The sequence below is a fragment of the Aulonocara stuartgranti genome (genome assembly GCF_965226115.1).
Source record: "Aulonocara stuartgranti genome assembly, chromosome: 1".
Lineage (NCBI taxonomy): Eukaryota > Metazoa > Chordata > Actinopteri > Cichliformes > Cichlidae > Aulonocara > Aulonocara stuartgranti.
The window spans coordinates 20,490,470-20,634,648 of NC_138939.1; the positions used below are offsets into that span (position 1 = coordinate 20,490,470).

The 144,179-nt window shown below is 39.3% G+C and overlaps 2 protein-coding genes and 1 long non-coding RNA gene across 6 annotated transcripts; 2 read left to right on the top strand and 1 right to left on the bottom strand.

Annotated features, from left to right (window-relative positions):
* The first annotated feature begins 4,993 nt into the window (after window positions 1-4,993).
* Window positions 4,994-111,822, top strand: galnt18b (UDP-N-acetyl-alpha-D-galactosamine:polypeptide N-acetylgalactosaminyltransferase 18b). Of its 2 annotated transcripts, XM_082530202.1 has the most exons (12): window positions 4,994-5,585; window positions 50,186-50,381; window positions 54,415-54,581; window positions 61,879-61,911; window positions 63,069-63,252; window positions 64,760-64,957; window positions 65,194-65,308; window positions 85,039-85,224; window positions 88,575-88,712; window positions 100,210-100,305; window positions 103,076-103,240; window positions 109,108-111,822. In XM_082530202.1, exons 1-12 carry the CDS (start codon window positions 5,348-5,350, stop codon window positions 109,252-109,254), a joined length of 1,863 nt encoding a protein of 620 aa, XP_082386328.1. In that variant the 5' UTR covers window positions 4,994-5,347; the 3' UTR covers window positions 109,255-111,822. The 2 variants fall into 2 exon arrangements, with proteins under 2 accessions (XP_082386328.1, XP_082386329.1); XM_082530203.1 differs by lacking the exon at window positions 61,879-61,911 and having other exon boundaries at window positions 4,999-5,585.
* On the top strand, window positions 10,540-14,648 carry LOC309704791. Of its 3 annotated transcripts, XR_014276376.1 has the most exons (5): window positions 10,540-10,899; window positions 11,599-11,664; window positions 12,015-12,170; window positions 12,623-12,715; window positions 13,005-14,648. It is a non-coding gene; the product is annotated as an uncharacterized lncRNA (long non-coding RNA). The 3 variants fall into 3 exon arrangements; XR_014276377.1 differs by lacking the exon at window positions 10,540-10,899 and having other exon boundaries at window positions 10,906-11,664; XR_014276378.1 differs by lacking the exon at window positions 10,540-10,899 and having other exon boundaries at window positions 10,906-11,664; window positions 13,011-14,648.
* A 2,913-nt stretch (window positions 111,823-114,735) lies between the features above and the next one.
* LOC309712393 (uncharacterized protein) lies at window positions 114,736-118,622 on the bottom strand. The gene is made up of 4 exons (XM_082543125.1): window positions 118,542-118,622; window positions 118,287-118,451; window positions 117,790-117,996; window positions 114,736-117,557 (listed from the first exon to the last, which is right to left on the bottom strand). The coding sequence occupies exons 3-4, from the start codon at window positions 117,886-117,888 to the stop codon at window positions 117,255-117,257; spliced, it is 402 nt and encodes a 133-aa protein (XP_082399251.1). The 5' UTR covers window positions 117,889-117,996; window positions 118,287-118,451; window positions 118,542-118,622; the 3' UTR covers window positions 114,736-117,254.
* Between the last annotated feature and the right edge of the window lie 25,557 nt (window positions 118,623-144,179).

Here is a 144,179-nt window from a genome sequence, read left to right on the forward strand (position 1 = left end):
GACTGTTTAATCTCAGTGAAAGGTAATGTCTCAAATTCTTATTCAAATGCGACTTCTGTGAATATTTCTGTTCCTAAGTGACCTCAAGTTTAAACTATGAGGAAAAAAACCTAAAACATTACATCAAACACTACCTTAACAAATTTTGAATGAGTTAAACAAAAAGCCATGCCTGCTTTAGGTCTGCTGCAATTACACGGTACAGACATTAGTGCTGGGCCACCAGCACATGTCACCTACAGAAGCTGCTCAGTCATGGAAACTAATGCAATGAAGCTCCCAGTGTACAGTTTTTGTGCTGATGTTAGTGTCAGAGCAGGTTTGTAGCCCTGTGATTAGTGAATCAGCAGCACTCTGTCAACTTTTGTTCAACAAAATACACCTCAGCATTTGGTGACTCGTGTGACTCATATTCATGTGGTCAGCCACAGGGTGGCTGTGTTTCCTCAACATTCAAACTTTGCAAAAACACCACTTACAGTTGATTGTGGAATACTTCGGAGGTAAAAAATGTCAAAAATTGACTCTGACTTGGATCTTACAGCACCCATTTTTAAATTCAGTGAGCTCTTAAGAATGACCCGTTCAATTCAACTCTGTTCAGTTTAATTCAATTGAATGCAATTTTATTTATATAGCATCAAATCACAACAACAGTTGCCTCTAGGTGCTTTATATTGTAAGGTAAAGACCCTGCAATAATACAAACAAAACAGAGAAAAACCCCACCAATCATAGGACCCCATATGAGCAAGCACTTTGGGAACGAAATACTCCCTTTAAACAGGAAGAAACCTCCAGCAGAACCAGGGGAGGGGCGGCTATCTGGTGAAGAGAGGACAAAGACACTCTGTGGAAGAGAGCCAGAGATTAATAATAACTAATAATTAAATGCAGAGAGGTGTATAAACACATAGTGACTGAAAAAGATGACTGAAGGAGAAACACTCAGTGCATCATGGGAATCCCCCTGCAGGCTAGACCTGTTGCAGCATAACTAAGAGAGGATTCAGGGTCACTAGATTTGCTTCACCTATATGCTTTAACAAAAATAAAGGTTTTAAGCCTAATCTTAAAAGTAGAGACGGTGTCTGTCTTCCAAATCCAAACTGGATGCTGGTTCCACAGAAGAGGGACCTGAAAGCTGAAGGCGCTGCCTCCCATTCTGCCTTTAAAAACTCTAGCAACAACATGTAAGCCTGCAGTGGGAGAGCAAATTGCTCTGATGGTGTGATGGTACTATAAGGTCATTAGGATAAGATAAGGTCTGATTATTGAAAGCCTTGTATGTAAAGAGCATGATTTTATGAGTCCTAGTTTGAAGTCTGGGTGATGTTCTGTATTTATCATTTTCTTGCCAAAACATATAAAATCATGGAGTTCAGCTGAGAGAGAACTAAAGGAAACAATATGCACAATTGAACTGTCAGTTTTAATGTTCAGCTGAAAAATATACTGATAAAAACGTGAATGTGATTATCAAACGTAAATGAATGTTTTCATTAACTGAGCAATAAAGATTTATAGCCGGTGTCATAATTGTAAATGACATCTTATACACAACATTTTAAACTTTTACCATGGACCTAAATTTACAGTCTAACTTAAAAGGTGCAAAGACTGCAAACAGTGTATTGACTTTCTGGAGAATCTAATGGTTTGGGATAAGTAGAAACAATGGGAAAAGCAAGAAAAATCTTTTTCATCAGATCCTTGTAACTAGAGAATAGGAACACCCTTCACATATTGCAAACTAAAACAAATCTACCTTTTGGCAGTCTGGCAGGTCTGTTAGCTGAGATGAATGGGCAGCATGCTCCTGCATTGATCATCTCACAGCCATAAATGGCTGCTGCTGCTGAGAAGACAGGACAGAGGTGGTGGTGGTCTTTTATAGAGGTGTCAGAAGCTCTGAAACAACGGACAGCGATATTAAATATGTAATAGTAAGAACAATAAACGAAGCAAAGATAACTATGAGCTAACCTATGTTCTGAAAGACGAATCAAGTTAAAGAGCAACTGATTTGCAGCACGGCTGAGCAACTGAATCTAATTGCAACAACTCTTCACTAAGTGACTCTGACAGGGAATAGATATTGCCTAACCAAACCAATAAGATAGGAAAGAACAAGAATAATGAAAATCAACTGCAAAACACACTGTTCAGAAAGTTCATTACTATTATCTTTTTAAATAACAAAATAGGTAGCATTTGTGCATTATCTCCTAAGCTCTTTCTTAAGCAGACTGTCTGGGTACAGTCTAGGGCCCAGATGTAGAAAATTAACACTATTCAGCTGTCTAATCTTTTGTTCCAAAGGCAGGCAATCTGCCGATCGAACAGGAAATCAGTAAAAGAAAAGCATCATTCACAGTTAGTTCTCTATGTTTTTTGAAAAACTACACAATTTTTGTCATTTTGCCTCTGTCCAACAAAACAGTTGATTTTAAATCAGACAATCAAGATGGGAATGAAGTGCAGACTTTCAAGGGTTAATTCAAGGGTTTTAACAAAAGCACTGAATTAACTGTTTAGGAAGTACAGCCATATTTATTCATCGTCCCCCATTTTCAGACGCTCAAAAGTAATTGGACAACTGGCTGTCATATAGTTTCATGGCCAGGTGAGGCCCGGTCCCTCATTATTCCATGACAAATTGAGCAGATGACAGATCTCGATTTGACTGATTCTGATTCCAGTGGAACCGGGTCATTAGTGTTTATTGATGATGTGGCTGCTGATAGAAGAAGCATGATTAATTCTGAAGTGTACATTCTACACCGTCTGCCCAGAAATAACCACATGCTGCAAAACTGATGGACTTGCTCTTCACAGTTCAAATGGATAGTGACCCAAAGCATATGGCAAAAGCAACCCAAGAGTTTCTCATGGGAAAGAAATTTGATATTTTTCAGTGGTAAAGTCATTCATCTGATCTCAACCCAATGCTTTTTAGTTATTAAATAGAAAACGGAAGGCTGAGAGACCCACAAACTAGCACTAATTGAAGGAGGCAGCAACGTATTGCAGCCGGCAGAGCATCTAAAAGCTCTAGAACTCATGGACATCGCCAAATGTCCTTGGGTTCTAGATTCAGGCCGTCTTTGACTGCAAATAATTTTCATCCAATAAAGTCCTTGGATTTCAAATTGTGTTACTTCATCCAGTTACATTTGAGCCTCTGAAAATGCAATATTCCTAAACAGTTAATGTCTGCACTCAATTTTGCACTTCAATCACATCTTGACTGTTCAATTTAAAACCAACTGTGGTGGTGTACGGTGGCAAAATTACAAAAAGCGTCACTGTCCAAAAACTTATGGACCTGACTGTATCTTAGAGAGCAGAACTTCTGTGTTTACAGTTCCAATAAAGAACCACATATGATTCATTTAAGTACTCAAAACTAATAAGCTGAAAATGCAAACTGAAGCACTAGCAGTGTTTAATTCTTTGAAAGCTGTCCTTTAACATTTTATACCAAAGTGTGGGTCAAATTACTGTGAAGCCGAGTGGGAATGACATTACTCAGTGATAATGGCTGCTAGTGTGACCATCACTGATGAAGCACAAATCGGGTAACAGTGGTGATCTTTGACTGTCAAAATAAATTAAAAGCGATTGAATTTAGAATAATACAGCTTTTAGATTTGTTTTTCAAATGGCCGCATATAGTTGTCAGTTTAATTTACCAAATTCCTGGTTTCCCCTCCCAGTCTCTGTAATCATAGCAGCCAAGCACAAAGAAGACATTTCACGTTTTGCTCTGTAAAGTTAGAGAATGGGATAAAACTGCAAACAAAGGAATCTGTCAGCATTTGCTCTGCTTTTCTATCCTGTCTTACTTCACTAACATGCTTCAGTCACTCAGGAAAAAATGTGGAGGAACGAAGTATCACATTTAACGCTGTTTATCCCATTTGAAAAAATATGCCTATATCATATTGATGTAACTTTTATTTTTCATTACTGAATATAATAGCTTCACCCTGACAAGCTGCTGTGCTGTTGCTGTCTGGAAGATTGGATGACAAAGGCTTTTTACTAGCAAATAATCATCTGGTGGAGATGATACTGGAAAATGCTGTCAAAACATAATCAAGAACTGAAGTGGGGGGAGAAAAATGCAGTCAACGACGTCTGACATTCATTCAGACAGTAAAAATATACTGCAGACAAATACTGTGTGCTCTCAATATAAAATAAAAACATTCTGATCTGCTTAAAAAGGAAATGCCATATGCTTTGGATACACCGAAAAGGAAAATCACTAAGTGACAAATCTGCGTAAACCTGAGGCTCTGCTGCAGACATTAGTATTGGTGCACTATACTTGGGAAAAATCTTCTACACAACGGCAACATTTAAAGCTGTTTGTTATCGCTATATGTGTCATTTACTGACTCCTTTAATAAAATGTCAATAAAGAGAGGGTGCAATTAGGCCCAGACACAAAAGTCCATAATTTAAAATTCAGTCATCACCCAATCACTCAAAACGGGAAGGGGGTCTTCAAAGAAGCAACATCAGTTCAGCTTGCCTCGAAGTAGATGTTGATAATTTTAAAAAATGAAGTTCACGATTTAGCCCAGAAAATACATTTTAAACGATTCTCCATCTTCGCTGTATTATCCACCCCCCCTCCCCGCTCCCTCTTCTCTGCATTGATAAGGCGATTCACAGACCTATGACATGACCCCACGCCTCGATTTCACCGTGAAACCCCGTTGTCTCTATCTCGTGGTTTGATCCAGTATTGCAGCAGGTAGGCTGTGGATTTCATAGCTCTTGCATCAAAAGTGTGTTCTACATGCACGGGACAATTAAGAAAAAAGAAAGAAAGAAACCAACGTGTCCGAGGAGAGAAATCAGACACGCATGCTGAAAATATCTCGCTGTCCAAATAAAATAACGCCTGGCTACTTTGTGTCCTTTAATGTGCGAACAGTCTTGACAGATCCACTTTCACAGTGAATCAGTGCGCAGTGTGAGGACGCGTGCAGCGGGCAGACTGTCAGTCCTCTCCACCCTCCCATTGGCTGCAGGATTCTCGGTGTCTCTCCAGTTTCCTTAATTCTCCAAAGCTACTGGAGCTGACGGAGGTTTACGATGGATCGCGAGATGGAGCTTCACCTGTAGATATTTCATATTAACCTGTGATTCAAAATTGAGAGAGGAGGATTAAAAAAAACTAGCACCTCTTTGGAAGTAAATGGTTTTCTATTGGATTTTGCGTTGCTGAACAGTTGCTGGAAATAACTTCACTATCACAGTTTTGCGGGCGGGCTGTCGCCTCCTGCTCCGGTTTAACGGGATACCGTAAGCTGTATGGAGGGATGTCGGCATGGCTTGCACCAGGAGAACCAAAACTTTGGTGTCCACATGCGTGATACTGAGCGGCATGACCAACATTGTTTGCCTGCTCTATGTCGGATGGGTTACTAACTACATCGCCAACATTTACATCAAGGTCCCGATGCCTTTACCCGAGAGAAAGTTAGAAGGGGACAAGCGAGGTGACACTCTCCGGATCATGGAGAGGCTCGATCGGCTGGAGAATGTGGTCAACCAGCACATTCATGGTAAAACCTGTTATTTTAACACGGTTCTGGATGAACTAATCCTTCTGTTTTACATATAGTGTCCGAGCTATTTGCACTAAACCATGTGAAAGTTTCATTTTTGTCACATAAAGGTGTGTGGCATTTGAAAGTGCGTTGTGCCTGGGGGAATGGATAGAGCAGGAACTTCTTTTGTCTGTTCACGATCAGATTATTTAGAGGGTGTAATAAAGGACAAAGAAAAGCTGCAGGTTTGCAAAGGAGTGCAGCGAGGCTCTAACCTATATGACAGTAATACAGCACACATAAACACCATTTAAAAAGCTGCATATATGAATTTCATTGTAATAAACAGATAGAATACAATAAAGTCTGAACAGCATTTTCTCCTTTTGTTTTACGCAAAGAGAGTGAATCTTGTCAAACACGGGATTGTATCTTTCCTTCATTTCTTTAGGTGTTGTTTTTGCTGTACAACGCGGATTGTTAATAAAACGTTTCCTCTTAGAGAGACAAAATTCAATAAAACGTTGAGCGCTGCCAGCGTTAAAATACAACTGCACGACAGGACATTTCACATCTGCATTAAGTCTGATTATGTGTATAAGAAACTTGCAAAGAGAATTTCTGGATCTGCTCTTTCATTCCTCGTCTGAATGAATCGGAGTTATACATTAAACAGCTGAAACAAAAAGTAAGTCTTTTCTCCCCAATCACGTTTGACTTGAACTTGACCTGTTCCTACACTTATAGGAATGCCGGGAATCCTTTTGGTCAGATTCCTTGCTGGCATGCAGTTTCTTTACGCTTGATCACACATGGTTAATTTTCGTCCTCTCCCTCTCTTTAAAAGAGCTATTCTTGTCGTCACAAGGGGGGCTCGTTTTGGGCAGGTCCCAATTTGAAATGGCACAGAGCTGCTGCAGAACTGAAATGCAGGCAGAAATCTACTCATGCTTCTTTGAGCAATAAGGCTCTGTGCTAAGCTTGGGTAAACATTCCTCCTGGAGGCAGGTCTCCATTTCAGCTTGGCACCCATAGGCATCTGCAGGAGCTTTGTTGAGTTGCCCCCAGTGACTTGCCTCCAAAGTACACGTTTCAGCTATTTCTGTTACTCTGACTGGAAAAGATAATATGTGACATTGCCACTGCTGCTGCGATTCTGCTTCTTATTAACCTTATCACCCAACCTATATAAATTATGCTGCTTACACGGAAAAAGACTCGGTCTCTAGAATCACCTGTACTTTATTTTAAGCTGCTTTTTGACAGACCGCACATGCAACATCTCAGTTCTTGGACTTTTTCCAGCTTTAACGCGCAGTTTGGCATATGGGGAAATGTGCTTATTCACTGTATTGCATTCGGTCAGATGAAAAGATCACAAACCCTCCCATCTCGTTTCTGTTTGGTAAATAAGCTAAGCTGCAAGAGTGCCAACAGGGAAAAAGCTCACCTTGCTTTGTCCAAAGATTAAAAAAAAAATATATCTGCCTGCAGCCCCTCTGAGGCTCACTGATTAACTTGTTATATATTGCTGAAATTACTGCACCCAGACCAATTCCCATGCACAACCCTCCATAAACCATAGCTTGTTTTCCTTCACTTTGGCCAAAAGTATCATGGTATTTGGAGGTTGTTCAGTTCTTTTTAACATTTGGACGAAGGCTTGCTGTTCGGATTTCTCTAAGTCAACGTGGCTTCTGGCTGTAACAGAAACAGGGGTATAGCTCCCTAAATGGAAACTCTCTTTAAAAACAGGCTGTGGTTCACGTTTTTCTTACTGTCTTTTTGTGCTACTTTTAAAACTAGGACAATCATCCTGTAATTAGTTTGAAAGAAAACATCATGCATATCAAACATTTTCACTTCTCCATTGTTTCACCAGCTCCTGCACAGTCAGCCAGCATTATTATTGTCTGCTTTGGGATTTTTTTTTTTAAGTTTCTGAACATGTTTCCAGGCCCTTGCCATAAACTGCAGAGACAAGACAGAGATAACTTTAATAGCAACAGTAAGTCTCAGTGATGGTCATTTTTTAAGAGTTCGGGACCACAGTGTTGTTGTTGGAAGCAAAAATCTGTTCGGGCTAATGCAGGGGGAGACTGTTGGAGCTGACTCAGTCAGAGCACATTTGCAACAGTAAAAACTGTAACAGCAAAATGACCCATAATTCTAAGTGCAAGCCATATTGTCTGGATTTCCCCGATAATTGCTTTCAATGGATCTGCAGCAAATGTAGACCCATAATCTGAGTGCATATGTGGCCAACAGCGTCCTCAGAAAAAGAGCCAGAGAGTCATTAGTGCACTTTTGACATCTCTAAAAATACATTTCCTTTCTGTACAATGATTTGAGACAAATGCAGAAATGGTATATTTTCACTCTTACATTCTTCAGTTTTGTGATGTGACTTGAGTCATTGTATACTAGTCACACAGCCACCAACTGTATATGCACTTAGTTTCAGTGCAGCGGAGGCCAACATGAGCCCTCACACCAGAGAGCATTACCGCATCCGAGAATGAAACATTTATTGCAGCTGACAGTCAAGAGAGATGTCTCTGGTGTCAGCTTCGCTCTCAGGGATGAGACAGAAATATTCCACTATGTGATGAAGTTAAGTGGCCTGTTACCAAGATAAAGCATCATGGAAACAGCATGTTAAGCGGCTGAACTCTTTTTTTATTAAGTAGAGTCACCCGAGGAGAGTTTTTTCGAGTGGCTGGACCGAGCACGTTCACACATGTCCACCATGTGTGAACGTGCACTCTTTCCCTTACGCTACCAAACCCAAAACTCAAGGGCAAATGCTGCAGCTACATGTGTGACAGTTTACAGAGCATATTGTCAAGTCGTGCTACAAAATGTCTGATAAACCTCTGGAATATACAGTTAATGGAGCACTCCACTAGGTGTAATAGTCAAGCTTTTTTTGCTCTGTGTACATTTACATATATTTGTAATTCTTTATTAAAATAGGAGGCATCAGAATTCCACATATTTTTATTTCAAATAGTGCTCATCAACTAATTTTGTCTTATTTTTTGCTGCTTTTTGTTGTTGATCTGGGTGACAAACTGTTGCATTGTTGACACAGCAGGAAAAAATAGCACTGAATAGCACTGCAGCTAAGAATTATATTCTTGAAATCATTTTGGTTCTTTGTTAAACCATTAATGAATTGTTAAAAAAAAAAAAAAAAACGAAGAAGAAGAAAAACAATTTCTAAGAATCAATGGGTGACATCTTCCAGTTTCCTGTAATTTAGATTTTGTTGTTTAGTTTAGTTGGTATAAACAAAACAATGAGGCCAATTATCACACCTAAACAAACATAAATGCATGAGTGTATACCATAAAAGCTGTGCTGTTTTAACAAACTGCTGTTTTATTGTGATGGTGATTATGAAAAGATAGCCGGTTTCATTGCTTCGATTTGACCTCTGAGGACGTACATTCGTCTGATTGAACAGTCACGGAGCCTCTGTGAGCGAGGCATTAACACAGTGGTGATTTAGCTGCAAATGATTGTGACAGCTCCCATGATGGCTCCAAGAAAATACTGTACACCCATCAACTCAATTGAGAAGCTCAGTAAAAGAGCATTTCAGTTGATGCTCAGAGGACAGTTATAGCTGGCTGTTTATCTGATGTGATTTTCTCTGGGGAAAGTCGGTGCAGGCTGGAATAAACGAGTGAGGGTGAAAACTGAGAAAGGTGGGTGCATGTTTGTCTGCATGTGTTCAGGTGCTTGTGTGCTTGCTTGTGCAGGCTACGGCATGCAGCTCCGGCAAGAACAAGCTGCACTCACACATACTTGTGGATTCTCAGGACTTAAGGGCCAGTGAAAGAAAGCCGTGTTTCTTACAGAAGTTATGATAAAATATAATGACTGCGTTTGCATCATAAACAACAAGAAAACACAAACATTTCTGTATTACTATAAGAATACACGTGTGTGTGTGTGTGTGTGTGTGTGTGTGTGTGTGTGTGTGTGTGTGTGTGTGTGTGTGTGAGAAAACCTCTCTTTTTGGCTCACGTTGCAGAAACCTGTTGATGATTGGTCTGTTTCTCTTTACCATTTAACTTCTTCTGAATCTGACTCACATTCATTTGGCAGCTCTGAGAGCTTGTTACTTCAGCAGAGACTAGTGAGGCAAACTACACAAATAGTGCGGCTGTTATGTTGGTGTGCAAAGCAGCTTATTTTCCTTATGGATATAGCACAATTTGAAACATTTTTATAGGTTGTGATGATTTTTTTTTCCCAACATGTCATATACCAAACGACAGATTAATGCACAAGCACCACTAGTACTACTACTACTATTAGTAGTTCATGTACCTTGACATATTGCAATCTGGCAGATAACTAGAGTTAGTGGGCATAAACTGAGTGGCTAATTAAGGTAATTGAGGGCAGGTGCTGGCAGGTTTAGGACAGCGGGAACAGCTGAAGACTGCTGCTGGGTGGAGAGACTATTCGGCATCTGAAGTGGCAGGACAGGTTCAGACTGGCAGAGAATCATGATGAGCATTAGCATGCAGAACCATTAAGGATGAAGATGATGTAGAACTGTTGCAAACTAATGTGCTATCCATGATGAACAAAAATGTGATTTTATTATAATATTTTTGTAAGAAAATGTCAGTGTCGTTTTACCCATTGTTCTCAAGTGCTGTCTTTGCAATATACTGCAGAAACACTGCTTGTAATTACTGTAGCAGGCTATTAAAGAGATCATATTTTTCTTTCTAATATTGTCTTCTTTTCATTGGCTCCCTGTAAAATCTGGAATTTAATATGAAATCCTTCTCTTTACATGCAAAGTCTTGAATAATCAGACCTATCTTAAAGACCTCATAGTACCTTAATTATCCTGTTAGAGCACTTTTCTCATAACCTGCAGGCTTATGTGTGCTTCTTAGTTTCCAGAAGTAGAATGGGAGGCGTTCACTCTCAGGTTTCTCTCTTGTACACTCAAAAAAATGAATGAGGTGGATTGTTCAGTGTATATTAATTATTTATTTTCATTTTACTTAAAATATATGTTTTTGTTAAGTTAACATATGTTTTTCTAATCAAGTCTACGTAATTGTGTCTATTATTCAACGTACATAATACTAATGTGTTACTTGATCGCATAACATTTAAGTTAAGTCAATTAGGATCGATATACCTTGTATATCCACAAGGTGGCAGTAATGCAAAAACAGTTGTAATGAAACCGCGCAGAACAAGAAGGTTTCACGGCTTGTGCCTGCTCATGCGCAAGACTTCAAATTTAACTGAAAAAGGCTGTTTTGGCGCCAAGCTACTGTTTCTTTGAGAGGTAAGACCACTTTTTTCTTTGACTATGTTGTGTAGTATCTATATGTCCAGCATGGTTATATTTTGCGTTTGTCTTACAAGACATGTTATATCGTTTGCGTGCGCTTGTTTTACATTAGTTTTACTGGGTCCTGGACATGCTTATTTTGTGGACTGTGTAAGAAACATTTTTATTGTTTTTTGTTTTATTAAGGGATTAGCTACAGGGGTTCATGGGGTTATTCTTTCAAGGGGTTATTTTTCCATTTGCTTTCTTGGGATTCCTTTTCTGTAATCCGAGAGTCGGAAATATCGAATAGGATAGCAAGGATAGCATAAAGTGACATTTAAAATCCAAAAAGTCAAGGGCGAAAGCCACTGTGACACCATTGTTCTGCTCTATCAGTAATCTGTATTATGTAAAAATGGTCTGTAAATACAGCATGTTTCCTAGCGGAGTTATACATATCAATGTAGTTATAAATTACAGTTTGTGAAAGTACACACTTAATTTTTTTAATAAAATTATTCAAGACATATGAGTGGACAGACAATGGAGGTCGACAGACCTGGTGATAATTGCTTCTATAGAAAGTTAGCACATGGCAGTGTCAATCTCTTGCTTTTCTTCTGAGTAGTATTTTATTTAGTTGTAATTCAAACAATAATTTGCTTCTTGAAATTAAGTAATGAATTTCTTGTTTTACTTTATAAATCTCAGATCCTGCCTTTACCTGCTCCCTCCTATACTGATGTGGTGTATGTGGTATTGCTGAGCTTGTATGTGGTATGTGAACTGTTATACTTTTAAAAACAAAACTGTTTTATAAGTTAAGTTTTCTTTTGTGACCCATCCCATGCCCCTGTTATTTCTTCTCCACATCTGAACCATGGTAAAGGTTGCAGTTCAAGGGCCTGAGGCATGAAATTCTTTTCAGATCAGCTGTGATCAATATTTTTTGGAACTTGATAAATAACAATAAAAGCTGTAATGGCTCCATTAGCATTTTGTGTAAATGTTTGTGTTAAAATTATAGCTTTAATGAGGTCTTACTACATTAGTTTTAGTTTGTATATGTGTACATATAGTATGTATATTTACAGTACAGTATGTTGTGTTTGTTGACATATTTTCAGGTGGAAGCAGAATATGTGAGGATTACTACTGCTGCACATGTTCCAAGGCTTTTTACACAACTTGACCAATACACTGACCAGCTCATAAAAGTCTTCAAGAAAAAAGGAGGCGTTGCAGGGAAGAAAATTAGACAAACTTTGGCCCCAGCCACACAGGTGCGTTATTCTGTTGGTAGCAAAATATTATGGCTAATAAGATCATTTTCAAATTTAAACAGCTAGTGTATGGTAGCTGCACAGTGCACTTACATTTATATTAAGCAAGACAAAGTTTGGTACTCAAAACGTTGGAAAATTTAAATTACCTAAACATATGTAAAATCTGATCCCTTGATTTAGGTTAAACCAGAAGTGAATGTTTTTATGTTATGTTTTGAATGCAAAAAAGATGATGTATTAGTTTGTCTTTACCTCCATTATGGACATATATAATGTGGTGGAAACCCTGCCCAACAGGTTAACTATTCATGTCCATGTGATGATTAGTTGGTCTTGTGTACATGTCTATCTGTGCAGTGGATATGTCATTCATTTTGCGTATAATGTGAGTTTCTGTCATCCTAAAGTATATCTGTTTTCTCTTCCTGTATCTCTGCCACTCTCTACAGAAGGAAAGTATTGAAAAGGGGAGGGAGTGTGTCCTCAGGGCACTACCTTTTTACCTGAATGAAGACCCAAGCATCCTCTTCAAAGAATAATTGGTTGGTAATTTTAGTTTAGTTTTTTATCTGTATTAAACCAAATTTTGAATAACTAATGTTGTTGCATGTTGTTGTTGTTGTAATTTGCATGGAACCTGTTTAAATGTTTTGGGAAATCTTCTTGTATACCCAAACTATTTATATTTATCGTTGAATCTGTAGTCTGAAATAGTGGCACACTGGGGTGCATGTTCCTAATATTGTGTTTACGTCATTAAAGGGTAGCTTTGGCCCTTTTTCTTTCTTTTTTTAAAACTGGATGCCATTTTTCTATGTTTTTGTGTCTAAGCTACAGCTGTTCAGAGGGAGCTGGAACAAATTACCCTTGTTATCTTTACCATCGAAAGAGCTGATGCCAGCACTCCTCCAGCCGATGTGGGTATAACCATCTAGTGTGTCCTGCATGACCTGGAAGACCTGGCCTCTGCATGTGCACTCTTAATGGGTGGGATATATGCACTGAATCTCAGTTAACCTCAAGACTGAAAGCTTTCTTTGAAGTACTTCAGAAGCTCTTCCTTCATCTGTATGTCAGCAGACTCTTGACCAAGGTACAGATGCTCAAGAATACACTGAATGAATAAGCCAACCTTTAATTTGGATGATGAATGTTCTGTCAGATGGACAGAAGTTTTTCGGAGGCTGAATGGGAATAAAATGGTAATTTGTAAATGACAGATAACGGGAAAATTACATTTAAGAGAAATTTAGAACATTTTGAAAAGTTTGTAAACTACTACAATTTGAGAGATTTTACTGTTGTGGGGGGCTAGTAAGAGACAATCAAAAGTATTGAGATTTAAAGGATTTAATTGAGAGATGATACTGCACCAGAAATGTTGAAGGGTGGTGTGTATATTAGCGTTCAAGGCATATTGTTATGAGGTGGAAATATGTTCATATTCAGTTTGTGTTACATTGTGTGCATTGTAAAGGTAATTGCAATACATACTAAAAATAAGGGTAAGTTAGGAGGTTGATCTGATATCCTCGTGTTGGTGTTGTTCCCAGATCATCATACTAAATGTTGTTCCAGGATCAACATTGCAAGTGACCAATCAGAATGTTGTGACGTCATACTTTTGCAACTTCGGGAAAAACCGGCGTAAAACAAAAAACTGTACTTAAGCTGCGTGAAACCGGCTCTGTCCGCCGATCAACTGACCCTAACCCTAACCGTAACCCTTTAATAAACAGTAAGCAGAATTGATATTGTCCTTGCAACACTGGAATTTCATAAATGCACGAATGGCTTGGAATAGAATAACGTCACAACAATGTGACAACATTTTCATGATGGTCTGGGAACAACACCAACACGAGGATATCAGATCATCCAAGTTGGGAATGCAGGATGAATGTATATTTTGTGGACTTTTAAAGACGAACAATTGTTTCCATGTTAAAATGTTTACATCTGAAGTTTTTTGCCCAAACACTGGTAAAATAAATGTTGACAGTGGCAAGTGTTAAATGGTTACTGCTGTGCTGTTGCAAAAAAACTGAACGCTGACAAGCTTACATAAATTTTTTTTAAATTGTGGCTGTTGAGGTGGACACTTCACTTTGCATTGTTAAAGGAAAGCACTTCATTGGCATTGTGTTACTGGACTGACCCTAAGCAATCATTGCAAATAGCAACTTTGCTATCCATTTTAGACACTAAAAGAAAAAAAACACTCACAGACCTTACTAGCATCACATGTGCATAACTCAAGTGTCATCTTATCAATGTGTTATGTGATCTTCAATGCGTTTTTTTTTCTCTCTTCTATTTCTGGTAGATACAGACATTTAATTTAAAGTCTTGATGTTGCATCTGTCTACATACTGTTAATTACTAACCCTAATGAGCTGTTGTGTTTTATTTTGGACTGGGTTTACACAAATGCTCACTGAATGTGTTGGCAATAAAAGAAATTTTAAAAAATAAGTTGGATGTACTTAATTCATTTGTGTGGAACCTGTTGACAAAATAGATTTATGTAAAACTAATTAATAAAGCACAAGGTGGCTGAAAATATAATATTTGAATTAATCTAACTTAAATTTAACATTTTACTTCCACAAATAAGAAATGTGTTGAAGTAACTAATCTAAACTATCTAACCTGAAAATATATCATCTTTGTTCATACAACATAACTTGATTTAGTTAGTCTTAAATATGTCTTGTTAATCTTAAGTAGTTTTTTTAAATTAGATGAACTAAAGATTTTTGCTTTAAACTAACATAATTCAATTTCGTGGAACCTGTTGACAAAATAATTTTAATTAAAGTCAACGTTTCATTTTTTTGAGTGTAGAAAGAGCTTCCTCTTGTATTGAATTCAGGAGACCAATATCCTCCTTGGGCTTAAAATTGTACTTTTTGTTCAAGCTTGTAATTTGGGATAGATCAGGTGATTCTGAAACCTCCCCTGGTGTTGCTGCTATAAGATTAGGCTGTTGGGGAATTTCCATGATACATATCATTTCTTTGTGACACTGAAATTTTGGAAGCAAACAATGCAAAACAACTTAGACAAAGCAATGCTTTGAGTGAAACGCTAACACAATAAGAATGCTGGCAGGCTCATGTTTAACAGGTGCAGCACCTACTGTAATTGCCACGTTCGTTTCATATAAGACAAAGGAATATATTTTCTAATGGTCTCCTTGAGGAAATTGGTCTATTTCATTTAGCCCAGTGTAGGTATTCTGATAGAAAATCCGGTTCAAACCCAGGACCATTTTGTTGTGCACTGACTGTGGAAACTACAGAGCCACCATGCTGCCTTAGCATGCCAAAAATCACTAATTAGTACTATAGTACCCTGCAGCTAAGGCTGAATGTCATTAATTTTTCAGGTATTTGTATCATGAACCACAGTAAATTAACTCAAAGGGATGGGAGTGAATAAATGTGACTGTACGTCCATAATAACTGGTTAAGATTCAGACTCTTTGAATTTCTATATTTCCAATACATAGAATTCAGCTGGGAAATAAACATGCCAGTGCGTTCAGTTAAGTAATCTGCAGTATGTTCGATACTGCTTCAAAAATACTGCAAATGTATCTCAGGTGTGGAATGTGTGTGTGGCATTTACATGTTTTCCCTGCGCTTGTGTGCGTTCTCTCGGGTACTGCGGTTCCCTGCCACAGCAGCCCTGCACTGCATGTTAGGTTAATTGGTGGCCGTAGGTGAGAATGTGAGCGCGAATGGTTGTTTGTCTCTTTGTGTTGGACCGGAGACCTTGCTAAGGTGCACCCCTCCTCTTGCCCAATGACAGATGGGATAGGCTCCAGCCCCCACCCATGACCCTGAATTGGATAAGCAGTTAAGAAAATGGATGGATGGTGTCTCGGGTGTTTCTGTAGTTAGTTATACCTTTTGTGCAAAGTCAATAGATCTGTGACGAGCTAATATTGGTCTGGCGCTGCTGTAAAGATTTTGTGATTAAAAAGAATATTTGTTTAGGGAATAATGCAGTCTTGGTAGGCTGGCAACATTTCATGTATTTTTAAGTAAGCAGCCAGGTAAGACACTCTGCACATTTAGAGAGACATGAAAATGCAAGTGCTTATAAAAGCTCCAGCCCTTTCAATATGTTTTTTTTTCTTTTTATGAATAGATCATGAAGCAGAGATGGTGCTTCTCAGACTTCACCATCTGTTAAAATATAGCAAAGAGGATTTTACTGCATGACTTTATCTTAATGCACAGAGCTTAACAGTGCTTCATATTGTACTGTAATGTAACTGTGGCTCTAAACATTCTGCTGTAGATTTATTACAAGTCTGATTCATCTGTCAGCACTTGCTGTTCGCAGCCTGTAGGCAGGGCTGCAGACAGTGTGTGAGAGCGAGATGTGTGAGGAGTGGGAATATAAAACAGGAGAATATTCTGGGTGGTAATTTCAATAAATCAAGACGCTATTGAAACACAGGGATATTAATCCACTGGAGAGTCTTTGGTAATGAAAACAATTAATTATTTTGAATCCAGAGGGCTAATATGTTAAAGTAAGTAAAGCCCTCTTACAAAAAAGGTCATCCCTTGACAATTTATCCTGAATTGATCAGTTCACTTTTGCAAATGTTCTCAGTGTTGTTTTCCCCCTGCTGAATTTGAAGTTGCAGCTAAATATGAAAACAATCCTTGTAAGTCAGATGGAAATCTGATTTAGCTCTGACTGCATGGGATTTACGTTACAGCCCCAGCTGACAGTGAGCAGTTTATCTTTACATATTGATCTACAATGATTTATTGATAAGAACCTCCTTCCCTGGAGCTGGTTAGGTAAACATAATAAATATTCTCACAGGATAAACATAAAGATGCATTGTGTGATTTTTAGACCGATGTGCGACGAAAGTCTTTTCTCTGGGACACATTTCTGATAACCAGATGTTGTCATCCTACAGTCAGTGGAGTAGTTATTTGCTGTCAGCAGAATGAAGCCCCATATTAGTACACTAGATGTGATCCTCAAAGTTGTCAACACCACATTTATAAGAATTTAATTAGCAAAAATAAACACAGGGTGTTTTGTGAGAACATGCATGGACATAACAGATATGTATCTGTGTTAAAACATCTGCAGAATGCTCAGCGCAAAAGACGATGAGTGCATCAGCAAAGCATTTGAAGTCAATCCATGGACTGGAAAGCGTCAGCTGTTTCATGGTTATGTTAAGCCAACCCAGACCTCTTATATAAATCTGGGCCCTAATTTTGGTTTAGTGTTTTATATCAATTATAATTAATGTAAGGGGTTATAATACCAACAGAGTCTCATTGAGGTGAGACTCTTTATTTTGCAGAATAATCATAAACCAGTATTTGTTTGAAAAGAAAATGGCAAAAGAATGCACCATCTGGGTTTCTCCTCAAAGTATCTTCTAATCCACTGTAAATGCTTCAGACCTCCGTGCTTCACATTCAGCGTATATCAGCAAAGGCAGCAACAGCGGAGAACAAATTGAAGTGTTTTGTTGCACTATGCATTCAAGATTTGTCAGCAGTCGTTTCTTTTTCTCACTCCTCTGCACTTTTTCATAATTAATGGCACTAAGTGAGGAAGTATGCGTTTCCAACACAGCTATGCCATTATGTTTTCATCTGCTATATAAACAAGATCTGTCATTTTCTCATGTAGTGTCTCTTCGACTCCTTTTTATTAGATTTAATCTGAAAGCATATATCTTAAGATATCTGAAATTATCCAGATCTGTGCTTTTATGTTTGCCTAGCTTTGGTATGAGACTGCTGACATTCAGATTATACTTTTGGGTCTATATTAAAGTCAAAATAGAAACGCTTTCATCAGAGCTAAAACAGACAATCAAATACTTAAATCTCTGTCTGTTTTAGCTCTCGTCCCTTTAAACCAAATTTCTTTTGACAGACAAAGTTCTGTGAAAAAGTATTTGCCTCCTATCTGATTTTTTTTATTTATCTTTACTACACATAAATGTTCAAGATTCAATCAATTTCAATAGTAGTGAAACATAACACATAAGTAAATACAAAATGCGGTTTTTAAATGAAATCATTTATTAAGGGGGGGGGGGGGGGGGGATTTGTAAAATAAATAAATAAATAAATAATTGAACTTTATGTTTGTGTCCCGCTACATCTGGCATAAAACAGCATTTCATATAAAGTCATACCAAGAACACAGTGGTAAAATATTAAATATTAGTTAATAATTATAATAATAATTTCATCTCTGCACACAGTCGTACAAAAGAAGGGCAGATTGTGAGGAAAATTGGTCTGAGCTGCTGGTGCTGCTGGTGCATACAGCATCTGGCTCATGTTCACCCACCAACACCCATCTGTCAGCTGCCTGGATTTGCTTTTATGAACCATGTGGACCTGCATGCAGTGTGTGGCCTCCATGGCAAATCTATAATATGCTGGCCATGTGTGCACTCAGTACACAAAGCCAATCTGCTCACACCTCGACTGAAACTTCAATTAAAGTTTCTTTAGCCAAATTTAAATAATGTTACATATTTTTCACGTCTTATGAATATGCATTTTTCTCCACTCAGCACGTCTTTGCCCTACATGATAGTTGACTGTATCTGTCAGTATTTGATTTCTCTTTATTGGGTCAGCTGATGTTGCTGATGTGAGACAATGATGGGGACGGTGTAGATGGATTATAGGGTGAGACTCGAGAAGATAGAAGTGAATTACTGTGGCCTCAGAAAGAGATTCATCATCGGCTCACTATAATTGAGATCCTGTATCAGAATACATTTTCCCAGGCTTCACTCACCATTAATCCATCACTGATACAGACAAAATTTGAGCTGTAGTTGTCCACCCTACAGTGCCACATTGATGGAACAAATAGTTCTCTAAATATCAAATGGACATGATAATTTTTTTCTTAAAATGTTCCATTTTTTGTTCCAAAATACATCCTTTAAAACTCCAGCAAAGTACTAAACAAAAAAAGACTCTTTCCTGCTATTTCTAATAATCATTCAAAATAATCATTGCAAATCTTTTGTAATCTCAAACTGTCAAGGCTTGATGATTCTAAAATGGCATTCAGCTGTATTACCAATGACACTTGAGTCCATCTACAGTTTTTATGGCTCTAATAATTCATGCACCACTCTAAATTCCAAACAGAAAATGTGGAAATTGATGTAGAAAGCTTAATCTAAATGTGTTTGTTTCCACTATTAATTTGGAGAACATTGAGCATCCTTATCATTCCACCCAGATCTGATATTTTCTGTCTCAGTTCATTTGTTATACACATTCATACCCCTACACTAACTTCTGCTCACCTCTATTGATCACTTGATTCCCCTCACGTAAACTCTCATCACATCTCTCCATCTCTTCATTCACTCCCTGGTGTAAATATATTTTGTCCACTTCCAATTGCCCTCTGCCAAATTGCCTGTGATGCTTTTCAAGTTGTAGCTTTCATGCCTTTTTTGTCTTTGGCATCCTGACAGTCTTTTGGACTCTGCCTTTTACCCATTAATGCTTTTGGTCTCTTGATATTTTAGCCTGCCTGCTGACTTTGCCCCTTGCCCCTTGTCCCCATATCCTGCTTGTGCGTGCATTACTTTTCACAAAGGTGAAGCAGCTGAACTTTTGGAGTCCCTTGTTCTCTGAGCTGTCAGTTTTTTGGGGGGTTTTCCCTTTCTATCATAAATTTCATCTCCTCAATAGATTTAGAAGTCCCATCGCTTCATGTGGGCTTATAGCATGGGATTTCTGCTGAGTCACTTCCATCATATTGTATTCTATTTTTCAATCTCTGCCAAGAGGCAATGTTGAGTTTGTTCATTAAATTGACAGCATTTGTAAATGCAGTGATGGCTGTCATCTTCACAGTCTTTCTAAAAATGACATTGTGACAAAATCATAATTCACATAAAATAATAACAGAAAAGACAGAGAAGATACTTAGTAAAATCCAGTCATTAATCACATGAGATCCACCTTAGTGATTGGAGTTTGAGTTGACCTTAAGGTAGATATATTGTGTCAGTTTTAATTAGACGGATCCTAACACCAGTAGCATCACACTGGCCTTTCCCACTTCCACTTAAAACATACGATCCGGTTTAAAACATGACTTAAAGAAATACCAATATTTCAAAATATCATTAATAAAAGTTTTGATTTGAAAAATAGAAAGGGCTGTAGTTTTATATTTCCAGTTGTTGCTCTGAAAACTGGGCATGAATTGCAGAGAGATATAAATTAGTGTGCAGCTGTGTATAAGAAAATTGAGAGAAAATATCCCATTTGTGAAGATATTAAGTAATATTTTTCTGCTGTGATATCTCTGCTACCTGTGCCTTTGCTGTTGTCTTGCAGTATGTCTTGACATAGTTGTTACACTGTTAACATCTGAAGTGAGAACCACCTCCTGTTCTGAAGCTTTTATGTCTCTGTTGAGGCTTAAATCACTGACAGAAACTTCACATTATGCCCCACAGAGATGAAGAGGTTGTAAATGTGCTTTACGTCAACATTTTTCATGCCACTCACCTTTTTCACATATCAGTTCAGCCATTTTCTTAACTTCTTATTCAGTTCAGGGTTGTGGGGTTGCTGGAGTCAAAGTCCCAGCTGACACTGGGTGAGAGAAAGTTTACACTCTGTCCAGGTCATCGGTCTGTCATGAGGCTAACATAGAGACAGATAGTTATTCACTCTGTTATCTATTCTTACTTTAGTCCATGAGAGGAAGCCAAAGCACCCAGAGAAAACACAAGCATGCACAGGGAGAACATCCAAACACAGAAACGCCTCAGATGACCAGCATGTTCTTCTTATTTAAGTGAAAATTACTGCAAAAAATGGAAACACATTTGTCCCATGTAAGATTGAAACTATAATATCTTAACACTATAAATCCCAGAAAATTAAAATAATTGCCAAAAAAATGTTTTCTTATTAAGCTAGAGTGTACAGAATCTTTTGACAATTAAAATAATAACAATAAATTCAATATTATTTTGGATATGTAAGTTTTAATTTGTATCATCTTCATTGACGGTCATGAATCAAATCAAAGTATAAATTTGTTTAAAGTACTTTAGTTAATGTTGTGATACTCTTTTGGTGAAAATGAGACAAAATGCAGAAATTGTGAAAATGACTTAATCGTGTTGGTTATTTTTGATCAATCTTGCTTTATTCATAATGCATTAAATGACAACAAGAGTCGCAAAGTAAAGACTACTGTAAGGTAAAAAGGGCTGCAACAGGTTGTGGGATGAGATGACATCATATGGCACTTACATGAATTTCCTTGGATTTTGAGCTGTTTTTTCCAAAAGGGTTTTAAATGGATCATTCTTAGCGCTGCCTCTTATTTCTTGCATTTAAATTCAATTAATTTATTCAAATACATACTTAAGTGCTTAGTTTAATCTTAAGCATAATGTAAGTGAATAATAAATTAGTTTTTCCATTAGTCTTAAGAAAAGAAAATTACTTAAGCAATTGCATTCACTAACATTCAATATGTCTGCATGGTGTGTATAGACAGCATGTATAGGAACAGTTTTACCTACATATACACAAAAGACTCCAAAAGTAAACAAAAGATTGTTTACTCCCCTTCTGTATAAAGCTTTAAACAGGATAAACAGTGAAGACACACACACACTAACTAATTCCCCCTCTGAAATAAACAATACAGAAGCAGATTTGGTCACGTTATGAGGCAATTGAAGGCCTGAAGCTCTGCACCAGCTTCCCTTGCCTGTCTGAGTCTCTTCCTGGTGCAAGTGCAAGCTATCAAATGCACACAAATGCCTTGTGAATGCTAATGCTTTGCATAAAAGTAGAACTGATGCCTTTCAAGGTGGTAAATATCATTTTTATTTAACACCTTTAAATATGTATGGAAATGAAGTCATTAGAATGAGAATCAGAGTCATCTTTATTTGGCCAAGTTTGTGCACACAAACAAGAAATTTGACTCATCAGGTTCGCTTTGCATTTCTTTCTTTCTTTTTTGCATACAAAAAAAGGAATGTTTTTAAAAAGGCAATATACTGTATACACAAGGAGAACACAAATATGAGGAGAAGATAAAAAGTAAGAAAAGTCTTAAGAGAAACTACACAACTTTTTGGAACATTTTGTTATTTGTTTGTTTTTTTACAGGATGTCCCAGCTGCACTGTAGCCTGAGAAGATTTAAAGTTACTTGCATAACAAATCTGGGACTACTTCTCTATAGGACCTTCAGTTATGGGTGGCAGTGGTTAGCACTGTTGCCTTAAAAGAAGAAGGACCTGGGTTTGAACCTCACAAATGACTGCGGTCTTTCTGTGGAGTTTGCTTGCCCTCCCTGTGCCCACACAGGTTTTCTCTGGTGGCTCTGGTTTGTCCCACAGTCACGAGACATGCTCTTTAGACTAAACTGTGATTTTAAATTGACTGTGGATGCGAGACCTGTTGTCTGTCTGTATGATGTCCTTGTCCAAGGTGTATCCACCTTTCACCCTACAACAGCCCATCCACCTGAAAATGGGTGCATGGGCCATCAGTATCATCATCACTTTCTGTATGCTCATCTAATGTGGAAGGTATGGAGAACATATGGTCACAGAAAAAGAAAATGTCTTCATTTATTAGTCACGTTTTCTAGGAAGAGCACTGAAAGCCATGTTAAAAAAACTAAAAAAAAGCTATCTTGCCTTGCTGGGTGTAAATGCTGATAAAACTAACTCTGCTTTTTTTTGTCCCACTTCTTTTACAATCGTTCTTGGGAAGCTTTTAGATCTTCTGACACAACATGACAGGGCATTCAGCTGTCAGGCAGGGTGAGGCCAGCAGCTGCCATCAACAACAAACCAGCATCCCGTCTGTCTGGCCTGAGGTGCAAACCAGCACGTTGCAAAAAAAACCCCAAAAACTGTCATGTGCTTTTGTGTGGCATCTGCTCTGTGGTGATAAGGACTGAAGTCAGTTGTTTCACTTTTTGCTTCAAAGCACATAGTTTTAGAGCTAATTATATCTCTCATTGTATTGTTGCTGGAATTAATGTTTAACCTATATGTTCTGCAGAAGAGTTATGACTCTTGATAGTGTGAGTGCGAGGCAGAATGTAAGGCTTTATTCAAAGTGATGTGTGAAATGCAGGAGCACATCTGCTCCCCTGTGATTACAGAACTGAAATACAAAGCACCTGTGTTCTTTTCTTTCTTTTTTTTTTAACGAGAGCTGACTTTGGCAGTTCTGCTGTATCTGCAGCCTCAGGTTAAACATATGGACTTGCTGGACTTCTCAGTGATCGCTGTCATTTTGCAGGCTGAAACCCTGGCTTTGTGGCTCCTGGGAAGAACATTTAGGCCACTACAGTTAGTTGGCTGGTGGGCTTAACAGAAGCAGCTACATCTGTCCATTGCCTGAAGTTGCAAACAGCCAAAATATTTTGCTAACCCAAACCCAAGCATAGTGTATTTTTGGTGCATTGTGAAGCATTGTGTGCACATTTTCTTTTATGCATTTACATACTTGCTGAAAACTTCCACATGTTGTGTGGGGATATAACATGCATTACTAGTAATGCCAGCACTCAATGTCTGAAACTGTTTTATTTCCTTTCAATGTTTTAATTTATGCATTATATTAACTTACAGTATCTCAATTTATAGTATTACTTAGATTAGATTAGATGTATTTTTCCCTCTAATAACACCCAACATATAGTCCATGAGATATTGTTGCAGTTTTACTCATTTTTCACTAGCAGCCTTTTCCACTAAAGGTTTGATAAACCTCATTACTGGCCTTCACCTTGTTTCTTCACCCTTAACGAGAGATATGAAAGGTGCAACTCGTAAAGTCAGCTGGTTCGGCAAAAAGACAGCCTGAGGCCATTTTTCTCTATTTCTTACAGATAATAAGCATGCCAGTTCATACTTGCGTCTGGACAGTAACGCTTTATGTGAGGTTAATGATTCTTATGATTATGCATGCATTACACTGGGTGCCAAATCTGACTCCATTTTCCCTTTTGACCTATGTTTTGCTCCTTCTGGGCATTTTAAAGGTGGAATATATACTACAAGCAACTCAGGACAAGAAAATTTTTTGTATTTTAACATCAATAACATGAATGCAGCAAAGCTGAATCCCTGTAGCAATCATTTTGTCCTCTCTATTTTTCATTTTCCAGCCTCCGTGTCACCTATCTTCAATAACAAATTAGCAGTTGATTGCTGTACAGACATTGTCATATTCATCAATACGGGAGCATTGTTGTAAAGTTGTTATCAACCAAGTATGATAAAGGCCCGACAGCGCTGAGATGTTTTTTTTTTTTTTTTTTTGCCAATCACTGCACCATCTGATTTATTGACCTCAGTCACAAAACATAACAAGCAACTGTCTATTGTTCAGCTTTGACAAAAAACACTTCATTTCACACTTTGTGTTCTGCCCCTGCCACCATTAAAATATTTAAACACACTATGCTGTTGTCATTTTAAAAAAAAGATAAATTCTTAATTTCCAATGATTTTTGTGTTTCTGAACCATCAGTCCATGTTTTTGTCTTGAATTTTGTTGAAGGATTCCATTTTTATTATAAGCCGTAGCTCTAAAATTGAGGCGTGGGGAGAAATTAAGAAATATATATACAGAGATATGAGATAAGAAAGAAACCTCATGGGGATCTTTAAATATTCTCTTCAATAAAGGCAAGGGTAAACAACAAATAAGGGCACTGAGTGAAGTGAAAACCAAGGGTGGGAGAAGTCGACAAGGAGAAACATGTTTGATTCAGTCTCTATAAAACTGCAAAATAATATAAAATTAAAGTATATCAAAGCTGAAGTGCTTTTATGTTTCACTTCACATAAAAATGGTTAGAAATAAGTGACCATTTGAAAGTTCTTTAAGATAAACATCTGGGTCTTCATGTTGTTTGTGTCTGACTGGTGAAAAGTATCTAAGGCACAAAGCAAAGAAATTCATTTAAAAAGCCTAAATAGTGGTGGAATAAAAACTTGGCTGTATTTAGCTTTCAGTTAAAACAGTCCAGCGGGGAGTTTAATGATCAGTTTCTCCATCATCAAAGAATAGATTTTAGTAATCCATCAACAGTGTAATTTAGAAACACAGTCTTATACTACAGTTACAGTAGGGAAAACAGTGGTTGGAGAGCATGGTGCAACCAAAGTTTATGCAACCTTGTGAACTTACAATCTTGTTTATTTTGAAGTGGTTGCTTCAAAGACGGGGATCAGTTCTGGGACTACTTGCAGTCAGTGAAGTTGTTTCCGCATTTGCATGGAGAGTGACAGGTCTTTGTTTCCAGCTGCAGACACAAATCCACTTTTGGGCATCAAGCTGGCAACTGCATGCAATCTGTTTGTGATAATCTGATGATTAGCTGTGATAGATTGCAAAATTAAAAATCTGTTGCTGTCTATGTAGTTTCAAGGTCACTTAAAACAGAAATTCAAATAAACTTCTTAGATTTAGAATCCAGCAGAAACTCATAGATATGAAACTGAAATTCCTCCACAAATAGTGACATTGTTGCTGCAGGATAGCAATTGAACCACAACCAGTAACCTTGCTTTTATATAAGAATATAATCACAATTACAACCATCTGGTAACGAGCTGAGTCAAGTCTCATATTTGAAAGAGACATGTCACAAGTGAGTTTCACTTGTTTCACAAGCAATTGGTTGCTTGTTGGCACTCTGTTGGTGTTTGTCCAGCAAGTCCATTTGTTCAACATGAGGCGGCAGATACAGCAGAACTGCTAATGTATGGGTGTCTGAGGGGAATTATTTGAAAACCTCTGATAATCTGTCTGAGAGTGCAGTTAGTCCTAATCAGACAGTGATTGCTTGGCGATAGTTTGCCTCTCACCACGCAACCTGTGCAATCGCCTTATGATCAAAACTGGGCACTGCAACTACCTGCAATCTGTGACTGAATGCAAAAAACCTCAATGCAACAACTGATTTCTCCTAATCATAAGCAGGTTGGTTTTCAATCTTGTTTGACATCAGCCAATTATTTAACCAAATTATTCAATGAGGAAATCAGAAATGAGTAACAAAATTAATTTTGTAGCTTTCCGGTGACATTTTGGGGCTCCTGGGTTTGATAACATTATTTCAGTCTGTTTTTATCCCTCATCTGCAGGTAGCTCCTGCAGTTTGACCTCAGGTCTTTTTTCCTTTTCCAAAAAGAAATGGAGAAAGCCTTGATTGATCGTTTTCCAATCTTTCAGCTTGCTTGCAGAAGCTGATAATGGATAATTAGTTATCAAAGCTTTGGAGCTTTGGCAGTCTAACCCAGGAGCACATTTTCTTTTGATATTTGTCTCAATACAACATTGCTTCACATTCATATACAGGAATGTCCTTCTCCAGCTTTCACTTCCCAGAGATGCACTTTATCCACTCTGCATGTAAAGATGCACAACAGTGAAGATGCAAGGAGCAGAGATAGTGGAGCTGGATGAGTTTAAATCCCTGGGGTCAACCATCTAAAGCCTCGGACAGTGCACAAGAGAGGTGAAGAAGAGAGGGCAAGCAGGGTGGAGTGGGTGAAGGTGAGTGTCAAGGGTGATTTGTGACAGAAGGATAGCAGCAAGAGTGAAAGGAAAGATTTACAAGATGGCAGTGAGGCCTGCTATGATGTATGGTTTAGAGACAGTTGCATTAACAAAAAGACAGGAGGACGAGCTGGGAGTGAGTAGAATGTGCAAGAGTGGAAATGAGTATGTCAGAGGGATGGCTCAGGCTGAGCAGTTTTGAAAGAAAGTTAGAGAGGCAAGGCTGAGATGGTATTGGACGTGCAGAGGAGAGATAGTGGATATATTGGACAAAGAATGTTAACAATGGAGCTGCAGAGCTCAGAGGAGGTTCGTGGATGTTGTGAAGGACACGCAGAGGGTTGTTGTGACAAAGGAGGATGCAGAATGAGGGATATCATCAACACGTGGAAAATGGGGAGTGATGATTAATTGTCCTTGCTGGTGTGTTGGAAGCTGAAGCAGTGACACAGAGCAGCAGAAGCACTAACATATCAGAGGGAGAGAAGGGTGATTTGCAACTTAAATAGAAAACTAAATTAGAATAGTGTATTTGGTTTCTGTGATGAGGAGTGTGAGGCATGTTGAAGCAGTGTGACTTCAGTTGTCTGCCTGAACTAAAATCGGCTTCCCTTGATTTCACAAACTGCGATAAGTTTGGAATTTTTAAGTCCTAATATGTGAGGAGGCAAATAAGACATTTCTCTGAATATTTTTTACTCTTAGCCCAATCACTTGTGCAGGCTCTGATGTGCACATTTTGAATGCAATGTTCAGTTGGTAGGGTGATGTATCTGTAATGCTCAAATAATCTCAAACTGTTTTCTTGAATATAACAACGAGTTCACTGTCCTCAAAATGACCTCCACAGTCACCAGATCTCAATCCAATAGAGCACCGTTGGGATGTGGTGAAATTGGAGAGCCTCATCATGGATTTGCAGCCGATAAATCTGCAGCAACTGTTTGATGTTATCGTATCAATATGGACCAAAATCTCTTAGGAATGTTTTAGCACCTTGTTGAATCTATGCCAAAAAGAATTAAGGCAGGTCCAAAGGCCTAAAGTAGTCTAACCTGGTTTCAGAAAGGTGTACCTTATAAAGATTCTAGTGAGTTTGTATCTGGCAGAGAGCTATCTTTACAGACACTAGGTTTCAAAAATCAGATTACAATAGAAGGCTGGATATAATCTTTTAAATCTTTTTTATGTAAACACTTGGCACTAGAGCAGCTCAGTATTTTTTCCCAGACTAAAGTACATAAACAAATGCAACAATAGACACTCGAGCAGATGTTTTCTTGTTCAGTTCCTGATCGTGGAGGTGTGAAGAGTGTGAATAGTATGCTTTTGTGTGCCATCATTTCATTCAAGTATAATCAGAAATAAAAACTCAAAACAAACCTCAGGAGATGAACAGCTTTTTCAATAGTGACTTGCTTCAATAGCTCCAGCTGTTAGGTGACCTGTTCCATATTCCCATCAAAATTCCCCAAGTGAAAAATCAAGGAGCTCTCTACCTGAATAATTGATAAATACCCCTCACCAGTCGTCAACATAGGGCATGATCAAAAAATAAAACATGAATCAACGATGTCTGTATCTGCTGTCTAAATCCATGTAGACTTCACTGAATATAGAGCAGATATTTCTGTTTCTACGTGCGGTCATTAAGAAAAACCTCTGTACTCTCAGTACAGTATTTTAAATATTCTGTTACTAGTGTGTCAAAATCCTTCACATTTCCCAAGATCTTTCTGCATTCATTAAAAGAAAGTTTTTCACTGATTTGTGCTGGTGCAGTTGAACATTTTTGTACAGCTCTGCTGGAATTAGTTTTATTGCTTATAAGATATTGAATAGTAAAATACTAAAAAGAAGAAATTCTCTGAGAGTCACTGACACACTGATGATTTATTGCTCAGCTATGTCAGTCCTTTGAGAAATAACGTAATGAAAAAACAAAAAGGTACGTAATAAAATTATTGTTGGTTGGTAGATAGATTTTTTTGGTTTTTGACAAATAAAAAATACACACTTTTTGGTTTTTAGCCACACTTATAGCACTGCTGCCAATGTCAGTCAATGATTTGACTTTTTTTGTCTGCACACTTAAAAAGTTAAACAACTGTTGGATAGATTGCTCTGAAATACGTGCTAGATGAATTGTACTTAGTTGGATTGCCAACTGGCTTTTCCTCTTTTGAGCCTTTTGAGTGAGAGGTATTAGTGTAAGGACCAATTTTCCTGTAGAACTTGAATTTGGTTGAAAGCATACCCCAAGAGTTTCTGTGGTTCTAGCAGAGTGTTGGAAAAAAACAGTGTTGGAATATTTCAGTGCATTGTGTTACTTTAAAGAGTCAAATTTCCAGTTAAGGATCAATTTATATCATAAATGAAGCAACTTCAAAATTAAAAAGTAAAACAGTAGTTTAAAAATAAAATCAGACAGGAGTACACAACATTAAAGAACAACGACACGTCTCCCCAACTAACCCTCATATTTAACATTTATTTTAACACTTATTTTAAATTAAGTAATTCATATAATTTCAGAATAACCAGAACATTTCATTGCAATTTTTAAATCTGGTAAAATTACATGAATTTTCAAGTTGGGAAGAGACCGCTTGACACTAGCCAAGAGAAAGTGTTTCAATTACTATTCTGAATGATGCTGCAGTTTATGCCATGCATTTGAGCTCATTCTCAGTTCTTTTTATATGTTGCAGGTTTATATGTTCTTATGTTCATACTTTCCATATATATTGTTGCTTTATTCAAAGCATCCTTTCAGGGGTTAGTGTTTGAAACAGGAACATTTCCTGATTTTTCCTTTTTTTTAAAAACAACAACAAAAAAACCCACCTTGTAGAGGGGGTTTCTTTTTTTTTACATGGGGATGTTTTCTTTTGTTTGTTTTATGAGTTATGAATCATTTTCCAAGATCATTTGTCTTCATAGGGAGATCTTTAGTTATGTAAATGAGCTAGCAAATCTCTATTATTTGATTCTCTGATGTCACATTTGTAGATTTACTGGCTTGATCTATTAGTAAAATGGCTATTTGTATAGCGCTTTTCTAGCCCCTAAGGACCCCAAAGCGCTTTACACAACCAATCATTCACACACTGGTGATGGCAAGCTACATTGTAGCCACAGCCACCCTGATAGAGGCGAGGCTGCCGGACACTGGCGCCACCGGGCCCCTCTGACCACCACCAGTAGGCAACAGGTGAAGTGTCTTGCCCAAGGACACAACGACCAAGACTGTCCAAGCCGGGGCTCGAACCGGCAGCCTTACGATCACAAGGCAAACTCCCAACTCTTGAGCCACGATCGCCCCAGTACTGGTTAAACAAATTAGGGGTGCAGACAACTAACACATCATAGAGCATAAATACATAGCTTATCTCGGGGAACTCATAATATATGCTAAGTGGGGGGACTTTTAATGGCTTGCAGAAGAAAAACACTTCTAGTAGTAAGGAACGTAGCAACAACAATTATTTGCTGTTCTTTCTGTTGCCTCTAAGAGCAGACTTGTCTCTACATTAGTGTTGTAGCAAATTGGGTTAATGGTAAATTATTAGAAAATTAGGTCTTAAAGAAAAAAAAGTGTTTTGTTATACTTTAAAACTTCATTACCAGTGAATAGTTGGTATTGGCTTAAAAAGACAGATGTGCTTTCTGATAGATAAATGGGATACTTCACCCTATATTTTTCCATGCCTTGGGCTACATCAGTTTATTTTTCTGCTCCCAATGCGCTGAAATATTTTCAGATTTATATCCTACAACGATGAGTGCTTTTCTGAGAAGAGTCTACAGCCGAGACTCAGGGAAAACAACCCCTCCCCATAAAGGACGAATGGTGTTAAATGCAGGGCACAGATAAAGATTGCAAGATAGAAAATGAAAAGATACTGTGAAGAAGTTTTTTTTTTTCTCCACACGCTCATTGCTGAGGAAGTCAAATCTGATACGAGGTTATAGAAAAGGCATCTCAGATGACTGAATTTAATGGAATGGCAAATCCAGCTTTTCAAGTTGAGCAGTGAGAATGAGAAATGTGGCTGAGAAGCAAAATGTCCAGAGCTTGACATCAAATAACGCCGGCAGTGTCTCATGATATCTGCTGTTCTTCAAAAGAAGGAAAATATTAGGAGTTACTTTGCTCTGATGTTTTTGGTGTTAATGACATTGAATTTTTACAGGAGACTTCTTCTTCTAAAGGATGAAAAAGCAAAAACAAAGCATCTGTGGCCCTCTGAAGGGCATGGGTGATTTCAGGGCTTTAATGAGGAGAAATGAACAAAAGGAGTAGAGATGACAAAGGCCGCTGCAAGTAAACATGACCCTCCTAAATTCTGTCCCTGCATATCCCCTCTTGGGAGTAAACAATGAAAAAGCTGCTCACCCCTCTCCTCTTTCAAGAGGAAAATGTCAGTGTGACATGCAGCTACTGATGCGTCCTAATGAGAGACTCCCACCGCCACTACCACCCTCCCCCCAAGTCAGAGATGCCTATACAGCATCTATACAGTGGCCAACTTAGCCTTTCTGCCAGTAAGTAGACTAATTGGTTATTAACTGTATTTATTGCCAGAAGAGGGGTGAGTTGTGTGAGGAAGGAGTGACAATAAAAGCTGTAACTGGTCTATAAACATGAAAAACTGATCACACTCAACGTGTTTTGCCATAGCATGCATCTTCTTTAGGGTGAGCTTACATAACTGCGCAGGTTGTATCACTTCATTTTACAAGTAATTCACATAGTTCTGAGGATGTTTTCGCACCCATCGTTTGTTTTCTCTGGTCCATATCAGTTGATAAGTAAGTAAACTTTCCCCTGGTTTGAGTTCTTTTCAAACAGAGAAGAATCCAAGTGGACTCCAAAGAAACTAAGATTTGCCATTACAAACCACAGGAGAATTTTCAGTCCACTTATTGGTTAGATGTGTCGGGGGACCCTCAATGAACTGAAGCAACATTGTGGGCCAAAATTCATCCCCAACAATTTAAGACAGTGATGAACGATTTCTCATTTCTGCTAACGGTGGTTCTATAAGCCACTGAATCACAGGGTGTAGTTAGTTTTTCACAGGACTTTATTCCTCTTTAACTCAGGCAAACTGCAGAGTCAGGTTATTATTCTATGGAAGTTTGTGATTATAAGTCACAGCTTTTATGTGACGATATTCTTCAGAGATGGTGTTAACAGACAGAAGTTGATTAGTACAGCTTTAAACTCATGCAACATAATTTACAGTTAAATAAATGATGTCATAAAGATGGTGTTACTTTGTAAAGCAGAATTTTTCCAGATGCTTTACAGACCACGGGTCTTGGCTCCAAATTGAATTAATACTGCTAAGGCCAGTTAGCATTGATCACCCTGCAAAAGAGAACAAGTGTTTTAGTTAGCATTTCTTTTGTAAATGCAGACATTCTCCATGTCCTTTTGACAAAACCAATTTAGTTGTTTGTATCGACTAATCCTGCATTTATAATTTGACATTTAAAGCACAAACTGCTACACCAGTGCTGATTTCAGGTAGATCATTGAATCTCGTCTCTGTCTTCCTGCTCATATTTTTTTGCTCACACCCTGTTAACATACGAATTAAAGATAGTGTAACAATAACATAATTGCTACATATATTGATTAACAGCAGCTGCATGAATTCCACATTTAGTCTCAATTCTGGATGAGTCATGAGGTAATTTACAGAAGATCTAAGACTCTTGTGGCCTGGCTCTTTGGGTAGGAGGGGCAGGGCTGTGAAATGGTTTTGAAACAGGCGATGCCAGAATCAATTAAATCTTTGAACTTCTTCTAAACCTGGGAGAGAAACAGAGAAAAGGCGATAAAACTGGATTAATATGTCATTTAGCTTCTGTTAAGCGTCTACCAGCAATGTTTCCTGCTACCTGCAGCTAAAATGGCAAGGGAAGGAAGAGAAAAAAGGTGATTTATAATGAAATCAAAGCATCAGTGACCTTCTTCACATCACTGTCAGATAAGAGCAGTCTTATTTTAACCATATTTCTGAAAGCAGTTGAACTTGTCTCTTCATGCGCTTCCACATCAAGTTAAAATTAAAAATGAGTCATTCTTTGAAGCTACACATTTAGACAAAAGGCGCAAAGGAACAGTGTGTCAGTCTGTAACAAAATGCAAATTACTGTTTTTCTTTGAACGACTCTTATGTGAGTGGAGCAGTGTTACCGTGACTTGCTGTTGGAAACAAAGTAAAAGCAGATAAGCTAAGACAGTCAACAGCAAATTATTTATTTAAAGAATTTGTTTCTCTTGCACCCCTCACACTGACTTGAATGTGACCACTGAGTTGCAACCCTGAGGTGCCAACAGAGTTTTAGTGTGAAAATTTTAAAAGGTACTCAGCAAAGTCTGATGTCACCTCACACAGTTCTGAATTGGCAAAGTGAACATGTGCAAGAACACTTTTACTTTCTAACACGGATGCAGTATTTCTACTGTTCAGTCTGCAGTGGTCAGAGGGAAAGATAAGTACAAGGACTGGTCCACTGCTAACCTCTTATAATGCAACTCATCCTCCATTTAGTGTGGGAAAGTCAATTACTGAAAATGGACTTCCTGCATTATGTTTTATTGTGTCTGTGGCTGTTTGTGAAGGATAATGCTGCAGCATTAATGGATTTATTTATTTATATTCCAAATATCCATTCAACCTTACCATGCCTGGGTGGTGACAAGGTGGTTAGCATCACTGCCTCACAGCGAGATAGTAATGGGTTTGAAGCTGCTGACCGGCTGGAGCCTTTCTCCGTGGAGTTTGAAAATTCTCCTTGTGCCTGCTATGGTTCTTCCATGTACTCTAGCTTCCTCCCATAGTTCAAAGACATGAATCTTAGGTTAATTAGTTAATAGCTGGTCTGAGTATGAGCATAATTAGTTGTGCCCGTGTTAGCTCCATGACTGGTGACGTGGCCTGGGTGTACCCTCCTCTCACCCTATGACAACTGGGATAGGCTCCATCGCCACCTGCTATCGTGAACTGGATAAGTGGTTAAGAATAGATGGATGGACTCGGTGTATGAAGAGACATGGATATACAGTAGAAATCTACTTCAAAGGCATCAAAGGTTTTTTGTCAGTACATATGAAATTAGTTAGTTTTTTGACTTTTTTTAATCTATTAGTTGTCTGGCATGTTTTTACTGGATCGGATGATGTGTTGTCTTTCATTTGGGTTTATGGTTCCAGCTTATTTTACAATCCTGGCTCAGACTCAGATTTTTTGCTTTATAGCTAAAAAAGGAAAAAGTTTGGAGAATAGACCAAAGAGTGGACCACAATTCCTCCACAGGGGTGTGAAGGACTTATTGCTGCCAAGGGTGACACAACCAGTTATTATGTTAAAGGAGTAGTTACTTTTTCACATGGGGGCAAGCTGGTTTGGATCAGTTTTTATATTAATACATTGTCCAATATGGAAAATATTTCAGATCATCAAACCAGTTAAGTGTGACAAATATAGTATAAAACTAGGAAAGCAGGAGGGACGCAAATACTTTTTAACAGCATGTGTGTTTAGAGTTGGGCAATATAGATCAATACCACAATATCCAAGAGTACTTTTACCTATAATCAGTGTGTGTGTGTGTGTGTGTGTGTGTGTGTGTGTGTGTGTGTGTGTGTGTGTGTGTGTGTGTGTTCAACTGCAATGTAATATACAGGGTGGGCCATTTATATGGATACACCGTAATAACATGGGAATGGTTGGTGATATTAAAGTCCTGTTTGTGGCACATTAGTATATGTGAGGGGGCAAACTCCTCAAGATGGGTGGTGACCACGGTGGCCACTTAGAAGTCGGCCATCTTGGATACAACTTTTGTTTTTTCAATAGGAAGAGGGCCATGTGACACGTCAAACTTGTTGGTAATGTCACAAGACAGGACTTTAAAATCACCATCCATTCCCATTTTATTACGCTGCATCCATATAAATGGCCCACCCTGTATATCACAAAGCTTTTTAAATGCATAAAACAAGTCCTCTGTTCTTCATCTTTAGCAATTTATGAATTTGATTTTCTACATAAGCAGAACAAGATTCTTAAAATCAAAATGCAATATTTAGGCTAATAAACTTTTTTAATGATTTTAATGAAAGCAGCTAGCAAACGTTATTGAATCAGCATTCACTTAATTTAGAATAGTTTAAATGTGTGTGTGTGTGTGTGTGTGTGTGTGTGTGTGTGTGTGTGTGTGTGTGTGTGTGTCATCATTCCCTACTATTGTCAAATTGACCTTGAACAGTAAATTTTTTAAAATAAATATTCAGTCTCTTTTAGCAGGCAGCTTATCTAGTTTTATAGAAACCGTGTGCCTGAAATCTTCATCTGCCTTTTTCATAAGACTGTAATCGATGTTGTAATCGAAGGTCCTCTCCCTGCTCACGGTCCGAATGAATATACAATGAATATATTGATCGTGTAACGGTGTTTGATGTCTTGGCTTCATACTCCACTCTCATTACGTTGGATGTTAAAATGACAGGATAGGATAAATTGCAGACTCTCTATTTTAATTGGACGGTATTTTCTAGACAGTGAAATTACAAGAATAGACACAAGACCTTTTGAAAGGCTTGTCTCATGTCTCGGTCAAACAGGGATCACTGATTAAAGCAAAATGTGCACATCAATTTTAGTTTGTAGCAAAACACATTTGAGTTCCTCAGTACCTGCATTAAGAGTTTTGAAGCTTAGATCTCAGTGAGAGTTACATAAATTAGTTTCGAAATAACAGAACTAAAACCCAGAAGTTCATAAATCTGATTTTCATCTTGTTTTTCCCAAAACATTCTACTTAGACCATTAGATTAAAATAATAGACTGAAACTGAAGCACTAACAATATATCCTGAGTAATAAGCTGTAAAAATATGATGACTATAAAGTAGGTTCTTAATATCAGCCATCTTTTTGCTATTTTCTGACTGGACCTGTGGAGGTGGTAAAAAATGTGGTAAAACAGTATATCTTACAAGACTACCAAACTACTATACTATCCCTCGAGACTGCTTGGCAAGCATGTGGCAACCATTGGTCACTAGGGAAAAATTAGTATTGTCCAACTAGTTTCTAGCAGACTGTATGGCAGTTGCTGATTTGTCACTCACTAACTGCTTGCCATGAGGTCATGAAACTGTGAAAATTGCTGTGCAAACCATTGTTTTTCTTCAAGGAAAAAGTGGTATGTAAGAGTAGAATGGAATCGAATAAAATGGAATAGCCTTTTATTGTCATTGTACATGCAAATGATGACTGTCGTAATCTACTTGCAATGAAAGCAAGCAACTTTCGGCAACAATTCACCAACTTAGACATTCACATTACTCACACTCTCATTACACATACATATAGGATCTTGGGGGTGGGCACGATACACGGAGTCCAAAGTACCATCAGGGTGTACACCCCACCCCTGGCATCGTTGCCCACCTCTCAATTTTAAATACACGTAGACATTGAGGGCTAGCAGGAGGGACCATGCGCTTACCTGCTGCTCTCTGGCAGGTAGCTCCAAGCCCTCCTGGGTTTTAAATGCACCTTAGAACACACATGCATCAACATTACAATGAGCGGGTGGAGGGAGGTTTGGAGTCTTCTCTCACCCCCATTCTCTGCGACCTGCTGGAGCGGGGGGGCTAGGACTAGGAGGAGGAGTTGGCCATCCGACTGCGGTCTGGAGTGTGGAGCCTTCCTGCTGCTGCGGAGTCGGGGCGGTCTGCCTCCCCCCACCGCAGGGAAAAGGGAAACACCACCTGGGTCTGGGTGCAGTTCCCCCCTCCAGGGGCGGGGGCACCTAGACCCGGTTTGTAGAGTACGCTTGGGGAGTGTGATCGTGTGTACAACGTCTCTTTATGTCTGTCTCCACGTTGGTTGAGTGTGGAGTAAGTGCATATGAGAGCATGAGGGTGGGAATGGATGTTTGTATCTGTGTGTGCCTGTATGTCTGTCTCTATATGTCAGGTTGGGTGTCAGGCGTCACCTCTCTGGGGACATCTCAGGCCCTCCAAGGTTTGGAGGCCTATCTCCCCCTACCACCACTTCCCCTGCCAGTGGCGGACCCCCTCAGACATCGGTGCGTTGGTGGTTCTTTGTGTCCAGGGATGGGCGTCCAGGTACACACCGGCTCACTCCTTGGCGGCCGCTTATCGGGGCTTGGGGCCTGGGGCTCGCTCGGGCCACTTCGGAGGTGGGGTGCCCCCGGCCTCTCGGCCTGGGGCTCGGTCACTCAGGCGCAGCTGGCTGCCGGCGGAGCTCACGGGCGCGTCACTGCAACTCCCCCTGGCTTCTGCTCCGCGGCTGCTGAGTGAGCCCTCATCTGGGACTCTCCTCAGCTCTTTCCGGGACAGTGGCGCGGCTGCCCCTCTGTTGGTCTTCCTTGGTCTCTTGTGTTCTGGGGGCCTCTGGATGTCTGGAGTTTTGATCTCCTCCACACCTGCTTCACGCCCTGGAGGACGGGGCTGTGGCCCCCCCACACCCTCTAGCAGATTATTACATGAAGGAACCTTTTAAAAAAACAAAAAACAAGCGCGTCCATGCTCACAGGTGTACACATGGGTGATCACACCCACAAACTACACCCTTTTTGGCTCCTACCTCAAAGCACACTGTGTTCTGTTGATCTTATGTGCTGCACAATAATGTTTAACATTTAGTATTTACTGTCATATTCCCATATATCATTGTGATGTTGTTTATTCTATTACTCTTGTTCTCTTCTGCTTGCTTTCTTTTTTCTTTCTCAGCAGGTGATCCAGGTGATTGATATATGCATTTTTTTTCTCTGCCCGTTCTGTTGGTTTTTGTCTTTTGCCCTTCTCCCCCGTCCCTCTTCTCAGCTGTTTCTCTTTCCCTCTTTCTTTCTCCCCTTCTTTCCCCCAGTCAAGTCTGTCCCGTATTCATTAAGTGAAAATAAAATAAACAATAAAAGGTGAATCAAATGGACCATTACGGCAAGGCTGGGATGGTCAGTTTGGTAAAGTAAATCCGTTGGGCATCTTTCTTTGCCTTTAGACAACAATTCTGATGGCAAAAGAGCCAAACGGGACAGGCCAAAAAAAACAAAAAAACAAAACAAAACAAAAAAAAAAACAATTCACCAACCATTCAGGGAAATACTGGTGCTGTTTAGTTGTTGTTGTTGTTGTTTGAGGCTTAGCAACCATTTACGCAGCAACCTCCACCAGCCACTTGCTGGTTGGGGAACTGGTTCAATAACGTTTTCTAATCGCTTCACTGAAATCATTTCAATGAAATCATAAGGACATTGTGGTGTGGCTTTTTAAACTTCTGTTCTGCTCATTAATTATTAATGATGATTTAGATTTTAAAATCAAAATCATAAACTGATAAAGATGACAGAAGATTTTGCTAACAATCTCGAGCAACCACTCATACAGGCAGGGAATACACATTTTTCCCTAGCGGCCAGAGGTTGCCAGGGTGTCACCAATGGATCGCTAGGCCTATGTGACTGAGGCCCAATATATGACCTCTGCCTCTCATATCGATAACACATCTGTTGGACCTCGTCTGAATAGAGTGTCTATAAGGAAGCTCTTCCCCCTCACTAAACCATAATTACTGTCAGAAATACAAACAGGGATAGCATCCTTTGGGGAAGCTCTTGGACGACTATTTATGAATATGGTGATGATTATCTGTCCCAATTTAAGCCTACTGTCATGTATTAAATAAAGAAAGGATCGAGGATAACCAGTGATGTGATCTCTGAAGATAGTAACCATTATTATCATTACTATAAGAGCTGAAAAAACAAGATTAATTTGATCATTTTTATATATATAATAAATGATATAAGTAATTAGTTTGCTCTGACTTGAGTTGTCTTGACTGGTGTCACACCTAGCATGAGTTTGGTGTTGGCCAGTCTGCTACTTAAAGTGAACAAAAAAGGTCTCTAAAACCCTGAGAAATATACACCATGTATTCATCACAAAACAAAGCTTTTCATCAGTTAAGTTATTTTAGGACTATATAAGGTTAATGAGAATATTCTCCATCCATCCACTCTTGTCCATTTGACAGTTTGCAGGGTCTTAGATATACTAAGTATTTCTTAAAGGACATTTTGTCATCGTATTGATTTGCATTAAATAGTTTCAACAGCCTCGCATTTCTTACCAAGTGTACTGTGTACCTTAGGGTTTGAAGGCGCAGGTAAAAAGCTCCCAGTGTCTGCAAGAGCTTTATCAGAGGTCTACATCTGTACCACTGTGAGTTAGCATTGCACAGAAGGGATTTCTATAAAATGATAATGCTTTGTGTTTGACATTCAAAACATTTTCCCTTCACAAGCATGGGGGCATGAGTAAATATAATTTGATAAAATCTTTGTGCATTGTGGGGTGGTTTCATCACTTTGAACTATCTTTAATGGGATCAAATTGAATAATTTAACACGTACTGCTTTTCCTCCCAAAAATTTGACCATGCAGGACCTGGAGGTTTGTTGTTCTCTTTCAGTGACGTCTTTGTTAACTGTTATCTGTTCCCTAACAACTTTTTTTCTTCTGTTAATGATGAGTGTGTTTTGGTTGTATGTGCATATCTTTTTTCCTCGTCTCTCCTCTGTGACTACGGGAGACGGCCGTAACTCAGTTGCCTTGCTGTGCACGCATTGAAAGCACACTTAGTGTTGCACTCCACACAGGGCTGGAGTGCTTCTGGGAAGCTTAGGGAATACTTTCCCAGTCTACACGCACTATGCACATGCCCTACTCTTTGCCTCAGGTGTTTGGCTGTGCTTTACTTGAATTAGCAGCAGTGTTTGTTGTGCTCAAGAGGAAACCACTCTCCAAACACAAGGTTAAAGTGAGTCACGTGATCTGCTTAATAGAAGAGTCATGTGACACACTTTTAATTGCTTTGGTCTTCGTTTGAACCACTGCAGTAATTGTATTGTGCTATCCTATTTGTCAGATGTGATTATGTAGACGTACTAAAAAACACCAAGTTGCCAAACTCACTCTGTCTAAACAACACCAACCTGCCCTAACAGCTACTTCTGGGATTCACCGCAGAGGAAATCATCTCTGTAGGCTTAATTAATCACCACCACAAGCAGTCAGATGAATGGGCCTTCAGGCATGCTTGCCCAGATTGAAAGACTTGGAGAAGTTTTACGCAGGCCTTAGCTTAACCACAGAGTTCTCTTATCGAGAGCTGAGACACTTCCTCTGTGCTTCACAGCAGTGAAACAACTGTGGGTTGTATGTAAGTTTCACTGCCTCGGGCTTGTATCGTTTTCTGTCTTCTCTCAGCTTGGATGTTGGCTGGCTTTTTGATTTGTAAATGTTTCTCTGAGCATTTTTATAAAATACAGCTACACCACTGTGATGTATCAAAGATAAATAACTTTGTGTACAATACTGCACCACATTTGATAAATGCAGGAGACATGCAGTCAGCTGGTAGCTTTCTGTGCAGCAAGACAAATACATTCAATCATCAGCTCGTGCTTCAGTGCAATCTATTCCTTGTTACTGCGCACAGTATTTAAAGCATTTAAAGCTCACAGTAGTTGGTACATGTGGACATCACATTTTGGGTTGTCTAGACCAAAATATTAAATTTTGCTTTAGAAAGGGCCTGATATCCACTTACGGGGACATTATACTGCCACTGTTCTATTGAAATTTTAAACAAATATCCTCATATGTGCATCTCATTTTCGTCAGGAACAAAAATCAGGTAAAAAAAAAAAAATTCTGGAAATTCTTTATTTTTACATTCATCGGGTCCCAATCAGCCCAAATAGCAAAGAGAAATTAAAAATGCATGCCGTGGAAGAGTTCGGGTCTTACGAGGTTAAAATAGAATAAATATTAAAATGACCTACAGGTTAGATTAGTTACAGGTAATTCCATCTGGACTCAATGCCTCATTTACATTTATAATTTGCATGTTAGGATTTTTAACCTAAAAGTGAAATTTCCTCCATATTTCTCTGCAATATTTTTGCACAGAGTAATTTTCAGAACAAGATTGACTGCATAACGCAAGACTGCATTATCACATTTACATGCATTTGTTAGCAAACAGTACATTTACACACCAGGAATTACACAAAACAAGATAATTCATTTGGAATTGTATTTCTTGCCCAGTGATGAATATATGAGTGTAATGTTTGCTTTGTTCATCTCTAATTCTGCCTCTATCCTCCAAATTCTCCAATGTTTACTAGCTTGTCAGCTTTGTCTGTACTGCCTGCTGTTTATTGTTGGGCTAACACACCATGTGCTTGTGGAGTTTTAAAATTTCTTATTTGTAAAAAGAGATATTAAGCTGAAACAGAAATATTCTAAGATGCCCAGAGGCTATTTAAAGAAATTTTTAAGAGACCATTTTAAGGTCAGACTCAGGGTCGAGGTACAAAACTATGATTATGTCCTCATGATAAGCAAATATGTACAGGATAGAAACTGTGTTTTAATTTAACGGAGTATAAACTTTGTAGGTTTTTTTTCCTTTCAAAGCACAGTAGTATTATCTCCTGCCTTTTCAGAAGAAGTTTTTCGTTCTGTTCATAATGTAATCCTGTTACACCTGCTTCCCCTTCATATTGTTGTATTTAATCTGCTCATGAATATTATTGTCTGTAACCTGTCTTTTGTATGCAGTCTCAGTGAGGAGTCACCCCTCACTTCTCTTTGGGTATTTGAGAGTTCTTAGTTTATTTTGCTCACGTTTTATTGGTAAAAAATATAATAATAGTCTTCAGTTAATAGAATACTGTAGCTGTATTAAAACAGCTTAAAATGAATAAATCTGAACTTTGAAAATGTAATTAAATGACGAAATTATTTTTGTCACTCTTCTACTAAACAGCTTTTTTTTTTAATAACCATACATAAATGTTTACGTATGGTAGGATGTGAATTATCCCTGATAGCTGCAGTATTTCAGCAGGGAGCTGAAATACTGAAGGTTTATAATGGAAATTGTCTCTTTTTTATTGTTCTATAGTTTCGCTATGCTGCAGGGCACTGATGCCTTCTCTTAATGAAATTATTAACACATGATACGCCAGAACCTCTTTTCATTAGATTTCATTTCCTGCTGATGAGGCCATTTTAATTTACAATATGTTATTATTAACCATGACACAGAGGTAATTTTTTATAACGTTAATTATTTTCTGACTATTTTTTCCCGCCTCTAGAGTCCCTCTGTTTGCAATCACGTTTTCTTAATATTACTAACAGCCTCAGTTTTCAGACCTGTTGCACACTATTCACTGAAATGAAAAAAGTGTTTTAATAAGTGTATTAATAAGCATCACAGAAAATATTTTGGGATTAGATATTGCAAGTATAATTGTAAGTGTTGTAAGTATTGCAAGTATTGAAAACTTTTATTGTGTCTCTTTTGAGATTACATCACTTCATTTTAAATTTTTTATGCGCTTTATTTGCTGTATTTTTGGTGATCGACCCTCTTATGGATAAATCACACTCACACTGTTAAACACACTCAAAAGTCTACCTCTTAAGTTCATTAATGTCTCTTGGAAGCTTTTACAAAAGGTTTAAATGATGCTACCATTGCTTTATGGAGTCTGGTCATGAAGTGAGTCTATCAACACGGACCGAAAGCTGTAATGTCGCATTCGTCAAAACTTAAATGTCTCTAAGCTCTCAGTGCAGTCACCGTGTTGAATTTTTCTGCTGTCAGCCTTTTAAACACAGTCCTTTTACAGTCTCATGTAGTGTAAGAACACAGTAGGATCATATTTTCCAAGAAGGATCACACAATACCAAGTGATTAACTATTAAAGAAAGGTAAAAAGTGTACTGGGCACAACTAACAAGGTGCCGACTCCCTCCAGCAGCAAAGGAACGTAATCCATTAAACGACACCGCCCTGAAGACTCACCACAGCCAGCTTCAACCACAGTACAGCAACATTGTTGACATTTTGGCGTCCACTGTTTAAAAAAGCTGTCCAGCTTAGACGTACGCCTGGCCCTCCTGGAAATCCTGCATAAAGATTTTCAGGCACTGTGCGAGTCGGTGGAGTTCAGCCAGCAGCAGGTGGAAACACTGGCTGCTGAAAATGCCACCCTCAAAGAGTTGGTGAATTCCTAATTGAAAGAATGACCCAACTCTCAGAAGAAAAGAAAAAAAAATCAAGGAAACTGTCATCAGGTTCCAGGCCGGCAACATGAGGGACAACTTGGTGTTTTCAGGAATACCAGAGAAGGCAGAAGAAGACCCGGAAACAACAGTGAGTCATTTCTTCCACTCACCAGAAACCTGGAGGATGTAGTTAAAAACATCAGCTTCCCTCGTGTCCATTGTTTGGGAAATCGATGAGCTGATCGTTCTTGGCCAAATTTGAACACTTAAAAAAATACGAACTGGTGAAGAGCCACAGCCAGGAGCTAAGAGGAACAGACTTCAACAACCAGTTTTCCAAAGACATCCTGGAATGACACAAGGTTCTGTTAGAGATCTGAAAGAAATTCATCCAAGAAGGCTCTCGAGCTTTCATCACTGATAAACTGTGTGTCAACAGCCAGCTTTATTGCGATCATAACACCACGCCAGGTGACCTGGATCTACACAAACGTCACTTTCTGCTTTTCCCTTCTCACTTTCCTTTCCCACTAACAGACATGTCTACGTAGAACAAATATTGCTGGTTTAATCATCTTAGCCTGTAATTTTTCTTTTTTTGTCATTTTTTTCTTTTTTTTTGTCATTATGTGTTAGCCCTGCGACAGACCATCCATCCATCCATGGGGATGGTTCGTTGATTTAGGTTACTCAAAATGGTTCTTGGGTGGCTGCATTAACTTATTTCCCTTGTCACCATTCATATCTTTTCTCTTCTCCCTCAGCACTCAGCATTATGTATGCTTTGCCTGAATGCTGGAATTTACCACATAAACGTAAACATCACAACAACAAATAAATAAATATTTTAAAGACTTCATCACAGATTAATCCTTCTGAATTTCTGCTATATCAGAATATAAAATAAATATTTAAAAAATATATAAATAAATATTTTAAAATATAAAAAAAATATTTGTATTTTTATTGAGCCAGTAGTGGTAGCAATCTGACAAAATATAGCTATCAAACCAGTTCAAATTGAAAATACAGACCATAAGATAAGCCTGCATGCCGATGATATATTACTTTTCCTTAGGAACTCACAAACCTCTCTCAGAAAGACGATCACACTTATAGATAAGTTCTTATCCATATCATACTATTCCATCAGCAGTTTTGCCTCTGAATTGCAATTTGAAAAACACCACCACCCCAATACAGTCAGGTAATATTAGATATCTAAGATAAGAGATAAGATAAGATAAGATAGAACTTTATTAATCCCTCGGGTGGGTTCCTCTGGGAAATTCGATTTCCAAAAAAGCACAGCACCGACAGAAGTTACAGAGTTATACACACACACATATATATAAATACAGAGACAATATAAATAAAATATACGAAGGGGATAAATAGAATAAATAGGAATAAAAATAAAAATACAAGTGAATTGCACATTTCAAGTATTGAGTCTATTGCACCGTTGACTATTTACAAAAGTATTGCACAAAAGGTATTGCACAGTGAGGTGAAGAGGCATTACAGCTTAGTTGTTCCCCCCTCCTTTGTCCTCCTGTTTCCCCTCCCTCTCCCCTCCAGAGAGGAGTTAAACAGTCTGATGGCGTGTGGGACAAAGGAGTTTTTAAGTCTGTTAGTTCTTGTCTTTGGGAGAAGCAACCTGTCACTGAACAGACTCTTCTGGTTGTTAATGGCCGTGTGCAGAGGATGCCTGGCATTGTCCATAATGTCCATCAGTTTCTTTAATGTCCTTTTCTCTGCCACTGTCACCAGAGTGTCCAGCTTCATGCCGACCACAGAGCTAGCCCTCCTGATCAGTTTCTCCAGCCTGGATGAGTCCTTCTTTGCTGTGCTGCTCCCCCAGCACACCACAGCATAGAAAAGTACTCCAGCAACCACCGACTGGTAAAACATCCTCAGGAGCTTCCTGCAGATGTTAAAAGACCTCAGCCTATATATGTTTCTGCCAGGCGCCTCTCAGTTGCCACCATGAAAATTATGATTTTGCCAAAAATAAACAATTTTTTCTCAGTTATCCCTAATAAATCCCTTGGTTTACTTGGTTTAAATCACTAGACTCCGTGGAAAAGTAAAAATCTCTAATTTGCCTTTCATAAGCTCCAGTATTAAGCATCAAAACTGCTTTAAAAGCCTTAACATAAAAATCTTTCTGACAGCCTGGTGGGACATCTTAAAAATAACTAAATGTTCATTTTTCCCATGTAAACTAACACACATTTGGAACAATCCAGATATCTGTCAGGAAAAGAAAATACTAAAGTTTGCATCGTGGCATGAGAAAGGGATAAAAAAATCTTGAACATGTTATATGGAAAATCTTATGGGCCTTAAACACTCAAACATATGCACCCACTGCAAAGAGAACTCTGCTGAGAACTGTATGCATGATATATGGTCCTACACACCTGTCCAGAGGTTCTGGCAGAGGCAGGAAAGCTCGCCTCTTCTGGGTGGGTCCAGGTGCACGACCTGGGGCCCTGGGATTGTAGGTAGCAGACAGTAGGTGCTGCAAGCCATCCCCTCTTTTCAAGGATAATCGTTCACAGTGGACACAATGGGTGACGCTGTGGAGCCCATGGCACATCCTTGTTTTTTGTCTGTAGAAACCCTCACTGTATTTAAAATATGTGGTGGTAAGGCAGTGCTCTAACAGTGGGCAAATCTGATCAGGGCCAAACGCTGGTTCTGTCTTCTAAGGAGCTGTCTTGCTTTAGTCATTTTCTGACAGTCTCCACTGCCTCAGTTGTATATCTGCAAGTAACGAGTGAAACCACATCAAAGGACACTATGGTTTCTTCTGGATCCAGTATAACCCACATAGCAAGCAGGTCTGGCCCGGATCTGGTACCAAGCCGGCACTGCTGGCTGACTTCTGGCATGATAAGACGTATGTCATCCACATATGGGCCAGGCCTGGCATAGATGGTACTGCCTATGTGATGGCATGCCATATCTGGCTCGATTGCGGTTTGGTTTATGTGGCCCAGGCCTATAGAAAACAGGTCTGGCCCGGATCTGGCATCAAGCGTCATATAACGTGCGGAGGGCGGTGAAAGAGGCGAAGCAGCGCTACGGGAGGAAACTAGAGTCACAACTCCAACAGAGTGACTCTAGGAGCCTGTGGCGGGGACTAAGGACAATAACGGACTATAAAGCACCAACAACCGGTATGACGAACGCGGCCGTGACTTTGGCAGACGAGCTGAACACTTTCTATGCTCGCTTCGAGGCTGCAGCTAAGGTCTCCAACAATGCTAGTGTTAGCGGCGCTAACGGCTGCAGACAGGAAGATACTGCCAGCGCCGGAAACGTGCTCGTCATCTCCGAGCATGAAGTAAGGAGAGCCTTCAAGAGAGTGAACACCAGGAAAGCAGCAGGACCAGACGGCATCCCAGGTCGTATCCTAAGAGACTGCGCATACCAGCTAGCTCCTGTGTTCACTGAGATATTCAACATCTCTCTATCTCAGTCGGTGATCCCCACATGCTTCAAAGAGTCCATCATTGTTCCTGTCCCGAAGAAACCCCACCCTGCTTCTCTCAATGACTATCGCCCTGTAGCCCTCACCTCAGTAGTGATGAAGTGCTTTGAACGCCTGGTCAGAGACTTCATCATTTCTTCACTACCAGACACACTGGACCCACTACAGTTTGCTTACCGTCCAAATCGTTCCACAGACGATGCCATCTCTCATCTCCTCCACACATCACTCACTCACTTGGACACTAGAAGGGGGAATTATGTTAAAATGCTCTTCATAGACTACAGCTCTGCATTTAATACCATAATTCCCTCCACACTCACCACCAAGCTGGAGCATCTGGGACTCAGCTCATCTATGTGTCAGTGGATCTCCAACTTCCTAACTGGCAGACCACAGGCAGTAAGGATGGGCGGACATGTCTCAGCCTCCACCACTCTCAGCACTGGAGCCCCCCAGGGGTGTGTTCTGAGCCCCCTGCTGTACTCTTTGTACACATATGACTGTGTGGCCACTACCAGCTCCACCACCATCATCAAGTTTGCTGACGACACCGTCGTGGTGGGCCTGATCTCTGATAACAACGAGACGGCCTACGTGAAGGAGATTAGGAATCTGGAGAACTGGTGCCAGAGGAACAACCTCCTTCTAAACGTCAGTAAAACAAAGGAGCTGATAGTGGACTTCAGCACTAAGCAGGAGAGGAACTACCAGACCCCCGTCATCAACGAGTGCCCAGTGGAGAGAGTGGACAGCTTCAAATACCTCGGAGTTCACATCACGCAGGACCTGTCATGGTCCTGTCACATCAACACCGTGGTGAAAAAGGCCCGTCAGCGTCTCTACCACCTCAGACGCTTGAGAGACTTCCAACTGCCCTCCAAGGTGCTCAGGAACTTTTACTCGTGCACCATAGAGAGCATCCTGGCGGGAAACATCTTAACCTGGTTCGGGAACAGCACCATGCAGGACAGACGAGCTCTACAGAGGGTTGTGCGGTCAGCTGAGCGCACCATCCGCTCCGAGCTCCCTGACCTGCACTCAATCTACAGCAGGCGGTGCTGGACCAAGGCCAGGAAGATCGTGAAGGACCTCAGCCATCCCAACAACAGACTGTTCTCTCTGTTGAGGTCAGGAAAGCGATTCCGCTCCCTGAAGACCAACACAGAGAGACTGAGGAGGAGCTTCTTCCCGCAGGCGATACGGTCTCTCAATCACACCACCACACAGTACTGACCCACACATATGGTTCTTACACACACACTGGACTTTCTGGACTTTGTTTTTGCACAACACTGGTCACTATATTCTTCATTTCCGGTTAATACTTGTACAGCTGCTGTTATTGTGTATATATTTATTTATATTTAGATTTCTTCATACATTCTTATATAGTTCTATATTGTGTATTGTGTATTTTGTTGTACAGTTATTTTATTTTCAACTTTAATTTATATATTTTATCTTATTCTTCCCAGTTAAATTTACCCTTCATTCTAATTTGTGTTGTACAGTTATTTCATTTTTAACCTTAATTTATATTTTATTCCTTCCTAGTTAAATTTACCCTTTTTAATTTTTCATATTTATTTCCTATCTTATTCATAGCCTTTCCTTTTTTGTTTTCTTTAGGTCACGAGCAGTTGTCCAAGCATTTCACTACATATCGTACTGTGTATGACTGTGTACGTGACAAATAAAATTTGAATTTGAATTTGAAGCTGGCACTTCTGACTGACCGGTGTCATGGCAGAGTGTATGTCAACCAGATGTGGGCCAGGTCTGGCAATGATGGCACTATTTATGTTCCTGTTTTCCTATTTTAGTTAGAAGACCCAAATGCCATGTTGCAATACTATACTGCTATGGTAGCCAACATTTCAAATGCAGGTTTGACAGGTTTGTGAGTGTACACTTTATCCAAAACCTAGTGATGGTTTACTCATCTTTGCCAGTGGGTGGCTGTAGCTCAAGAGGTAGAGCAGGTCACCTACTGATCAGAAGGTTAGTGGTTCAATCCTTGGCTCCTCCAGTCTGCATGTCAAGAGTGTGAATGTAGTTAGGAAGCACTGAGTTTGGAGAAATTGTGTAAATGTGGCATGTCGTATAAAGTACTTTGGGTAATCCGGGACACTAGAAAAGCGCTATATAATAATCAGATCATTCACTGTCTGAATAGAGCTTCGTCATGTTACGTTTGCACTGTTTTGCATGTTCTGACACATGTTGTTATTACATGGCTTGATAAGGCACACATTAGGCTGACATCTGGGGCCAACTTACAACTTACACATGGCCCACATACCGCAAAGAATGACGGGCCTTTGGTGGCCCAGATCAGGTTTGCCAGAGGTAGTTCACACATGGGCCAGCAGCAGACACACTGATGGTCCTGTGCTGGCCCATGTATGGGCCAGATCCGGGCCATACAATTTTGCTATGTGGCAAGTTTCTGGACCTTGTTGGTGAAGTCAGTGGAGTTTTTGATGTGATGGGGTGCGTTCCCCAGAAGGGAAGCTAGGATGTTGGCGAGGTTCTTGGAAATGTTGTAGGCAGCTGAATTTATACTGCTAACTGTTTATACTGTCTGAGTGGGACTCCATCTTGGCGGATCTTCGGAGGTCCCACCCACACACCTAACACCCACTCACATCTTGCGTAATTTGATCTCAATAAGTCACATGATGGCAAGGTCTCACAGTAGTTTCGCCCGAAACCTTCTGCTGATAATGACCCACACAATTTTTTAACCCATATGATAATGCACATGATAAATAGTGGGTCAGTGAACCTCTTAAGGGACAACTCCCACTAAGGCTTAAATACCTGGGACTTTCCACCATTTGGTCTTAGAACTGAGAGGTGAAACGTCTTCAAGAAACTTAAAGAAGTCCAGTCAATTTTCTTTGCAAGCTCTTTAGATTACTGTGACCTGGATGACTTAGAGCCTACACATACATTGTTGCTTTATGTACCTGTGCATTTTCGAATGTTTGCATTCCAGGTGTTGTATGTTTTTTGTTTTTTTTACAGGTGCAGCAGCTGGCAATACATTGTGCATTTCTAGTTGATCTTCATCCTTTCATTATGTCTTCCCCAACCCCTCCTCTTTTTTTTTGCCTGTCCTGCCTTAAACATTGTCATACTGTATACCACATATAATGTAATAACTGAAATAACAGAAATAGAAATAAAGAAATAAACAGATAAACCATGAACAAGAGGAGCCTATAGAGAATTTATAGAGCTGGTCTTGGAAAAGCAAAATGTGTTTGGCACAGCAGTGCATATAATTCTGATTGATAAAACTGCCAGACAGGACAGGATTTAAAAGGAAAGGGAGAAAAAACTATGAAAGAAAGGTTGTGTCTGTTGCTGTAGGCAAATTGGTTTCACTTTGTCCTGTCTGTGTAGGTCAAACAGCAAAGTCAGCTACAGCGCAGCTCAGCAACTGCTGGGACAAACTGAATCTTTTTCTCGTGTTCAAGGACATGACAGAGCTTCTCATCAGCAGCATGAACTCTAGCATTTCTGTTGAAGGACACTCAGCCAGTCTTTTTAAATAACAGTTCACCCCCATCTGCAAACATACATTACAACACAAGGAAAACAACATTAATCATAGGGATTATATTAGCTTATCGTTTTTTCACTGTTCCTTAAATATCCAGTTATGCAAACCTCACAGGTAGGTTGACAAGTTGGAGTGGAGTAGACAAATATTTATGTTATTTGTCTTTCTATCCCTCATAGAGACTCCAGGCAAGGACGACGATGGTCAGCCGGATACATCATTCTCTGACTCGTCACTGTTTGCTCACTGGGGTCAAGAGCTCAGTCCAGACAACCGGCGAGTGGCTCTGAAGCAGTTCCAGTACTATGGATATAATGCCTACCTCAGTGATCGTCTCTCTTTAGACAGGCCAATAGCAGACCTCAGGCCTGATGGGTAAGACTGGTACAAGACTGGTTTCCTTCCCACTGTTGCCAAAGTGCTTGCTCATAGGGGGTCATATGATTGTTGGGTTTTTCTCTGTATCTATGACTTGTGTTGTGATTTGGCGCTATATAAATAAAATTGAATTGAATTGAATTACAAAAATGTTCAAACACTGCAATGAGATGCATTGAATTAGATGTAGCATGCAATAACATATTTAAAAAAATATGTATGCATGTATGTATGATACACATTTTACATGTATCAACGATGAAGGCAACTTATCACATTAATGAGTATGGGTGCAAACTAATGGGGCACACAATGTAGATCCTGGGGGCTTCTTTATTTATACAAAGGGAAACACAAAATCCAGGTGACAGGTTCTTGAGACAGGTACATTTATCCTAAAATGTAACACAATGAGTTTTTCTCACTAATTCTTTGCAACTTTTCACATGTAACAATTATGATACGTGTGATACATACACAGTTATGATGTCTATTTACCGGTCACTTTAGTAGGTACACCTTGCTAATACTGGGTTGGACCATCTTTTGCCATAAGAACTGGCTTAATTCTTTATGGCATTCCAGCACATTCCACACATTACAGTGAACTCGCTTTCATGTTCAAGAAACTAATTTAAATTCACTTTGAACACGGTTGGCTTTCCTGCTGTGAGCAGCCATCAGAAAACTGTACTGTGGTCACACTGCAGTCATAAAGAGATAGATGTGGTCAGCAACAATACTCAGGCTGTGGAGTTTAAATCATTCTCAGTTAATGCTAAGGGGCCCTAAGTGTGCCAAGAAAATATCTTCCACATTATTACACCACCAAAATCAGCCTGAAGGCAGAATGGATCTATGCCTTCATGTTTTTATGCCAAATTCTGACTCTATTGTGCAAATGTCATACCAGTCAGCCTTTTTCTGTTGTCCACTTGTAGTGAGCTTGGGTATATTGTAGCCTCACTTTCCTGTTTTTAGCTGACAAGAGTGGCTCTCTTTCTGGTCTCTGCTGCTGTAGAACATCTGCTTCAAGGTTAGACATGTGCATTCAGAGATGCTCTTCTGCATATCTTGGTTTTAAATTAATGTTTTTTTGAGTTATTGTTGTGTTCTCTTTTTTAGCTACTGATACAGGGTTTAATTAAGCTATTTGCAAAAAAATAGACTCCAATGAGTCATCATAGCAGAACAGAATCCTAGCAGTGATAGAAATTCAGACAGGACTAGGCTTGGTGGCATCGAAGGTCAGGGTAAGAGACAGAGACGGGGAGGAGTCTGAACAGTAGAATGACAAAAGAGCAGTAAGAAAGCAGAATAGAGGCTGATTGGCAGTGATGTGGATGATTTGGTTAATTAACCAAACAAAAGATATGTTTACATGTGTGCATTATGTCTATAAATTTGTACATGCATTTATTTTAATATATTGGCCCTTGAAATGTAATAGCTTAGAGTTATTTGTGAGAGATTACTTACTGCTCATATGTAAAACTTCCGGCACATTCAAAACAGTTCCCACATACAGGAATCCCTTTTGTGGGATAAATTTTAGGAATTCTATTTTAGCTTTCTTATTAAAACTGAATGAAAACAAGAAGTACGGGCAATGTCATCTTAAAATTTATTTAAAAACTACAAAAAAATACTTCCTAATTAAAGAAACACAAACACAAAACATAAGTGCTCACAACTTGCATATTGACCGGTTATCTGGTAATTGTAGTGCAGCTTAATGAAGAGATTAATAAAATACTAGAATTTCACTCATTAAAACTGGAGCGCAGATGTATTGGACAGGTTGTACCACAGAGTAGATACAACACCACAAACACAGAGGTCAAATTCACCCATCAGTCAAAGCGGTCAGAATAACCACACCCCTATCTTGAAGCCTTAATATTAATACTACTTAATCGCTTAATATTAATATAACTTTTGATATTAAGTGAACTAAAATGTTCCCTTTCATACTTTCATAGTTGTTATGAAAGTATGAAGGGGAAAATTAAAGGCCCATTTTCTTCAGGCAGTTATTTTTACTTTGAAGTTGGGGGTTTTGATATTGGAGTTTTTGGGGATTGATTCATATTTGGAAGCTTTGAAGGAGCTTAAATTAGCACTTTATCTTTAGCTTCCTTTATAAGCCCTGGAGGTTGCAGCTTGGCAGTGAAAAGTAAATGGAGTCATCCTGTGGGGACCATGAACATCTGTTCTAAATTTATGGGCCACAGCAATTGACCAAACAAAAAAATAAAAATCCTGAACTGGCAAATATTGTTCTTAAAATTTTTATTTTCTATTTTCTATTTGGAAAACTGCATTTCTGTAATTCACCCACTAAACTATAAAACATCACAAAACTATGCAATGTTAAAAAATCTATAACAGAATCAAATCTTTGTTATTTGTGTTAAAAAAAAAACATTAAACATTTTTAAAATCTAATACTGATGATAAACTGATGATTAACTAAGAATTACCTGATGGTTTTTGTCTCTAATCTCACTGTAAACATCCATGTACTGGCTAAAGAAATCTACACTGGCATTGTGTTCTGATTTTTAGCTCTAATGAAAAATCACTTTGAAGTGACAAAGAATTTACAAGGTCACATGGAAAAACACTGCCTCAGTAATTGAAACCCAATGAAGAGTTTACTTTTGCCTAAAGCATGCAACACCACTCACTACCTACTAATGAGTGAATTATGTTATAGATGCAAGAAAAATGCAGTTTTAACTGGGGTTGTCAAAGGGCAATTCTTACTCTACAAATATCTGTTACAAATCGCCCATTTAAAGGTGTTGGGGCAGCTGTAATACATATTTATCCCAACAGTCAAAGGTAAAGACTACTATTCTGGAGAAAACCCCAACAATCAAGAAATTCCCCTGTGAGCAAGCACTTAAATGGACACAACACAAGAATCATTCACATCACCAAACGTGATTGTGCACCTTCTTAGCGATGACAATTTAATGAAGGCCACTCCACAGTCCAAAAAATGTGATCACACAAGTTATTCCAAACAAAAATCAGGGAAAAAATTACATCACATCATCACGTTTGGGACCAGACATATGTAGATGGCTCCATGGTGGAGAATAAATGGCGATATAGTGCAAAGGTTTACACAGCTTAAAGAACTTTTGGACATTTTCTTCTCCGAACTCAATTCAGAACATTCATTCTTACTGACACTAGCTCTGCACACTCATTGAGACAGTTCCAGGGGAGACATTAATCACGCATGTTTTGTGTCTCTGTTTCACATTTCCCAAACATTATGCCTGAGCCATGGCTTTCTGCAGATACAAAAAGAAAGGAGAGCACGATGAGCATGGACAGTTGTTGAATTTTTCTGAGTGGTGTAGAAGCAAATAAAATAACACAGTCCTAACCCAATTCTCTTCTTTTTAATTAAATTAAATGTTCATTTCTAGAGGATATTATGGGGAGGTTTTAACTAATTTTGCTACTGTTGTTATTGAGGTAGTTGTCTGTGAACACAGGAGCCATAGAACCACACAGATAAACACCTGGGTCATTTAAAAATACCTCTGTTCAGACTGAAAGCTATGTTTCCCGGACTTTTATTGGCATTTTGTGCAGCTTCCTCTTTCTGCAAATCTTGGAAACAGACATTTAGTTTCCTTTCAGGAGAAGAAGCTGGACTCATTATTCACAATGCAAATGTCAACATGTGGTGACAGAAAACAGTGTTTTGAAAGAGAAAGAGAGGAGCGGGAGATTGATGACAGACCTTACCACTTTTCTTTTCCCTCTGCCTTGCAGAGCACCAGCAGTGCACTAGCACCTGTATTTGTTAGATTAACCATAAACCAGTGACAACATTTATGCGTTGATAATCGGATATAAGGTTCTGATAGTCTGCCAAGAAGACACTTTGGCAAGAAACCTGACAATATCTCACTCTCAAGCGGGATAGTGTCAAACGTGTCTGTTAATCATTTAGACAAGCTGAAGGCCTAAACGTTGCCTCTTATTTGTTATTTGTCCTCCACAGGTGCAGAAACATTACTTATCCCTTGAACCTCCCTCAAGTGAGCATTGTGTTCATTTTTGTGAATGAAGCCTTGTCTGTCATTCTGCGGTCTATTCACTCTGCCGTCAACAGGACACCTTCCCACCTGCTCAAAGAGATAATCCTGGTGGACGACAACAGCAATAATAGTAAGTACCCACATTTTATGTAACAGAAATTGACTGTTTGTCTAGCTGTAGCTCAGCAGCCGCAAACAGGCAATAGATGCCTTTCCAGCTAGATTGAAGTAATAGGCATGGATTTGCAATTAGGGTGAGACTTTGTCTATTATGCATTTCTAAGAGTTTTATGTGGTTTGATCACAAGCGCAAAAGTGAGTAAGCAGTGTGTTGATCTACCTTTCCCTAAGCTTCCATCTGATAATTGTCTTGTCACATCCAATTACTCCCAAGGTAATGGAGAACACCATCAGATAAAGATATTGTTTTGTTGGGTTACAGGTTGTGTAAAAACCGTGTGGAAGCCCATCCTGGATGCTATCAGAATAATCCTTCAGCATCTCTCTCTCCTTCTCTGCCTTTGTTGGTTTTGGGGGAGAGCTGAGCAATTCCAGCCAAAGTTGTTCAAAATTACCTTCAACAAAATATATACACTCAACAAAAATATAAACGCAACACCTTTGTTACTGCTCCCATTCCCCATGGGATGGACGTAGAGACATAAAATTCATTCCAGATACACAATATAACCATCCCTCCCAAACAGTGGTCACAAATCAGTCCAAATGTGTGGTAGTGGGCACATCTGCTATATTGAGATAATCCATCCCACCTCACAGGTGTGCCACATCAGGATGCTGATCTGACATCATGAGTAGTGCACAGGTGTACCTCAGACTGCCCACAACAAAAGGCCACCCTGGAATGTGCAGTTTTTTGCGCTATTGGGGGTCTGGGGACCCAGAACCGGTCAGTATCTGGTGTGACCACCATTTGCCTCATGCAGTGCAACACATCGTCGCATGGAGTCTATCAGATTGTCAATTGTGGCCTGTGGAATGTTGGTCCACTCCACTTCAATGGCTGTGCGAGGTTGTTGGATATTCGTGGGAACTGGTACACGCTGTCGTATACGCCGGTCAAGCACATCCCGAACATGCTCAATGGGTGACATGTCTGGTGAGTATGCTGGCCATGCAAGAACTGGGACATTCTCAGCTGCCATCTGCCCTGAACAATGTGAACCATGATTCATCCGTGAAGCGCACACCTCTCCAACGTGCCAGACGCTATCGAATGTGAGCATTTGCCCACACAAGTCTGTTACGGCGACGAGCTGGAGTCAGGTCAAGACCCCGATGAGGACGACGAGCATGCAGTTGAGCGTCCCTGAGACGGTTTCTGACAGTTTGTGCAGAAATTGTTTGGTTGTGCAAACCAATTGTTCCAGCAGCTGTCTGGGTGGCTGGTCTCAGACGATCTTGGAGGTGAACCTGCTGGATGTGGAGGTCCTGGGCTGGTGTGGTTACACGAGGTCTGCGGTTGTGAGGCCGGTTGGATGTGCTGCCATATTCTCTGAAACGCCTGTGGAGACGGCTTATGGTTGAGAAATGAACATTCAATGCACGGGCGACAGATCTGGTTGACATTCCTGCTGTCAGCATGCCAATTGCACGCTCCCTCATTGCTTGTGGCATCTGTGGCATTTTGCTGTGAGACAAAACTGCACATTCCAGGGTGGCCTTTTGTTGTGGGCAGTCTGAGGTACACCTGTGCACTACTCATGATGTCAGATCAGCATCCTGATGTGGCACACCTGAGGTGGGATGGATTATCTCAATATAGCAGATGTGCCCACTACCACACATTTGGACTGATTTGTGACCACTGTTTGGGAGGGATGGTTATATTGTGTATCTGGAATGAATTTTAGGTCTCTACGTCCATCCCATGGGGAATGGGAGCAGTAACAAAGGTGTTGCGTTTATATTTTTGTTGAGTGTATATATAGTTTAAATATCGGTGTTTGCTTGCAGTCAGTATCTGTATTGCTGCTCCTCTGAGGGCCTTCAAACTCCTTTAATGTTAATTAGGAGCTGTGTACACTGGGTTTAACTGATGGATGAATAACACTAATTAGCTGCAAAGCCAGGAAATTTGCCCCAAGGCAGATAACAATCCAGCAAGGTGATGAAGTGTTTGTACATATCTTGTCTGCATTTGCAAACCTAATTCTTACATCTGCATGCATTGGATGTTGAGTAAACACTGTCAGGTCAAAAAGACATTTAATATATGCGTGTAACTACTGAGCTCTGTTCCTTCTGCTCTGCTATCACTGACATGACTGATGTGTGAGATCACTGACAGGTGACTTTAGTCTGCTTTGCAGAGCACAAGATATAGACTTGAAGTCACCTGTGAAAGTGGACCTGATAATTTACAGCAGAAGACTTTAACTACATCACAAAGGCAGAAAGCAGGCTATAAAAAGGTAATGATACTGTGCCAAGGTCATTTATAGGCTTTTCACTTTTAAATAGGCTCTGCACCTTGTAACAGGAACTGAGACAACCATTACGGGCCAATCAACAGGGGAAATTCTGGCACTGGGAGGAATATGTTTACCAGAGTCAATAATGCACAACATGGAGCATTGCCTGTAGCCTGCTGGAGCAAAACATAGATCACTGTGGTATGTCTTGATAACTTACCTCAACTCGACTGAATAAGAATTATCTCTCTCCTTCTGGCTGTTACTGGCCATAAAGTTGGATTTATCCAAATGTATCATATAAAAAAAAAAGTAAAACCCAGAAGTCTCGTCCCAAATTACAACTAATATTCATTCATATTTCATCAGGTAATTGAGAGCTGGAGAGCAGTTGCCTTCAGCGCCTTCAGAGACCCAAGTCATGCGTTGACATTTTGCTGATGGCATTTCGCCCTGTTTGCTTGAGCACTCCGTCACACTGCGTATGATAGGCCTGGTGTTATCATTATCACCATGACTGTGAATCTTATCTGTGCTAAATGTCGTTAGCCTGTTGACCTGTGATGCTGCTGATAGTGCTGAAAGGGTCATCATCCAGAGCTTACCTCTGAGGCACCCACGGCCTTGCATTAGTCATCGGCCGCTGTCACAGCTCACCTCCGAGACATTAGCATGCAGGAGAACGTGTAGCCATCAAGGTAGAGAAGGGCAAATTGACCTAGCTGATTCCTCCTTAATTGGATAATGTCCCAAGCTGTGGGCCGCGAAAGACTTGTCCGTGTAAAAGTAGGGTTTTGCAAGGGTATCGCTTATTAGACAGGCTCAGAGGACTTATGATCCATTCTTTACCCTAAAATGTAATATGTTAGGGTGTAGAGTTCTATGATGAGACACTAACCTGAAAGAAAACGGACAGCAGAAAGAAAAAATCATGCTTATAGTAATGTAAAATTGTTGAAGAAGACTGTCTCTGCATCATCCATCTAGACATTCAAAGGCTAGCCTGCTGATTAGCCTCTGTAGGCAACATGCAATCTTTTGCCAAGGTTTCCTGTTCACTCATTTAAGTAAGGAGATAGAGATAATAAAAAGCTTACATTTCATTAGAAGATAGTTTTAAGATTACATTTTAACAAATATAATGTTCTGCCACACAGACTATTTATGCAAACTTTTCTCAAAAGGGATTAAAAAACGTGAAAATAATTTAAGCATGCTTAAGCATTCAGAAATTTCCTCCCTTGCCTTCATGTAAAAATAGTCATAGGCAGAGATTACTATGGCTTTTAACAGTTGTCAAAAACTGCCTGAGTTTTCTGATATATGATAGAGTCTAATATGCTTGTTGGCTAATTAATCCTTTAGTCACAAAAGTTAAATGTAAAGTTCTCAGAAACTAGTGAACTAACCATAATAGTCTCCGCTCCTTTAAAAACAGAAATAGATTCAGTTTGCTAAAGAACTTTCTGGCATGTTTTATGGCCATTTGTTACTGACCAGTAACCACTGACTTAGTGTGGAATGGTTCAGCCCCTCATGTGTGCAAAAAGGTTCCAGCATCTGTTGGAAACCACTGAGATATCCATCAAGCAGTTACTACAGGTCCAGCCAGTGAAAGCTGGAGGCTACGCAAAAGTTATGATATGATCAGAAACAAAAGATTGTATTAGTGTTCAAATTGTTGTTAATATGTACTGCCAAGAATGTGTCCAGATATTTTCCTGTTCTTTGACAATGCTTACTGAAACGTCCGTACCAGAAAAGTCTTCATCAACGTCTAGAGAATGATAAACAGGCAGTGCCAATTTGTGATAGAACTGTTAGCAATGTACTCTATGTTCACCATGTTTTGTTTTTTTAGCTTTTTTATTTATTTATTTTTTTTAAACAAACTGCCTTTGGACTTTTTGGCTTGATTGTGGAGGAAGAGCAGTTCTCAGTTGGATATTTTAAACACTGATTTTCACTACCACTGAGTTGTGCAGTGAGAAATTGCCAAGTGATGCTGTGCAAACTACTCATCAACTGCGAGACCTGTATCCATGACGATTTGCCATCTGCTGTGCAAGCAGTAACTCCTGCTTGCTGATAAATGGTGTTTAGTTTGAACATGCATGAAAGAAACATAATATTCAAGGCATAGTCAGATTGGCTCAGTTCATAGAAACATTTATGTAAGTTATGATGAAAGATAGATGAGGAAGGAAACAATGACTAAAATCCCATTCATCAAATATCCTTTGCCTGGTTGTGCACGCAATGATATATATGACACAGTCACAGCTAATTCCCTGTGCAGCTAGGAGAAAATCTGAACAAGAGGATTTTAAGCCCTGTAGCCATATGGAAAGCTTTCAAGGTTTGTTCAGGAAAAATTGTTCATTCAGGAAATCCTTTTCTATAACTGTGTTACATCTGACTGAGAATAGGCTTGAGGTGAGCTAAATGGCAGGTTCTTCTAGTTTGCCACTCACCATTAGATTTGCTATTCATCCTCTGAATGAGAAAAACCTTGACTTTTCTTTGATACTTGTAAATTATGTACTGGAATTAGTGCACGGCTGCACAGTGATGTTATAGCCTGTTTTGCTTGTTGTTCGAGTCCAACTCTATCCCAAAGCCCATTGCTTTCCAGCAGAGCCTCAGCCGGATATTGGTCCTGAAAGATTGATGAGCGTTGGCTATCAGCTATTCCTGGTGTAATGAAGTGTGTTTTATTAGGATTTGTTATGAGGAATAAGAGCATCATTCTTATTTTCAGTGCACACACACATTAGTATGTTTTCATTATTGATGGATTAAAACTTATAGATCTGTTGCAGCTGCTTTATTGGCTTTAGCCAAAGTAAATGGAATTATATAGCTAATCTCTCTACTAAATGCCTTTAAACTTGAATTAGTACAAAAATTACTCTGCTTTGAGTTTGAGAAATCTCATTAGGGGCAAATTCACATTTCAGTTGTTAGCTGATTGCAGTTAATAAGGAGGTATAGAAACCAACTGTTACTGACTCCTCTTCCTACTGTAATACTCAACATACAGGACATGTAAAATACCACAGTTTCATGTGGCATGTAGTGCATGTTCATTACTATGAGAATTAATGTGCTTTTGAATTATTTATTACCTGGCAGGAAATGGCAGCCGTCCACTGGAATAAATTAAACACACTCTGACTCTTTTCTGTTGAAGCACTCCTGTTTCCACATGTGGTCTGCTTGTAGTCCAGTTTTGGTTGCATGCAGATAAACAGTGTGAATGGAGAGCAAAAGATAGATGGCATTTCCTAAATGCAATCTCGAAACCAACAGATTGCTTTACAAGAGCTTCTTAAAATGTATCTTTATTCGTAAACAATGATTAGTGTGAGAAACAACTGTACCCATCATCCAAAAGTTGGATGTTGCCTCCAAAGCATAAGTCAACAAACTAGTGATTTATTCCAGAATACGTAAATCTTTTTGTTTTTTACTTTTGTTGCTCGATGACATTTTGTGTCTGGAAAGTGTGAGTGTGCACAAACTGAAATAAGTGGCATCTCCTGCGCTCACATTTATAGGTGGGATATCTTATCTATATTATCACTCTTCATAGAGTTTGTTGACATTATATAATTCAGACTCAAGGGTGAAGGCAGGATAGCGGACATTTTATAGAACAGCTTCACGTACCTGTGTATCCCACAGGCCAACTGGAACTATGATCAAGATGCAAGAAGGTCAACCGTAGCCAAATACATCCAGAAAGTAAGACAGGTGCTCAGAAGCCAGCTGAATGGTAGGAATAGGATCTGAGCCATCAATAAATAAGCCCTATGAGTCATCAGATACTCACCTGGAATACTAAGCTGGCCACAGGAGACATAGATGCCACTGATGTCAAGACGCAAAAACTCCTCACAATTCATTGAGGTTTTAACCCAGAGTCCAGCACTCTGAGGCTCTACGAGCACCAGAAAGAGAGAGGGTGAAGATTTATTAGCGTCATAACCTAAATCCTTGAAAAAACACAGAGCATCTATGAATACATCTGGAAGATAGTCCCCTGAGATGAGTGCCTCAGGCACTCAGACAGTCAATGATGAGGAACAGAAGGAGGAACTGTGCCATCAGATAGAGGAAGGGGCTGACAAGACATCCTACCAGTGGCTAGAAAAGGCCAGCATAAAGGACAGCACAGACACAGAGTGTATGAGGAGTCTACCACAGTCAGAAGGACCCAAGCTGCAGAATGTCCAAACTTACCCCAGAGACTATCCATCACAAAGGAAGAGGAAAAAAGATGCAGAGGAGGCAGAACCAAGTAGCTGGGATAGTGTATGGGATCATCTATGTTTATTATAGACTCGAAGTCTCCAACTCCTGATAGGAGACACCAACAAAGGTGGATGTAGTGATGGATCTGGCAATCCCAGTAGACAACATCAGAAAGAATGATTGTTAATAAATAGCAAAGGACCAGGGGCTGAAGGAACAGCTGCAGCAGATGTGGAAGGTAAAGGTCAAAGTGCTCCCAGTGGTAATAGGAGCATAAGAAGCTTTAAAGCTCAACATCAGAGGTCTCTGCCCAGAAAAGTGCAGTCCTAGGAACAGCTAAATAATCCGCCGAACCGTCAAACTCCCAAGTGTCTTGTAGAGGACCCGAGCTTGAGGAACACATGCACCACCACCCCAAGTTCAGCAAGAGGGAGATTTATTTTTTATAAAACAAGACCCCTTATTAACTTCACCTTGGGTGGCAATGTAGTATGCTAGGAATTATGTGATGTCAGCAGACTAGTGTGTCCGCATGTGTGTGTATAAGAACCTGTGCAATTCTTTGGCTTTGGCAATCATGTTGCTTTACTGTGAATATCAATGTAAAGAAAGACATAATAAAATTGTCATACTCCACATATGGAGGAGATGAAGATAATTACTGCTTTTGCAACCCTTGAAAGGATTCCAAAAGAAAACATGAGCTCTTAGCACTCATTTCTGCTCTTTCTATAGGAATTCAATGCTGTGGATTCACTGGATCATATGGTATGAGACTTGTTTACTAACAGTTGTCAAAATTAACTATTAAGTCAGAAGCCAGCAGAAAATAAGGCTGAAAAATATTTCATTTAAAGACCACATATTGGTTTGCTGAATGCATTGTTGGACTGTGGGGAGTCTTTACATTCCAAGAAAATATGCTGCCTTTATTATCTTTGTAGAGTTGATGAGGACTGGACCGTACAACTTTTGAATAACAGAAACTTTCTTTAACAGAACTTTTTGCTAGCATTATTCGTTTAGAAAATCAAACTTATTTTTTTCTAAAGCACCTCACACTGCCTCTAATAAAGCTAGCACAGCATAATTTCACGGTAGCCACTTTTTGTCTTCTCGCAGCTGCTTCTCACTCTCTTCAAACTGAAAAGATGGTTAAAACAGTGGGAACACAGCCTCGGGTGATTTATGTAAGGAATGATAAAACACAGTACTGATAAAACTTTTATTTTCCCCCCCAGCTTTATCTGGTTGATAGTACAGTACAGAGCTATGATGTAATTTTGCCTTATCACACTGGTCTATGCTGATATTTTACAGCAGACTCAGAAGCTTGGCCTTTTTGAAAGAATTAGTTTCCGTCTCAGTCTGTTTCACTATCCTTGGCATTTTTCTAGTCGAAGCACAAGGTGAACCTGTAAATGTGCTGTTGTAATTTATTGCATTTTTGAGAAAATTACCAAAAATGTGGCTCTCTCAAAACCTTGAAGTAAAATACATATTTATTTGTCATGTAAGCAGCAATGAGTCATATTCTCCATGGCGTGATTCATCACACAGTATACAGCTCAGGTAATAATGGAGGTAAACTTTGAATCCAAACATCAAACCACAGACATTTCATCTCCTCCTTCCATGTTTTGAAAAGCATTGCAGGCTGAGTTCTCAATATTGCAATATCCCGTTATGACTGGTAAGCCCCATGGAGGTCTGCAGTGCTGGCTCAAGCTGCTGCCTGTTTGGTCCAGTGATCAAAGCAGTGAAGCAGAAGTGCTGCTGGCCTCCGACCAGTGAAATACTGCCCACTGCAGGAGGACATGATGTGTTCTTGTGGGTGGAAGTTTACTTCTAAGTAGCTCTCACTTTTCTTACCCTTTTCAAATGATATCTTCAGACACCGATATGCATTCGTTTGTTTCTTGCAGATGAGCTAAAGGAGAAACTTCATGATTTTGTGTCTGAGACTAACAGCCAACGTCCAGGATTCATAAAGATGGTGCGGCACGACAAGCAGGAGGGTTTGATCCGGTCCCGAGTGAGTGGGTGGAGGGTTGCTACCGCCCCAGTCGTTGCCCTCTTTGATGCCCACGTTGAGTTCAGTGTCGGATGGTGAGTAACTCACAAGTGCAGCATGTGAAAAGCTCAGCTTAGCAGCACAAGAGCGCCGCTTCTTGAGCCATATTGCTCTGTGAGGGTTGATTGTTTCTTTTTTTCAATCGAACCATCAAACTTCCTTTATATAAATAGCAGGTTAGCGCAGGTTCCAAAAGAGTACGAACAGATTCAGCTGAAAAAAATTAAATCATATTTAAAGCTAGATAAAATAAATTAACAAGACATACTGTAAAATAAAAATATAATGTACACATACACAATGTGCATTACAAGCAAGTGGATAAAAATTAAGTTACACTACTGTAGATTAAATAAAATTGAGAGACAAAAAATTGTAACAAAACTGCAAATTCACTTAAATCTAATTTTAGAAATGTATTGTGTATATATTACTTTAAAAGAAAGAAATTTGCTATGTCTTTATAATGAACTAAGTAAATAAAAAATACAGTACATGATATTCATACATCAAAAAGCCAAGCTGAGTAGTTTTATGTTTACGACTGAATAAACAGCACTTCGGGCTCTTCTCAGGACTCACTCACTCGCACTAAGAGTGGGCCAGAGCATAAAAAAGCTGCATCCCTGCCCAAAGATTTTTGTTCTGCACTTTGAAACAACCGACTTGTGCTAGAGAATGTGAAGAGCCTCAGTGATTCACACAATATATACATTTACATGTACGCCAAGCAAGAAAATAAACTTTTGTTCTGCCGGCAACAGTAATTTGTATCTTTGTATGACAAGATCACTGAAACACATCAACTAACAGTTAAAAATACAGAGTCCGATATTAAATGTGAATTCAAAGGTGCAGGGGTTCTTTGTCACTTTTCAAACCGGCATGTAAGACCCACTCGTGTATTTAGATGAGAAGCATAAAGACCTCACTCCCTTTGGTCAAAATCACATCAAAATTAAAGAATATGATTTTTTTAAGGGGAAAAAGTGGATTTTAGGTGCCTTAATAAAAATAAAATAACAGTTATATTCAAATTTTCCACAGTATTTGAAGGGCACACACATGCATAGATGGGAATTTAGATGTATACTGATTGTATAAGTGCAGTTTATTGTAATTATTTATTATAGCAGATCCAACCTCTGTTATAGCTCATAATATAATTTTAAATTTTTCTGTGTGTGTGTGTGTGTGTGTGTGTGTGTGTGTGTGTGTGTGTGTGTGTGTGTGTGTGTGTGTGTGTGTGTGTGTGTGTGTGTTCCTGTTATTGTGTATTGTGTTAGTTTTTCCATGAATTGTATTTTTTGAAAAACTGTTTGGAAAAGAAAAAATGTGTAATTGTGTGTAAACAAATCTTATCTCTTCCTATTTTGATTAAAAAATATAATTTCCATAAAGCTTTGAGATGAGCAATGAACTGAATAAAATTGTTTACTGAACAAATACCCTAACCTGACAAGTGTGGTCATAGAGTCGATGGAGAAAGCACGCAACAACACATACTGACACTGAAATATCTTTCTCTCTCCATATTTACAGGGCTGAACCTATTCTGCAGAGAATTAAAGAAGACAGAACCCGGATAATCTCCCCATCCTTTGATAACATCAAATATGACACTTTTGAGATTGAAGAGTATCCGCTGTCTGCACAGGGCTTTGATTGGGAGCTGTGGTGTCGCTACCTCAACCCACCCAAGTCCTGGTGGCACAAGGGCAACAAGACTGCACCAATTCAGTAAGAGAACTACATAATTGTTTTTAGCCTAAATAAAATAAAGTGATTAAAGTATTCAAAAACACATGTAAATCCTGCTAAAAATGGATTTTATGCACTTCCCTGAACGTTTTACAAATGTTCTTGGGTCACACATCTTTTCCTGCCTTCTGTTACTATAGCAACTGTGTCACGCTAACATTATATGTGCAGAGGATAGCAAAAAAAGCTCATCTTCATCCCCTTAAATCCTTCAGGAGCCCAGCTCTGATTGGCTGCTTTGTGGTGGATAGGCTGTACTTTGAGGAGATTGGTCTGCTCGATGAAGGGATGGAGGTGTATGGGGGTGAAAACGTGGAGCTGGGCATCAGGGTGAGTAATGATGTTACTCCTCTAGCTATGGGCCATTGTTCATCCAGGTAATGTGTGGAAAATTAACTATGATAATGAAACTTAATGGTTGTTAGGAGCAAGGTCGCCGAGGTCTTCACTCACTGGTTCATATGTAAAATGCTAAACTCATAAGCCTTACCTTGGAAAGTGTAATTTGGCTTCAAGCAATGGTCTCTGTGCATTTAAAAATTGTGTGGGGGAAAGAAATATGAAGCAGCCTTTGGGGTTATGTAGAATATCCATTATACAAACTGTCAACACTGTATTTTTGCTGAATGCTACTGTTTTTAATCTCAAAACTAGAGAACTGTAAAATAAGGCTGGCACTTCAAATTACTGCTGATCAAAACATTCTTTGGAAAGTTCTTAGAAATATATAACTCACAAAACAATCTCCCTTCATGGCACACATAGTAGTAGTAGTAGTATCACACTGCCCAATAAGTACAGCAAGTGATACTGAGTGTTAAAAACAATGAAAGGTGTCCACTGCAGGCAAGGTCTTTATTTTAATTTAATTTTTTTGATCTTTCATCATTTTTTGGGCTTCTGCTTCTGGTGAACTCCACTGTCACTCCTTTTACTGTTGCAGGACACTTGTCAACTCTATCCACGTCCACAGACGTGCAATCGGGATTTTGGAGAACTGCACAGGAGTGTCCCATAAAAACCAACCATAAAAATGTATTCTGATGGACACATTTGCGGGACCATAAAAATATGTTTTTCTCCTGTTGGTAGGTGTTCAGTTGGCCATGTAACCTACTGTACATCTATCTCTGAATGCACTGACTCTAACTCATGACAGTCTAACGCAGACTGTCTCAGGACTATATGTATTACTATCCTTATAAGAGAAGGATAGAAAGTGAAACCAAGTATATTTTTGAAGAATATGTTTTGTTTTGTTTTGTTTTTAAGGAACATGGAAATTTGGGAAAATATTAATATTGGCATATTGCTTATTTGGAAAATTAAACTGCAAAACTAACATTTTACTTCTCCCATTACAATAAAAAAAAAAAAGTGAATACTGGCCTAGACTTAGCATAGCTTGGCTCGAATTAGCTGCTTTGTTTTTTATTGTTACCTTATCAAGGCACAGAGATCATTTCTCTTCCTTTTTTTACATAAATTTACAACAAGAAAAATAGTAGAAAAACAGGGAGGCCATGCATTGCAAATGGTGAGATGATTTGACTGGAACAAGTGACTCGAGCAGAGGGAATTATCCCTTTTTTCCTACTGTACCTGGAATACACTGTGACATATTCCCTCATGTAGATTTAGCTAGAACAAATGATCACTACTAATGAATTCTGAAGTCTGAATGATCACCTTCATGCCCCGGCGATCCCTCTGAAGCACATGTGAGACTCTGATAGCAACCGTGTGTGAACAGAATGCTGACATTGTTTAGAGCAGAGAGATGCACCGTGTCTGCCGTTGAGTTGCGTCCTTCTAACAGTGCTTTAATTAATTTGTACACCCTCATCAGCTTTGTCTGGGAGCTGAAAATCGCTTTTGTGTGCATTCACTTCAGCAGAAACAAAAGCAGATGGGCCAGAGCTATAAGTACCCTCTAGCAGATGATAGCACACATGTACTATACCAAGATCATTAATGCAGCTATCAGCAGGTTTATTAAAAGCAAGAAACGAGGGACAGCTCCTCCTCAACTGCACTTTCCCTGGATTTTTTTTTTTTGTGAGCAGAAAATGGAGACAAGTTTTTGACAGGATGCTGAATGTAGAAATAACCATTCTCACTAATGACAGAGATGCAATCATCAGTAAAGAAGGGTGATTAGTCCTGCAAGTCATTACATGCTTTTAGAATTCCCGAGTCTGATAATAGCCCCAGTGCCTGATTCATAGCTGAACACATTGATGATTTTATCACATATATTATAACCCATCGCTTTGCCTTCTTGCTTTATTATCTTAGCTTTGAGTTCAGTCTTTGTCCACCATGTTGTTTACTTCCATGGTTATAATTGACTGAAGGAACTTGCCCTTGCTGGGAGTTAAATGCAGTTTATAGTTCTGCAGCATTTTTGAAACAGAGGGTGAGCCAATGAGCTTAGAGCTACAAGTCTGAAGGACCCTGGCTTGGCCCCAGATTAACAGTCCCATAGAGCCCCAACAGGGTCTGTTTGTCTGTCTGTAGCGTATTGGTCATGCCTCCAGACCACCTGCCAGCATGCAAACTGGCTGCTGACGAATCTTCAGAGACACAGTCAAGCCAGGCCAAAAACTGCAGGCTTTGGCTGGGGTTTTAAAGGGCTTGTGCTCTGTAGAGTGAGGTTTGAATGAACTGCTGCTCTATGATCACATTTGGTCACAATGCAGAAGAATAATATTTGACTATCTGGATGTGTTGTTTTCATAAATGGCATCTTATGTGTATAACTGAAGGGGGATGCATCTCATCGTGCCTATGAACAGGGGATTATACATTTCTGCCATATGTGAAAAAATCCAGCATCATGTGCTTCATATAAGGTTTTTATTTTATGCTATTTAACATAAGAGCTAGATTCTTTTGTTCTGGTACACATTAGAATAAAAAAAACTGTTTGATTAAATCCAGTACCAGTCAAATGTTGGGACACACCTGAGAACATTTCTCTTTATCTGACAAGTTTATAAACGTGATGCATAGTGCATATAAAAGAGTATTTGACTATTATACACAGTTAGCAGTCAGTGCGCTAAATCCATCGTAACTGTATTTTCTCAAATGTAAATTTAATGCAGTTTGTTCTGAATATGTAAAATTCATAACATAGAATATCAGGGATGTTTAGAAGTAAGACATTTTACAGGGAAATCTCTAAATAACCCAGATCATTTTTTGGTTCAAGATGAATCTCTGGTTTAGTTTTCCTCTCTCCTGGCTGTTGATGATTTACCCCAAATAATTATTTACCAAAGTAAGCTAGGAACAAAATATACACATCTTTAGTAGAATGTACAATTGTCTGTTATGAATCAGTTATTTAAAGCAGTTTAAAGTCAATGTTTTGCAGAAGCTCCAACAAAACAAAAAGGTAATCCAGATTCAGAAGTCAAACAGAGCAGGAGAACAGATAATCTTATTTATACTAAATATCTTCATATATCTTTACCAAATCCCCAGTAAAAACTTGAATTCACATTTTGAGTGCCCACCAAAGACTGAACGGAGACCACTTTTACAAATTCACATTTTCATTACATTATATATGTATTTATAACCAGTATCATATAATGCATTGCAATTTCTAATTGCCATCTACTGCTGCCTGTAGGACGCTAATGCTAGTGCTTTATCTTTCTTTTTAAGCGGTCTTTACAGATACAAAACTATTGACTGCAAAATAGCTACTGAGTTACACGTGATAAAAGCAGTGTTGGTCAAGTTACTTGAAAAAAGTAATCAGTAACTAATTACTGACTAGTTACTACTCAGTAACTAATTACTGATTACTTCCTCAGAAAAGTAATCCTGTTACTTTACTGATTACTTATTTTCAAAAGTAATTAGTTACTTAGTTACATAGTTACTTAAAAAAAAAAGATTTACAACCTGAATAGGTAATAAAGCAATAGATCTTTAAGCCCAATCCAATTTTTTCTGCATAATCCATCATATAAAATGTAATCAAATGAAAAAGTCTCTTTTTGAAACTAGTTTTATTAGTTTTAATCTTTTAATTTTACGCATGAAGCAAACATTAAATTATATTCAACATTCTCTGACTGGAAGAAATTTGTTTAACATTTAAACCTATTTTCTGCACATTCCAGCACATAAAATAAAATAGGTTTTTGTGTTTACACTCAGTCTTTCAGATAAATGCAAGTAAAACACAGCAGAAAATAAATAAAATCGAAGACTCAGCGGTCCTGTTGCTCTATTTTCACCTATATAGCAGGAGTGGGGCAGGCGGAGTTTTGCCCTGGTGCAGGTGTGTCCAGTGTTGTCAACTTAGTGACTTTGTCGCTATATTTAGCAAGTTTTCAGACCCCCTTAGCGACTTTTTTTCTAAAAAGCGACTAGCGACAAATCTGGCGACTTTTTCTGGTGTTATTGGTCTTATTTACGATGACTTTTTGACATCAAAGCGGGTATCGCTTTTACTCTCAACAAGCAGCGGGTGCTGCCGTGGGTACCACGCCTGTTCCAAAGCACTCACGAGCGGAGGATAGTCCTCCCCCAGCTGCTATCAAGGCAGAAGACGTTTACACCTATGTGTCCAAACTGCAAATGAATCGCGCATGAGCGAAGCCGCTGGTCCCGCACTGTCTGTAACGCAATCAGTTCTTCTTTTACTGTTATGCTGTTTTGTGGATCACGAGGTTTAAAACTACTTATACACACACAGTAACTCCACCAGAGTGCCTATTTCGGGTCACTTTTGCCGGTCCAAGCCCGGATAAAGGAGCAGGGTTGGAATTGTGACATTAAAAAAAAACAATAATTGCTAAAATAACTGTCATTTATTTAGGTCGCCGGTTCGATCCCAGGGCTCTCTGTCCTGGTCGTTGTGTCCCTGGGCAAGACACTTTACCCCACTTGCCTACTGGTGTTGGCCAGAGGGGCCGATGGCGCGATATGGCAGCCTCGCTTCTGTCAGTCTGCCCCAGGGCAGCTGTGGCTACAACTGTAGCTTGCCTCCACCAGTGTATGAATGTGAGAGTGAATGAATAGTGGTATTGTAAAGCGCTTTGGGTGCCTTGAAAAGCGCTATATAAATCCAATCCATTATTATTATTATTATTATTAATTTGTAGTTCTAAATTAACTCTAAATGCATTTAAGACGTTTTTACTCACTTCATGTCTCTTCCACTATGTTATTTCTCTCTCCAACAACATAGGTTACAATTATATTAGCATGACCAATCATGCAAATTAGCCGATGACGTCATTTAGCGACTTCTAGCAACTTTTAGGACAGCCAATAGCGATTTTCCTTACTGAAGAGTTGGCAACACTGGGTGTGTTGTAGCGGTCAGTGGAAGGATCTGGGAGTTTCACATTCCCGTGGCAGTGTACTGTCGGTGCTTGCTCGGAAGTTTAGGGGGTTTTTTTGCTGTAAAAAGAAGTTTTCTTCCCAGTGAACAGAGGACGCTAATGTTTTTGTCACTTTTTACAGAATCAAACTCAAAATAACGCTTTAAACACTGCACGGTCATACTCTCTCCCGCACTCTATGTTAGCCATTGTTGATCTGCACACAGCTGTTGCCACGAATGTCGCACTCGCTTACATCATTGTCATGAGACACTCTCCCAAAAAAAATCACAGTTTTAGTAACGCAGCAACGCTACATGCTTACGGGAAAGTAACAGTAATCTAATTACCTTTTTTGCAATAGTAATCCCTTACTTTACTCGTTACTTGAAAAAAGTAATCGGATTGCAGTAACTTGTAATGCGTTACCGCCCATCTCTGGATAGAAGGGCCAATGACAGTCTCTGGAAATTCAGGAAATGTATCTGTATGTGTTGGAGATGAATCCAGTGAATTAGAATCAAAAGTCCTTCTGAATGTGATCTATCTATGTTGTCTATTGCATTAAAATGCTGAAGGATTGTCTTAGGGAGTCTGAGTCATGTCCACAATAAAACACAAAGCATCGTTAGATCCGTAACACAAATCTGACCTGTTTCTAACAGGGCTGGTTCTCTGTTTGAGCTTCAAGGAACACTGGGATGATTTGTTTTTTGAAAACTGAAGGTGGATGCATTAAAAAATATATATATATCATTTATTTTTTTGAGGTTATCCTTCAAGTCAGACTGTACGGTGGAATGCACAGCAAATTGCCACAGGACAATGAAACAAAATTATAATACAAATGATTTCCCCAAACACCTGTGAATACTGGGTATCACGCCAGTGAAGTCAGCCTAGGACAATGCATCATAAGAATACCAAAGCAGACATCATCACTCTAACAGTGCCAGGATGGTTGTGTTGAGAAATGAGAATCATTGAGGGCTATGAAAAACAATTATGCAGCAGCCTTTGTGCACAGTATTTATGGAAGTGGCAATAAAGCATCATTACTGTCATCATAATGATTTACACAGTAGATTTCAGCCAAATAGTCACCAAGCAATTTAATTTGCTATAAAAAAAAAGTGTAATCTGTTTGAGCTTTAAAAAAACAAAACAATGTAAAACACATAAATAGGACTTCGAATCAATCAAACAAACAAAAAAAAAATATTAAGGCCAGTTATCAAACTGAACTATTTTCTGTGATAATTTTTAAAATGATAGTTGTCATTTAATCAAACTTGCAGTTTGATCAGTTACCAAGCATCAGGATTTTTTATGTATCTGTTGAAGAAATACTTTATGTGCTGCACATGTAATAGACAACACATATAGTAAGTTTAAGTATTCCAATACAGCAAATTAGTTATTTCGATTCAGCATATACAAAATCAAACAGCAATGTCACGCAATGTATATTTAAATTTAAATATATTCTCATCACCCATATGGAAAAGAAATAAAAGACTTGCATAAGATTTGGCTTACTTCATATGGTGAATCATATAAGGCTTATATGATTTACTCATGAAAGTGGCCACTTTCTCATTACTTTCATATATTGTTTTAGTAAGTATCCAAAACATACAAGTTTCATTTATATAATTTTTCAAGGGATCTTATATCTGTTTTCATTCTTGTATGCTTCTCATACACGTTTCACACAAGACAGATGCAAACTTTATAAGATTTATATATATCTTTTCCATGTGTGCAGCCACATTATTAGGCACACCCACGGGTGGTCCTGGCATGTTTGGTGCCCTGGGAGAACTCTCCTGCAATCCCCAAAATGTGCTGTCATGATGTCGGGGCAGCATGGGTGCGAGCAACTTTTTTTGCCCATGCCATGATGCCGCCCCCACCACGATGCCGCCACGGGCAACCGCCCATGTGGCTACTGGGCACACCTGTAGATATGCTCAAGATTATCTGCTGAATAGGAGAGAAAGATTTAAGATGTGCTGTGGTTGTGGGTACCAGATGATGGTTTGACTATTTCACAAAGTACTGATCCTGACCCAGCGCTACGGTTTGCAGAGAATGGTCAGAAAAGGAAAATATCCAGGGAGTGGCAACAGTAATTCAAATAAGCACTTGTTAGAACAAAGGTATGCAGAAGAGCATCTCTGAATGAACAAAATGTTGAACGCTGAAGGACATGGGCTTCAGCTGCAGAAGATAACACATGCAACTGAAATCTGCAGCAAATGTGTGATGCTATCATGTCAATATGGAATGATTCCAGCAATAAGAATTAGGGCAGTTCTGGAGGCAAAAGAAGGTCTAACCCAGAACTAGCAGGGTGTATCTAATAATGTGTATGAATATACAAGCTTTGTGTCTTGTAAAACACATTCACATTCACAAAATGTTTCCCACGTGTCATTATTTTAGTCTTAATCTCAATATTTTGGGTATCAATTGCAGGTGAGTGAATCTGAAACAAAAGCCACATTCACATTAGCAGTACCTGTGAATAAATTACCAGCTCAATTTTGTGTTCAGTATTCACACTGCATAATGCTGTTTTGAAGTTCTCCACCATATAAAATTTTAAAAAGATTTAGCTCTCTGTAATCATACATGAACGAATAACAAAACATTGTAACATAATGACCGAGTCTGTAATTGTAAGACAGCGCTGATTGAGTTCCATGACCCCTGTTCTGCTGAAAATCTATTGAACCCCGCTGCGTAATCTCAGACCAACAGGACAATCAATGAGCAAGTCTTTTTTCTAACAGGGGTAATGGGAACAGCATCGCAGCCGTCTTGTATAAAAATGAGAAATGTTGCAGTTTCATGGATACGATGATCCTTGTTATACGGTAATGCTATATGAGCCAGAGTTAAATCCCATAAATGGCAGTGGTTTGCAGTAAGCAGCTGGACACTTGTAACAGTAAAATAGTTTTATAGTGTACTGAGACAAATGCAGAAACGCTGTTTTAAGCGGAGCCATATTAACAGAATTAACTTCAATGACTCCCAACAAATACCAGTCTGTTCACATAACTCAGACCGGCTTCTCTACTTTGGCCTGCCCATTCAAAGTCATTTCAGTAGGAGTAACATTATAAGACCATACTACTCTCACTGGGTTTTAATTTTTATACTGAAATTGTTATTAGTGTTTCACATCATTCATAAGCCATCTTTCCACTTACCAAAAAACATTGCTGGTTTCCTTTTTCCTAAGAAAAATATTAGATGTAAGTATAACCACTCTTAGCTACGTTTGCTCTAGGAGCTTCACTTTGTTCTCGGCTTTTGGCATTACAACAGCTATATCACTGTGAAGATAAATGTGGTTGATTATTATGTTAAAACCTTCACCCAGTGCACCAAAATGTCTGTGTAAAATTTTGAGTGAGAAGAAAACTACTTGGATTTAAAGAAAAAAAGACTAGAAGGATTCGGTATCGACTCTATACAGAAGAACTGTGCTCATCAGGGTTCAGACTGCAGGCTTTTATTTTGTAAAAGCACCTCTGAGTGGTGGGAATTTCCCAGTGCAAACACACCAGGAGATACTCATAATACAGACTGTTGAATTAAATTCTTTCTAGTGTTGTTTCTGGAGGTAAAATAAGTCTACAGCAACATTTTAAAGAAAAACACTGTTTTCTTCTGTGAGGACTTAGACAAAGAGATTTAAAGTACTGTGAAAAAGTCTTGAGTCATCCCTTATTCCTCTCAGTTTTGCTTCCAAGGACCTTTTAAGGTAATTTTTATAGAGTGGTCTTGAGCAATAGTTCGTCAAGCTTTCTGAAGGTCTTTCGGGGATTTTTCTTTTTAGACATTGGCCTTGGTTTTCCCTCATTTTCCACCCAGTCCTTCTACTTTTTTAGAGTAATGCTGTATTCGTGTTTGATTCTTTCCGTATTTTTGGTTTGTTTGGTTGGTCATGAAGCCACTAAACAATGACTATGATTTAATTAAGAATTTAAAGAAGACACTTGATTTAACAGATGAACCAGTGTAGTGTCTACCTATATAATTTTTAATCGCATCCTTAGGCACTTGTTACCATCAGCCTGTTGCAAAATATCCTAATATTTTCCCATTTCTTTAGGTTGCCAATGCCAAATAAAGCAGTCTGACAGGAATAAAATAGTATTTTTGCACCAGCAACATGATTGCTATAAACTGAAAACTTGGTATATCTCAGAATTGTGTGGCGTATGTCCTTAAAGACCAAAGAACATGTTTCCTAAAAATAAAACCTGCAGCAGTTGAATAGTATCTGAAGGTTCTGAACCTAAGAACTAGAAAAAAATCCAGCAAGAAAACAGACAAGACCCGACTAATACATCTGACCCTTTGGTTGATCTACTGCTCATCAGAAATGTTCTCAGTGGTGGCTCTCAATAAGCCATTCTTAAGTAAAGGAAACATCCGTCCATCCATCCATTTTCTGCCGCTTATCCGGGGCCGGGTCGTGGGGGCAGCAGCCCAAGCAGAGAAGCCCAGACCTCCCTCTCCCCAGCCACCTCCTCCACCTTGTCCGTGGGAAAATCAAGGCGTTCCAAGGCCAACCGAGAGATATAATCTCTTCAGCGTGTCCCGGGTCTGCCCCGGGGCCTCTTCCCTCTGGGACATGCCTAGAAAATCTCACCCAGGAGGCATCCTTGTCAGATGCCCGAGCCACCTCAACTGACTCCTTTCGATGTGGAGGAGCAGCTGCTCTACTCTGAGCCCCTCCCGAATGGCCAAACTTCTCACCCTATCTCTAAGGGAGAGGCCAGCCACCCTTCGGAGGAGGCCCATTTTCGCAGCTTGTATTAGCGATCTCATTCTTTCGATCACTACCTACAGCTCGTGACCATAGGTGACGGTAGGGGCGTAGATCGACCGGTAAATCGAGAGCTTCACTTTTACACTCAGCTATCTCTTCACCACAACAGACAACATCCGCATCACTGTGGCCACAGCACCAATCCGTCTGTTAATCTCCCTTCTGTAACATAAAACAGATTTTTCATTAATAATTCAAGGCTAAGAATCTTCACATGCTGCCTGTATGAATTACTTCATCCCTGTCTCCTAAGAAGTTGCATTTATATGCATTTATTCCTTATTAGCTTTTTGAGGGGGTTTTTTCAAGAGTAACATTCAGACCTGAGTTAGGGTCAAAAAAAGAAAAAAAAATCCTGAGTAGACAACATGATGGATGCACATTTAAAGTTGGCATGTTTGTAGTCTGCAAATGAAAAAATAAAAAATGTAGGTTTACCTTTAAAATATCACTATTTCTCTTAGGTAGACTTGTGCAAAGTTTTTCCAGTGTGCTTGGCAATAAGTTGTTCTGAGCATCTTGGGGATCTTGCCACAGTTCTCCAGTGGATTTAGACTGTCTCCATGTCTTTGGTCTCTTAGTGTAATCCCAGAAGGACCCGTACTGTCTGCTGCAGGACAGTTCTTTATATTTCCCACTGTGCTTAAAACATCTATAGAGCAGTGTAGATAATATTATTTTTCTAGCCATTGTCAAGTCAATAACATGTTTAATAAGTCGATCAGATGTCCTTAAAAATGTCAGAAAACATTTTAGAAATATTACAGTATAACAATGAAAGTAAGATTTGCTTGTTTGGCATAATAAAAACTAAAATATTTAGGTTCTACGCTTTCTAGAATATATCAAACAGTGCTCTTATGAAGTGCAGGATTCTAGGTCTCTATAAGACACTAAAAATTTAATAAAAAGTCTATTTCTCCAGCTTTAGCTAACTGACAATATTCAGGCATGGGATTCATGCAGGCATGAGTGCATGTGTATTTTGTATATTAGCCATTCTGTACTAAATATGCAAATCTCAAAGAACACTTGCTGAAGCACTAGTTCTCATAGTTTAACAATATTTTGCACGCAGTGTGCGACAGGGACTGATAGCACTGAGAATAAATCATGTGAAAGTGAAGAGTTCTCCCCACACGCTGTATGAGTGGGTTTTAAAACTTATGTTGTATTTGACTGACTGTTTATCTCTGAGCTTTAATTAATGACCACAGTGAGCAAGAGGGACCTTCACACCCTCTTCTCACTACACTAATCAAGGCTGGAAGATCCCCTAATAATTTTCTCTTCAGTGTCACCATTTATTAGGTAGAATATAGAATTTAGTTGCTCGTTTTATCGCCTACACTCTGACGGCATTAGCATATCCACGTCCATTAGTAAGTTTGCTGTAGGAGATATTCTGGGAATGGAAAAAGGTGCTGATTAATTTTACAGTTATTCAAAGGATAGCTTAATGCGACACCACCTTGTGAGGTTTTGCAGTTCTCACGACTGAGAACAGGCAGTGAAATCATTGAAGATGTACTTGTTTTGGCTACATTCTGCCTTTCTCACATAAATTAAACACCTGTTAGACTGTACAGAGTTTAAAACTCCTGAGAAACATTTATATGCATCACTACAGCTGAATGTGGATTTTGACTTTTTAATTCAACGAGCAGTGAAACTTCAGTCTAAGGTAAAATGATGGAGATGCTTCTCTTCTGAGTGATCCAAGTTAAACTCCACTGAAATTTTGGGTCAAGCCCAAATTAAAGTCTAATTTGCTTCAGATATGAGTTTTACATAATATTTAACATTTAAGCAAACCATTATTATGATTGTTTTTGAGTTTTATGCCTGTGACTTTTATTCAAATTCAAAACCAACATGAGAAACACATTAACATAATGAAGTGAGTGTCTGAACCTGGCTTAAATTAACATAATCTTTTTTTATTGTGCCATACACAAACACATAATAAGACTGATTTGGTCAATTAGAAATACTTTGCCTGGTGTGTTTAGGATTGTCTGCAAATGGTTCAGCATTTCTGCGGTAAGGACGGGGAAATGTGTTTTGCCTTTCAAACAACAAAGAGTGCAAGCTGATACACGCTCAGTGGAAACTCTACACCAATTGTCTGCACTGCTTTAACTCTGCGCTCTGGGCAAGAAAAGAGGAAGTCAAGCTTTACCTTTAAAGTAAGTCTGCGCTTTGATGTGAAGGGTTTTATTATCACAAAATACTGAGGAAATGTGAAATGAATGCAGTGGGAAATATTAGGGAGTTTATTTAAAAGCCAGTTAAGGTTTCTGGAGGGACAGGAGAGGTTGTGCAGGGAGATGAAAGCAGATACCTTCAGATACGCAGACAAGCATGAAGTGAAAAAAATAGAATTCCTAAAGTAGCATATATAAAATCACAGGACTTTATGGTGCTTCAGAAGCATCATTTCAGTCATAAGCAAGCTGTCACATCAAGGTGTTCGTGTCAGAATTACATCAGCTGTGTCCTTGTATAGGACAATTCACTCATTTGCATAAGCAAGAGTCCAATGTACACACAATTTTCCATTCACTTGCCGTTTTCTTTTAAGTGCAAATGGCTAAAATTAGCTCTAGAACTTTCCCTGCGGTATCCTGCTGAAAATCTATTCACAGATAGATATATATCATAGTTTTACATCTATTGGCATTTAAATGCATGCCAGCTTTTATTAAAGGGCATGGTATTTAATACAAAAATGCACCCTATTTCATTTGCACACCTCCAGGATGCAGCTATAGCAAGACTGATACATGAACTTGTGAACTCCAAGTCTTCCCAGCTAGAAACAAGGTATTCATAGATTGATTGATTTATAGTGTGTGTGTGATTTAAGAGCAGATTTCAGATTTATTTATTTTTTAATTATGCATAACATTAACGTAAAATGTGTTTATCTTTCAGTTAAACATGGAGTAACAAAGACTAACTATTCTGATATCCTGAGTATACTTGGAAGCAGAGAAATACTTCATGCCAAAAAAGTGCTTTGAGGTGTTTCATGTGCATCTTCATCTTTTTGCCTGTGAAAATGCTGAAATCAGTTGTTACGAACACAACTTCAAGTAGCTGCTGTTCTCAGTGAAGAAGAAAAACACAAACATTTTACATGTTGCCTTTTAAGCCTGCAGGAAGTGAATATTTGACACTCTAAAGCTGCAAACTATGTACAAACCAGAAGTTAACAAAAGTTCATGAAATGATTAAGTAGATAAGCCTGCATATATGTAATCTGATTAGGACTTTGGCTGCACCATAAAGCTTTTTGCCGGTATGCTTCATATCCTCAAAGATTTTTGCAAAGTAACCTTGTGGCTACTCTCATCAAAATCCACTTTAAACCACTGCACAATCTGTTTGGTAAGTGGCACCACTACACAGAAAAATGAATGAAGCACTTCCACTCACATTACATTTACATTAAAGGTATTTAGCTCTTGCTCTTATCCAAAGCAAATTATGATGAGGGCAGCAGTAAAATTAGCTTAGGCTCAGACTGATGGTGCCCTGGTAATAGATCTAAGCAAACACAGCTGTAATGTGAGACAGGCTCTCTGGCTGAAAAGTTCTACAAAAAGAAATTAAGAGGAAGAGCACTTAGATGGTGAGGAAGAGGATATTTAAACATGAGTATATTTGCAAGAGGATCTGGAAGGAAGGGGTTTGAGCGGGTGACGTGAGTTATTTCTTGAGGAGGTTTTAAGCTTACAAGAAAAGGCAGAGGTTGTGCAGCTCTGCCTGAGATCGTTCTATCATCAGGAGTCAGGGAGACTTGGAAGAGTGAGGACCTGACTCTTAATAACACAAAGTAGGCTCATGGACTGTAAATGGTGAAGCAGTGATTTATTTGTATCACCGTGTGGGTGAACAGTCCCGCCACCCGTAATGACAAGGCCCAATTAAGTGTCGCAATTAGGTTTATAAAACTCCTGTTTGACAGCATGGAGACTGAGAGCAGTTTCTCATCCAACATTGTGCCAACTCCTCGGAGTAAAGTGTGGTGTAAGTGTTTGCTGCAGTAGCTGCATAGCTGTGCTTTTTGCTTTGGCGACACACTGGAAAACAGAGTGTATGAATGAACATGCAAATTAGGTGGTGGGTTTGATCATTCAAGGGGAAGGGTAACCGTGTAAGGCTTTGTATTTTGAGAAGAATAACAATATAGGCATCCATAATAATGGTAGGCTCAGACTTCTGTCCTGACAGTAATGGCCTGTTTCTTGAAATGAATTTAGAAACAGGCTGCTGGAAATTAGTGGTTAACTGCACGGCTTTAACAAAAGCAAAAATTATTTATTTATTTTTTTTCATTGTCAGAAAAGAAAGTTGACACTAAACAATGGAGAAAGCTGCTGCATAGAAGCCCTAACTGATTATGTTTTATATAAAGTCCTAGCAGAGTTGTTTAAGCTGTAAAATTGGTGCAATATTGAAACTGCCACCAAAGTAATATGTTATCCAGTGATATCTTAACTTTTACCAGCCGACCAGTCCACAATTTGAGCTCAGGCCAAAGTAACTAACAACTGTTTGTTGAATTTCAATTAATTGTATTAAAGATATCTCCACAGATATCACTGAGCTCCATATCATGACATTCAAACATTCATAACAATAATGGTAAACACTTCAGTTTGTTGTTTATTTGTAAACAAATATATCCAAAAACAAATATTAGTATAGTCAGACTCTGCTGACCTTTGGGTTACAGCCTAATTTGGAAACGTTAACATGCTGGCCTGCTAAGATTGTTAATGATTTTCAGCATTTTTATCATCGTTGGCATTTGCTTGGTCACAGATGCAAACTGTGCGTTTACTGCCTTTTGTTGTTGTAGATAGATAAACTCTACAAATATATCACTTTTGTAAGTCGTTGCTATCCAATATAATATTTAACGCTAGTTTATTAATTCTATAACTTGGTTATTTTAGCTGTTATTAAGTATATCTGACACATTAGAGCTTTCAGGGACCTAAAATCCACCTATTTGCTCAGCTCAAGACATAATAAAAGGATTTAAAATTCTGGGCCCTGTGCTTCGTACGTCGCTTACTACATCCAAGATCAAATGAAACATCCAAGACCAAATCATCGCGCTAACTCTGAGCTCGCTATTCCGGTTCCCCGAACACACCTGTTGTTGACGATTAGTATAGCTGGATGAAGTAATGTGAGATCACTGGGTGGCCCAACAGGGGCTACGCATCGATAGTAGAAACATTGATCGGCAACCCTTTGATTGGTCGGCGAAAATGTCGAAGGAACGCGCTCGGTATTTTTCGGCAGCAGAGCAAGAACTCTTGAGTGAGGGATTTCAGGAGTTTCAGAGTTTAATTAAAACGCAAGGGAACACTGCAAAGGCTGCAAAAGCAAGGAGAGAGGGCTGGCAGAAAGTTGCTGACAAATCAAACTCGTAAGTAATTCAATAATAACAATAATAATGGAGTGGATTTATATAGCGCTTTTCAAGGCACCCAAAGCGCTTTACAATGCCACTATTCATTCACTCTCACATTCACACACTGGTGGAGGCAGCTACGGTTGTAGCCACAGCTGCCCTGGGGCAGACTGACAGAAGCCAGGCTGCCATATTGCGCCATCGGCCCCTCTGGCCAACACCAGTAGGCGGTAGGGTAGATTTATCATATCACACCATATTATCCAATATTATATTACATTATATTATATTATAATATGTTATATTATATCCCCTTTCACATTAGAGCCACAACAGGACCCACTAGAACATGGGAACAAGTAAAAGTGAAATATAAGAATATTCTACAGAATGGTAATATTTATCACTTATATTGCTTGTCGTCTCTTGGAAAGAGACCCTGGAATACTCTGTTTGTTTGTTCATAACAGCAACCAAGAAAAGGGCAGAGCAAAAAAAAAGACAGGTGGTGGTCCTGCACCCCCTCGTCAACAAGTTGGTTAAGTGAATAATACCCTCACGGGAAAATCGATATCTCTCTATGAGCACACTGTCGCGCTGAGCTAAAGGATCCTGTCTGTCCCGCAATATACGCTGAATTCTGAGGACTCTCCTTATCAATCTTGCACCTTCCGCAATGGGTTGCTCGCGTAAACGGACAGGATATGACTGCGACAGACTTCCCAAATCCACCTTCGCTTTTATAGCCGTGGTCTCTCATCTTGATTACACGAAGTAATTTACAATTACTACTCTGAAATATGAATTACATCTGTAATAATCACATACATGTAATAGAATGTTAATAGTACATTTCCCTTTTTTAGGGAATGACCTGTATGTATCTGTGTGAAATCAATAAAAGGATCAAGTGCTGCATTATCTTTAGTTACATTGATGTTATTTATTTATGGTGAAACAGTGGTGGAATATCGCTGTTGCTTTCGTATGAATGACGCGGACATACCTGCGTGGCCGCGATCTAATCCTGTTTACATAAAGTAAACCTGCTCCCCAGCAGGTTTACGCTTACGGCTCTGTTGCTATGACAGCAAGTCCCGGATGGGCTTCGGGGAACCGAACGATCCAGGATCACGCGAAATCGTCAACAATCTCATCCAGCTAACTCACTTAGCGCGGTACGAAGAACAGGCCCCTGGTCAGTTTCTTTTTTTGTTTGTTTGTTTGTTTGTTTTTGTATTAGTGTGCTAATCTGTTTGCATATGTGCACTTGACTGAATTTTAAGCTTTGAAAGAAAAAGTTATGCCACTGATCTGCTTTTGGAAACTGCATGAATGAGAATATTAGTCTTTAATCTGGTGTTTTAGTTTTCTTCTGGGACACAGAAGAATTGAGCAACAGCTGCTACAACTGAGCAGTTTCTTTTCAGGCGTTAACAACCACATGAACCAGTGACTTGGTATTACTTGTGGAAATCTGCTAAACCTGATCTGCACCTTAAAATACACAATAAATAAACTAAGGTGATCCTCAGGGGGTTTTGTGGCCTCAACTTTTAAATAGGTGTGTGATCAGCTGCTTTCCAGCTGCTTTCACCAAGGAACCATTAAATTCATTATCATGTACATAATCGTCACCTCATTACCAACCATGAATTTGAATTCCTTGTTTTGAATTTGATTTCTTTTTTAAGAGAAAATAAAGAACAACACTGACAAGTAAATGCATGACCAGATTTGCTTGACGATTTAACTCATCTGCAGAAATTGTGTCAATTTTACCCCAATTGTATCCAGAGTGTATGCCACAGCTTATGTTTGTTCTCTGTGCTGGATGATGCTTATTTGCAGCAAATGCTTTTTGTGTTTTCTTCGGGTTGATGAAAATGATGAAAATAACAGGAAGGATGTCAGCTGTGCTATTTGGTCCTCACATAAGAGCACAGTGTGATCATTTAAAGCTTATTCACACTGAAGCATTGGGTGTTCTGAGATAATGCTGAGTTCAACACATTTAAGTGATTTCTTAGCATCCTCCACAGGCTCTGTTAATGACATCTCCTGTGACAAACCCACACAAATGTGAGCATGTACGCAGAAGAACACATCTTCATTGCTTTGTTGAAGTCTTTGGATGATTTGAGAGGCCATTCACATTCTTCAGATAGCAATCAGCAGAACTGTACAGCCCAATTTATTTTCTAATTCATATCCTTCCAAGATTGAAGTCTCATTTCATTCCACTCAAAGTTTCTTTTTTCTTACTCTGAAATTCATAATCTTTTTGATGTACTAATGCACTAATTAAATAAAAATTGAAATTGTTCATATTTCTGATTGGGTTGTTGAAGAATATGGGGAAATTGTAAATGTTAATATAAATCAAGTGTGTTTTATAATAACCGCAGTCACCAAACCAACCATTTTACGTGTCATTTCATGTCGATTAAAAAGTTTTTCCCAAAACAGAAATCCATTAAGAAGTGTTTGTCATTATACAAATGTATTGTATTTAGCAAAACTTCCCTTCAGTCAGCATTCTGAGTTCATTAACGGTCTCCATTTTCTTGGATGGGATTATTACAGTTGGGAAAAGTTTTTAGAAAGTCCTGCAACAGGGCATTGAGTCTCCCAGAGGTCTTCATTATATGAGGACTTAGTGCCACTAGCTTTTAGAGTCAAAGAGTCAAGCTTTTCCTCCTGGGCACTAGGACTATCCACATTCTCCACCACGGGCACTCCCTCTTCACAGTCAAGGATACAGTAGGCAGCAGGAATAATGAAGGCCCTGTGCTTGTTAGCCACTACGTGCTTTATGCAGTCTCGATGTCATCATGGCCCGCTGCACTGACTGTGAAGTTTCCAAAACTGTTCTTGCACTTGAGTAACAGTCTGACTTTTCAGGTATGATGTAAACATCAGAAGAGAGCTAAGAAGGAAATTCCCTTTTCTTTGTAAAACAGAGTCAGCAATGTGCTCAAAATGTTCCTCAGAGATTCTTGACATGATAGCATCAAACAGTTGCTGGATGGGTGGAACAATGCTCAGTTGGTACCGAGGGGCTCAAAGTGTACCAAGAAAGCATCCACCACGCCGTGAAACCACCAGCAGTCATAACTACTGATACAAAGCAGGATGGATCCATAATTTCTTGTTGCTCAGAACAAATTCTGACTCTGCCATCATCATGTCGCATCAGAAATTGAGATTCATCACCCGAAACAACGTTAATCTAGTCTGTATGAAATGGCCTGTATGGCCTGTGTTTTTGTATAGTGCTTTACTAGTCCCTAAGGACCCCAAAGCGCTTTACACAACATTCAGTCATCCACCCATTCACACACACATTCACACACTGGTGATGGTAAGCTACATTGTAGCCACAGCTGCCCTGGGGCGCACTGACAGAGGCGAGGCTGCCCAACACTGGCGCCACCGGGCCCTCTGACCACCACCAGTAGGCAAAGGGTGAAGTGTCTTGCCCTAGGGCATTGAGTCTCCCAGAGGTCTTCATTATATGAGGACACAACGACCGAGACTGTCGGAGCCGGGGCTCAAACCGGCAACCTTCCGATTACAAGACGAACTGCCAACTCTTGAGCCACGATCGCCCCTGGTGAACTGGTGTGGTCTTCTGCAGCAGACATGATTTTCTGCCTAATGAGTTTTTGTTAGAGTTATTGTTGGCTTCCTACCAGCTTAAAGCAGTGTGGCCATTCTCCTCGAATCTCTGGCATCAGCAAGGCATCTGCACTCAGAGAACTGCTGCTTTCTGTAATTTTCTCTATGAACCCTAGAGATGGTCGTGTGTGAGAAATTTTAATGGATCAACAGTTTCTGAAATACTCAGTCCAGCGTATCTGGCTCCAACAACGATGCCATGTTCAAAGTTCCTCAAATTAACTTTCTTCCCCATTCTGATGCCCACTTTGAACTTCAGCAGATTGTGTCGACCATGTCTACATGCCTAAATACATTAAGCTGCTGGGTTGTCATTGGCTGATTATACTGGCATTTTTAATGAGATAAGGTGGCCTGTGAGTGTAAAAAAACAACAGAAAATGGGTCACAGGTCTTTGCAGAAAAAAAAGTTTCCTGTATATTGCCAGTTCTGGCAGCACAGTACAGCTTATTGAAACTCGTCCCTTTCTAAAGTATCCTTTAGACACTTTCAGTGCTCCATAGAGGGCCTGCTTGCTAGCATGAGCATCAGGTACAAGGCCCTAGAGTGTGTAACAGCAACATCTGTGCAGCCTGTGGTGCAGCTGTGTTTTCTTAAAGTCTTCTGGGGTATCTGTCTGTTTTGTGACTTAATTGAATATTTCAAGATAAACTTTTAAACAGCACAACAATAGCTTGGGTTGTTATTGTGAAAAAACTAACAGAACTTTCTTTTCTTTGTATTTGGAATACTTAAATCCAGGTGTGGCAGTGTGGAGGCAGCATCGAAGTCCTGCCTTGTGCTCGCATCGCCCACATAGAGCGTGCTCATAAACCCTACACTGAGGACCTGACATCGCACGTACGTCGAAACGCCCTCAGAGTTGCAGAAGTTTGGATGGATGAGTTTAAAAGCCACGTCTACATGGCCTGGAATATTCCACTGGAGGTCAGTGACCATGTTAATGACAACAAGCACAAGTCACACATGGATTTGAGGGTGGGGAATGTCAGCTTACACCTTGTCAGTAGTGCAATGTGCAATGAAAAAAGTTAATCCCTTGGAAATTGTTGTGATTTTTTTTACACGATTGGACTGCTGATACTTTAGATGTGTGCAGACAAGGAAAATAAACAGCTCTTCTTTAGTGGCATTCATTCACTATTCAGAAAGAGTCTTCAAAGAATGATGGTTCCTTTCCAAAACCCTAAAAATAACATCAAAACAAGAACTTCATAATTTCTCACAGCATGATTGACTGTTTTCCTTTTGTGACATAATCCAAAGGGAGTATTTATAAAGTCAGATGTGCAAACCCACAAATAAGCGATCATATCAGAGAAAAGCACCATAAATTTCAGGATGATCAGGCTGAGTCCAGTCTTCAGCTACCTAATCTAAATGTTGAGGGTTGAGTGTCATCTGTTATCAGCTGCTCTCCTCCCATCACAGATGCTTAGTTGAACGAGGCCCCTGACACCTCCTGAAGGCTCAAATGAAATGATTTTCTTGTGACTTACAGACTGGCCTGAATTAAATACGTGCCACTGAATAAATAAATGCTTAATATGATTCAAGAAAATGGTTTAAATGAGGACATTAGCATTTAGAAAATCCATTGTAAAGGCTGACAATAATAATTTAAAAGATTAATTAAAGAAAGTAACTGGATTATAGTGTGACTTGGGAGTGAAATAATGAATAATACAGAAAGAACAAAATTAAATGCAAAGACAGGCGCTGTACGTCATTTATTCAATATGTTGGAGCAGAAATGCCGCTGATTTACTCTTTTCAGTCTTTTCATTTGAGGCATTTGAGGCTATACTCACATATACTTACGTAATATTTTCAGCGTGTTTTCACAGTTGTATTAGTGTCAAATTTCAAGGATTTCATAAAAAAAAAAGATTTTTATTTGATCTTGGATTTGGTCAATCAAAATAAATATGCACGCTGTGTCATCTTATGTTAAATGTAGCATCCCTCAAAGGCAAAGTCAAATGTTTGTTCACTGAATCTTTTTTCTTGTCCTGAATAATCTGTTTGAATATGTAAATCCATGTTATGAATAGATGAACATCTGCAGGCAATTCATTCAGTCAATAATGAGGCGTTTAACAGAGCCTGTACTCAAGAAGCATGAAATTTTGCCCCAGCTTTAGCCCCATGAATTAACCACACAGTGAAATCATCAGTGTTAATTTACCTCTGAGAGCCTCAAAATGAGCATAGTGCTCATCCGAAGTTTGCATCCATCTGAGTTCACTTTTGGGGGAATTATGTTAAAATGCTCTTCATAGACTACAGCTCTGCATTTAATACCATAATTCCCTCCACACTCACCACCAAGCTGGAGCATCTGGGACTCAGCTCATCTATGTGTCAGTGGATCTCCAACTTCCTAACTGGCAGACCACAGGCAGTAAGGAAGGGCGGACATGTCTCAGCCTCCACCACTCTCACCACTGGAGCCCCCCAGGGGTGTGTTCTGAGCCCCCTGCTGTACTCTTTGTACACATATGACTGTGGCCACTACCAGCTCCACCACCATCATCAAGTTTGCTGACGACACCGTCGTGGTGGGCCTGATCTCTGATAACAACGAGATGGCCTACCTGAAGGAGATTAGGAATCTGGAGAACTGGTGCCAGAGGAACAACCTCCTTCTAAACGTCAGTAAGACAAAGGAGCTGATAGTGGACTTCAGCACTAAGCAGGAGAGGAACTACCAGACCCCCGTCATCAACGAGTGCCCAGTGGAGAGAGTGGACAGCTTCAAATACCTCGGAGTTCACATCACGCAGGACCTGTCATGGTCCTGTCACATCAACACCGTGGTGAAAAAGGCCCGTCAGCGTCTCTACCACCTCAGACGCTTGAGAGACTTCCAACTGCCCTCCAAGGTGCTCAGGAACTTTTACTCGTGCACCATAGAGAGCATCCTGGCGGGAAACATCTTAACCTGGTTCGGGAACAGCACCATGCAGGACAGACGAGCTCTACAGAGGGTTGTGCGGTCAGCTGAGCGCACCATCCGCTCCGAGCTCCCTGACCTGCACTCAATCTACAGCAGGCGGTGCTGGACCAAGGCCAGGAAGATCGTGAAGGACCTCAGCCATCCCAACAACAGACTGTTCTCTCTGCTGAGGTCAGGAAAGCGATTCCGCTCCCTGAAGACCAACACAGAGAGACTGAGGAGGAGCTTCTTCCCGCAGGCGATACGGTCTCTCAATCACACCACCACACAGTACTGACCCACACATATGGTTCTTACACACACACTGGACTTTCTGGACTTTGGTTTTGCACAACACTGGTCACTATATTCTTCATTTCCGGTTAATACTTGTACAGCTGCTGTTATTGTGTATATATTTATTTATATTTAGATTTCTTCATACATTCTTATATAGTTCTATATTGTGTATTGTGTATTTTGTTGTACAGTTATTTTATTTTCAACTTTAATTTATATATTTATCTTTATCTTATTCTTCCCAGTTAAATTTACCCTTCATTCTAATTTGTGTTGTACAGTTATTTCATTTTTAACCTTAATTTATATTTTATTCCTTTCTAGTTAAATTTACCCTTTTTAATTTTTCATATTTATTTCCTATCTTATTCATAGCCTTTTCCTTTTTTGTTTTCTTTAGGTCACGAGCAGTTGTCCAAGCATTTCACTACATATCGTACTGTGTATGACTGTGTACGTGACAAATAAAATTTGAATTTGAATTTGATTTGATTTGAATTTGAATTTTGTGGATGTTTTTGAACCACGGAGAGCCACATCAGCAATATTTGCATCCTCTTCATCTTAATTGAGAGAGGCGTTGGTGGTGCTAGAGGCAATGCATAGGACAACATGCAGCAGATGGTAACTGTGAGTGGTGGAAGAAGTTTCCAAACCCTGGACTTAAGTAAACTAGAGGTGACACATAAAAAAAACAACTCAATCTTAAATCCAAGAAATTCACTTAAACAACTGAAATGAAAGCTGTACTTTTAAATATACACTTAATCTAATGTTATTTTTCACCACTAGTAATATAAGGCAAGCTCTGGGTATTGAAATTTGAGGTGGCAGCTGACTAGTAAAGATGGATTTTAAGTCAAAACAGAAAAAACATTAAAACTTTATAGGGGCTGTTCAAATGCACAACAAACGGCTGCACAATGCACCTCAATGACACATTATTTGAGTCATCTTTTTACAATCTACAGGTAATCAATTCTGTACTCTGCGTGAGCATCTCTGAGTTGTCCTGTGTGTTGCTGTTTCCTTAATGCAGGACTCAGGGATTGATATTGGCGATGTGTCTGAGAGGAAGGCTCTGAGGAAGAGGCTGCAGTGTAAAACTTTCCGCTGGTACCTGGTCAACATCTACCCAGATATGAGGATGTACAGTGAAACCATCGCATACGGAGTAGTAAGCTGCCAACTCTCTCTTCATCCTAAATTCAGTTCGGTGTCTGCAAATGCCAACGCAGGGCTAAACCGTGCCTGAGCAAATCATTTTAATCACTTGTGCTGGGATATGGATGGCTGCAGTCAGGAACACAAACAGTTCATATAGACCAGGTTGCTTCAGCAACTCTGACACTTGCCTACACTACACAGCTGAAGTATTTATTTTTTTTTTGATTCTTATGATTTTTCTTATAAACTGCAGTAAGGTTAATTAAAAGATACCTGTAGCATAGTCTTCTAGAGAGCGTTGCGGCACAGTTTTCAGTCAGAAATGCCAGAAAACATAACACCCAATTGGCATGCTGGCAATGCTTCTATTTGCCCATTCCTAGGTGTTCTCAAACAGCTGCATTTCCACGGTCCTCCCACGCCACATCACTACGATCCACCCTAATCCACAGTGACACACAGGCCACACTATTATCACACTCATTTTTATCTTTTTTTCCCCCCCACATTAACTGACAGTAGATAGTGGATGGATACAGACAAGGGAATAGATGAGTCTCATTACATTAATTTCCCAGAATTAGTTGACCTAATTACCCCGTATTTGTGCCATGCATTCACGGGTTACTCAGTTGTGGTGTCATGTGGGTTCATTACGTGCAACAGATTGTCAACCTTGTCTAATGAAAACAACAAAATACAAAGGCAAGGCGGCAGTGTCAAACTAATTTTTCAGTATTATTTATGCTAAAGATAGGTGTGTGTGTGTGTGTGTGTGTGTGTGTGTGTGTGTGTGTGTGTGTGTGTGTGTGTGTGTGTGTACACGCAAGAGAAAGACAATGCGAGAAATTGCCTATTTGGATTTTGTGGATGTATACAATCAAATGTGATTTAGGTTGATTAGTTAACCCAGCCCAGCAGATTTAATTTGATTTGATTTGAGTCTCCCCAAGGTATACACTCTTCCACATGCATAACAAATACACTACTGAGAGTTAAAGAAAGCTGATATTTCATGTGACATTGCAATGCCATATGCCATGCACTAACATAAGAAATTACACTTTACAGCTAGCTTATGAATTATAGCTAATGGTGTGTATTTGGATCTTTACCTATAAAGTTGCCAAGGAACTGCCAGTGCCTCTACTTTTACTTCTAGTAATGCAGCTAACTGAGTAGCCCCATTCATCATGCATAATTACCAGCCACATCCATTAAAAGTAACTCTCTCCTTAATGATCTGTGCACTTCTAAGTTTTTACTTTACTGGCCACAAAAATAGGCCCCATGGATCTGTTATTTTTATAGACTAGTATAGACCGTAAGTACACAAGATATTGCCTTTATTGTAATATGAACAATCTAAAAGATGATGGCCACAGTTTAGCCTTCATCACCAAATTGATTATTTATTCAAGCAATTGGAGGGGGGCAAAGTATACAGTTCAGTCAGATGACAGAACACATCATAAAATCCAGTTTGTATAACCTATTCCTACCCAAAGGTCTTTCTGAGCTTCCTACTCGAAAATGACATGGCCAAAATGAATGGAGTATTTCTCTGCAATTACAAACTCTCTGTAAACAATCTTGGTATCAAAATAAAGCTAATACACCTTTAAAAAGAGCCCATGAGGTTGCCATCCCCCTGGTGGAATGAGCTCTCACTCCCTGGGGCAAAGCAAGGCCCTTAGTGCTGTACGCCAGTGAGATAGCTTCTATAATCCAGTGCACGCACTGGACAAAGACAATGCATCCTCCTCTGCTCTTCAGCTGCAAAAGAAGGGGAGCAACTCAAGCTCCATTGAGTTATAAGATGCAGGCATGATCTTGGGAAAATATGCAGCATTCGGACGCAATATGACCTTGCAGCCGACAGCAGAGAACTGTGTGCGGAAGGGATGCACAGGGAGAGCATGAAGGTCACCCATTCGCTTTGCCGAAGCCAAAGCGAGAAACAATGCAGTCTTATCTGAGAGAAATTATATATCCACAAACCCAATGGTTTCAAAAGGGGAGCCACAAAGGGGCTCCAGCACCAAAGACAAGTCACGCGAATCCCATTTAAAAAAACATATGGCGAGGGGATGTGCACCTGGTGCCACCCTGTAAAAAAAAAAAATATGACAAGCAGATAGCTGCTAAATAAACCTTAATTGTAGAAAATGAAAGGCCCTTATCCAGCAGCTCCTGCAGGAATGTCAAAACATCCACAATAGAGCACTAGAATGGGAGAGTGTGGCGGTCCTGGCACCATTGCTTGAAGCCTCTATTGGATGAGACCCTAACGCTCTGAATTGTCGCCACCACACTAGGTGGCAGGCCCCTATTAACCAAGTTTGACCTTTCAGCAGGTAAGCATATAGGCGCCACAGATCTGGACTCGGATGAACCACTTCTCCTCCTGTCTGGAAGAGGAGATCCCTGCGGAGAAGAAGCTGCCAAGGACTTGCTGCTAGCAGACTGATTATCTCTGCACACCACGACCTTGTGGGCCACCAAGGGGCCACTAGAATCAGAGAGACTGCCAACGCACTCTCTCTAGAACCAGAGGGGAAATGCATACAGGAGCATATCTGGCCATTGGTGCGCCAGCCCGTCCATGCCCAAGGGTGCATCGTGGTCGATTTTGGACAAGAACAGTGGGCAGTGAGCGATGAAACAAGGCCACTCTGTGCTGCAACAAACGTGCATGTCTGGAAAGCCAGCATATTTCCAGGAATGAAATCTGCTGACTTGGGATTGGCGAGCTCTTTTGAAAGTTCACAAAGAAACCGAGTGTCTGAATGTGTGACAGAACCAGTGACAGCTGTGTCGCCGCTTGCTGTCTGGAGCAAGCTACGAGCCCAGTTGTCTAGATAGGCTAAGATGCAGGTTCCTCTCTCTCTGAAGAGTCTGAGTGCTGCCTCCGCACATTTTGTAAAGATGCGAGGAGCAGGCAACAACCTGAACGGCAGACCCAGGTATTCATAGGCTATGCCCTCAAATGCAAACCTCAGGAACTGCCTGTGGTTCAGGTGTAAAGCCACTTGAAAATAGGCATCCGTTAGATCGATTGTTGCAAACCAATCACCTGGGCCGGCTTAATTCAAAAGCTGTCTGAGTGTTAGCATCTTGAACTTGTACGTTCATAGATACTTAAGGTCGAGGATGGGACAAAGCCCTCCCCCTTTTTTCGGAACAACAAAATAACATTTTCTGTCTCCGAAGCAGGGACCACTCATATTGCTTTTTTCTGCAATAGCGCATTTATTTCTTCCCTCAGTATCACTGCTGCCTCGTTGCCAACAGTAGTGTTGATGACTCTGCGGAAACGAGAATCATCAACGGAATTGCAACCTGTAACCCATAGCTGCGGTTCGCAACACCCACGGGGAGGTGGCGCAAGCATGCCATTGAGGGAGCCAGCTAGATGACCTGCAGCACTGCTGGTGTGACGTTGTCAATTGTAACATGGTAACATGTACATTAACACATTTTGTTGGAGGCTCCTTTCCTGGGGCACAACAATGAAAAACAGCGGGAATACTTGATGTGGTCACCTGAACATTTAACACACCCGAACCAGGAGTTACAACCTGAGACATTTTGTGTGCCAGGGGTTTTTGCTTGGGAGACGGTGTTAGGAAAGTGCAGCGCCTTCTGGGGCTGACAACCTGAACAGAACTTAAGTGGTGCCTCTTGGGCGGCAACAGAGGGGGAAAAGCAGTGTCTCCACTTTCTCCACTCAATTCCACAGCTCAGAGGGTTAACCTATTGTGATGGAAATTTATGTATTGGTCCCACGTTTTAGTAATATCGCTTTTGGGTGATTTAATCCGTCTTCGGATTCGGATGAAGCCGGGGCCCCAGAGTTGGAGAGGAGAGTGTCATGCCTTGCAACAGCCGTCCATCCCAGGACTTTCTCCACAAACGTCACCCATCTTTCCAGGGTTGAGCACCAGAGCTGGTGACAAAATGTAGAGGCTTCCGGCTCTGTCAATGCTCTCCTAGCATGGACAATCCCCAGGCAGACAGGGCAGGCATCGTGCTGGTCTTTGTTGTGAAAACAGAAACCGCACCACTGAGGACAGGGGTGGACAAAAGATTTCTGCTTTACTCGCTTAGGTTTGGAGTCCATTCCAAAGCGCAAAGCAAAACGATGCACAAGAAAAGTCGAAGTTAGTGCTCCAACTGCGTCAAGTCGGCAGACAACGGAGCTAACTAGCAACAGCTAGCTAGCCCAAATCAGCAGAGGTATTCTCAGTGAGGTGAAGAGCGTAAAAACTGAGGGATGACTGTGATGACAGGGGGTATATGTGCAGGCGGGGCTGTGCGTATGTCATCACAGGTCATCCACCTTAAAGGCGTGAATAAAGGTTTCTTCAGCCATGACACGCGAGGATATGATATCCCACACTTATGTGTTGTACTGAGTGAATTGACTTAAAGGAAACTTGAAGTCATTGTGGGTTGCATACCTCTTGAGCATTGGGGCTCAAGAAGATATATCAGTTCAAAAATCATTAGACTAATCATAAGATCATAAGAGCTCATGGGTTGTTTGGGTTATTCCTACTGACTGTAGGAGAGAAAAGGACAGAGCATTGTTGTGCCGTATTTACTGTTTTTTATTTTTGTCTTTATATTAAAATCTCACTGACTTTCTCTTTACAACATCATTACACTTCTTATAATCAGATTCACTACAGAATGCTTACTTTTAATAATTTTATTACATCTGTTCATTTTACATACTATTTCAAGAGCAAGAGTTGAGGCTCAGGTGTGAAATTTATGGTTTTCAGGGTTTTTATCAATTTTTATCGTTATTTTTTGATCGTTTTTATCGTTAACTCAGTTTCCCTGTGTCTTTTCCCATGTATTATGAATACATCTTTTTTTTGGTACCGGTACAGATTTTATTTTGTTGTATTACCTTAAAGCCCGGTCTGTGAAAATATTGTAGGACTGTTACCGCGCCAGATCCGCGACCCCGAACCGTAGTAAGGAAACCTCTGGCAGTTACTTGAAGGTTCCGTGACTTGCTCGTAGCCGGCAACTAGCTTACTGTACAGGTCAACTCTGCTAGTAAAAAGATCAAAGGAGGCGTAGGAAAACTGCTTCACCGAACTTTATTTCTTCTCCAACGCACAAACACACCGTGTACAGTGGGCTGAAACAGTTTACTCACAGCGAGCATCGCCGACACAACTCTGGCTGCCAAGGGAGTTATTATATTCCTTTTACTAATTTTCTTTCCGTCTCTTCTGTTGTTAACCGTTACTTTTTCCCCTTCTCGTCTCTCTCTCCACACAACTACACCAGGGCAGTCCCGCTACACACATCCCAAATACATTTCCCATCAGGCTTCACCCTTAAAGGGCCATGCTTGTAATAGGACATAAACCGGTCCGTGGCACAAAAAAGGTTGGGGACCGCTGCTTTATTTGGTGTATGAAGCTGTGGGAATCACAAACTTTTTAACAATAAATAAAACTGCAAATTCTGCTGTTTATTAGGTGTAATGTTTATCACATTCACTATGTTAGCCTAGCTAATGTTAGCCTAATGTTCGCTAATCTGCCCTAGCACAAAGTCAAAAGTGCAATGAATGAAAATTTGTTTAGTTTTCACAGGTATTTGGTCATAAAAGAAAAGACTGGATAAACTGATGATCTGATGAATTACCTCTGGCTGGATAACCCAGTATCAGGCCAAAATGGGTAATATGCGCACAAGCCCACCATGTCCATTTCCATGCAGAAGTCACAATAAGTTGCAGAAGGCTGCAGTACCAGCAGAGGGAGACATTTTATTTTTAGCCAACATGAAAATAATCACAGGAAAGAATTTAAACAGACATTATTAACACATTAGCATCTAAATACATAGGGCTGTTCGATATAACAATATATATCGGTAGAGAAAGAAACCAGACTCATTGATCGCAATCCTCATTCAATGTTCTTAACGGCAGTAGAAGAAAAGGAAATCATTGATATTGTTGGGAAATTACAAACAAAAAACTCCACAGACTCTGATGACATAGATATGGAAATAGTCAAGAAAGTGATAGAGGGCATTTCCAAACCCTTAACACATATCTGCAATTTGTCCATACAAACTGGTACATTCCCGACACAAATGAAAATAGCTAAAGTAACACCATTGTTCAAAAATGGTGATAAACACCAATTCACAAATTATAGGCCTGTCTCTCTACTTTCTCAATTTTCAAAAATACTGGAAAAGGTTTTTATTAATAGACTTGACAAATTTATAGACAAACATAAAATAATAACGGATAGTCAGTATGGTTTCAGATCAAATAGATCAACATCATTGGCATTAATAGAATTGATTGAAAATATCACTAACAATATAGATAAAAGACAATGTATAGCTAGTATATTCATCGACCTAAAAAAAGCTTTTGATACAATTAATCATGAAATATTACTCGATAAATTGGAGTATTATGGCATTAGAGGAGTGGTGTTAGAGTGGGTAAAGAGTTATTTGAGAGACAGGAAACAATTTGTGAAAATTGGGGAACATCAATCAGAGTGTATGGACATTGTTTGTGGAGTTCCGCAGGGGTCAGTATTGGGACCAAAGCTGTTTATCCTCTATATCAACGATATATGTAGAACATCAGATATATTACAGTTTATTCTGTTTGCAGATGATACAAATATTTTTTGTGCTGGAGAGAACTTACAGCAGCTTTTGGAAATTGTCACACAAGAAATGATTAAACTGAAAACATGGTTTGATAGAAATAAGTTATCATTAAATTTGGAAAAAACGACATTTATGTTATTTGGAAATTATAAAAAAGATGCCGAAGCAAAGTTATTAGTAAATAATGTCGAATTAGAGCAAGTTTCGGATACAAAATTTCTGGGTGTGATAATAGATAACAAAATCTGCTGGAAACCTCATATAAAGTATGTACAAGCTAAACTGTCAAGAAGTGTCTCCATACTGAGTAAAGTTAAATATTTTTTGCCTTCCAAATCACTCCGGGTACTTTACTGTTCACTTATATTGCCATATTTGGAATACTGTGCGGAAATTTGGGGAAACACATATAAAACTTCACTTCAACCAATATGTAAAATTCAAAAAAAAGCAATCAGGATAATTAGTAAAGCTGGATATAGAGACCATACTAACGCCATGTTTTTGAAATTAAAAATATTGAAGTTTATGGATCTTATAAAATACAAAACGGCAAAAATTATGTAGATACAATATGTTACCAAGAAATATACAGAGGATGTTCTATGACAGAGAAGGAGACTATGAACTAAGGGGTAAATTGAATCTGAAGATTCTTAAAGCACGGTCAAATGTTAAAACCTTTTGCGTAACTATTTATGGAGTAAAACTGTGGAATAGCTTTACTGCAGAATTACAGCAATGCTCAGGAATTGGCAAGTTCATAAAGACACTTCGAAAATTACTCTTGGAAGGATATGATATTGAAAAAGACAATCACCCATTGTATGTATAAATATGTCAACTCGTATTTAAATTATAAATATCGTGCCAGCCTTGTTGATATAAGTTTTCTTGTGTATTGTGTGGAATATGTGATGAGGAGAATTAGGTAAATATGTGGGATTAATAAGATGTTGAGCAGGGGTAGGAGTTAATAAGTATGTGCATACTTCTTCCTACTCCTTTTCAGACCAAACAACTGTTATCTCATGTTAGACGAATGTGTTTTATTTTATTATATTTTTCTTGTTTGTCTGTACAAATACGTGTGTGTGTGTATATCTACACATATATTCATATTCGTAAATGAAAATACATGTAGACGAGTATATATTGGTTTTTTTGTTTGTTTTATTATGTCTGAAATAAATAAAAATACAAATACAAATACAAATACGATATAAAAACTTCTATCGTTTCCTAATACGCTATCGTTTGTTTCGTGGTGTCGTAAAATAAACTGTTTACAGCAATATTTTTTCATCATTTTGATGGTCATTGTAGTGGCTATATTAATTTCTTAAAGTTCTCTCTTTCTCTTATATTTAATATAACCACACGGACAAGTGCCTGTTTTTACATGTTGTTGTTAGCAACAATGATGGTAAAACCATCGCGTGGCTCCGCTGTCCGCTTGTTTGTTTTCTACTAAACCTTTCACAATAAAGCTCAAGATCCTGTTGAGACTTTTCAAATAAAACTGAATCACGTGAAAGAGTATGCAGAGAGTTTACGGATGAGAAGAAAAAAAAGAAAAAAGAACTGTTAGGTGCTAAAAAATAAACCTTAGACTCAAACTTTGAAAGAAAATGTATAGTTTCATGCATCGGTTAAAACACTCGAATCCAGATAAAGGACGCCCAGCTGGAAAAACTTCACGCAAGTCGAGTTGCCCGAGCGTCACAGAATTTACAGAAAATATTACATTTTTGTGATTTATATTGTTGTCAGGACGATAAACGTCTTATGATATGAGATTTTTGTCATATCGCACAGCCCTATAAATACATATTAGCCGCCTATCTTAATTGTTTGCAGTGATTAAGGACCCTGGAATGTATTTCATACCTTCCTTGCTCATTAGTGACTTCTTGGCTTTAAATATATTATCTCCGCCTGCTGTTATGGAAACTTCTGCATGCGTGTCCATTTCACACTTTGAAGAAGCAAAGCATAAAATGGAAACGGTGGCCCGGTGTTTCTGTTACACGCTTTGCAGTGATATCGGGTTGGGTTGTAGGCTATTTTTTTAATTGTTGTCATGTTGCGGCATTAATTAACAGAAACAAGATGTTGCTCAATCATAAAACACATCTGTAGTGTTTTAAACCTCTGAGCATGGGTTCATAGTCTTGACCAAAGTGGTAAGCTGATCATTTTTATTTCGACAGCCAAAAATGTCCTCACATTTTCAATTCACGTGTTTCAGGTCTATTTATTTCTCCCTCATCTTGTCCTCTACAGCTTTGTATCTAATTCCTGTTCCTATCCAGCTTTGTATTTGCTGTGCACACATTAGAGCAGTCCAATCAAATCTGAAGGATTTCATTTTTAAATCTCTCTTGTAACAATACTCCACCCACATATTTTCTGAAACATGTTTCATGCATCATCTTTCAAAAGCTAAAGGTCCTGATGGTTCAACGTGACTGTTTTCCCATAGGTGTCGCTTACTGTTACATATTTATTGTTTTTATAGCTTTAGAATAGTTTAGACCTGTACTGTTGATGTGGCCATGTGCTGCCTGTGGATCTACTGATTATCAGATACGAGTAGACATCCCCGGAGCAACTGTGTTCTTCTGATCTCACATCTTTGCCTAATTCACTCCTTGCTCAAACCACTATCCCCTGAGCTCCCTGCGGTGCACTTTGTATCTTGCAATCTTGCCAACCTTTGTCATGACACACATGAATAACCCTCTGGGCCTCAAAATCTGAGTCGTGTTCATGAAGCGTAACAGTTCTGATTTACATTTTTATAGAATAAAAATTAGTTTAAGAGGATTCAGAACATGATTCATGTTTAGATCTTTCGACCCACTCACGTCCATTTTCCTCTGTATTTCCTGTAATTATGCTTTAAACCTCATATTCTGTGAGTTACAGTGAAGATGTATGATTGATGTTGGTATTAGATGGTTTCTGTGGGATGTAAACCTCTCTGGCCTCTTAATTAGTTACATCTTGCTTGTACTGGGTTGGATCACCTTTTGCCTTCAGAGCTGCATTAATTATATGTGGCATAGATTCAAAAAGGTGCTGGAAACATTCCTCAGATGTACACTTGGTACTAAGGAGCCTGAATTTTGCCAAGAAATTTCCCACACACTATCAAACCAGCCTGAATCATTGATACGAGGCAGGTTGGATCCATGCTTGCGTGTTGTTCAGAACAAATTCTGACTGATCAAATGCTGACTGATCCAGCACAAATTGAGATTCATCAGACCAGGCAGTGTTTTTCCAACCTTCAATTGTTCAATTTTGGTTATATTCAAGTTATACAATCATGTTTCATGTTTTTAGCTTCCTGTTAACAGGTATAACCAATAAAGTGGTGAGTGTAATTCTTATTTGTCTTTCTGGGTTTTTAGCTCCAAACTTACACAGTTTTGTAGAAGTATTTTCGAAGCAAAAACAAGCACTGCATCAGGAAGTACTAACTGTCTCGGTAATAATTTCCTCCCCTATGGAAGAAGAAATAATGCAGTGCAGAGTTGAACAGAGCTTCCTCGCTCTGTTCGTGGACTGTTTTTGGCTTATTGATCAAACATGTAGTACTCTGACATGTCCATCTGCATCTAAAGGACAATGGTCACTCTTTCGAGGATGCCAATGTTCACATTTTGGAAAGAGAAGCCAGATAGTTTGAAAGAAGAGTGAAAGAAGCCATCTATGTCCACTGTGAACGACCATGTTTGAACAGAGGCGGTGGCTTGCAACACCAACTGTCTGCCATCTACAATCCAGTTTTGAGATCCCTTCCCAGACACCTTAACGCCCACTCACATCCTGGACCATTTGACCTCAGGAAATCACATGATAGGGTGGGGCCAGGTTTCACAATGAGCTCACCCGAAACCTTGGCTGATTGTGACCTACACCCGTTTTCACACCTTGGCTCGTGTGATTAGGTAAAGGATCATTAGGGGATCCTTTTGTCCCTCTCAGGGGGACACTCCCACAGGGTTTAAATCTGGGACTCTCCACCATTTGACCTTAGAACTGAAGAAGCTTCTCAGATGAGAGGTGAAACGTCTTCAAGCAACTTAAAGAAGTCCAGATGCTTTTCTTTCCAAGCTCCTTAGACTCTGACATGTAGTACTTTGGATTACAAAAGCATCATAATCAGTACATACTCCAGCATAATAAATAAAACTGACCATGCATACAAAACAGCACAGAAAATATCATTGTCTTGTAGCAGTGTCCTCCGTACACCATCGATTTTTCACACATTTGGAGTAACAAATTGAAGAACTAACAGGACTTCTCTCAGACAAAGAAAAGACACTTGCTGCAGCAAGCATTATAAAATGGTACCAGGATCAATCGACGGAGTAATAAAGTGACATGTAATTTACCACCTTAAATAATTGCCTTTTTTTGCTCAGTTAGTTAAACTCTTAAGGGTGGTCAAGAATTCTCCCTTTGAGTACAATTGTAATTCTGCAGGACAGCAAAAATCTTTTTTTTCTCGCATGTTTCTTTTCAGTTTTCTTTGTAGCTACTTCAATAAATTAAAGGAGGTGAATAAATCAAGCTGTACTAGAAAAGAGCGCATCGAGTTGTCTTTTAATTATGACAGGCTTGAATGGAAGCTCGGCACTTCGCTGCGTGAACCTTGTAGAAATTAGATACTACTGTTGATGGAAGCACATATTTCTAAAGGATGTAAAGGTAACATAACAAACTTCATTTAGTTTATAGTGTTACCTGCTTGTGCCACATGTAAACACAGTCATAGTACTGACTTTAAAAACTAAATTTTGTTTCTTTGTGCATTTCCCCAGTTGAAAAATTCTCTGAAGACTGATCTGTGTCTGGACCAGGGGCCTGACAATGACAACATGCCCATCCTGTATCTCTGCCACGGGATGACACCACAGGTTAGTGCTCTCCTAAACATCCTCTCTGTCTCCGCTTCACTTCAGCATGGAGCAAATACTAAAACTGAATATAATACCTATATATCTTGGGTTGTCTTACCCAAACTTGTTTTATCTTATCAAGATAACCTTAGCAACAGTCCCGGGTGTTTTTAAATACATATTAAACTTGTCTCTAATCGCAATACACCTCAATTTAGCTGTGAACCTTCCTGAAGGAATTCAGCTCGGAATAAAATTCCACATTATCAACAAAACAAGTTGCAAAGACCATGTTTTTGATTACAATATTTTGTACCTTGATCTTTTTCTCCAGCTTTCTGTTTACACTCTGTCTTTTTGTTTTTAATCAGTTTTTATTTGCTGTTTGTCTGAACTGCTTATTCAGGATATATGTCAGCTCAAATAGGAGGGAGTTTGTGTCTTCAAATGTTAGTACAGCGTGATTATCATTTGCTTTCTCCAGTCTCTCCCAGCATATCGATTCCATTACATCTGAGCAGGTTGTTTTCAAACTGTTTAACCTTGCTGTGATGGTTGTAAACTTGTCTCATAGAGTGTGGTTTGATCTGACATTATCCCTCTCTATTTAAATGAAACTACTGGATGTGCTTCAGACTCAGTGTGGCCTGTGTTGATGTTTACACCACTGTACAATTTAAAACTCATCCCAGAGAAATCTTCGGTGATATATCTGTAAGCTTTAGGAATGTTAATAATTATTATTTCCTTATTCTGCTTAAACAGCTCTTTTTTCAGGCCTAGATAACTAAAAACTTGTTAATTATAAATCTGTTTTGAGCTATAAATCCAGGCATATCAAACAAAGGATTGGAGTAGCACCAGCATTTCTAATGAGATTAGGGATCTCTGCTGCAAGACAAATCTGGTCTGCTCTATTTTTATGTTTCAGTGTTACATCATCGGGAGGAATTAGTCCCTGGATTGCTTTTATATTGGTACAGATACAATGACTGTTGCAAATGCATGCTCTAGTCGGTCAGAATGAGTCATTTTAAGCGTCAGCTACTTTCTGCAGATGTTGCTTTTATAGGCTTTGTGTCCAAAGTGCTGTGGTAAAAGCAGTACATAAATGTGCTAAAAGAAACCTGCCAAGGTACACATGAAAGAAAGAGTAATACAAAGCTTACACTCCCACAGTAGAACATGTTGTCAGCAAACATACAGCCCTCCAGCTAGCTCGAGCAGTAATAAAACATACCGACTTAAGCACAGCAACAACAGAAGCCACTGCCACAAAGGCCTGGCAGCTTGCACATTTCCAAACGTGAGCAGCACTGATTTTTTTTTTTTTTTTAATCACTCTTATCAGATTTGTTTAATGCCTGGTGCAAAAGAGGCAGGAAGTAATTTGGGAATTAAGAGACAAATATGATTAGAGTAAAAGTAATACAATCTAACTCTGTGTTTTTAATAAAACTTTAATAAAAGAAAGTATTTTGAGTATCTTTGACTGATAATAGAGGGGATGATGTGGGTAATCTGTACCCCAGATCCACATAGTTCCTGTGTAATTGTCTGCTTCAAGCTCAGTTTAACTCTGGAACTCTGGTGATTTCACTACTCCGTTGATGTTTGCACCTCTTTAACATTTAAATTCTGCTACACAATTAACGTGTTCACCTTTGAGCTTTGTTTTTATCCCTTTGTTTTAAGCTTCCAGTATACATACCCGGATCCTTTACTTTTGTAAGTCTACTAGTAAACAATGTGAAAATACTAGAGTCACAGTTCTGCTCATGTAAAACCACAGCGTTGACAGCACAACGTGTAAAGCTGTACTCGCTCTGCATACAAAGGGGTCTAGTCAGACACTTGATACTGATCCATTGATGTGTAAGTAGCATTTTATTCTTTTTTTATGGCTGGTCAAGGTGGAGGCGTGGAGCTAATTTTAACTGTTTTCTGGACTACACAGTTAGATACTGTGGCAGCCAATGTGGGTGTTGTGCCCCTCCACTGGGTCACTAGATAAATCTGGTGAGTTGATTAGCGGGAGAAGGGAAAAAACAAAGCGACATTAATTTCTTTTTATTGCTTTAGGCGTCCAGCTGCATTTTCTTTTTTGTTAAAGGTCATATAGTTTTATCTTTTTGAAATATCTCTGGTAAAAAAAAATGAGTGCTAACATAACATGTTTTTAGTTTTTTAAAAATGTAATTAATTAATCAAAGAGTTTCGAGTTTACTTATTTACCTTCCACCCCTGCACGATTGAGCACATTCAAATCATCGGTACACAGCATAGCACATTATGTTTGTTCAAGACGTCGTGTTTTTCACTCTGTGCTCTTCACCAAACCAAAGCAAGTTTTGTGTCAGTGAATACATAACTCGTTCCTTTGCTTCATTCTTGCAAATGATTTACAGCTTTGTCAGCTTAATATGAGCAAATATTTGCCCTTGGAAAAAAGCTGTTGGGAAGGTTTCCATCAGAGAAAGCACAATTATTTCTCTCCCCCCCCAATTCCTGAATTAACAATGAGCTTCTTTTGTTGCCTCGCCTCGTCTATCTTTTAGCCTGTGTTCAGTCAGGAAAGCAGTATAAATATGCATCTTTAATGCATGTAAATCAGCCTCACAGATCTCTCTTTCATACTGAAAGAAAACCCAAGAGCAAGCCTCATTTGCTGCATAGTTTAACACCTGTATAGCATATACAGCTGGAGAAGGGCCAACCACGCCAGTCTGAACATGCACAGTAAAGGAGCATGCAGTTTGCTTATAGCTGGGTTTTGTGTTTATTTCAGAATGTTTACTACACCAGTACTCAGCAGCTCCACATCGGGCTCCTCAGTCCCACCATTGATGACGATGACAACAAGTGCCTGGTGGATGTGAATAGCAGACCCCGCCTCATTGAGTGCAGCTATGCTGCAGAAAAGCGTATGAAACTCCACTGGCTCTTCACTCAGGTAAAAAAGAAACCCACAGCACAGATCTTCAGAAAAAGCCTTAAATAGCTCTTCCAAACACTTCCTGGAAAACTCATTATCACATTATTACCATCCATCATTTTAGCACCAAATTTTCACTGAAAGTATAAATTGTGGCTGTTGTTCATTCATTTTGCAACACATAGCAGTGACAATTGTTCTGTGGTAAACACAGATACACGCAGATATTAAAATGTGTATGTGTATGAACATAAGAGGAAAAGAGGTTTCAGTAAATCCCCTCAAACAATAGAAAGTGCCTGAGAAGAAAGTCAAAGAAACTGTACTAAAAAAAAAAAAAAAAAAACCAGGAAAAAAAACCCAGAATCAATGAAGCTTAATCTCACCTTCCTTGTTGGTCAGGCCATCAGACTTTATTCACATCCATGGGATGTTTTTCTCAAGCCTGTGAAAGAAAGTTGTGTTTATAGTTTTGTAAAAATGGTGTCATAGCAGAAAAAGGGCATTCACACACTTAGTTTAGTTTAAGTGTTAATGGTGTCCTGGTTCCAGGGCCGTGCGCTATCTCTGAGTGCTGAATCATTCGTCTATATATGTAAGTTTGGGTTTTCTATATTGTAGCAGAGGTGGGACCAAGTCATTGTTTTGCAAGTCTCAAGTAAGTCTCAAGTCTTTATCCTCAAGTCTCAAGTCAAGTCTCAAGTAATGTCAGGCAAGTCAGAGTCGAGTCTCAAGTCACTGGTGTAAAAGTCCGAGTCAAGTCACAAGTCTGAAACTTTGAATTTCAAGTCCTTTCGAGTCTTTAAAAAAAAAAAACGAAAAAATAATGTTGCAGTTATGCTAAATGTAAATATTAGACCATGTAATTTTAAAATCTGTGTTTTTCTCAACACATGACAAAATAGTGTGTGTTCCTGTTTTGTGTCTGTGCTTGGATTGCTTTTCTCTTTGTGTTTTTTGGATGTGGTTCTCACTATAAAATGCTCGCTTCTCTGTCTCCTGCGTTATGCATCTTGGATCCCCTAAAATCTACAGTCCACACAGTCAACTGTTTGGTTTTAGACTTCAAGCATCAGTTTAAGTATTCAGGAAAATATTATAATCATGTAGGTGGCTAATTTACAATTTAAGTTCTCTTCAGCTAATTTGGACACAAAGACTCACTGAAAATTAATGACTGTCTCACTCCATTAGTAGCTCAGTGGTATTTCAATAGAACTGGGGGGATTTTGATTTACTTTGTGCTTTCATTTGGCTCCACATATCCTCTGCTTTGCTGTCAGAGTACAATCAGATTCATTTTTATGTATAAAATCCCAAAATAGTGCTTTTAAAGAGGCTTGCTGTAACAAGGACAGCACAGTTTTCACTCCAGTGCCTCTAGACCTGTGTCTGTTTGGTTTGGCATAACAGACACACGCTCAAGATCATATGTCACACATTCCCTTGTTGATCTTAACGTGGCAGTTTTAGTTAACTTTGTATAATTTAGTAAGTGGAATGAGGGCATATCAGCCAGGCTGGAGCATACGTCTCTGAAATGTGCCATCAATTATTGACACAGTTTTAGCTGCACAAGGAGTCAAACTTCAGCAGAAATAGATTGCCTTGATGCAGCTTCTCCAACTCTGAAAGAAGGAGTGCTCTGCAAATAAGAGGGAAAAAACTTTGATTTATCTTAATTCAAATGCTGCACTGTTCTGCACAAAACCTGGTTAGATAAAGATATTTTTAATCTCTTTCTAATGAAATGTGGAAAATTGCCTCACCTCCTTTACTTACTCTAAAAGCCTCTCATTAGCCACAGTGTGATTTCCATTGTCCTCAGTTTGAGAAATAAATGAATTGTTTGCTTTCATGTAGATTACTCACATGGTGGTAGATTAAAAACAAAACTTAAATCGTAGAGTTTGGTTTGGTTGTATAATTTGTGGGCGATGCATTTTTTTTAAATCACTGTTACAATTCAAGTATCAGCCGCCCTGTCTATGATATGTATCCACACATTTTAAGAAGGCGTACCAAGATTTCATGTAGACAAGTTGGCTGATTAAAACCCCGAGTTTCTACTTTTATCACCCAGTGTTACAGATTTACAGTGATTCTGGCTTTTATAATGGCCAAGTTCCAGCTCTGTGAATCATCGCCCAGGTCTTTGGTTTGTTCAGCAATTCCAATAAGTCTTGCATTGTGTTTATTGACACCTGTTTTCCCAGTTTGCAAATCAATGGGATAATTGTTTTGCAGGCATGAATAAGAATAAATATGTCATCCCTCCATGCAAGAGCCAGAACAATAGCTGCATCCCCAGATTAAGTTACAATTGCATTTATATAATTATCCAAAAAAGACATTTATAAAGGTATGAACATACCCTAAGTTTTATCATTATTTTATCTTATTTTTTAACACACTGTAAATCTGGAGTTTACATGTTTTAACTGGTAATTTTTGGGCCAAAGACATGCATGTTAGGTTAATTCAGTGGTTCCCAAACTTTTTTTGCTAGGCCCCCTTTGTTTTACAACAAAATCTTTTTGTTTTTTATTCATACCACTTTTTTTAGCCTTAGCTAGTTTGATAAAAACTAAAACTCCAGCTGGAGATAATGGGCTTATGAAGGTCATTATCAACTTTCTCTGTTAAACCCAGTTTAGTGCTTCAAGCTCTGAGTTTCACATGTCATTTGATGTTTCCATCCATCCATTCGCTTCCGCTTATCCTTTTCAGGGTCGCGGGGGGCGCTGGAGCCTATCCCAGCTTTCATAGGGCGAGAGGCAGGGTACACCCTGGACAGGTCGCCAGTCTGTCGCAGGGCCAACACACAGGGACAAACAACCATTCGCACTCACATTCATTCGAACATTCACACCAATTTGGATTATCCAATTAACCTATCCTCACAAGCTGCATGTCTTTGGACGGTGGGAGGAAGCCGGAGTACCCGGAGAGAACCCACGCAAACACGGGGAGAACATGCAAACTCCACACAGAAAGACCCCGGCCTGGTGTTGGAATTGAACTCAGGACCTTCTTGCTGTGCAGCAACAGTGCTAACCACCGTGCCACCGTGCTGGCATTTGATGTTTCATCAGCAAAAAAAATGATAAAAAAGATGCTGATGATAAAGTGGTCATTAAAAAAATAGTAAAATGCAATACTTACAAATAGGATAATGCTGCAGAAAATCATTGATCTTGTTAATATTACACAGAGCAGTATAATAAGCATTTTATTTCAAGTTTTATTATTTTATCACTCGCTGAGCACTGAGTGTGCTCTCAGTACTGCACATTAGAGCTCTGAAACTCTAATCTGGACACATTTGAAGAGGAAAGAGACACAAGGAAGACATTGTGGACATATTGGCAGATCATTCTAAGCTTTTTTTGTGTGTTCTCTGTTAAAAGACTTAAAACCAGATTAGAATGAAATATAACATCACTTATGATATCTGCATCACCACTCCCACGACATTGATATGCACATTTTGCGCTTCATTCAGTGGTTTTAGTAGCCGTAGTGTTGGGAGGATAGTAGAATGCTCCCAAACAGGTTATGTGTTCAGCATTAGTTACCATGGTGATTCAGCCAGGTAAAAAGAGAGACATTTTTTGTGGCATAGCTTCCTAAGCAACCTCGCTTCATAATACACCCCTCAGCTCTTCTGCATAATTTATGGTGTCCATTTGTAAATGGATTTCCATATAGTTAGCTAAGAGAGAGGTATTTTCCTGCACATTCCTGAATGTGGATGATGCTGTCTATTGTTGAATTCTGATTGGTTGACAAGTGGGTCGGAATAGGAAAGAGAGTGAAGCATGACTAAAAAAAAATATATCAAAAATCAAAAAATACAGCATGACAAATGCAGACAGTGGTAGTCACTGTGCAAACCTTTCAGTGCTTTTTATATTTTATTTCACTTCAGCTTCTTATATGTTCTAACTTCGCTCTTCTCTAAGGCTGCCTGATGGACCAGAAACAGCAAAAGCAAGAATAGGCGACAGACCAATTGTGTCACATACTTTGTGCATGATTGACAACATCTCTGCAAGTAGACGGGCCGTCCACAGACTGCCTGTGGACTGGAAGCATGTTGTACTTCAGCCTTACAGATGTACAACCTGACACAGGAGGACGGGCTTTAATCCCAGCTTTCATTTCAAAAATCAGAGAACATTTATAAACAAACCTCAAATAGTGTGATGTTCAGAATGACACAAACGTAACCTGAAAAAATAAAAATAAATGAAAAGGGAAAAGTGTTTTGGGGGGTTATATTGCTACTGCACACCCCCTCAATGCAGTCAGCCCACGGGAAATACCAAATTATTTGTTGCAATATTCTTCTACATCGTATCACAGCTACAGCTGTCGCTATATCTGCTTATGGAGAAGACATGTGTGCCCCTCTGGTACCCTTCACCTCATGCAATAGCTGTGCCTCGTGTTTAATGCCCCCCTCCCCCTCCTGTGGAAAAAATCCTCCTCTTCTTGGTTAGGGAAACCTGACAGTTTGAAGGTGTCTGCTCTAAATAGAGCAGCCATTGTTCTCTATATTTGAAGTCTAAGCTTATTAGACATTAACTGTTATGTAAGCAGTGAGAATTTAGGATACTGTGGGTAAGTTAGTGCAATGGCTGGTTACACTAAAACAAAGCCACCTTATTAAATAATAGCAATAATCATATCTCGGTGTAGGTCCTGTTTACTGGGGTTCGAGCACCCTGATGATGAGCATAGGGCTGAAACTGTGGAAGTAATAGAGCTCATTTTCCATTTTTTGCTTCTGTAGTCAGATTTCATTATGAGATTTGACCTTGCAAATCATATCTTAACAGTATCTTAAATGAATAGCAGGCTGTTGTCATATAAAATATTCTGTTTCTATATCAGGAATGGGGATCTGTGCCTATACAGCTCCAATCCTTTAGGTTATTTCCTTCATTGTGCCACACAGTGCCCCATCGGGTGGTGCATGTCTTAATGGTCTTTAAATGTCCACTTCCAGAGTTACTGCAAATCTGCTATCTGTAAAAATGTCTCTTGGACTTCACACATGGGCCAAAACTCGTGAAGACATTGAAAGAATAATTTAGCACCAGGTCTGTACAGGCTGTCCAATCCTTGGGTCTTTTTCCTCCCACATCCCTTTGCATTCCTCTCATAGCACTGAAAAGAGCTCTCCCCACACAGCCCTCTCCACACTGTATTGACGGTTGAAGGCCTCCTCTTCAGTCACTTGCCCTTTGTCAGCCCTGACACTGCAATGAGAAAATCCTGCCTCATTTCATGAAGACATGCTTCAATATTTTTACTGAGCTGATGGTCTCATTCTGTTCAGACTCTGGCAGCAGATGTCATATTAAAGTTTATAAATTGCTGGACCTTAGTTTTTGCTCTTCCTCCATATGTCCCATCCTCCAATAAATCAAAGACTTGTCTATTAAATGAAGGTGTTTTTTTAAACAATATTGTAATAGCTCTGAAACCTAATATGAGGTGTTTGTGTCCTTCATGCCCTGGTTTCAATTTCTCTTCCTGTTTGTCTGGGATGTCTGTTGTTGTGTTTGTGTCTCGTTTTCCTCTTTTGAGTCAAGCCTTTTTTATCCAGAGCCTTGCTAGGAAAAAAGCTAATGACAAAGCTGGTAATCACGTTGCTGTTTTTGCCCTTAACCATGCTGATGCTATCTGGTGGCCCAGTGAGGATGGTGTGAATCAGCCAAAAAAAAAAAACCCAGCTTAGGGCTCCTCAGTAGCTTACATCTATAACCATTCACAGCAGTGTGGGTTTAAAAAGAGGCAGGTTATATTGTGCACACATTTTTTTGTCTCTTCTGGATTCTGGCACAATTTTAACCAGCCTGCTTTTATCTTTTCAGGGAGGATCCATTCAAAACAGGAAATCAAAGAGATGCCTAGAGCTTGTAGCAAGCAGTGACAATGAGTTTGGCTACCAACTGGCTCTGCAGAAATGCACTGGACAGAAATGGTTCATCACAAATGTGCTGTTTAGCAGCTCCCTATGACTGACTGCCGAAGGAAACACTGGAGTCAATAGCAACTGGACTGAATGAAGTCGTCTCTTTTGTGTGCATTTGTGTATGCAAGTGTGAGTCTCTGTGTGTGAAAGTCTGGGAAGCGGGAGCACTCATTTTGAGAGCCACGATGTCTTCTAAAGAGCCGGTCGACATCACATCATAAATGTTAAACATTTTATTTTGCCTAAAGGAACAGCCATAGTTGGCAGATATTTTTCAGATCTGGCAATGTAGTATATTTAGTATATTTTGTGGTAAATACAGTACAGTCAGATTTTCGTTGACTTCAAATATGTAATGGGTACTTGTTAATATTTGCTACTGTGTAGCAAGCTTTCAGAATCTGTCCCTGCTGTAATTATTTTTTATTTTAGTGTCTCGGGTTTGTAGGTTTATTATGCGATTGAGCTGTACAGTTGTGGAAAATATTGGAATAAATCTGAAATTGATATTTTCTAAATGTAAATATTTTTGAATATTTGTAATATATAACGTTGAAATAACGCCTAATAATTATAGAGTGCAGTGCCTTTTTTTTTCGAGGTCAGTATTTGAAATAACAGGTCAATCTAGCAGTAATTATCAGCTGAAAGGATTCAAGCTGGGATAGGCTCCAGCGCCCCCGCGACCCTGAAAAGGATAAGCGGAAGAGAATGGATGGATGGATGGAGGATTCAAGCTTACAATCAAATCAACAAACACATTTCACACAGGGCCTTGGGTGACTCCAGAGGGTAGGGTGGGGTGTGCCCCCCGAGGCCCTGGGACGTGCCCACACACACTCACACTACAAGAAGACTGTTGATTTATGTATCTGTATATTTTTTGATTTATGTGTTCCAGTAGCTGTGTGTTTGGCTTTTCTTACAGCAACAGCAGTTGGCGATACACTGTGCACTTCTATTTGTGCTTTATCATTTTATTATATGTCCCCCATCCCCCCCTCTGCTTCTTTTTTTTCCTGCCTGTCCTGCCTTAGACATCGACATACAACATATAGTGTAATAAGTGAAATAACACAAATAGAAATGATTAAATAAGGAGATAAAAGATTCACATGAACAACAGGAGCCTGTAGAGATTTTATATAGCTGTTATTGCTGAAGCAAAGTGTGTTTGGAACCAAAATGCATTTAGATCACAATTCTGATTGCAAAAGCTGGCAGACAGGACAGGATTTTAAAAATCAAAAAAGACTGTATACACACTGTGCTACAAAGCTCAACACACCCAGGATAACTTTCCATTATTGGCTTCAATTGCTCTAACTTGTCAGTCAGGCTAAGCAGTTACACAAAGGCGGTTGTCAGCTTGATAATTTAACCCAGAGTTTTTCAATCTAGCTACAAGTGCACTCACGTGGAAGGGGTTAGCGTTGGCATCATCTGACTTATTACAAAAACGGTCCACAGGCAGAGGTGTGATTGATCCTAAACAGGAAGATAAAACTATGATATTAGAAAAACATCAAGAAGTTAGACACTTTTGTTACACTGCTAGTACTGTGTCATGAGGAAAAGCACTTTACAGTCATTTACCGTTAAAAGTGCTGCATAAATGTGCGCAATCCAAACAATTTTGATGTTAAGACTGGAAGAGACCTACTTACTTAATAACATTGTTTCTTTGAATCCAGGAGGAAAGTTGGGCAAAATGCTAATTGTAGAAGTTAAGAGTACCAGTACTTTGTCATTAAATCACAGGAAAATCTGATGGAGTTATTCATTAAACTGATATTTTGATGAGCATAAGATGTTATGCCCATCTAAATATCAGTTGTAGTTTAAAAATAAAAAAAATATTTTTTTCAGCAAGCAGGAAACGAAATCAAAGAGTTGTGTTTATCTTCTCTAAACATCGTACTGCTGCTCATCAGGGAAATACAAAGACTTTAGATGATATTAAAACACTTTAGACCTTTGTTTTATCTGTGCACAGAAGTCTGGGGGACTTCCAGGAATGGTAACAGGATTTTTTTGAGCTCTAATTGTTCAGCAAGTGGTAATTTTCTATCTCTTAATCTAGAAACACGATCTGCTTTGGAGCAGGTTAGGCCTGCAACATAAGTTACCATGGTGACAATAAGGAAAACCCAGGGTTAACCCTGAAGTTGCCTGGGTAAGACCAAATCCTCTTTCATAATGCAGACCCCTGTTAGATTTAGAAATCACAAATACAGAAATACTGGAAGTGGCACAGATAACAGAGATAACTGTTGGGAGTTCAAACACTCTCAAAACCATCTGTCAGACAGAGGAACACAAGGCAAGACAGACAATGTTTAACTAGACGTTTTTGTATAAATTTCCTCAGAGTGGCATCACAAAAACTGAAAAATCTCTCTTCAGATTGAATTGTATATACAAATGCTGCAAAATTTCACAGTTGCCACTTTTTAAACATGCAAATGGGCTCCACTCCATTTCAGTAATTCCAGCTTTAGGCTGTTGGTTGGAAAAAGTAAGCACTGTGATGGTGTCACTTTGAACTCTGAGACCATTTTCTGAATTTTTTGCAAATCACTTTCTTTCAGGAAATGGTTTGCTAATGGTTTTGTTTAGGAAGAATTGCAGTTTAGTTGTTTAAAAATGTGTTTTTGCTACCTGTCAACAACAAGGAAGATTAAACATTAAAGAAGCCACTCGGCAAACTGACCCACTTAGATGTAGCACAAACTTTTTGAACTATAGAGCATCATCAATTGCCTGACAGCAAACCTACCAAAACACAAAACCGTGGTCCTCCGACTGGTCCAATCAATCGATCCAAACACTTGGAGTTGCTGTGACACACTGATTTACTTGTAATTTGGGGTAATGCTGGCATAAATCTTCCGAAATCTATACTTTAAAATATTTGCTGTGTGTGTTATGTGTATATGTGATATATTTGCAAATAGCCTCACTCTAATGTCTCTACATAAGAAGACAAGTTTACCTGGAGGTTAATATGAGACAATGGTGACAATGTAAGAGAGAAAGCTGCACTGCTAAGGAAAAAAATTAAATAACAGCGTCCGAGCTTTCCAAAGAAGGACCAGTTAAAAAAAACAACAACAAGATGCTGAGGCTGAAATTTTGCTCTATGTTGAGATTTGACCTTCAAAGAGACCTTTTATTTAACTCTAACTAAGACACACACATAGAACATTTAAAAGGTACAGAGCTACGGCAGTGATCTTGTCAGTTTGTACTGATAAATGCTGGGGCAGAAGCGAAGAAATGGGGCAGCTATCTAGTCTAACTGTAGGCACCTGGGGACGAGGCGAGTGGCACAGACTGCTTCCAACATGCCAGTTCTCGTTACTATTCACATTCAAGCAGAGCTCAGCAAACCATGGCATTAAATATACATGGAAACCCACTTTCATCAAAAGGACTTCCCCACTAACACGTCCTAATATATGCAATAAGAGAGCCTCGGCACGCTTGAATTTTTGAATGAAAGAACTCTAAAACAGTGTTCCCATGCACATTGCTTTTATCTTCTTTTAGCAGAGCTCTTGTCTTGATTGCCCGCTGATGCACTCTGTAAACCTTCCTTTCACCTTTAAGCTGGGCATGTCTGTTAATAGGGGTTCTTTGTTTGGATATTTGCTAAAATTCATTGTATTTAATGCATATTTCACCCTTGTTGATTTAGCACATAATCGTGTGCCTCAAAATAACTCAATAAAGGGTTTACAAAGTACACAGCAGAGAATTAAATTCCTGTAAATGTGGAGATGTAGCTACATCTAAATGTATCCCACAGAGATGGAGCTGTGGAGCTGCTCTTGTCTGAGAATCAATGAGTCACATTCAGTTTCTCAGAAAAGCGCTGGCCTGGTTTTGATGAAGCCACAGTGATAATATGCCTGTCTTCCCTTTGAGATATAGCATTTGCAAAATTACACTTCTCGTGCTATGGGGATTAAAAACTGACTTTTAACACGAGCAAAAATTGACTTTTAACTTTTTTTTTCTGGCGTTCCGCATAGTGAGAAAAGTTTTCTTCAATTTAAACTTAGCAGCTCTGATTTTATCTTGTACAAGTATATATCAGATATTTTTAATAACTAACATGAACCACAGGGCACTGAAGGAAATGTGTTTACAGTTGAGTAAATGAAGTGGCTCTCTAGGTGAAAATGTGTCCAGCAAAAACATTTGAGTTCCTGACTCCCCACCATTTTTCTCCCTGCTTTACTGATTAAATTGATTTTTCTTTCTTTTTTCCCCACACAGTTCAAACTTAAAGTCCGACATAATGCTGCTGAAACCTTTGTTTATGTTGTGGGACATTTCTTGTAGAGATTAATGAATAATGATTTCACTCTTTGTTTAAGAAGAAAATAACAATTTTGTGTATTTTTAAGTAATTTTCTATGTGTTATAAAAGGGAGGACAGAAAAAATAACTGCAAATATGAAGCTGAGCATCATTAACAAAAATTACTAAATTCAACAAATGTTATAATAAAGTCTAGAAAAAAAACACTAGCATAAAATAGCATGAGGGACAAAGGCAAGAAGCACAGACGTGGAACACAGGTAATGGTTACAGATGAGCTGACAAAGACCTAAGAAAGCACATGAGCTAATTAAGGCAGGAGGGCAAGGTAACAAGGAACAGGTGAAACTAATCGGGACTGATCAGGCAATCACAAAGGCAGCTCAGGGAAGGAAACCAATTTAAAAACAAACAAAAATGTAAAAAGCCATAGAGAAAGGGAAAGAAATGTTTCCACATTAGCAGAAAAAAGCGCTGTAACTATAACCCTGTAAACCTTACCCAATCTCAGCATGGTGACAGCTGCTAATGGTTAACCACAAAACCCTAGTAAAACCCTATGTTATAACTTAACGCTGTAACCTGACATTTACCTCACTGGAAATGACCTGCACGTCACATAAACGCAGTTCACAGTAACTGTTCCGGCAGTTCCTTACACTCTCAAAATGATTGTACTTCAGATGGTACAACTTTATAAGGTACAAAAATGTACCAAGCCTAAAGGGTACAGAAATGTCCTTCAAAAAGGAACACCCCCAGCGACAAGCATTTGTACCCTTTTTGGTACACTTTGGTACATAAATGTACCTTCAAACTATAGTACAGAAATGTTCCCTTGAAAAGGGTACAATAGGGTACCTATGAGGGTACCCCCCCAGCGACAACCTATTTCGTACCTAAAGAGACAAAAATGTACCCCCAATAGTCCAAAATATTTGGTTATTTCACTATTTATTTTCGATAATAGAATCACATCAAAGCATTTAAACAACCACAGGAATACATCCTTGATTACATTCATACATTGCCATAGGACATGTTAAGAAAAATACATTCATTTAAAAAAAAGTAAACAATCACATAAAGACATTAAACACCTGAACACAATGTTTTGACGGATCACAGAGATGTCATGTATTTAAAAAACTGTCCACACAAATGTTTTGCTCTACTTCATCAAGCCAGAATATATATATATGTCATATATATAGACAAAGTGGAAAATGTTCTTGCAATCACGTCACACAGAATACCTCAAGGACACAAACAGTCTATCATCAACTAAATAGGTGTCTAGAGCTTGAAAATCTAATTCATTTCCTGGATTGAACAGGATCCAGTCATTGTCAACTGCCACTTGGTAAGCATGGAAATGACATTCATAAGTGCGAGGAAGTAACAGTTTCCCACACAATACCCAACAAGTATCAACATTCAAAATATACTTGATTTTAAAGAATATAGGTATGGCTTCAGTGTGTACATGGCCAACTACAAAAACATCCTCAAGTTCATATTTGACACTGCTGACAGATATAGCAGACACACGCTGAAGCACTTTATCCTGAAAATGCACATCTGTAAAACTTTTGTTCATTTCCAGAGCATTCTGTAAGTCACCTGGCAGAGATGAAAATGGCACACTGACACTTGTGCTGAGTGAATGTTCAAAGTCAACAAGCAACCTACCTGAAGAAAACTCCCAGCACTGTTTCATTTGATGACGATTGCTAAGAGTTGCAGTGATGTTTACAAAGTTTTTGCATTTACTCGCTATATTTTTGAAATATTGATGCTTGCTTTCATATCTCATACACCATAAAGGGCGAAGAGGACCATACATCAAAATCAGCCTTGGGTAGTGAATAAGGTAGTGACACTTGGGTGTTAAAACATTTCCAAAGACTTTTGTAGTCATTTCAAGAAATTCTTGAATAAGCAGGTTTAAATGAGCAAGCTCATCTTTTCTCACATTTGTAGCCATTACACGATCTACGATTTCTGAACATAATAAGAACACATGCCAATATGGAGTGCCAGGTGGAACATGGGGAGCCATTAAAAAAGGCAAGAGCCTGAAAAGGCACCATTTTTGACTGGCTGATCCAACTATGTTAGAATTTCGAAGCATCTTTTCCGTCAGTGGCACTGGGCTGTTCGGCTTGTCATTCCTCCCAAACTTCACATTTTTCAGCTCATCATTGATTTCATATATGGTGATGTGCTTTTCCCTGTGAGCTTTACAAATAACCAAGTTCATTACCAAAGGAATAACCCCCTCCAGCAAGTCGTGCATTACATCTGGGGGAAGAGACTGGGTCACATCAAAATAAGGCAGTGCATCAAATGTACAGTTACCATACACACCGTACAAAGCAGCACTCTCTGGGTTGTTTTCCACACAGTTTATGTGGTACTCATGTACTTTGGTTGTTCTAATAACAAAATGGTCCTCACAAAAGTGCTGTTGTATCTCCGAGTGCGAGGCCATACAAAATCGGCATATTCTGCCTGTATTGAAAGACATTGAGAAACGCCCAATCATATGAGCAGAAAGGTTGTCGCATGAAATGGTAGCAAGAGCAGCATGAACTGTGTGCTCTACTTCATCGACACAGATAGTGAAACCCTCTGTGGACAGCATCTTCAAGTCAGTTATCAAGGGCTGAAGTATAGTTTCAAGCCCACACTCTTTTAAATGTGAATGGCGAACCAGTAAGGCTAAATGAATGTGACTCAACTTTGAGCGATGTTTTCCACTTATGTTTCCTATAGTATAATAAAATGCACAGATTTTGTATTTATTTCGTTTTGCACCAAGTGGGTTCACAATTTCAAATTCATCTTCATAAAAATGAAGTCTTAGAGCTTGAGGATGGTCTTTGAAAAATGAGTGGTCTTTAAAATACATGCCATCTTTGTAATCAGTCAAAACATCATCATCTTGATTTCTGTGGTTATCCAGAACAATTTGTTCCCACACATCCTCCACCTGACAGTATTTGTTTAATACCTGTAGGATTGGAACATACGAATAACTACCAATTTTCACACCAGAATGGTCTCTTACTGTGTAACTGATAGGTTCTGTCATGTTCATTTTTGATTTGCAGTGTTCTTTTATCATAAATGGTGAACGAATTGAATCACATGCTTTCTGGAAAAAATCTGAAGTAGACAAAACCTGCTCAAGTTCTGGACAATCACTGAGGCGGAAACCATGTTTATCCAAATGATAACGAATAAACGAGTCGTAGTTTTCTTTAAAAAAACACAAAAGAAAACTAAGATCATCAACGATGTCTTGCTGAACAGAGTGTGGAAGGTTATTTTTTTCAGTACATTTGAGAATAAAGCTAAATAAATGATCTCCTAAATTATCAAGCAAACTGTCCATACTAGGTGGTGTGGGCTGCTGAACTGTGTGCGTCTCGTCTGAACTGTGTGTGTGTGGGTCTTCAACCTCTTTGTGTGCATGGTTTTCAAATCCATCTTCAACTACCTCAAGGCTATTCAAAACAGAGGGTTTGTGTTTGCGATACACATGGCGTCGAAAAGAGTGATACTTGGAAAAAGCTGCCTGGCAGTCATTTATTCCACAAGTGTTGCTGAAATGAGGCTCATGTGCGTGTACTAACCCAACATGTATAATCAACTTCCTCAGAGTAAATGCCCTTTTTGAACATTTTGAACATTTGTGGAGTGGGGGCATATTTAATAGAGTTGGTTAAGTACCCTGGCGACACTTACTGGCAGGGGTTTGTCTCCCTGGTCTCCTATGTTGACAATGCAGTTCTGAAGAAAGACAAGTGTTTTCTTGAAGTATGCAGGGTAGGTCATGTTGAACATGAAGAAGGTGGAGAATGCTGAGATGTAGGCCTCATCCAGCGAGACCTTCTTCAGTGGCAAATCCTTGGTCATTTGAAGAACATTTTGAAGAACAGCAGTGAAGTTTTCGCTAAAGCGGCGACAGATGTTGTCTTGGCAGGGATGCATTAAATCAACCTCATAACACAACTGGAAATGAAAAGAGCAGAATAGACAAAAGAATGACATTTTACATTGAGGATTTAAATTTTTGACATGTTTAAAGACACAGACTGGAGATAAATGTAAAGTGCTTTAACCCGTGAACAAAAATTCTAAAGATAATGAACAGATCGATTAATCAGTTAGTACAGAAAATAATAATCAGATTTAGAGACAAAAAATCATTAGCTGTTTCCCCAATCATCTTAACAATTCTTACCCCTGCAGATGTCCCCAGGAATGGATATCTCTTTAATAGGTCCACAGTACACATTCCTTCAGCTACCTCTCGACGTCTCCATGCAAAGGTTTTTGTCATGCGGTCTTTCACCAGTGCTGTGTCAGGATGTAGCTTCTTGTGCTGATCATTTAGCACCTTGATATGAGCATCAACGGAGGCTGCATCTTCCCCCACAAAGCACGAATCCTTTGTCAAAACAGATATCAGTATTATCATAAGTAAAATCTGATAAGTTAATGTTACTCGAAATGCGGTAATTTGTACACCAAATGCTTTGAAAAAAATGCAAAAATGTTGAATAGGAATTGCAAGTTGAGCTGACTTTTGTTAAATCAACTGTGAAGTTCCTTTTTCTATGTTAATGTTATCTGTTAACATGTTTCTTTCAATTAATGTTTACTTTTAGCTTTACAGTGAACATAATAAGACTACATATGTTACCTTAGCTCTTAAAGGCTGAGGGTGTGAGGACTTACGAGAGAGGGCTTCAGTCTCTTCAGACAGGAGCTGCTGGATTCCTCTGTGGTCCGATGTTTCTGCGTGCGTCCAAACTTTTCTTTAACCCGGTTCACTTCTTCGTTGCTGATTAGGGGAGCCCGTTCTGCTTTGAACTTTCTCTTGAGTTGGCTGTGCCAGGTGTCCTAGTTGTTTCAAATGTATATAAGTAGTTAATTATGCTTACTTTATATTAATATAATCTATAAAAGAAACAAAAAAGGAGAGGTACTCACATAACCATTTCCGTGTACATCTCTTAAAGAATACTTCACAATCAGGGCTTTGATTACCTGGATGTAGTCTGAGTGGGTTGGGTACCTGTTTCAAACATAAGAAAGACAACCCACAGTGCACTGATTACTCTTATCCTTTCCTGGGGGCTTTTCTGTTCTTCAATTCTTCTAATCATATTGTTATTACCGTAAATAGTATGTTGTAGACCAATGTCAAATCAATGTAGCTAAAGTTGATTTTAATTTTTTTAAAATGGGCGTGGACAAACAGCCACATCTCTCCCAAACTTAATAACATAATAATAACAATAAGCTATCATTGTGAATCTGTCTATATTCCCCAAAAGGAAGTTACAATTAATTCTCTTGATTAATTGTTAATATAAATTAACTGGTAATATAAAAATGTAAGTAAGTGTACTCCCTGCACAGAGCTTACAGCTCTCATATTCGAAAATCCCACTAAGTAGGTGGAATGGTACAAATGTGTACCTTCCATTGTTTAAAATCCCTTTGAGCGGGAAACAAGTTAGATGGGATAAATTTTGCTTAGAAAACGATTTTGTTAATAGCTATATTTACATACTAGCATGTTTTGAGAAATTATTGATTTTTTTACATTTTTGTACACGGTTCGACACTATTTATTGATAAAACACTCGAATACGGCGGGCAGACAGACGTTGAACATTCCACCAACAGTCTAAATAGTCCACATTTGTACCTTTCTTTGTTTAAAACTTAGCTAACTGCTAGCTTTCGCCCATGTTAAATCTAGCTCTTCGGACTTTTGCTAACTCTACTGTAAAATTACACGTTGTAATTTTTATAAAAACACAAAATCACACCCGACTTACCTCTAAATCTTTGCGCCTCGTCGTCTGACACATCAATGCCTTCTTCCATCAACCTTTTAAGGAGCTCCTCCGTGGATAACCCCCTGAGAGTCATTTTCTGTGTCAACGCTAGTCAGCGCAGAGGCGGAGCACTCATCACTGCTGCCTTTTCGGCCTTTGGGATTAATGCGCATTGCGAACTTGACACATGAAAATACAACATTGTGGTATTAATGCGCAGTTGTTTAGAAACCGTTATGCTATATATATAAAATAAAAGGAGAAAGCTCTGTCGGGAGTAAACAATTAACTAAATTGGTGGTTTCAAGCTTTAAAGAGAAAATTCGGTTTATAGGTATTAACATATTGGACCCACTTATCCCAGCACAGATGGAACCAGGCCATCCTGTCATTAACATGAGCTGTTACTTCCTCCATCCTATATATCTCTAACGTAATTTCCCACCATAATGACAAAGTCGGTATGTCTTGCGAGGACCATTTCTTTGTTATACATTTCTTACTTGCAACCAATAAAGCTCGTAACAGACATATGTCACTTTTGGACCAGTTCTGCGGTATACAGCCAAAAAAAATTGTCTTCATATCCTGAGGGAATGTACAGTTAAAAATGCCTTGTAATATACCATGAATGTCTTTCCAGTAAGTCCGTAGCACAGGACAGTCCCACATAATATGGGTGTGATGGGCTCCTTGGTATCCACAGTTTCGCCAGCACACGGGAGGATTCCCATCATAGTGAGCCTTTTGACATGGAGTGATAAAGAACCTTATCAGAGTTTTCCATCCGAACTCCCTCCAGCTTTTGGAGGAAGTACTCCTCCATTGCCATTCCCACATCTGAGTCCATTCTTCCCTAGAAATACACATCCCTCCCTCCTTTTCCCATAACATCTTCACATAATCAATTGAGTGTGGAAGCTTATTCATAAAAAAATTGTACCAAAAAAAAATGAGTCTTGTGTCAACATCCCCACTGTACGCCTGTCTAAATAAAGTTACCAATTCCACGTTAGTATTTGACATCTGACCGATTGTTGTCTTTATATAGTGTCTTATTTGCAAGTATCGAAAAAAATCCTGTTTTTCTAGATTGTGTCTCTGTTTCAGCATGTCAAAACTAATAAGGTTCCCATCCTTTATCAAACTATCATATGTAGATAACCCTTTAGCAGATAACCCTTTTTTTTTTTCCTTTTTTTTTTTTTTTTTTCTTTCTCTTTCTTTCTATCTGTCTTTCTTCTCGTTTTGTTTCGTTTTTCTCTTGTAAACTGTGTTAATTAATGCCTGTAATCATCTTTATGAGGTAATATTGTAGAAATAAAGAATATAAAAAAAAAAATAAAAAAAAGAAACCGTTATGCTGTCTTGGCGAACTATATTTGTAACTTACAAAATGTAGTCACCGTAACATAAAAATCTGCTTGACATTTTAACTTCCAAAGAACCTCGGTTTAACTTGATGTTGCAAATTCCATAAAAACCTCACAATTAATGAACAATTCTAGGATGTAGTTAAAGCAAAAAAGTAAAGTCCAAACATAACAGTAAAATGATTTCACGTTTTTGAAAGATTTAAAACATTAAAAAATTATAACTGGAACTTAATAAAATGGAAATGGACCAGTTTTTTTTAACATCATTTGGTTGTGCCTGCATGTCATTGTGTGTGTGTTTTTTTTAAATATAATTTAACATAACTTACACAAAGGTAGGTTACAGATATTCTTTGCATCATAGGATAATTTACGTACAGAGGAGAGGACCAACAGATTTGATTATAACATGTAGCTTTTATGAGCACACTCACATCTCATATGAATTTTACAATTAACCAGGCCCATCCAGATTTTCCCATGCTGACCCATTACCACATTCTGCCACTGCAGTACAGGTCAAAATGGTACAGATTTGTACTTTATTTCAAATTGAACCTTTAAAGGGGCATTTCTGGACTTTTAAAGACCAGTATTGTACTTTTAAGGGAACATTTTAAAAAAATGTACCTATAGGTACAAAAATGTTCTTCTCTTGTACCTCTATTTCTGAGAGTGTATATGCTGCCATTAATCGACTGTAAGTGAATGGACCACCACCAACTAGTGTTTTCACAGCAAAATTGCAGATCAGTGGTCATGCAGAGACTTGTTTGATACTTCATGTTCATTGTTCTTCTGTAAATTATGGACGCTTTTAGTGTTCAGAATGAAGATAAACAAAAGCTTGTTTTGGGATTTGCAAACCTTGTCATTGACAGGTCAATACTATATGAACATGCAATGCACTTTACAAAACAGGACTTTGGATTATGGATTGTGCAACAGTTGCTAGTAATCTTTCACATACAATCTTTCAGTAAAACAGAACAATTATGTGTACTTCAAACAAATTAAGCTCTGATTATATTTTTCATTTTGACATGTAATGAGCAAAAACTGCTGCTGAATATAAGCTGCATCAGATCCTCTGCAAGTATGTGATAAGTTCCTGGTAATTTACACGTATTTGAAGTGTAATTTATTTCTTGAGTCATCTTATTTCTTGCATGTCTTTCCTCAATTTAGTTCAGTCTATGATTTTTTTAACACAACAGTTGATCTTTTGAGGAAAAGAAAAATATCTATTTGCACACTTGTTACTCAGAGTCAGAAGTTGGTTACTGCTTTCATGTCATAGAACTTATTGTAGCATGAAGACTGGACGCAGAGGGGAACGGAAAACTCCAGATCATTTCAAAGGTAACAAAATCCATCCATCCCATTTTACAAGGGTTTGTGGGTCAAATCATTTCTGAGCTTTCTGAGCTGAGAGCTTGAGCCAGAGTGTCACTGGTCAATGACACGAAACACTGAAAATCACAGTGTCAAAATTAATTTGGGTCACTATTGCAGTTAAGTGCTCAGAAAGGTTCAGTGCTTAGAAAACCACACCAGGCACAGGTTTTTTGCCCCAGTGTTAATTTTATTTCATTTTTTGTGTGTTTATTATTGTTATGCTTTTGTTATTACCCATATCTAAAATATTGTAATACGGAAAAATCATTATCTCTTCCATAGCTTCTTTAAAGTAAACTATGACTATGTCTAGTTTTGCTTTTTGTTATTATGTCCTTTACTTATCTGGATTTTAGTCTCTGTAAGGCCTAAAATTCCTCTTTTCCAGAGTGACCTAGTCAATATGACAGCATATTTCCAATAGATAAAAGATAAAACACAAATCACAAACTAAGGTAATATTTACATCTGTGTGTTTAAGGTCAAATCTCAACTTTAACCTCAGTCCCAACCACCATATTTTAAGTGGGGTAAGAAACAGATTTTAAAAAAGTAAAAATGTGTAGAAACAACCAATTCAGTAACAACTGGTACAGTATGAGTGCTGTACTGACTGTGAGTGATTTTAGCCAATGATTTCTAGGATGCACAGCACTAAACTGTAGAGATATGCAGATTGTATGAACTTGTTCTAACTCAACAAAAAAGCAAATAGGCGCATTTCCCAAAATGCCAAACCATTTCTTAAAATAAAATCTGAGCGCGCCTCCTCTTTTCTCTTTTCCCTCGATATCTCAGTCTCTTTCTACGTCTAACATTCATCTTTTTGCTTCTTATGGGAGCACGCTCTGAGAGACAACCTATCACATCTTGTCATTATTTTCTGCCCTCGACACAGAAGCATGAAACATTGAGGAATATATTCCTGGCACATGTCAAGATGTGATCAGGGGATTCAACTGAGTTTAGAATACCATATGGCAAAAGGAAGCAGCTTGTCAGAAGTGAGACTATCTGAGCACCCCCTAGGATTGAGACAGAAAGTTTTCTCTGTTGTCTCTCCTGTAGGTGAGCCACAGGTAGCTGAGGGGAAGCTGTCAGTACTGCAGGGTGTGTGGGACATCACACACAGAGAGAGAAGCAGAAACAGGGAAAAGCTAAAGCAGGCACTTTTGCGTTAAAAATAAACATAAACCCTGCCAAAGATGAAACGAATCTTCCCCTGCAATGTACAGCAAGCCAGAAATGTAATGGAGAATGTTTAAGCAGAAAAACAGATTCGCCAGAACAATGCACGTGGGCGTGAAATTTGTGTTCACCAAGCAGCCAAAATGTTTCACATGTGGATAAATGTCACTGTTAATTGTTTTCTGTGAGAATGAATCCGTGTTGTAACTGCGTTTCCATGGCTACAACTCCTAAGCTGCATATTCTCAGATATCCCCCAGGAACCAGACCATAGGTGAGCGTATTAACTGAAGAGACCTGACAGGATGTAATTGCATTCAGATACATATGCACCTTTAATCTTTGCCCTTTTAATCCTGCACTGGAATGACCTATGCAAATTAACGAATCTGTTTGTTTTTGTGCATATCTTTGTGCGCTGCATGGAAAGTAAAACAGCATAACGGTGGGTGAAAGATTTGCCGCAGCAGACTTGAAGCAGAAGTTCCCCGCTTGGATAAAACCAAGAGGAAGAATCAGCTGATGTTTGACCAGCCAGGAGATTTTTAACTGATGCCAGCAGGGCTTTCACATAACTACACATACAGTAACATCAGCCAAAAGAAGTAATGATATTCTCACAATGCGTGTAAAAAAGTAAAATAACAATGATATCAATAGTGCTTACAGATATATATTTTTTTCTATTTATGGCAAAAACACTCAAAATATGAGTATAAAAAGGTGAAAAGTAAGTATGTAACCATGACTGTTTAAAAGCAAGCAAAAAAAAGAGCACTAATGGATGGTGAAAAGGCACCCATTGCATCTAATAAACAACTGATCCTAACCTGTGCCATCAAACTAACGACAACTGAAACAAAAAGCTGAGAGCACAGGTAGGAGTTTGATTTTTAAAGTGGCACAACTTGTATAATTCCATGTATAATCACATAAAATTAGATGGCATTAGATACACTCAGTGAATAATGAACACACTACTCTTTAGTGTACTATAAATCCTTTTTTAAGATGCAGTAGAAAGTGTAGACATTAATAACCTTATTGTAAAAACTGACTCATGAGTGCTGACTGAAAATGAGTTGTGCAGCTTTATTATGTGTGCCTACTTTTTGATGTTTTTAGGATGATACCAGTAACAATTAACAGATAATCCTGGTAGAGTGGCAAACAAACTATGGCTCAAAACTATGAACAGCTTTAGGATTCTTGGACTCGTTATTATAAGGATCCACCCTGGTAAAGGAAACTCAGTAAGTACTGTGCTTATGAGAGAAACTAAAGAAAGCTCTATGTTCTAGCACCAAGTTACTGCTAACTTGTACAGACAAAAAACAGAAAGCATCCAAACTGAAAAGAGCCCCAAATAGTAGTGTGGACAGCTCAGTACCAGAAGGCTCTGCAGCAGGTGATTAAAACTGCCCAGAACATCATTAGCACCCATGCACTTATAATTGATATGTGTGCTGTCTGTGCACAGCCCAAAGGATACTAAGAGACAATACTTACTCAACCCAAAGTATCTCCCGCCATACCACCAGACTTCGGAGGAGTTTCTTTCCTCAGGCTCTGAGACTAATGAACTCATTGTCTACACTTCACCAAGAAGAATCGGTTTAGGTTTTAGGACCTAATGCTTTATTCAGTCATTTACAGTTTTCTTCTTTCTGTATGTTGGCAGCAAAAACGGACTGCAACAAATAAAGCTGAAGTTCTCAGCAACAACTTTCACCTTCCACATAATTTAAACTTGTGAAAACACTGATTAGGGCAATTCTGAAATCTGTGTGCTCTTTTTCCCCAGTTTAGAACTGTGGGTCATTAATTTCCACATTGTTTTCATGAGTTGAAACAATTTCTTTCTGTGTCTGCCAGTCAGTTGAGCCATTAACGCATATGTTTAAATGGCTCATTGTTCTGCTCTTGTTCCACTCAGTATGTGTTAACAAGTAGATGTAGATATGGTGACATTTTATTCATTACAGCTTAACTGGATGTTGACAGTGATGGATGAGGTTCCATTCAGAAGCCCATGAATCAGATTAAACTGTGAAAATGAGTATTGACTGTGATGTCTGCATTCTGTTTGCTGTTACATTTTAGTAACTTCATACTGGAGCCAAATGTGCCTTCGTGGAAAGATTGTGTGCATTTTTTGTTTTTCTTTTTTGTCTTCTTTAACATCCATCAGCTGCCCCTCAACAAATTACTGATCATAATCTTATGTTACTGAGTTTAAGGAATTTAAGGAGTCAAATGTCCTAAACAAAACTAAACTGGAAGAACCAACCTTAGCTCTGGATACCACCTGTGTAGCTGAAATGTTAGACTGTGCCTCCCATGGCAGTTCCCCATTAAATACTTCGAAAACTACAAGAATGTTGAAAAAAGATTATTGAACTGATTACTAAGTAATTACTTTAATAATTTAATAACAAATATTTAACTAAATATTAATTAATATGTAATGATAACAGCTGTGTTAAGCAATCAAATATTGCCCGTAGAGAAAGGTAGCAGGTTAGATGAGATGAGCTATAAATGATAAAAATTCCAATAAGACATTTTTTTAACCTATACTCTCTACATATACATATATATGTATATATATATATATATATACATACTCACACACACACTTCAGTTAAAATGTTCATATATGTAAAACAGAGTTTTCAAAATGTGTTTTTGGAACTAGTGTGAAATTTTGGGAAATGGATTATTTACAATGCAACTGAAAGTTAGACGTGACGACTTTCCTCCCTGGCATTTGGCAACAAATGTAAAGTTGCTGCAAGAAACTGCTCCAGTTACCTTGTTACAGACTGAAAATAGAAAGAGCAAAGTGTGTCCAAAGCAAAGACTCACGCCAGTTCTTAAATCTTGAGTGACCAAACCAAAAAAGTGTTTTTAATACTGTCTAAACTATAAGTTTGTGCTTTGACACTTATGAATAAATCCAGGCTGTTTCCGGTCTTTATGCTAAGCTAAGATAACTAGATCATGGTTATAGTAGATAATCAGAATCTTCTCATCTATCCCTTTCCACATCTGATTTTTGCAACCACTTTTTTAAAGAAGGCCCTTCAAATATTAATCAGAGCAGGAAATCCTCTTCTGAAGACAGAAGTTATGGCGTTTTGCCTCAGTGAAGCCCTGCCTGTCAAATCACACAGGAACAAGGAACATCTGAGACAGCTTGGGTTAATCAAAATTTAATCACAACTCAATAGCTGATTCAGTCTGAGGCTGTCATACATAGAGTGCATTAGGTTAGATCAGACACATATCTATAGTTCATCTTTCTTATACAACAATCTGACTTCAGACTGATTACTGAAAATACCCCTTGACACCCCTGACCTGAAAAATTCTCAGACAGCGCATTCATCTGAAGAAGGGAAAAAGGCTTATACTCATGAAGTCACGTCCTAGACGCTCTAATCACTTCAATCTGGTTTTAGACTCCACTCCCACATCAATGTTGATAAAGACATCTTGTGAGTACTGGAGCAAAACTCCATTTCTATTCTTGTTCCCTAGCGCACAGATCCCCCGTCCCTCCAAACAGGAAAACGCATCACAATGGATATCCAGGTTCTGTTCTTCCACTGGATGAGCTTGTTGAAAGACTTCACTTTGTCTATGTGAACACAAAAAGCCGTGTGGTTTCATGTTATTGACAGCTGAGTTAATGTGTCATCTTTGGAGTCACGCAACTCCTAAACACTATGCTGTTCTGAGATGGTACCGAATGCTGAAAGCTGGTAACACAGAGGAGACACGAGCTTCTGTGCAGCTGCCTCACACAGTGTATCTCTGGTTACTTTGTCCATGGTCTTATCTGTCAGGAATAGAAAACAATTACACAGAGCAAGCGAAGTAGTGCTCTTCAATAGAAACTGGGGTACCTGAGTACTGCCATTCATCTTCTTCAGAGCATTTCAGCTGGAAAAAGTACACTCATTACTCGTTATTTTTCAGGATATTTTATATTTTAAAAAAAACATTTTGCAAGCCACAATTTTAGTAATAGCTAATTAAAATGTGCATATTATACACTGACCTGATACATAAATACTAAACTACAGGTTACAACTCTGAGCTGGCATTTTAACCCTTGTATGGTGTTCGGGTCTGTGAGACCCGTGTTCAGTTTTTGTCAAAAGAAAAATTAAACAATTAATTATTTTTTCACGTGTAAATGTGTTGTGTCTTTCCACTCACTCCACTTGATTATAACTGATTTATTTATAACATTTTATATAAAAGAAAAACGAGAAGCACATTAATTCATAAATGTGATCTAACAAAGGTAAAGGGAAAAAATTAACCATGTTTGCTGTTCATATGTCTTGTAATTGGGATGAAGTAAACATCTGTTGAGTAATTTAACATAAAATTGTTTGATAGTGTTAATTTGGAAAGCCAAAACTCTAGCGGGTCCACCAGACCCATGAACACTGGCTGAGTAACAAAAATACGAACACCACACAAGGGTTAAATGCAGTGCACCATGTTGTTCCTAATAACACGCTGAAAACTGCGGCAAATTAAATGGAAAAATCTGTATGATGTGTGTCTGAATATCCAGCAGCACAGCTACAGATAAAGCTAAAGAGCAATACTAATTTGATCTGTAACAGTGGCTCAGTTAAGTTAGAAGACATCCTTCTCATCTTTCATTTGCATCCTTTTTGGATTTCATTTTCATGTTTTCATTTGTTTGATGTTCAAAGCTCCAAACAAATGTTCTGACCTAGATGCAAAATTAATCATTTCTAGCAAACAGCATCTGTCAAGCAGATGGAGAGCACTGATCTAATGGTATGTGCTGCAAAAAGAGAGAAGCACATTTCTATGACCACCTGACTCTGAACTTATCCAGGGTACACACACCACACAACAAGCTATAATCCCCTGTATATTGCAGGAGAAAATCCATCAATAGCCTTTTTCTGAATGTCCTTACAGAACTCAATTAGATGAGGTCCGGGAAAACAGATTGCTTGCCATATTGAAACTCTGAAATAGGCTTCTATCTGACAACTTTGTGGTATTTACTTTTTGAACCACTTCTCGGTTCAGTCCATGTAATCATAAAACAGTACCGCATTACCAGTTGTTATAATCTTGTCAAAGCCACTCTCCTTTCACAAACTAACAGAGAAACAAATGTTGCATGTTTTTATTAAGAGTAAAAAGAGAAAATATTTTCACTCTTAGATAGATATAGACAGAGGCATGTATAACTCATTTTTAAGAATACACAGCTGGTTCTGAGCTGAGATGCTTCCTAGATGATGCTTAATTGCATTGACTAGAATGAATATTTATTAAAAGCTAGACATTTTAAATTAAATAAGAAAGAAAAGCATTTCTTTGTGCCCCCCTCTCCCTGTTAATGCCCTACCTGGCCCCCTGGCAAAGCTTTGCTAGACCCGCCCCTGCACAGTTACCAGCTGTCAGCTACTTAGAAAAGGATCCTGGTGTTATTTGTCTCTCAGAAACAGTTCATAACTTCCCTTCAACTCATTCATGTCACCTAAAAGGTAAACCTGTTTCTCCATCACCTGTTCAGCTCTGATGATTCAGTAAGGACATCTCCTGGTTTCATCTTCATGTTTCCCTCTCACCACATATCCAAACCGATATCATGACCAGCAGCTTTTACAGCTGTGGCTCCAGCAAACATCAGCTGATACTAGAAATTAATATTAAATAAATTCTAACAACAGCTGATCAAGCTAAACATGCTGCTGCTGTTGTTTAGCTTGACATTTGCTTCTTTCCTCTTTCTGGCGCAAAGTGGGCAATAAACAAACAAGACAGACGGGACTTGCGTCAGAAAAGCTGATCATTGATCAGTTTCATGATTGAAGTAGCAACAGGAGAGGGAGGGGGAGAGAATGAAAGAAGAGGCAGCTGTGCAGCGTAAAGAAGCAGAATAACTCCAGCTTTGTGTCTTTTTCATGTGTTCCTTTTCAGCTCAATACGAAGCGTGTAATATTTTCTCTGAATACGAGACAATTACATTTTTTACAGGACGGTTGGCAACTCTACTAACGAACCTTATGAATAAAATAAAGTTCACTATCAGTAACATCATAGCACCCACCCAGCAGTATATAAACTCCGTCATGCTAGCTAATACACAGTACGAGTTATTGTAACTAACTGTAAAAAGTTAGCACAAATAATAAACTCCACCTAAACTTGGTTTATATCTGACCCAGATAGACTGTAGGTCATAACTCCTCACCTGAAGTTCAGTTCACCTGACACTCGGACCTGCGGCCGCCTCGGGTCTCTCCTCCTGCCTCCCCTTTCCCTCATCCACTTGCTGGCCTCTGTGGAAGCTCCGACATAGCCACCACCACCAAACAACTGAGTTATTTTTACACATCGGTCAGCGTCTGGCCAATCCGCCACTTTTCATTGTTTATACTGTTACCAAAAAAACCAAACATACAAAAAAACATTGGCCCATAAAAACGAAAAATCACCATCAGCCCACTGGGCAAATGCCCAATGTCCAGTACAGCTATGGGTTTCATCCATGGCAATATGCATTAGAAGTGGGGAAAATGGGCAAGGATTTGCACAAATTTGAAAAAGACCAAATTGTGATGCAAGATGGTTGAGTCAGAGAATCTTGGCCAGTCATTCGTCTGAGATCAATGGAGTCTAGCTCAATTTGTAAATGTGTAAAAGATTTTCTCATGAAAAATGTAGATAAAAGTGTATACAAAAATAGAACTGAAACACTCTGTTGTTTAAACAAACCCTCAGACTATTTTCTGAATCTTTCCAACTATTCCTTTCAGGTGGATACAGAGAACTGTTAAATGCTTTCAATTAGAGGTGCAAAATTACAATTCCAAATTTTTTTAACCTACAAGAGCAAAGCAGTGTGACCCTTAAACACTGCTGTGATATTTGTAGTTTCGTGACCAGTGTTGGTCAAGTTACTTGAAAAAAGTAATCAGTAACTAATTACTGATTACTCCCCCCAAAAAGTAATCCCGTTACTTTACTGATTACTTATTTTCAAAAGTAATTAATTACTTAGTTACTTAGTTACTTAGTTACTTTTTAAAAACACGATTTACAACCTGAAGAGGTGATAAAGTGATAGATCTTTCAGCCCAATTCTACTTTTTCTACATAATCCATCATACAAAATGTAATCAAATGGAAAAGTCTCTTTTTAAAACTTGTTTTATCAGTTTTAATCTTTTAACTTTATGCATCAAGCAAAACATTTAATTATATGCAACATTCTTTGACTTGAATAAATTAGTTTAACATTTAAACCTATTTTCTACACATTCCAGCACATAAAATAAAATATTTTTTGTGTTTTCACTCACTCTTTCAAACAGGTGCAAGTAAAACACAGCAGAAAATAAATAAAGTCAAAGACTCAGCGGTCCTTTTGCTCTATTTTCACCTGTAAAGCAGGAGCAGGGTAGGCGGAGGGTTACCCTGGTGCAGGTGTGCTGCGGTCAGTTGAAGAATCCGCGCGAGTGTCTCTGTGAGTTTCCCATCACGTCGTAGCTACTCGGTGCTTGCTCGGAAGTTTAGGGGTTTTTTTCGCTGTAAAAAGAAGTTTTCTTCCCACGCACGATGGACGCTAATGTTTTTGTCACTTTTTATGGAATCAAACTCAAAGTAAGGTCAGTACTTCCACACTTTAAACGCTGCACGCTCATACTCTCTCCCGCACTCGATATATTATCCATTGTTGATCTGCACACAGCTGCTGTCACCAACGTTGCACTTGCTTATGTCACTGTCATGAGACATTCTCGCAAAAAAAATCACGGTTTTAGTAACGCAGTAACGCAGCGTTCCTACGGGAAAGTAACGGTAATCTAATTACCGATTTTGCAATAGTAATCCCTTACTTTACTCGTTACTTGAAAAAAGTAATCAGATTACAGTAACGCGTTACAAGTAACGCGTTACTGCCCATCTCTGTTCGTGACAAACAACTGGAGCTAGTCTTAGCAGAACGGAGAGTTCCTTTGCCCGGTCCAATTTAGCACCAACTATAAATCTTGGATGGGCCAGTCTGATGGTTGCCAGGCAACTGTACATAATTCACAGAAACACCACAATGTTTTGTTGTTGCTCATTGATTTTTGTAAACATTAAACAAACATGATGTAACGTGTTAATTTGTGGGACCTACAGGTGCTCATAGGCAGACGGGTTTAGCTCTAGACAGACAGGTTGTGGCTTTGTACAAAGATATTAGAGCTGTATCAGTTTAAGTATATATAAAAACAAAAATGCCAAATTATCCCCATATTTGGTTAAACCATGTTGTATTTCACTGGAATCAGTACACTGCCAGCTCAGCAGGCAACTTGTATGTGACAGCTGATGGGAAAGTAAAAAGTGACAATCCATTAGCCTAAATTTGTAAAACACAGAGGAGAATAAAACAGCACTTTCTTCCTAATCTAAGTTTCTTATAGTTGGTGTTCTAACTCTGATCAATACGAGTCCACTCAGTTCTAATACCTTGATTTAATTTGGCCTGATTCAGTCCACCCACTGCTTTCACTCACTGTATGCGCAAAGTGGCTAGTTGCAAATAATCAATAATAACTCAATGAATTGCCAATACAACTCCAACAGAATGAATTTGAATGCTGTCTTGATGCATGCTAATTCATCCGGGTAAGTAAATACAAAACGGTTGATTCTGTTCATCTAGACGTCGTGTTCTCAGTGGAAGAAACGTTTCGTCACTCATCCAAGTGATTTCTTCAGTACTCATGGTACTCATGGCTATTGATCAATGGGCTTTGATCAGTTGTTGTTGATCAATGGTCGTGACAATGTGCATATTAATGATCAAGGAACTCTCCTCACAACCCATTGTTCATTAGATGGGTTAGATTCAGTCATTGTGCAGATATACTGTTTATAAGATTGGAGAAACCTGCAGTCAGCTGAGACTGAAGGAGTCACTTGGATGAGTGACGAAACATTTCTCCCACTGAAAACACTACGTCTAGATGAACAGAATCAACCTTTTGGAATGTGAATGCTGAACATGAAACTGACTATTCACAGATTTAATTTAACCCATGACTATGCCGCACCATTTTGGCTCTTTCATCTCTTTTTATGTGACATCCCCTGGTGAGTAATAGGTGAACAGGACTTCCTTTCCTGTGTTGCTGTTTAGACTCAAATCGGTCTGATGTTTAATGGCCCGTAGTGACGAAATAATAACTTCCCTCTGGTACACCAGAGAGATAGAAGCCAGCAGAATAAACCTGCTGTTCTCCACAGAACCAGCCAAGGTGTACTCTCAGTGGCAGGGGAACAATATGACAATATGAGAACAGCACCACCAAGGCTGGAGACAGAGCAATACCGGAAGAGTGTATGTGTCAGGATCCTGGGTCATTCGACCCAGCGTTCTTAGTTTTTCCTGTGTTCCTGTTTCATGTCAAGTTCATTTGTTATTCTTGGAGTTATTTTATCAGTCCTAAGTTGCTTAGTTTATTGAGCTTCCCCTCCTTGTGTTACATTCCATGTTTTCCCAGCCCGTCATGTCTGTGCTCTCCCTCGTGCTTCTCTGTGCTTCCCTCTGGTCTGTGTCTCTGTGTATTTCCTGTTTTAAAATACAGGGGGCTGCAGGTAAGCCTTGATGAAACGCTTCACAAAAATCAAGAGTTGCTTCAAAAGAAAAAGCAACAGGACATAAAACAAAAAGAAATGGATTGCAAGCTTGAAGACACGGAGGAAAAGTACAGAGTGCTCCAAATAAGGCTGGCAAAAAAATAAAGAATTTCTTCAAGAGGAAGAGCAACAGGAGATAAAACAGAAAGAAGAAAAACTTCTTCTTCTCCAGGACTTTGAGAGGAAAATAAAAAAATTAAAAAAATGCAAGAATTTTATAATACAATGAAGTACAAAGTAGTGAAACTAGCAGCTATAATATAGGCGGCTTACCCCAAAACCAGAGGCGCTATACTGCACGGTGGACGTAATTCAAATGCTTCTCCCCACCACGGCTGAAGTAAAAAAGAGAAACGGCCGCGCTACAATGAGCCGCAGAAATATTACTACTAGTTTCACTACTTCTGAGAGAAATCAGAGGTCAAAAGGAAGCCTACCTGTAGCAGTCACACGATCCGATCGTCTCGGTAAATTAACCTATAACAATAGGCCAGCATTTACTGCTGTGTTGCGCCAGAAGCTCAGGAGGAATGAACCAACAAAAAAAACGGCTTCCCTTTATACAGATAGATACCACCCTGTAATCAATATGCAGGTGGGTTCCTAACTAGGAGTGAGTGCAGAGGAAAGAGAGAGAGAGAGAGAGAGAGAGAGAGAGAGGGAGAAGTGAGCAAGCAAACAACCAAGAGAGAGAGACACGCGCAACCCATCCGGCCACATCTACCCCCCTTTTTGCATAGGTGCCCCGACAATGACTCAAGGAAGCACTAACACCATGGCCTGAATATGGTAAGCTGAGCAGTAGCAACTGGTCCAGATTCGGCAGGACATGGCAAGCGATGAATGTTAGAGAGCCCACCAGCTGTGGAGCGTGCTGTTCTCCGCAGTTGTGGCCCACTCACCTCAGACTGTCCAACAGAGCCTGAGGAAGAATCTGGGGGAGCAGAGGTCGGGGGTGCTACAGGCACGTTGGAAATAGGCCTGGGCTCCACCAATGGAACTGTTGAGGTGTCGGGAAGTGACGCCATGGGTGCCACAGATTGTGAGGGTACCTCAGGGACGAGGAGCCACAACTCATCGTCACTCAGAGAGGTCCGCTCTAAATCAGCAGGCACAGGTGGGGGTGGAGCCTGTGGACAAGGTGCAGGAGGCCCCGGGCTGACCTGTGCCTTCAACATGTCGTGATGGACATGTCAAACCTTCTCCAAGTCTCCCACGGGGGCAATGGTATAAACAGCCCCGTTCCCTTGAGGTGTCCTATGCACCTGATAGACAACAGAGCTCCACAGGTCCTGGATCTTGTGCTGGCCCCGGGCGATGTGATCTCAAAGATACACCAGCTGACCGACCTTTTAAAGTGCAGGCTCTGTGCCCGACAACCGTGCCCGAGCTCCCTCAAAAGCCACCATTAACCTGGCTTGATGCTCGGCCACCCAATCCTGTACCTCTCTAGGCACTGGGTCCTGAACCCGGCCTAGAAGGAAGTCAATAGACAGGCTAGGATCCCTGCCAAACATCAGGAAAAATGGTGACTCTCCAGTGCCCTGATGGGGTGTGCTATTATAGCAAAAGAGCAAGTGTGGTAAGCACACAGCCCAGTCGCGCTTCCAAGATGATGGCAGGGTCCGTAGGAGGTTGTGGAGGGTTCGGTTAAACCATTCGCACTGCCCATTACCCGCAGGATGGTCAGGAGTTGTACGGGACTTGGCTACCCAATACAATTCACATAGCTGTTGCATCACCAAACTCTCAAAATTTCTACCCTGGTCGGAGTGGAGGCGGCTAGGAACGCCAAACTTTAAAAAATCACTCCGTTAACAACACCTGGGCCACAGTAGTATTTGTGGCCCACTGTATTTGCTGAAAACATCAGTCATGACCAAGACGTTTTCAACTCCACTACGGGAAGGTTCCAACACTGTAAAGTCTATGGCCAGGATTTCATTTGGCCTAGACGCGAACAGGTGGCCCATGTAACTATAAGACCCCAACTCTGAGTCTTTTGCAACCTGACAACGTTCACAACGCTGAACCCATTGCCTAACACCACCTTCTATGTCTTGGCACCCAAACCACTGTGACTGGTGTCAATCTCCAAGATAAATGGGCGTGTGAAGTCGGCATACGCCAGCACAGAGGCAGACACAAGCTTCGCTTTCAGGGCCTCAAAACTCTCCTCGCACTGATTTGTCCAGATGGCACTCAAGGTCTGTCCCGAGCCCTTCTTTGACTTGGTGCCAGCCAATTTAGCCACCACTTGATGGAGGGGAGCCACCAATGTGGCGAACCCCTCCACAAAGCGCCGGTAGTAGCTGGCGAAACTCAAAAAGGATCGCAAAACTGACACGGAACGAGAACACTGCCACTTGGTTACTGTGTTGACCTTGGCTGGATCGGTGGAGACACCCTTGCAAGAGATTACATGGCCCAAGTAGTTAACCTTCTGCTGGAAAAAGGCACATTTTTCCAGCTTAGCCTTGAGCCCCTCTTGCTGCAGCCTTGCCAGCACCATCTCTAACCACTGCAGATGCTGAGAGACCGACGAGGAGTACACAATGATGTCGTCCAGGTACAGCAGTAGCGACTGGCACAGCTGGTCCCCGAACATCCTCTGCATTAGGCGCTAGAAGGTACCGGGAGCGTTGCACAGCCCGAATGGCATACGATTCCACTCGAACAGGGTTAGGGTCTCATAATCGGAAGGAGGAATACACCTGTACCTCTGCCGGACAGGTACGTCATCAAGCAGAGGTATGTCGTGCGAAATGAGGTTTGTGCAGCCCAAGTCTCCCTCATGAGCAGAGAAAACAGAGCGGTACTTCTGTAAAAGTAACCGTACCTCATGTTGTTCTGACTCAGCGAGAGCAGACAGGTCAATCACATCCACCATGTCTTGAGCAGAGCTGCTTGTAGTATGGGAGGAAACTGTGACGGGAAAGGAGTGTTCCTCGCTAACACCAGCAGGGAGGCTAACAACAGTAGCTTGGCTTATCACTCCTAAACGGGCCCGTGGGTGGAGAACAGCTTCTGCTGTCCCCACATTAGTGACTGGGATGTAGGTAACGCCCTTATCCACCTGGACCAAACATGGAGAGGCCAGCAACCCAACTGGCAACCTGGACTCAGGAGGCTCAAAAAGCATAGCCTGACCTGACAACTGCTGAGAACAGGTGGTGGCCACCAGCTGCATGACACCACCAGGTACCCGCAGGCCCTGTACCTTGACGGTACCGACAGGGTCCTCTGGGGCTTGGGCTGCAGACTAGTGACACTGATGTAAGGCCTCCAAAACTGGTCTCGGTGCCTGTGACACAGAAGGTGAATTAAACAAAGAGCCCAAGGTGCGTCCTCCTCCCCTGCAGCGGCGCAGCAGACAATGCCCCGCCACATACATTAACCAGGTAAAATACATATTTAGGCAGAATTTTGCAAATATCTGTTTTTCTGTTTTTAGCAGCATAGTGCTTTTTGTCCAATTATTTTTTTAAAAGTCAGGCCAAGGCTCCAAAAGCCCAAAGGCGATATAAGGGTGGCGGCTCACAACAGTTTTTGTGTGCTACATGGATCATTTTAGTTCAGCTGGGTGTCTTCCCTTTGGTTATATTTTTTTAAGACTTCAAAATGTGTTAATTACATAAATAAAGTGTAATTTTCTTTCTAGTACTTCATGGATTTCATAAGCAACACACCTTAGTTGTTCACACAAAGCATAAAAGTAAAAAACAATATATACAGTGTTATCTTCATTTTAGATGTCAAAAAGTATTTTGCGGCTCCCAGTGTTTTCTTTTGCGTGGAAACCGGGTCCAAATGGCTCTTTGGGTATTAAAGGTTGCTGACCCCTGTCCTAGACCAACTAAAATCAGGTAGCGAAATGCTAAAATCCTGATGCTCTTCCTCCTGAACCTGGATGCTGCTGTCTTGTCTACAATCACATACAAACAAAATCTTCAAACAGGTGGGTTATTTCTCAGCAAATATAAAACAAATTATTAAACCAAACGTCTACCTCAAATGTGCATCCTGTCGACCAACGTAGCTAATAGTATTTGTAAATTTAAGGAGATTAAGGTTATATTTGCCCTTTTGTTTATAGGGTTCGATTGCTGCCGCATCCTCTCAGTGACCAACCACCTGATTTTAAGTGAGGAGTCGAAACGCCTAGCTGCTGTCTTGTCTTGTTTTGTCTTGTGTTCCGTTCTGTTGGCTGTCCAGTTTTGTTCCTGCTGCTTTGCCTCGCCTCGCCTCTGGGGGCTTTGGGTCTCACTTTAAGCCCCTTCTGGACTATTGTTTGCACTCTCGCTTCCGCGGCTGGCTAGGGCGATCCTCAGCTGCATATCGGGCTGGTGCTACAAAACTGGTACTGCCTCCCCTGGTTGCTCCCAGTTTGTGGAGAGCTGCATGAGACTGAGTGAGGCTACGGACAATCATAACCAGCACCAGCTGTGGGCTGCAAAGAAGTGAGTGCAAAGATTTTCAATCTGTGCTCTGTGGTGTGTGTGGGTGTGTTTTATTAAAGATTTTAGTTTTTCTTTTAATTCTTTTTTTTTTAAATTATATAGAGAGCCTGTTATTTGGTGTCCCGTGTTTTATTCTTTTCATGTGTATGTCTTGTGCTTTTATTTCAGCGAACTGAGGATCTACCAGCGGCCGTGGGACCTCAGGTGGCGGGTCGTTTTCCACACTTCCTTTGTTGTACAGCACCGGGTGGTTTTCTTTTTGGTCCACCGCTGCTGGTAAGTCCCAGTTGTCTGTTTTATTTTTATTGTAATCTGGGACACAGTTTTAGATGACACTACATTCAGTGCTCTGTCATTGTTGATGTTTTTATTTTATTTTATATTAATAAATAAAATTGTGTTAATATTTGAGCCGGCCTGAGTGTGAATCCCTGAACCTGTACAAACGTTGTTGGTTCTTTTTATTACATTTTATTCCCAAACAATTTTATTTCCTGGGGGTGAAATTCCCCTAGGTGGCGTTGTCATTTTATTACTTTTTTTATAGCCCCGCCAACCACTTGGTCACACAAAGTAAGATCAATGAAATGCTGAGGAAAAAACACAACTTGAGGAACTTTCTAACAACTTGAAGTCCAAAAGCACTCTAATGGAGGCGCAAAAGCAACAACAAGAGAAAACACATGAAGACCTGTAGTGTACGCTTCAAGAAATCCAGAGAAGTCAGCAGTTAGAAGAAAAGCACAACAACACACAAAAGAGAAATAAAGAAATGCACAAGGCAAAGCTAATACAAGAGGCAACATCTAAAGAACTAAAAGAAAAGCTTGAAGAAAAACAAGGAAAAATGGAAGCCATGGAGAAAAGATGCAAGAAACTTGAAACTCAAAATGCAGAAACAATCAATGAGTTGAAAATCCTCATCCTAGAGAAAAAAAGGGCTCATGGAACAGTGCCTGAAAAAGAAGCAAAAACTCTTACGCTTGTTCCAAAAGAGGGAGACTGCTGCTCCTCGCCTGATGTAATCTCATCTTCCTCCACCTCTGTTCCATCTTAATTCCCCCCCTCCCTCTTTACCTTTTTCTCCTAACACCTCTCCCCTCCTTTCTTCATCCTTTTTCTATTTCACCCTCACCCCCAACCAATCTTGACTGCCCCCTCTATTTCTTTTGTTTGGTTTGGCTTGGTTTGGTTTTTTTAACCTATTTTTCCTTCTACCTTTTCCTTTACTTCTGGATCCAAATCACAGAAGGAATTAAATAAAACAAAAAGACAAACAGAAAAACAAAACAAAAATATGTTTCTCTCCCTTCCCAGGTTAGGTTTGGTTTTAAATCCTGATTCGTATCAGCTACCAGTTAACCTATATTAGTTCCTTTTAAATTAATCTAAGCTTCTTATAGTTGGTGTTCTAACTCTCTGATCAATACGAGTCCACTCAGTTCTAATAGCGCAATTTAATTTGGCCTAATTCAGTCCACCCAATGCTTTCACTCACTGTATGTGCAAAGTGGCTGGTTATGAATACCCAATAACACTTCAATAAGTTACCAATACAACTCCAACAGAATGAGTTTGATTGCTAAACATGAAATCGACTGTTCACAATCGACTGTTACAAGAAAATCAGTTGAATTCCCAATCCAGTGTGTAATCACTTCATGGCTTAAATCATCTGCACGCTGCAGTAACAGAAAATACTGTCAAGGCATACTGGGTGGTAGGTGGAGAGCAGACCCAAAACGCAGGAACACTCAGACAAAAGTAAACTCAAAGTACAGCTTTATTAGCTAGAACCATCAAGCTTAACAAAAACGGAGAGATCCTCCGCCTGTGCGTTGTGCTGGTTGGTTGTAATATCTGAACCTATCCAGCTGGCTTGCTCCAGTGTTCATGGGGAGCTGTACAGGATTCCTCTTCTTTTGAGGGACCATGATCAATATTTTAACAACCATAACCAGCACAGGCCACTCTTCACTCGCGTGGTGCAAGTTCAGTCTGTGTTTTGTATTTTATTCTAAGTGTGTGTCCGTGTGTGGTTCTTTATTTTATTAAAATGTATATTGTCTCCTGATTGTGCTCAGCAAGCTCTGTGCTCAGTGTCCTTTTAGAGTTTTTCTTTGACTTTTAATGTGTCGTTTAGTTTTTTATTACAGCGAACTGAGGACGCCACCAGTAGCCATGGGACCTTTGGTGGTGGGTCGTTTTCCACACGTCCTTTGTTGTACAGCACCTGGGGTGTAGACATGATTTTTCGTGTGGTTTTCTTTTGGGCCTCAACTAATGGCAAGTTCAGTTCAATGTACGGTTTTATGTAATCCAGGACACTGTTATAGAATAAACTGTGCCACAGTCAGCCTTTATTGCTTTATTCTTTGTTTCATTTTTATAAATACAAATAAAGACATATTTGAGCCAATCTGCCTCAGAAGTGCATCCTTGAACCTGTGCGACCTTTTCTGGTTTGTACGAAGACTTTATATTTCCTCGAGGTGAAATTGTGTCACGGTTCTGGGTCATGTTGACCCAGCTTTCTGTTTTTTATGCTTTGGTGTTTTTCTAGATTATGATTTATGATTTTATTAATCAGTGATACTGTTTTGATTATGATTATTATTTAGTAGGCTTTGGTCAGTGTCAAGTCTGTCTCTCTCTGTCTAGTCCGTGTCTTAGTAAAGTGTGTTTTGTTTCCTGTTTTACTTTGAAGGTTCTTGTTCCTGTCTGATGTCAGTGTTCCGGCTTTGCTCTCCCTGTCTCGTTAGGTCTTATTCCTCCCAGCTGTGTTCCCCTTCTGTCTCTAGTTCCTTGATGACTCCCTCAGTGTATTTAAGCCCAGTGCGTCTTTGTGTCAGTGTCGCGTCGTTAACGTCTGTTCACCCTCGCGGCCTCTGTGTGTTCCATTTGCCAGCCTGCCAACCTGTCTAGTTATTCTGTTCACCCAGTTTAGTTAGTGTTTTTCCTGTTCAGTTTCATACCAGCAATAAAGCTGTGTGCTTTGAGTTACTTCTGCCTCCGTGAGGCCTGCGTTTTGGGTTATCTCTTCCTGCCTGCCTACACACAGACATGACAAATTGTCATTTAATAATTTTTATGTAACTCCTTTTGACCACTTTGTCACATGTGGAAATAAATTGCAAGAGACCTTTCAACACAAAGAACAATGCCATATATCAGCATTTTACCAATAAATAAAGTTGTGGTCCAGATCCAAAACTATTTAATAGGTTTTGGATCTGGATTAAATTTTATTTTATTTTATTTAAATTAAATTGTGGAGAAAACCAATGTTTTCTCTACAGTTTAATGAAATTTAGTAATTTTTTTAAATTTTGCAGACAGATGAACCGTGCTGAAGATGTACTGCCTTGGCAAAGTGGCAAAATACCATTACAAATCAAGAATGCAGAATTCAAACTTCAGAAAAATTCATTTTAAATCTTTTTTTTTTTTTTGTGCAAAAATAATGGGTGAGTTGACTATTACCCAGGAAGTACAATTGGGTGACTTTCTCATTTAAAACGGTGCCAAGGATTTAAACAATCCCTTGTTTAATATGCTTCTCATTCTGCCATCCTCAATGAAAACAAATGACCTGAGCAGCATGAGACATGGGGTTAGCAACTCTGATCTTGTTATCCCAAAAGAAGTGATGTGACAGATTTTTAGATGCTTCAGCTGTTTGAAATGCAAATAGAATAAATTAAAAAACACAAGGGGAACACCCATGAATGCCCATAAGCATATGTAAAGTATTCAGGTCTCACAGGCACACACAAACACATGCAAAGACAAAGTACTGCGGCAGCAAGTAGAGTATTTGTTACTGCAGCGATTCCACTGAGAAAGTCTGCATTTTAATGTTCTGCGCAATCAACACTGCACCTGAGCACTGCTCTCATTTTGGTTGTACAGTATTTGACAGAGCAAGCAGAGTCATCAAGGTGACGCAGATGAGTATGAGAAGAACTGTGGGATTGACAGCCATGGTGTAACAATTTTGCTACCGGAGCAATCTGCACTTTGGTCTCAGACCTTGCTAATAAGGAAGAACTAAGCCACAAATCAAAGCTTTGGATTTTACTGCCCAATCCTTGTCAAGACCAAGGCCTGTACATACACTTCAAATGAGAAGCCACTCAAAGGGAACCCGCCACACTTTGAGTGACAGGATGAAGAATTTGCATTTGCAGGGGAGAATGGCATGCAGCTGTTACACCACCTGAAAACAGGGGGGAAAGAATCACGAGTGATTTTCAGTTGCTTCTCTCATGGAGTAGTTTAATGCAATCAAAGATGAACATTAAGTATTTTACATTCCGTACTGCTCAATGTCACACAGTAGAAGAAAGAGCTAATTAATAAACCAAAATAATAATGAAGTTCTTACTATTTGTATTTGAACATTTCCTTACAAAATGGATGACAATAGACATTTTTAGTTTTTACCGTTAGCTTAACCGCCTGAGGCGCATAGCTGCTATGTCTAACTACTCAAAACTATAATAAAATGCTTCTAAAGCTCACAAAACAATGAAGGATTACCTGTAGCAGGGGTGTCCAACTCCAGTCCTTGAGGGCCAGTGTCCTGCAGGTTTTAGATATCACCCTGGGTCAACACAACTGAATCAAATGATTAGTTCATTACCAGGTCTCTGGAGAACTTCAAGACATGCTGAGGAGGCAATTTAACTATTTAAATCAGCTGTGTTGGATCAAGGACACATCTAAAACCTGCAGGACACCCTTGAGGACTGACCCCTGACCTATAGCATCTCTTAACAATATAAGTAAGTAGTATTCAAAGCTCCTCTTTGGATGTTGTCTGCTTTCAGTTCTCTGATCCCACACTGCTTCAATAATGTTGAAGTTTGGGCTCTGGGGAGGTCAGTCCATGACCAGTCATGTCCCGTTGTATGTTTTTCTGTCCAGGTATGCTTTTATTGCAATGGCACTGAGGTTATTGTCATACTGAAAAATAAACTCAGTGCTAATCTGACACTTTTCAGAAAGTACTGCATGGTGGGTAAAAATCTGGCGATACTTTCTATGCTCATGATTACATCAATTCTGAGAAGACTGCCATCTATATATATTTGTGGTGTGTGGAAAAAAACAGAACTTTTTATTTTTTCTTCACTCATTGCAGATAAACATCTGTTTTATATTCTTATTTCTAATTAACTGTATACAATTTAATAGCACACAAAATACATTTTGTCACATGAGTGGGTGATGCTGAACCAGTGTTGAGATTGAAGTTTTTGACCTAACGTCGTTCTAGTATTATGGAGAAGTAAAATAAAAATTGCCTTAGTGGAAAAAAAACTGCCAACTAACCATGCACCCTAAAATCTTGAACTCATATAAACTCAAAAGCTTTCTTGGAGGCCAAAGCAGTGTTTATGTTGGTTGGCTCTTTGTTTATTTGGTGTTTTATTTATTACAAAATGGGATCTGACACATTGCAATAAATATTTATAAGTAAAGTTTTGCAAGCAGTTAGGACTTTGTTTGGACCAGGTTGTAATAAATATGGAATTCAGGTAAAAGGTTCAGGAGAGATAGATGGACGGCACAAGTCATCACTTTATTTACTTCTTGAGCACATTTTCGATTTGAATTCTTTACTTTTGGTTTCAACAAACTGTAGTTTTGTTGCTGCACGCTTTATTCTTGGCAGTTTGTTGCAAAATAAAAAGACATAATGGAAGACAACACTTTAACACCTAATATTTTTTATTTATTGCATTGCTACTCTACACATGATGGAAATTCCTGTGGAAAGTCCTGTAAAGCTGATGAAAAAGAATGAAACAGCCATGTGACAAGTTCATTAATGAAGTAACTGACATGGCTTATTTAAACTTCAATGAAAATAACAAATAAAAATAAAACTTAAAAAAAATGTCAAAACATCAGTTTTTGTAAAAAAGAAAAAAAAAAAGACCAAAATGTTTGTCGGAACAATTTCACTGGAAGCACATCTCTGTGTTTTAAAGAACCTATAATCTCACAGAAAATCACAGCACTATATAAAAGCACATTCACAGTGCAACAAGAGAGCGCTGAGAAGAAATAAAGTCGACAGGAGTGGCTCACAGTTATGTTTAGCAAAGCAAGGATGACAATGAAAAAGAACAAAGGAGGCATTTCTTCACACCATTTTCACCAGGAGAGGTGGGTTTGTGTGTGCTGTCCAAATGTGAAGCATTGGTCACACACTTTGCACCTCCAACAAAATGTTTGCATTCCATAGCTCCTGTTACATTACTTTCCCTGTGCTGTAAGAAGGGTTTGAATATCCATGAGCCAAAAATGTCCCAGTAGATTTACGCCCCTCCTCGTGAACAAGCTTCAACACCAACAGAGGGGGGCGAGTGTAGAGTCTATTTTAAAACCATGCATATGAATTTCCTAAAAGAAGAACTTAGTTTCTCAGCAGTAAAAGCACATTTTATTGTGCTGCTTATTGTAATTGTAACCTATCCTAATAAGGTTTTTGTATAGATTTGTATACAGCATTAATCAAAGGATAGGTGTGACAATGATACATATTTTTTGTATCAAGAAATGTTACAAATGCACCAAAATCATAAGTCTCTCCATACTTTCTGGCTCGTCTCTGAGTTCCTTTCCTTATACGGAAGACAAAAG

Bases quoted from the DNA above. Each gene is read 5' to 3' on its own strand.
- LOC309712393 (XM_082543125.1), bottom strand. From the start codon at position 117,888: ATGACAAAAACCTTTGCATGGAGACGTCGAGAGGTAGCTGAAGGAATG. The intron at 117,558-117,789 runs GTAAGAATTGTT...TTTCATTTCCAG, and splicing joins TCCTGGGGACATCTGCAGGG to TTGTGTTATGAGGTTGATTT.
- galnt18b (XM_082530202.1), top strand. From the start codon at position 5,348: ATGGCTTGCACCAGGAGAACCAAAACTTTGGTGTCCACATGCGTGATA. The intron at 64,958-65,193 runs GTAAGAGAACTA...TAAATCCTTCAG, and splicing joins AACAAGACTGCACCAATTCA to GAGCCCAGCTCTGATTGGCT. The intron at 85,225-88,574 runs GTCAGTGACCAT...TCCTTAATGCAG, and splicing joins CCTGGAATATTCCACTGGAG to GACTCAGGGATTGATATTGG.